At 42.2% G+C, this 144,179-nt stretch overlaps 1 pseudogene across 1 annotated transcript; it reads left to right on the top strand.

Annotated features, from left to right (window-relative positions):
- Positions 136,278 to 137,936, top strand: LOC102169134 (annotated as a pseudogene). Its single transcript, XR_310868.3, has one exon. The product of XR_310868.3 is annotated as a tubulin alpha-1A chain-like (transcript).

The raw sequence follows: 144,179 nt of genomic DNA, 5'->3' as shown, positions 1-144,179 counted from the left end.
TCCATCTGTGGCTGCAAAGAATATAATCAATCTGATTTCGGTGTTGACCATCTGGTGATGTCCATGTGTAGAGTCTTCTCTTGTGTTGTTGGAAGAGGGTGTTTGCTATGACCAGTGCATTTTCTTGGCAAAACTCTATTAGTCTTTGCCCTGCTTCATTCTGCATTCCAAGGCCAAATTTGCCTGTTACTCCAGGTGTTTTTGACTTCCTACTTTCACATTCCAGTTCCCTATAATGAAAAGGACATCTTTTTTAGGTGTTAGTTCAAAAAGGTCTTGTAGGTCTTCATAGAACCATTCAACTTCAGCTTCTTCAGCATTACTGGTTGGAGCATAGACTTGGATTACCGTGATATTGAATGGTTTGCCTTCGAGACGAACAGAGATCATTCTGTCATTTTTGAGATTGCATCCAAGTACTGCATTTCAGACTCTCTTGTTGACCATGATGGCTACTCCATTTCTTCTGAGGGATTCCTGCCCGCAGTAGTAGATATAATGGTCATCTGAGTGACATTCCAGGTTCCTATGCAATATTGCTCTTTACAGCATCGGACCTTGCTTCTATCACCAGTCACATCCACAGCTGGGTGTTGTTTTTGCTTTGGCTTCATCCCTTCATTCTTTCTAGAGTTATTTCTCCACTGATCTCCAGTAGCATATTGGGCACCTACTGACCTGGGGAGTTCCTCTTTCAGTATCCTATCATTTTGCCTTTTCATACTGTTCAAGGGGTTCTCAAGGCAAGAATACTAAAGTGGTTTGCCATTCCCTTCTCCAGTGGACCACAATTCTGTCAGACCTCTCCACCATGATCCGCCGGCCCTGTGTTGCCCTGCGGGCATGGCTTAGTTTCATTGAGTTAGACAAGGCTGTGGTCCTAGTGTGATTAGACTGGCTAGTTTTCTGTGAGTATGGTTTCAGTGTGTCTGCCTTCTGATGCCCTCTTGCAACACCTACCATCTTACTTGGGTTTCTCTTAACTTGGGCGTGGGGTATCTCTTCACGGCTGCCTCAGCAAAGTGCAGCTGCTGCTCCTTACCTGGATGAGGGGAATCTCCTCACCGCCGCCCTTCCTGACCTTCAACATGAGATGGCTCCTCTAGGCCCTCCTGCACCTGCGCAGCCACCGCTCCTTGGATGTGGGGTTGCTCCTCCTGGCCACCAGCCCCGGCCTCAGGTGTGGGGTTGCTCCTCCTGGTCGCTGCCCTGGCCTCGGGTGTGGGGTAGCTCCTCTCGTCTGCCACCCCTGACCTCGGAGGCGGGATGGCTCCTCTCGGCTGTGCTTAGTGCGCTGGGCGCAGCCGCCTGAGGTAGTTAGTGTCAAAACCAAGTTAAATTGTAGGACACCCAGCTGGTGGCACAGAATTGCTTGATGTGGGAGAAAAAAACCTCACATGTCTTGTGTCAGAAGTATTATGAGTGTGGTAGTAATGTAAAAGGGAAACACAAGGGAGAAGTAAGTTTTTCCTACACAGTGAAGGTTCTTGATTGGGGCTCTTTCTGAAAACTCTAATATAAGGACTGACCCAGCCATATACCTATGGTCCTTGGTTCTTCCTCTTCTCTTCTAATATGATAGCCAGAGTGGCAGCTGCCATCTTGAGACAAGAGGAGACCATGAGGTTGTAAAGCATCTTGTTGTTCAGCTGCTAAGTCATGTCTGACTCTTTTCTACCCCATGGACTGCAGCATGCCAGGATCCTCTGTCATCCATTTTCTCCCAGAGTTTGCTCAAATTCATATCCATTGAGTCAGTGATGCTATCTATCTCATCCTCTTGTGCCCCTTCACCTTCGGTTCTCAGTCTTTCCCAGCATCAGGATCTTTTCCAATGAGTCGGTTCTTTGCATCAGGTGGCCAAAGTATTGGAGCTTCAGCTTCAGCATCAATCCTTCCAGTGAATATTCAGGGTTGATTTCCTTTAGGGTTAACTGGTTTGATCTCTTTGCTGTGCAAAGGACTCTCAAAAGTCTTCTCCAGCACCACAACTTGAAAGCATCAATTGTAAAAGCATACCTAGGGTAATAAAGCAGATGGAAGAAACTTGGGCCCCTGATAACATAGCAGAACTTCCAAAGCACCCTCAGCTGCTCACTTCTGGACTTCAGGAGAGAATGTAAATTCCATGTGGCTCAACTTAGTGTTATCTTGTGGACCAAGACCATTGGCATCACCTGAGAACTTGCTAGAAAGGCAGGATCTCAGGCCCCTCCCTAGTCCAACTCAATTAGAACCTGCATTTAACAACAGGCTCATATGCTTTGCATGCACACTGAAGTTGGAGAAATGCCAGGCTAGATGTAGTTGGTGTACATACCTCAGTTTCCCTGGTTATGAAATATAAAAATAATGCATCCTATGTGCCAGTACTAAAACATAATTATATAATCATAGGACAGAACAACTTAAAGGGGCCTGAGTTCTTTGTATACAAAGATAGGAAGCTATTGTGTAAATTAACTTATGTTCCAGCCACTATACTTGGCACCAGAGATATAAAGATACTCTAGCTCTCAAGTTCATAATCTAACAAGGGAGATGTGGAAGCATTGTAATACGATAACTGTTTACAGGCAACAAGAGAGATGTGCCCAGGTGTTTGGGGAAAACAAATGAGGAGTCTAAGCCTTCCTTCCTGGGCTATGGAGCAGGTTAGAGAAATTACCAAAGTAATTATGAATTATCTTGCTTCTTTTCCCAGTTTCAGGGATGTAGAGGCCATCCTCTGTGTACTTAAGGCAGCCTACCAGCCTCCTTGGGCTTCCCAGCTGGCTCAGTGGTAAAGAATCTGCCTGCCAATGCAGGAGATGCAGGTTTGATCCCTGGATCAGGAAGATCCCCTGGAGAAGGAAATGGCAATCCACTCTGGTATTCTTGCCTGGAGAATCCCATGGATGGAAGAGCCTGGTGGGCTACAGTCCATGGGGTCGCAAAGGGTTGGTCACGGCCAAGCAACTAAATAACAACAACAAGCAGCCTTCCCACCTCCCTGGAGGAAGAAATAATGCTTAGAAAACACAGATTTTAACACTACTGTCTTCACATCATGCCACCTTTAGTTTCTCAGTTGGTTCTTTGTCATCCTTAGTTCCGTTTACAGTTGAGGAAAATGCAGACACTGAATGTGAATGTAATTCTAGAAACTCAGAGTAGGTGACAGATTAAGCCCTTAAGAGGGTTTAGCATTCATTGACTGCTGTTATCTTCTCAATTTTGTCAACACTGGGTTTTGAATTCAATCATTGATTAGCTATTTCTCTTCATGTGTCTTTCCTGCACAATCTGAAGTTAGAAATGCTTTAGATGTTTAGAATACATTTTTCCCCTTCTCTTTATATTTCTTCTTTATATTCTTCATTATATTATTCAAAATGAAATCACATTTTTGGATATTTGTGGTTTGGCTGGCTAGTTGGGAAACTGTTTTCTGGCATTCATTAATGCTTTTCTTTTTCTTTCCATTTAAAGAACATTTACTGGATTTGGTACTTGAAGAAAGAAAGTGCCAGATTAAGAAATAGGATGGAGAATAAATGGCCTATGCTTGCAAAAACCCAGAAAGACTTTTTTCCCTTCCAATTTTTATGGATTTGACAGTGCTGGGTAAGGGAACACTGTTTCCAACAAAATCCAAAATTTTATTTCTCTCTCCAAGAGATATGGCTTTAATTGTTTTCTTTTTTCCTGCTGCTTTTTTGAAATGCGTTTCTAGGATCTGATTTTCTTCTTCCTTAAAATAGACAAAAATAGTCTTGGTGGTAAATACCATCATGGAAGTGAAACAGACAAAGACTCAGCTTCCCTCATACTCGTGGTCTGTCCACTTCTCTAGACAGTGCCTGCGTTCACAGCTCTCTGTTTCCCATTGCCCTAGGTTAACTGCAACAAGGGGAAGACAAGGAGAACCTTGGGATATTTTTATATTCTCCTCTATCCCGAAGAATTCACAAGCCAGCAAGTATTCAACCAGTGCTGAATAGAAGGTATTGCCAAGCATAACACACTATACACACATCAACAAAGCCTCCCTCATATTGCAATCCCAGCAGAAAATGATGCAGCAAAAGCCATCTGCACTCCTTGTTTGCCTGCCACCCAAGTTCTTGTTCCAAGCTATGTATTCAGCCAGCTCGAGGACGCCGCTACCTTTTCCTATGTCCAACAGGAGGTTTACAACTTCAGTCCTCTCCACCCAGAATGTGTTATTTGGCTCTAACAAACGCAAGAGGAAGTGCCCTTCCCTGTACAGAAATCCAAACATAGAGTGAAACCACAGCTTGTTTTCAACAGACCTCCTGTTACGAGCCCTCCTGGCTGCACTGGCCTTTCTGCAAGGGAGCTGGGGACTGGTGGTTCCAAGCAGTGGCCTCTGCCTCTTCCTGAGGATGCTGCTAACTAGGGTCTTGAGATCATTAGTCATGAGCTGGATATTCACCAACATGGCTCACTGAACCAGGTCACACTTCGTCAGATGTAAAATTCTGATGTGCTATCACATTACTTGTTTGCAAACTGTGCCTTAAACAAATATGCTCATAATACATAAAACAATATAGTTCTCTGAGTTAGTTCATTATTTATAGCATCATTTTCTCAATGATTGTTTATTATGTGCCAGGCTCAGGGCTATGTGCAGCAGTTACCAGTCAAAAATGAGATGGCATTGCCCTAGGCAGGCTAAGGTAAACCTCTGTCTTACCTCTCTCCACTAAACTACAAGTTCAGTGAGTGTTGACTGGTATATAGGGAGTATTGTGGGAATGCAAAAAATGGAGTAGTTGGTTCCACTTGTGCAGGAGGGGTGCAGTTAGCACATGCAACACCTTTTTGTAAATTACAGCCTCATCCTCTGGGACCATGTCCCAGAGCATGCAGTTTGGTGAGTGGAGTGTAGGCTAGGTTTACCCTACACTCGCCTCCATGACAAGTCCTGATCAGGATAATTTTCTTTAGGGGTGTTGCTTAAACTCAGTCTTGAAAGATATGGAGGTTCTACTGAGAGGACAAGCATAAACAGAGCATGACCATGGAGCACAGGTGAAGAGATATGGTATAGTTATATCTGTGCCACAAAGAGATGTGGCACCACTTGGCACAGTCTGAGAAGTATAGGCAGTTGCACTTGGAGGGATGGGGCATAAAAGGAAGCAGAGATAGGCAGAGGCCTGGTTGTAATCCACTTTGTGTTCCAAACTAAGGGGCAAGGTCTTTATCTTGAAGGTGGTGGGGCACCACTGAGGGGGTTCCCAGAAAATGAGTGATATGGTCATGGTGCTCATCCTCATGGCAGCATCAAAATAGGTTGCAAGGATAGAAGACAGGGGTAGGAGACCATAAAATAGTTCAGGTGATCAAGACTGAGTCTGAACTTCCAACAGGCAACACAGATGTAGAGGTGAGCATAGATTTGAGGGAAGAGAAGGTGGTAGAATCTTCAGAACTTGGGAACTGGTTGGATTCTAGAAGATTAAGGAGATCCTGGTGTCAAGGATGAGTGGCTCCCAGACATCTTGTTTGAGAACCTGGATAGCTGCTAGTACTCTTCACTTAAGAGGGATGAAGGAGCAGGATATGGAGCTTAACCAGTACCCTCAAAGGAAGGATTCAGGGCACTGTCTTTCTAATGGCTACCACCTATTTATGGTACTGCTTTGGCACCAGTAGAGGTGTGGCAGGCAAAGTGCAGAGGAACTTATCAGTTCCTACTTCATGTCACAGATGACTAAGGAACTTTTACCCAGACCAGACTCAGAACTTGAGCTGCCTACTCCATCATCAATCACATGGAGAAAAATATCCTTCCAAAACTATGGCTCTGTTGGCTCTGACCAGTCTGGAGAAGGCAGTGTCTGCCATTGCTCGTAGGGGATGGTGGGATGGTGGGTCAGCCTAACATAATGCACCCCCCTGGAAGGGAAGTCTCTGAAGCACATGATTTGACACAAGTCAATACCATTGACTTGCCCTACAAAATAGGAACCCCATACTCTTTAGCACTGATAAAATATGCCACTCTTCAGCTGCAAGTTATGCATACACTCGTGGACTTAAAAAAGAGGTCAGGACTAGAGTTCATAGACTTTATGTTTCTTCTTCTAAGTCCTCAATTTAATGGAGGTGTATATTTTTGATCTTATTATTATGCACGGTTTTAAACATATATGAAAATAGAAAGGATAATATTAATATAATATACCCATCCATTTATCCATCACCCAATTCCAACAATTATTAAGTTACAGCCAGTTTTTTTTTGCCATACCATGTAGCATGTGGGATCTTAGTTCCCAGCCAGGGATCAAACCCATGCCACCTACATTGGGAGTACAGATTCTTAACCTCTGGGCCACCAAGAAAGTCCCTAGAGCCAGTCTTGTTTCCTCTATACCCCTGTCAATATCCCCCCATCCCTAGATTATAGACTATTTTGAAGCAAATCTATTACAGATATAAATATAATACATTTGTAGCATATAAAATATTACATATATTATATTTATAAAATATATTTTTACATGAGCCTTTTGTTTAAGTTTAAAATCCAAAAAATTTAATTTCTTTAATACTCAATTTCCCCTATTATTAAAAGTTTACACTAGTAAGTTATATTTGCTATAATTAACAAACCAGCATTGATACATTACTAACTATAGAGTCCATACTTTATTCAGATTTCCTCTGTTTTTCCCTAACATCCTCTTTCTGTTCCCTGAGCCTCTCAGAGGTACATTTCACTCTGCATTTGAAGATCTTTGAAGACTTAGGAATTTGACTCTCCATTTCATTGATTAGGTGTAAGTATTTCAGGTCTAAGAAGCCTGCTTCACATCAAGTGTTTATTTCACCTCTTTGTCCTTCCTCTCTCCCTCTCTCTCACACCCTAATGGGAAATGGATGTGTAACACACAGGACCATGGTGGCTTAGAAGCACTGGCCCCTTCGTTACCGTAGGAGCACTTTAGGCACACGTCACTATGGAATTAATGCTGGGACAAACCACTGAACAGAGTCTAGGACAATGGGGAAGCAGAGAATTCAGGAAAAGAAAATGTACCTTTAAAAATACATTTGTGAGTTCACCACATTAACTAAGGGTTTCCCTAGTGGCTCAGATGGAAAAGAATCTGTTTGCAATGAGGGAGACCCAGGTTTGATGCCTGGGTTAGGAAGATTCCCCTGGGCAAGGGCATGACTACCTTCTTCAGTATCCTTGCCTGGAGAAAGGACGTGACAGAGGAGCCTGGTGGGCTACATGGGGTCGCAAAGAGTCATACACGACTGAGCAACTAACACGCTCACATTGTTTCACACATTAACTACATAAAATGGAACTAAAGTCACCCAGGAGAAGACAATGGCAACCCACTCCAGTACTCTTGCCTGGAAAATCCAATGGACAGAGGAGCCTGGTAGGCTACAGTCCATGGGGTCGCACAGAGTCGGACACGACTGAAGTGACTTAGCAGCTTAGCAAAGTCACCCAGGCTGTTTGGGTCAATGCCTATGTTGGCTGTTCACAGCTGTGACTCAGAGGCCCTGTGGAAACCTGGGGAGGGGCCTCTGGCTGTTCGCCCCTCCTTGCTGCAAAGCCACCTGGGCAATGGCCATTTGTTCTCTGCTGGCATCACAGGAAGTCAGTTCTCTTTGGAGGTGTTTGGCCTGAATCAGTGGTGTGTGTGTGGTGCCACGTTTCTGATGCAATCAATGCCTGCCTCCAGCCAGCCTGTTGAACAAATCTAAGTGCTTTGGGCGGCTGGCTCAGGGCCAGAATGGCGTCACTGCCCATTAATAGAAGTTGATGGAGCTCAGAAAAGTGCTTTAGGTCTGGCAACAACCCAATTCCTCCTACTCTGTGTCTGCCTCCAGGCAAATATATAGAAAAATCAATTCAGGAAGGCTTATTTTCACCAGTTTGTGCTAATTTAAGCATTGATTTGCCTAGTTACTGTTGAATTAAAAAAAAAATGGTTTGTGACACATCTTGTTTTTACCCAATTTATATATTCTTTTATAGGCTCTGCTTCTTTCCAAAACGAGTTTTGAAAATTTGAGATGATTTATCACAAAGGACATTTATTATTAGCATATACACGTCCTCTGTGTTTCCTTGATGATGTTCTACTTATATAAATATAGTTGATGATGTAAGAGCTTCTTTATTTATCTATCAAACATAAGGAATACCATTATGGATACATTCAGAGTATATAGAGATTTACATCATATAAAAAGATAACACAAATTATAAATAGATGAAAAAGAGATAAGGAAACAGAACAGAACAGAAAGCATAGCTGGAAAGTAGAAATAAACAGAAATTGACACCATGAAATCCTCCAAATGGGTCATTTATCAGTCAACAAGCCTCAGAGAAGCCATGAATAAAGAGAAAACATGACCATTCGGTAAACCATAGTGGCACTATCTGAAAACAAACTGCTCAGCTCTTCCTGATACCCAGGTCAGAAAGAAAACACTATGTAATGAGTATCCTCAAAAATATTCTTATTAGAGACTATTGTGGGCTAAGCTGTGTGATCCTCAAATTTATATGTTGAAGTCCTAATGTCCAAGTGTCTCAAAATGTGACTGTATTTGGAGATAGGGGCTTTTAAAAAGTAACTGAAATGAGATCATTAGGGTGTGCCCTTGGGCTTCCCTGGTGGTTCATACAGTAAAGAATCCTTCTGTGATACAGGAGACCCAGGTTCTATCCCTGGGTTGGGAAGATCCCCTGGAGAAGAGAATGGCTGCCCACTCCAGTATTTTTGACTGGAAAATTCCATGAACAGAGGAGCCTGGAGGGCTATAGTCCATGGGGATGCAATGCAAAGAGTCTGACACAACTGAGTGACTAATTCACACACTAATTCATTATAACTGGTGTCATACAATGAAGAGATTAGGACATATATAGGCTCAGAGGGAAAAACATGTGAAGACAAGAAGTAGCCAAGGAGAGAGGCCTCTGAAGAAACTTGCCGGCACTTTGATGTTAGACTTCTGTCCCCCAGAACCATGAGGAAATAGATTTCTCTTGTTTAAGCTACCCAGTCCACAGCACTTTTGTTATGGCAGCCTTAGCAAAACAATACAGAGACATGGTAGTGTGTTTCCTAAGGGATGTCTCTAATAGTGTCCCTCCTTGCAGGGTGATTACATCACCCTACAGTGCAGAGACTCCTCTGTTCCTACCTCCCACTCGAATTCATGTAACTATGGTGGCAACTTTGATGTTCTTATGTGATCTTGCCAAGCTGGCCAGTCTGGCAAGGCAGACAGTCAGACAGCTAATCAGTCTGGAGGCAGGCATCTGATCTAAGACAGCGCTATCAGGGCCCTTTCCTGGAATTTTTCTACCAGGAACTGAGAGAACTTAACATTAGTCAGTCCTCTCTGATGGCAGAAGCTATAAGGTGGAAGACTTGTTAGCTGTCAGTGGCCATGTTTTCTCCCAGGTAGGAGATGCCAGGCAGAGAGAGGCTTAGCATTATTCTACTTTCTCGTTTATTTTTTCATCCAACAATTCTTTATGTCACTATGTTCTAGTGCTTGTTCCTGAAGTTCATTAGCATCTGTGCTTCCCTGGCAACTTTAGTTGTTGCTACCCTTTTATTGATTTAATCACCAGTAAAACCCCCTCCATTATGCCTAAGCCAGAGCAAGTGGATTTCAGTCACTTAAAGCCAAAGTAATGTATTGCAATTCTACACATTCTCCCTTCCCCTGAGTCAGAGTGAATTGCTGGTAGCTCCTTGAACAAGTCCTGTTGTCTCAAGATTAACAAGCATCAGGCAAGAGATAGTTGTGCTTCTCAACATAAAAAAAGGCAAATTTCAAATACTAACTACGCCAATTTCCTCGTTCAGCCTGTAAAAACCCATCTTTTTCTCCCAAATATCTGAGCTGAACTGGATATTCCTCTCCTCTTTCAGATTTGAAGGGGTGGTTTCAGAGGCTTTTACTCACAACCAGGTGACTGTGTCAAAGAGTAAGAAGTACCTAAACTCTTTTATAACCTCTCCCAAAGTAGAAAGGATTGGTAGTAACAACATTCAGGGCTTCCCAGGTGGCTCAGTGGTAAAGAACCCACTTGCCAAGTAGGAGACCTGGGTTCAATCCCTGAGTTGGGGAGATCCTCTGGAGAAAGAAATGGCAACCCACTCCAGTATTCTTGCCTGGGAAATCCCACGGACAGAGGAGCCTGGTGGGTTACAGTCCATGGGGTCATAAAAGAGTTGAACACAACTAAACAATAACGTTCAGTCATGAACTCAACATTATATGTATTAATGGATTTTTCTCCATCTAGTAAATCATTCTCTTTTCTTTAGTCTTACCATTAAACAGAAAGTGGGTGCGTTATCTTCTGTTTCATGGGGAATTTATCTTTTAGGAAAGATGCACAAATTTTTGTGTAACTCATTTATTTTCTCATTTTGTAGATTTTATGTTTTTCCCAAGACAAAGTTGAAAAATCGTTAACTCTGTGATGAGGCTTTCAGCCATAAATAGAAAATGGGTACTCAATCAAGTATTTCTTAGTTCAGCTCAGTTCAGTCGCTCAGTCGTGTCCGACTCTTTGCGACCCCATGAACCGCAGCACGCCAGGCCTCCCTATCCATCACCAACTATCGGAGTTCAGCCAAACCCATGTCCATTGAGTCAGTGATGCCATCCAACCATTTTATCCTCTGTCATCCCCTCCTCCTCCTGCCCTCAATCTTTCCCAGCATTAGGGTCTTAAGACATCTTCAAATAATTTAATAAATATTTTCTGTTCTTACATCACCAAAGCCAAAGATCTAATACTTAGAAAAGAATGCTCTTTTGTTTTCATTCAGAAAAGTCCATATTATCTCTGTTTCTGTAGTGGAAACACAAGATCTTTAGCAACCCAAGTTTGGATACCACCATTACTTGGGAGAAGGGAACACTCTGCTAGGTAAGTCATTAGACCCAGGGGCCTCAGTTTTTCTCCTCTATAGAATGAGAATTATTTATAAAATTTCTACTTTTCAGTATAATTGTGATGTCAATGATAGTAAAATTACTGTCACAAGTGTCTAGCACACTATAGGCATTCAAGAAATTGCACTGTCCGAACTTCGCTGGTGGTCGAGTGGTTAAGACTCCACACTTCCAACGCAAGGATGCAGGGCAAGGGTTTTATCCTTGTTCAAGGAACTAAGATCCCACATGCTACTGTGGGGTAGCCAAAAAAAAAAAAAGAAATTGTATTATCATCCAGTTCAGTATATAATTGCTTATCTCTGATTTTCAATTGCCTTGTACCCTTAGCCTCTATTCTTTCTTTTATTATTTTCTTTTTATCATTTGATAGATAATTTCTGGGCTTTTGGTGACATAAAACTATTACCATGGCATTTTTTGGCTTTCATAAGGAAGCTCGGAGGTAAAGAATCCACCTGCAGTGCAGGAGACACAGGAGACTCAGGTTCAACCCTAGGATCCTGAAGATCCCCTGGAGAAGGAAATGGCAACCTTCTCCAGTATTCTTGCTGGGACAGAGGAACATGGTGGCCTCCATTCCCATGGGCAGAAGAACGTGGTGGCCTGTAGTCTGCTGCTGCTACTAAGTTGCTTCAGTCGTGTCCGACTTTGTGCGGCCCCAGAGACGGCAGCACACCAGGCTCCTCCGTCCCTGGGATTCTCCAGGCAAGAACACTGGAGTGGGTTGCCATTTCCTTCTCCAATGGCCTATAGTCTAAGGAGTCACAAAGAGTTGGACACGACTGAGCACACAGCAGTGGAATAGAATGTCACCCTGCTTATTTAACTTCTATGCAGAGTACATCATGAGAAACGCTGGACTGGAAGAAACACAAGCTGGAATCAAGATTGCCGGGAGAAATAACAATAACCTCAGATATGCAGATGACACCACCCTTATGGCAGAAAGTGAAGAGGAACTAAGAAGTCTCTTGATGAAAGTGAAAGTGGAGAGTGAAAAAGTTGGCTTAAAGCTCAACATTCAGAAAACGAAGATCATGGCATCCGGTCCCATCACTTCATGGGAAATAGATAGGGAAACAGTGGAAACAGTGTCAGACTTTATTTTTGGGGGCTCCAAAATCACCGCAGATGGTGACTGCAGCCATGAAATTATAAGACGCTTACTCCTTGGAAGAAAAGTTATGACCAACCTAGACAGCATATTCAAAAGCAGAGACATTACTTTGCCAACAAAAGTCTGTCTAGTCAAGGCTATGGTTTTTCCTGTGGTCATGTATGGATGTGAGAGTTGGACTGTGAAGAAGGCTGAGTGCCAAAGAATTGATGCTTTTCATCTGTGGTGTTGGAGAAGACTCTTGAGAGTCCCTTGGACTGCAAGGAGATCCAACCAGTCCATTCTGAAGGAGGTTGGCCCTGGGATTTCTTTGGAAGGAATGATGCTAAAGCTGAAACTCCAGTACTTTGGCCACCTCATGTGAAGAGTCGACTCATTGGAAAAGACTTTGATGATGGGAGGGATTGGGGGCAGGAGGAGAAGGGGATGACAGAGGATGAGATGGCTGGATGGCATCACTGACTTGATGGATGTGAGTCTGAGTGAACTCTGGAAGTTGGTGATGGACCGGGAGGCCTGGTGTGCTGCGATTCATGGGGTCGCCAAGAGTCAGACATGACTGAGCAACGGAACTGAACAGGTGGGAAAAGGCAGAGAAGAAATACTAATTTTACATCAAATCATTCATTTATTCATGGAAAGTATTTATTCATAGCAAGTCAGCAGTATAAGTAGTTCATACCACTAGAACAGCATCAGGGTTTCAAACCAAATTATGCAAGTCAATGCCTTTCAGCTAAAGATTAGCAGGAACACATCTGCTGGTTTTCTTACTTTTTGCTGGGGAGCAGCCTGTGCACCCGTAAGAGAGGGTTAAAAAGGAGTTGCAGGATTTGGGCATATGATGGCAACCCACTCTAGTACTCTTGCCTGGAAAATCCCATGGATGGAGGAGCCTGGTGGGCTGCAGTTCATGGGGTCGCAAAGAGTCGGACACGACTGAGCGACTTCACTTTCCCTTTTCACTTTCATGCATTGGAGAAGGAAATGGCAACCCACTCCAGTGTTCTTGCCTGGAGAATCCCGGGGATGGCGGAGCCTGGTGGGCTGCCATCTATGGGGTCGCACAGAGTTGGACATGACTGAAGCGACTTAGCAGCTTAGCAGTAGGTGACATGCAGAAGGCAAAGGAAACAGGGCCTGTGTGTAGATTGGAAGTTGTCGAAAAGACGGGGAAAACTACAACTGGGAGTCTCAATAAATCCTATCTAGGAAGAGAGAAGACTAAGGTTATAAATACTAAAGAGCAGTAGTCACTCAGATAAGCAAGAATAGGGGGATATCTGATTATTTTTTGTGATTTGAACAATGTTCATATTAATCACTGTTCAGACATTACACAGAATGGTCTTTATGTGGCTCCATCACAGTCAACAGAAGGGCCTTGTCTGAAGCTGATGTTCTGAGAAGTTGTTTGCATTCAACAGTAGAATACATGGCCTATCTGCAAGTACCAGATTGCTTCCTAACAACCATGAAATGTTGCTGTATGTATCAGGCCAGCTTCCATATGTCAGGCTGCTTTTCTCATTCTTGGGTGTTAACATGCTATATAATAGAATTTAGGTGTGGATAACAGGCACTGCTCCATTTTAAGAGAATAGGATTTAGTACAGGGAATTGGGTGCTTACAAAATTGTCAGATGAACTGAAATAATGGTTCTGGGCTTAGGATCAGGAGCAATTTCAAGAATCACCCCATTGAACTGATCCTCCAGGGGAACTGCTAACCACTTAATTCCCCAGCTTCCTGGTTGTCCCTGATAGCTCAGTTGGTAAAGAATCTGCCTGTGATGCAGGGGACTCTGGTTCGATTCCTGGTTCAGGAAGATCTGCTGGAGAAGGGATAGGCTACCCACTCCAGTATTGTGGCCTGGAGAATTCCATGGACTGTATAGTCCATGGGGTCACAAAGAGTCAGACACGACAGAGCGACTTTCACTTCATTTCACTTCACTTTCGGGTTGTAGCAATTGCCACTGAAGTTGTTCGGTCTAAGAATATGTGCTCTTCAGAGATCAGGACACATTGCTGCAACTTGCAGCTTTGAAAAAAATCATCATATCTGCTAGGTAAATTCTAACTCATCTGAACCCTGCCTCTTGTCTCTAACCATGCTGGTGACCAGAGCATGGGTACTTCTGCTACCTTAACCATGGGACAACACAACGCTTCTGCAGCAACCTTTGCTGACAGAAGCAACACAGATTGCAAACCACCCATTCTCATTATCACGTCCAATTTCCAGATCTCAAGTCAGCAATCTGATTGCTTGAATCAAATCATATCCAGAACTCTAGCTGCAAGGGAATTTCGGTTAGTGTTTGGGTTTTCTAGTCTCTGCAAGAGGAAGGCATATTGGAAGGAGGTTGGAATGGAGGTTGGTTTCCAGGTCAGTTTATTCATCATAAACCCTCACAGTAAAGAGGCCTTGGATCTAACCCTAATTCAGTCACTTATTTGCTATGTGAATTTAGAAAACCATCATTGCCTTTCTGGGTCTCAGTGTTCAGGACCAAGTTAATGTGGTTGATATCCAAGTGTCTCTCTGATCTTAGAATTCTGTGACTCTATTATAAATTATTATATTTTTAAAATATTAAAATATTTTCTCAACTATATCATTTTGAAAAGCATTTTCTGTACTTTTTTACATATTTTTTTTCTCACTATTTGTAGCAAAATAAGAAGTTCACCAAGATGATTGGTGGGCCCAAATGATTTTTAGCTTCCAGTATTCTTACCTTCCCATATTGACTAGAACTGGCCCATGTAACAGGATATTGTGGAAATAGCACTGTGGGACCTAGGGTTGTCATAAAAAAAAATTGCTGCTTCTTGGATGACTTCCTTTGGGTGAAGCCAGCTATCCTGTCATGAGGACACTTAGCCAGAACTGTGAGGAGATCAGGTGATGAGGACTGAGGCCTCCTGACTATAGCCACCATTGATTTGCCAGCCATATGAGTAGCCACCTCTAGAAAGTGAATGTCCCAGCACTGGTCAAGCCTTCAGATCACTGTCACCCTGGCCAACATCTTGACAGCAGCCTCATGCAAAACTTCTGTTTTTAACTAATCGAGTTTATTTGGGGCTGTGTTGGGTCTTCGTTGCTGCCTGCAAGCCTTCTCTAGCTGTGCTGAGTGGAGACTACTCTCTAGCTGTGATGTGCAGGCTTCTCGCCGTGGTGGTTTCTCCTGTGTGGAGCATGGTCTTCACATGCCAGCTTCAGTAGTTGCGGCACATGGACTTAGCTGCCCCACAGCATGGGGAATCTTCCCAGACCGGGGATTGAACCTGAGTCCCTGCATTGGCAGGTGGATTCTTAACCATTAGACCACCAGGGAAGTCCTCATGTAAACCTTTGAGCCAGAACCATCCGTCTAAACCCCTCTCAAATGCCTAACCCACAAAAACTCTGTGAGATAATAAATATTTAATGCCATTTTAAGCCACTAAGTTCTGGAGTAAAGAGTTAAATAGCAACAGAAAACTAATATATTCCCCAATTAGTATGCAAAATAGCATAAGAATGACTGAATTTATTTCTTAATCTCCAACATCAAATTTCATTTGCTTATCCATTTTTTTAATATAAAGCTGGTAGCCTTTGAGGTTATATCTCTAGGACTTTGAAACCATTCAGTGTGTAAATCATAATTAAAACTAAATAATCTTTTTCTGAAATTTTATAAAATGCAGTAATGGGTAGACAGGAAAAGAGCTTATTGTTTATACACTAAGTAGCAAATATTTTCTCAGGCAAAATGCCAGGCACTTGAAACTTATCACAGGGTTAATACATTTTTTGAAAATAAAGCTAGTAGAACACAATAAATAGTTAAATGACTCTTTCACAGCCATCCCAATCAACTCTGCAAAATGACTTTTAATTAGTGAATGAAGTATGCTGTGTCTATCGGTTAACAAGCATTTCAGTATGATAATAAAAGATAAAAGTTGCCTGTAGCTGAATTATTTTTTGTTTCAATCTAAATGGTAAATAAATTATTTTTTTTCTATTTATGATGGCTTAAAGTTTCATTGAACAAAGAATGTTCCAACAAAACTTACTCTATAATTTTTCTCTAAGTTTATTTTAAATTAATGCTCTCTTTTCTGAATTGTGCACACATGTCTGATAAAAGCATAGTTTCTTAGAACAGTAGTCTTCCACTTACTGTTACAAATATGAGTGCATGAGTTTTGGAGACTATATTAACTAGAAGTTTGAGTAACAAGTGCCACAAACTTTGTATAAATTAGCTTGAGCAAAAAGAGGAGTTTACCAGACAGTCACGGCATTCTCCTGGAATTCAAGTCACAGCCAGGTCCCGATGGAGCTGGAGCCTAGGGCACCAACTGAGCCAGGACTGGAAAGCTGCCAGCTCTCTCAGCCTCGCCTCTGCCTTTCTGGGTGCCAGCTTTGTCTTGTGGCAGACTGGCCTTCTCTTTGTGGTGGAAAACACAGTTGTTGGCAGTTGCCAAGTTTCATATTTTTCCGCTTCAGCCACTGGAGACTTGCTCCGTGGGTTCAAATGCAAATTCGCAGTGACTTCCAGTCAGGATTGGAGTTGTACTGTTCAACATGGCAGCTCTTGCAGTAGGTGGGGAGGGAGGAAGTCTTGCCAGAACAACGGCAGGCAGGAAAGACAACGCAACACAAAATGCTCCCGTGTGTTAGATTCCTCGAGCTGCTGTAACAAAGCACCACAAGCTAGGAGGCTTAAACATCAGAAATGTATTGTCTTGTGGTTTAAAGTCTGAGTTTTTTTGCTGTTTTTATTCTTTAATTGAGTCTTGTGGAATCTCCCTGGCCAGGGATTGAACCGGAAACTGAACCCAGGCCCTGGTACTGAAAGAGCTGGATCCTAACCACTGGACTGCCAGGAATTCCCCAGAGCTGGTTTTTTTCTAATCTGTTCTGGGCCTCTCTCCAACTTCTGATAGTTTGCTGACAGTTTTTGGCATTCCTTGGCTTGTAGAAAGAAAGAAAGATAGCGCTAAGTCGTGTCCGACTCTTGGGATCCCATGAACTGTAGCCAGCCAGGCTCCTCTGTCCCTGGGATTCTCCAGGCAAGAATACTGGAGTGGGTTGCCATTTCCTTCTCCAGGGGAACTTCCCAACCCAGGAATTGAACGCAGGTCTCCTGCACTGCAGGCAGATGCTTTACCAACTGAGCTACATGGGAGGAAGCACCCTAATCTTCTCTTTATCTCCCTGTGTGTGTTTTGTATCTAGATTTCCCCTTTTAATAAGGATACCCATCATACTGGATTAGGGGCCACCCTAATAGAATGGCCTCATCTTAACCAATTTCATCTGCAATGACCCTTCTCTCAATGTCACATTCTGAGATACTGGGGGCTAGGACTTGCATATGTAAATTTGGGGGAGGAGAGACCATTATTCAACCTATAACATTCCACTTAGGGCAGCATATCATGTACACAGTATCTGAGAACAAAGAAAAGCAAGGACACGGAGAAGTAAACCTTGAATTATGAAATCCTTCAGGTTTCATCTTCCAAGAAAAAAAGTAGGTAACAAACTTGCACCCCGAGAAGGAAGTAGAGGATGTTTTTATGGTGATGAAGTAAGTTTAGACAGGGAGAAATACAGGTTAATATGAATACCTCATGCCTATAGATACTCACTGGACATATGGACCTGCACCGATGGCCCCATTTTCTTTCTCAGGTTCATCATCCCTTCAGACCTCCAGTTGCCCAGGATCAGGGATGGGAAGAGGGGTGCAGAATGGGGCATCAATGTGTCAGGTGAGTGTATGCTCCTCAGTTCTGTCTCATCACAACAAAGATTTTGAGTGACGGACATTAAAGCCCTCAGTGCATCACAGCTCTTGGGTCTTGGACAAACCATGTTATACCTCTTAGACAAATCAGTGTTACAGCTCTATTTTATTTAGAAGATAGCAGGAGAATCCATCCTTGAAACATGAGAGCATGCCAACCCAAAGACACAAAGAGAAGAGAGTGGAGGAGCGTGCCAGCACACAGGAGAGAGAGAGAGAGAGGGAGAAGGGGGGAGAGAGAGAGAGAGAGAAAGAGAGAGAGAGAGAAAGAGAGAGAGAGATAGAAAGAGAGAGAGAGAAAGGGAAAGAGTGCCAGCACGCAGGAGAGAGAGAGCACTTTGGCTCCTCCTTTTATATGTTTTCCCTCCCCCTGGGCCGGCCCTATGCAAATTGGGCCAGCCAGGAGTGCTTTGTTCTACCTGAAGTCCTCACTCTGATACTCGGACCTTCCTTTGACCTTCCTTTTTTCTATTTTCGCGGCCTTTTCCCTTCCTTGTCTTTTAGTCACTGCCATTTTGGACTCCTGTTTCCTATTCTAACTACCTAACAAGTGGAAACAAACAGTACAAAGAACCCAGTTTCTACTGTCCAGTAAACCCGACCAAGATTGGAAAGTAGGGAGAGGTGGAGAGAGGGACAAAGTCAAATGCAGCAGTCCACTTTCCCCTCCTACCTCCATGGGGTGCAGTGAGGGGTTTGCACTTTGGAGCTGAAAGAGTGTTACAGGGAAGAGCCACTTGTGACTCCATGCTGGATTTGTTTCTTTGACTTTAACCTTTGTTTTTCGTTGCTTTTGTTATAAAACCATACATAATGGCCTGCCTCAAAGAACCCAGCCCGTCTGCCTGAAGAGATTAACACATCCCCTCCCTGAAGTAGGCCATTCCAGAAGATATTTGCAAGGTAATGGTCTTTACTTCCTCAACTCCTCCCTTTCTCTGTTCTATGAAAGAACCTGGCATCCAGACCCCAACAAGAATGGCTACCCACTCCAGTATTCTTACCTGGAAAATTCCATGGACAGAGGGGACTGGTAGGCTATAGTCCATAGGATTGCAAATAGTTGGACACAACTAAGTGACTAACACTTTCTCATTTAGTACTTACTATGTGCCATATAAAGCCTGAGTGCACTAATTTGCTCAAAAAAATCAGTGGGTCTTACAAATATTATTTCCATATTACAGATAAAAAGACTAAGGCTTAATGAAGTTGAGAAACTTGAACTAAAACCTAAGTGTGGGTGAATTGTATGCTATGTGAATGATTATCTTAATAAAGCTGTTATAAAATGAAATAACATAAAACAAATCTGCTTGATAATAAAACCTACATACCATATATCATAGGCAAAATCTGGCTTAGCTGGGGCAGTTGCTAGTAGCAAGAAAAGTGGATTGCTCTCATTTACATTTTTCTTGTTTAGAAAAGTATAATATATCCCAAGACAGAGATTTATTAATTTGGTTATACAAAGTTCCAAGGCCAGGGCCTCCTGTATTCTGGGTGATGTCTTCCATGGAGGGTTACCTTGTCTCCTCAGAGCACAAAGGCCAGATCAAAGCCTGCTTTGCTAATGAGGGAAAAAGGAAAATATGCTATCTATTTAGACATTATTTATACCCAACACTGTTCAAAACCATGTTTTATGTGATTTTGATGAAATCTTAATTTAATCCCTTGGTTGGAGCCACTGGTACGTCTTTAAGGAGGAAATCATTGACTATACTAGGAGAATTCATTCTGTTTTCATACGCCACTAAAGGCAAATAATTTATCACCTTGTAAGATTTCTGAAAAAATATTCATACCGATGTTTTCTAAGTTCTTTGTCAATAAATTTACAAGCATGATGACCTCTTTGTTTCATAATTTATGGTAATGGATTCAAGTTTTTATCTCATTTTATAATATATTCTATTAGAGAAATTACTTGACCTGGGCAGTCAAAGTGGATATTTGTTGAAATGACAAATTTGAAAGCCTTGTGAGAGTTTTGTTCACAAGCCATGAGATGAATGAAGGCAATATTTCAAAGTCCTTTAATTATCTCAGATGATGTGATAAGGCAAATAATATACCAACTGCCAAAGCAAAGTCATACATTGGAATGAAGTCAGTTGCATATACAATGGATTCCTTTCTCTTGAAAACCATGGTCTAGACACATTTCAGTAACTCTCTTCTTTAGACACAAGCAATGAACCACAGAGAAACCATGAGGTCTGCGATTCTGCAGGGGGCACTTTCAAAACGCTGACTTGCTGCCATGGAAGGTCGCCCAGGGTATTGAGCAAAGTGGAAAATGTAAATTGTCCAACAATGTGTACAGTGTTGACCATTCACAAGGGGAGAAAAGATATGATATGGTACATTACAATTTAAAACAATACTATACTTCATTATAAACATAGAAAGGCAGTTCTGAGAACCCAAAGAAGCATTTAACAGTTGTTGCCTATGGAAAGAATAAATTGGGGATGACAGTGTCTTTTACATATTATGGTTGAAAAGATTTTGTGGCAAAGATATTAGGAATATTAAAATTAGCAAATAAAAGAAAAATTAGACAAAAATAGTGAGTTTCTACTTTATAAAGAACAGTAGGCTGGGAAGAGCTGCTAGGTTTGTCCCTTGGAATTGGACCTCAGTAGCCCATCAATCACTTGCTGACCCACCAGCACTTAGCTGACTGCTCTCTGTCTGAACGCCATTATGTGCTGGTTGATCCCGATTGACCCTTTGTATCATGCACTGAGCCATTACGAGATGACAGCGTACTACACCCACTCCATATCTGTCTACCTTTCTGACACAGTAACAATTTCACATTTAAAAGACTAATAGGATGATGCTGGTAGCTGCTGTTAGAATGTGTATCATAGCATTTAAGCAGATATTTAAGCTCACTAAAGCTGAAAGAAGAAATCACAGATGAAAAAGAGACTGAGTCAAAAGAAAAATCATTACAGTCTTCAGTGTTGTGATAACCAACAAACAAAAAGCAGATTTTGGAAAAGTTAAGTTTTGACCTTCTCCTGAACCTGCTATCCACTAATCTGGAATACTGAAAACATGTATTCTCGGAGACTTGTAGGATGCTTTTTGATTTATTTTATTTCACTGTTTAAATGGTATTCTTTTATTTATTTATTTATTTTATTATTTAAACAATTATTATTTTTACTATATTTTACTTTACTGTATTGATTTTGCCATACATTGACATGAATCCACCACAGGTGTACATGAGTTCCCAATCCTGAACCCCCTCCCACCTCCCACCCCATATCATCTCTCTTGCATTTTCATGTGGGAAAAGAAACATGTGTTCTAAATACTTTGAATTTTCTCATAAATACCACTTCATCCTTAATATTCCACCTCCCTCCAGCTGTAGATTTTATCTACTGGTTGAGAGACAACAAATGGTATAGTTTTAAAAATCAATGTTGATGGATTCCAACATGAAATGAAAAGATGGGTATTTCCAGTGAATGATTTCAAAGGTATTAAAAACAACACTTGATTTTATATTTTAACAAATAGAATATAAAGTTTTGAAAAATTTGGCAAAGCATAGGGTACAAAGTAGATATATCTACAAGCAAATATCTGCCAACTGTATTTCCTAGTTGGGATGGTTTGCTGTACCCTGTCTGCTTTCTCAGATGTGACAGGTCCATAGAAGCCTCCTTTCCAAACTACAGCAGAGAAAACTGGACTCTGGAGATGTGGCCTCCTTTCTGTATTTCCATCCCTTAAGAATGCTATGTTTATTCCTACTCCAGGGCCTTTGCACTTGCTCTTCCTTCTGTTTGGAGCTCTCTTTCCCAAGATTTACAGCTTGCCTTTGTTTCACCATGTAGGTCTGTGATTGGTAGAATCACATCTAGTGTGGGAATGGTACCTAGTGATGCCCACATCTTAATCCTTAGAACCTTACATGGCATAAGGGACTTGGCAGATGTGATTAAGAATCTTGAGATGAGAAGATTTTCCTGGATTATTTCAGTGGGTCCAAGGTAATCATAAGGGTCTTTATAAGTGAATGAAGGAGACAGGAGAGTAAGCATCAGAATCGGAGATTTGAAGGTGCACCTCTGCCTTCTGCTGGCTTTGAAGCTGGAGGATGAAGCCACGGTAGAAGAATGAGTACACCTTCTAAAGGCTGGGAAAGGCAAGGAACTCGAGCCTTCAGAAGGAGTGCTGCCTTGCTGACAACTTGGTTTTAGCCCAGTCACACCTGTGTTGGACCTCTGACTTCCAGAACTGTGAGGCAATAAATTTGTGTTATTGTTTTAAGTTTCTGGCAATTTGTTACAGCTGCAGTAGGAAACTAATACAAGGTCTTAACCCAGATGTCAACTCTTAGAGGGAACTTCTTCGTGCCTTAATGAAATAGTCACTCTTTACCATATTATTCTCTTTTAGCCTCTTCATAGTATACTTATAAGTACCTGAAATATTTTAGACTATAAGCACATTAAAAGCATTTTTTTTCCCTTCTGTTAGTATATGAATTCCTTAGGGACAGCACTTGCTCATCCAGCAAGTGGAATAATATCTGATGCATTATAGATGCTTATGAAAATGTGTAACGCTGCTTCCTTTACAGTCTTCCTCTCTCCTCCTTTTTTGAAAAATCACCTGTGTTGGGTTTTTGTTGCAGTGTTCAGACTTTCTGCAGTTGTGGCTCACAGGCTTAGTTGCCCTATGGCATGTGGGATCTTCGTTCCCCAAGCAGGGATCAAACCTGCGTCCCCCAGTAATGGAAGGTGGATTCTTAACCACTGGACCCACCAGGGAAGTCCCATTCCTCTTCCTCTTCTATTTTAGAATATGCCTGTGGGGAGAGAAAAAAAATTTTTTTTTTTCATTTTACATGTTTGTGCTTATTGCAAAACAAACAGTTCGGAGCCATTTCTAGACACTGGATGCTGGGTGGGAGTGAGAGTCCCCCAGATACCCTCCCCTCTCCTGCTTGTCTTTCTTCCCAAGGCTGGGAATGAGTCAGGCCAAGCAAGTTATTCCAGAATCTCATCAGATTTGCTTAAGCCAAGAGGGAGGAAATTTCAAGATTCAGATCTCTAGTAAATTTCCTGAAGGATATAACTTGGGCCTGAGCTTGATGTACTTCCAGATTTGATATTATCATTCATTTATGACTAATTGGAAGCTCTCCGTGGGCATGTACCATAGAAGAGGTTGGTGGGTGGAGTGAAAAGGCATTTGTCAAATACCTGCCCTTGGCCCACAGGATCCTGCCATTCTTGGCCACTGCGGACTTGACTCAGTTCAGTTCAGTCGCTCAGTCGTGTCTGACTCTTTGAGACCCCATGAATTGCAGCACGCCAGGCCTCCCTGTCCATCACCAACTCCCGGAGTTCACTCAGACTCATGTCCATCGAGTCCGTGATGTTTTCCAGCCATCTCATCCTCTGTTGTCCCCTTCTTCTGCCCCCAATCCCTCCCAGCATCAAAGTCTTTTCCAATGAGTCAACTCTTCACATGAGGTGGCCGAAGTATTAGAGTTTCAGCTTTAGCATCATTCCTTCCAAAGAAATCCCAGGGCTGATCTCCTTCAGAATGGACTGGCTGGATCTCCTTGCAGTCCAAGGGACTCTCAAGAGTCTTCTCCAACACTACAGTTCAAAACCATCAATTCTTTGGCACTCAGCCTTCTTCACAGTCCAACTCTCACATCCATATGACCACTGGAAAAACCATAGCCTTGACTAGACGGACCTTAGTCGGCAAAGTAATGTCTTTGCTTTTGAATATGCTATCTAGGTTGGTCATAACTTTTCTTCCAAGGAGTAAGCGTCTTTTAATTTCATGGCTGCAGTCACCATCTGCAGTGATTTTGGAGCCCCCCAAAATAAAGTCTGACACTGTTTCCACTGTTTCCCTATTTCCCATGAAGTGATGGGACCAGAAGCCATGATCTTTGTTTTCTGAATGTTGAGCTTTAAGCCAACTTTTTCACTCTCCTCTTTCACTTTCATCAAGAGGCTTTTGAAAAGCCTCTTCACTTTCTGCCATAAGGGTGGTGTCATCTACATATCTGAGGTGATTGATATTTCTCCCAGCAATCTTGATTCCAGCTTGTGTTTCTTCCAGTCCAGCGTTTCTCATGATGTACTCTGCATAGATGTTAAATAAGCAGGATGACAATATACAGCCTTGATGTACTCCTTTTCCTATTTGGAACCAGTCTGTTGTTCCATGTCCAGTTCTAACTGTTGCTTCCTGGCCTGCATGTAGGTTTCTCAAGAGGCAGGTCAGGTGGTCTGGTATTCCCATCTCTTTCAGAATTTTCCACAATTTGTTGTGATCCACACAGTCAAAGGCTTTGGCATAGTCAATGAAGCAGAAATAGATGTTTTTCTGGAACTCTCTTGCTTTGTTGATGATCCAGCGGATGTTGGCAATTTGATCTCTGGTTCCTCTGCCTTTTCTAAAACCAGCTTGAACATCAGAGAGTTCACAGTTCACATATTGCTGAAGCCTGGCCTGGAGAATTTTGAGCATTACTTTACTAGCATGTGAGATGAGTGCAATTGTTCGGTAGTTTGAGCATTCTTTGGCCTTGCCTTTCTTTGGGATTGGAATGAAAACTGACCTTTTCCAGTCCTGTGGCCACTGCTGAGTTTTCCAAATTTGTTGGCATATTGAATGCAGCACTTTCACACCATCATCTTTCAGGATTTGAAATAGCTCCACTGGAATTCCATCACCTCCACTAGCTTTGTTCGTAGTGATGCTTTCTAAAGCCCATTTGACTTCACATTCCAGGATGTGTGGCTCTAGATGAGTGATCACACCATCATGATTATCTGGGTCATGAAGACCTTTTTTGTACAGTTCTTCTGTATGTTCTTGCCATCTCTTCTTAATATCTTCTGCTTCTGCTGGGTCCTTTACCCACTTTTGTCCATATAGGTTATGTTCTTAGGCTCCCTGGAATCCTTACTGCTTCCTGAAATACTGTCTTTTCACACTCTGTGTCTTCTTCATGTTGTGTCTGAGCCTGGAAGGTCTGTCTCCTGGTTCATGTGGCAAAGTCATGGACTTCCTTCAGAGACAGATCTTCTTTTCTGCTCTCTGCCACATCTCCCCTGGGTACCCTGCATTGACTGACAGCTACACCAGACATACATAGCCACTGACATCTTGTGTAGGAACACTGTCTTGTGCACTCTGGCATCCCTAGTGCCTGGCATAGGGACTGACATGGTCATTTGATGGAGGAAGGAATCTCTGTCTTGAATTAAACTGGACCAGAGCCATTCTCATTCATCTTTCTATCTCAGAAAGTGAGTGTCCCAGTATGCATCGAATATATGTTTAATGACTAGACTTGGGCTAAATGGTATGGGTGGTAGAAACTATTACGCTTAACTTGTAAGATTTTAGTTTGGCACTTAGCTATATAAAGGGCTTCTCTGGTAGCTCAAATAGTAAAGAATCCGTCTGCATTGTGGGAAACCTGGGTCCAGTCCCTGGATGGGGAAGATCCCCTGGAGAAGGAAATGGTAACCTACTCTAGTATTCTTGCCTGGAGAATTCCATGAACAGAGGAGCCTGGCAGACTACAGTTCATGGGGTCACAAAGAGTTGAATATGACTGAGGGACTTACATAACCACTAGCTGTCTAAAACATTTCTCAGCTTTACAGCTAGCTGTGGCCAAATGACCAAGTTCTAGTTTATGAAATGTGAGCAGACATGTCATATGGAAACTTCTAGGAAGCTTCATCAAGAGAAGAACGACGTACGCCCTTTATCTCTTCCTTGGGTCCTGTCCCCATTCTCTTGTCTGGAACATGGATGCCTCTAATCATGCAGTGTCAGAATCCCAGTGCAGTATCCTGGGGCTGGTAATAGAATACTGTTAACACCCCCAACCCGGGACAAAAGAAAGGAGCGATCATTGGTATTTGAAAGAAGATGGCTGTGTAGAGAGGGACATTCCTTAGGTGCTGTACTAGGGAGATCATCAATCAGCCTATAGGAAGATAGCTAAGGGAATAAATACCTGACCTCACTTTTCTTCATCCTCAGGTCCTTGTTCCCCATAAACTGAACCAAATGAAAATTTTGAGGCAAGGGAGCCTGTTAATGTAGGGATCTCCATAGGCATAGCAAGTGGAGAAGGATGGAGAGAGGATTTGGCTGGGTAAACAGAAGATATTCAGCACACTTGGATAGATTTCTTTTCCCACTTTAAAAATAATAGAATAGGATGAATAAAATCTCTACTATTCTTTCTGGTTGTTGTATTTGGAATGGATCTTCTGCATTAATTGGTTTCACTTTTGCAGACCTTTGTGCTAAGGCTATAGAGCAACTGCAGTCAGACACTCCAGAGTACCAGATAGTATGACCAATGTTTCAACCCAAAATCATATTAGTTGGTGACTAATAACATATTGAAAAGCAGAGACATTACCTTGCCAATAAAGGTCCATCTAGTCAAGGATATGGTTTTTCCAGTGGTCATGTATGGATGTGAGAGTTGGACTGTGAAGAAGGCTGAGCACCGAAGAATTGATGCTTTTGAACTGTGGTGTTGGAGAAGACTCTTGAGAGTCCCTTGGACTGCAAGGAGATCCAACCAGTCCATTCTGAAGGAGATCAGCCCTGGGATTTCTTTGGAGGGAATGATGCTAAAGCTGAAACTCCAGTACTTTGGCCACCTTATGCGAAGAGTTGACTCATTGGAAAAGACTCTGATGCTGGGAGGGATTGGAGGCAGGAGGAGAAGGGGACGACCAAGGATGAGATGGCTGGATGGCATCACAGACTCGATGGACGTGAGTCTGAGTGAACTGCGGGAGTTAGTGATGGACAGGGAGGCCTGACGTGCTGCGACTCATGGGGTCTCAAAGAGTCGGACATGACTGAGCGACTGAACTGAACTGAATACATTAAATCGAAAAGTCCAGAAACAGGTCCTGATACATATGAACCATTCATTTTATGACAAAAGTAACACTGTAGAGCAGTGGCAAGAGAATAGTCTTTGTAATAAATCAATTGTATATCTTTATGGAAAAAATATCTTATACTCCTACACAATTCCATACTATTGATCTAAATCTAAAACAAAACAAAAAATAAAATTTCTAAGGAAAATATAGGAAAGAATCTTTATAGTATTGCTGTAGAGCAAAAGAATGGATAGAAGATTAGAACAGCACTCCCCAAATAGTCCATAAACCTAAGAGAAGAGTTCCACTTTATCAGTTATTACAAGAATGACTAACATGGCATAGTCAGGCAATGATGATTTCATAGTTGTCATTAAATAATGACAATAACAAGAGCTGGTAAGTTTGTGGAACAACTAGAACACTTATATACTGCTAGCGAGTGTGGAAATTGGTACAGTCACTTGGAAAACTCTTTCTAGTATCTACTAAAGTTGGTCATAGATAATAGCTATGACCCAGAACAACTAGGTATATCCACAAAGAAATGCATGCCTATGCTCACTTAAAAAGCAAAGACATTACTTTGATGACAAAGGTCCATCTAGTCAAAGCTATGGTTTTTCCAGTAGTCATGTATGGATATGAGAATTGGACCATAAAGAAGGCTTAGCCTTGAAGAATTGATGCTTTTGAACTGTGGTGTTGGAGAAGACTCTTGAGAGTCCCTTGAACTGCAAGGAAATCAAACCAGTCAATCCTAAAGGAAATCAACCCTGAATACTCATTGGAAGGACTGATGCTAAAGCTGAAATTCCAATACTTTGGCCACCTGATATGAAGAGCTGACTCACTAGAAAAGACTCTGATGCTGGGAAATAGTGAAGGCAGGAGAAGGGGACAACAAAGGATGAGAAGGTTGGATAGCATCACCGACTCAATGGACATGAATGAGTTAGAGCAAACTCCAGGAGATGGTGAAGGACAGGGAAGCTGGCATGCTACAGTCCATGGGGTGGCAAAGAGTCAAACATGACTGAGTGACTGAGCAACAACAATGTTCACTTAAAGACATATATATTCAAGGATATTCATAGCAGCATTCTCCTTAAGAGCCAACAATTTAAAAGCCCAAGTGGATATCAACAGTAGAATGGACACATGACTTGTGGTGAAAGTTAAATGTGTTAGTCACTCAGTTGTGTCCAACTTTTTGAGACCCTATGGACTATAGCCCACCAATGGTATATTCATATAGTGAAGTGTTAGTACAGAGCCATAAAAATGATTAATCACTACCTGCAGCACCGAGGCTGAATTTCATGAAAATTAGACAGAAAAGAATACTAAATGATTACATTTTCAGACTTTAAAAACAGGCAGAGCAGTAATCAATGGTGTCAGAAAGCAGAGTTATGTTTCCTTTTGGGGAGAATCTAGGAACTGGATAAGTAACAGAAGCTAGTAGATTTTCTTTTCTTGATCTTGGTCATGGTTCTTTCGGAGAAGGCAATGGCACCCCACTCCAGTACTCTTGCCTGGAAAATCCCAGGGACGGGGGAGCCTGGTGGGCTGCCGTCTATGGGGTCGCACAGAGTCGGACACGACAGAAGTGACTTAGCAGCAGCAGCAGCAGCAGGTCATGGTTCTACAGGTATGTTCACCTATGGAAGCTCTTTGAATTGGACACTTACTTATGTTTGTCTCTGTAAACAGAGACTTACTACACCAATAAATAAATGTTATCATTTAATACAGCTTTTTTTCTTTTTTTAAAAATAAAAGCAGGGTAGGAACCCAAACACCAGCCCTTTGCTGTTCAACACTAACATAAAGATCAGAACAACAGCATGTCTGTATTGCCATTGAGGAATGAACAGCAGTGAATGATTTCAAACAGGTTTTCTTTGAACAGGTGTTCAAAACCAGAAAGGTTTCTGAAGTCATTTCTAAAGCCAAATTTCACTGTAGTCTGGAGCCCTTGGTATCGTGTCAGGAATCATACGCAATGAGATAATTTTCTTTTGCCCACATTTCTGTCTAATAAAGAAAATAAATCTATTTGACAGAACAAAGAATTGCCTCAGATGAAAATACGTTGGAGAAAGGGCAGCATTATTCTCAACTCTATGCGCCTCAGAGAAAAACAATATGAGGTTTAAATAATGAGTTCTCTGTTCTGAGAAAGATTAACACTTTACCTACTGTTTCAGGAATTAGTCCATTTATTAAGTAAATCCCAGCTACTTCCAACAAGTCACTAAAAAAGTGACTTACTAGAAAGACACATGAGCATAAACTAATGATGAAAATAACAATGATAACAAAAACAACCAAAGTGGGAGGTGGTTTTACCATCAAGTCTCTCTACACCAAATTTACTCCAATTGTATACTACATTTCATTGTTATTGCCCTAGTGGTCAAGGTGAAAGAGAAATTTAATAAATTATTAAGCTCTTCTTTAAGAAAAAAGAAAGAAAATGAAGGAAGTATGCTAGTCCAACATGAGGAACAAACATTCCCAGCATATTAAGAGAAATTAATTAGGATTGTTTATATAACAAGGTTTTTAAACATTATAATAAAAACTGTCATGATAGGCAGTTTTATATCTATATGAAAACATTCTTAATTCTCTCTGGCAAAAGGCAGAGCCATAACATTAAATCACGATTTCTTGAAGGCACAGTATAATATATGTGCTCCTAATGATATAAGGTGGCATTGAAGTTATTCTGCAGTGTCCAAGGGGAAGTGATGAATCTGTGTAACTAGTTGCCTTGGCTATACCACTCTGGAGCAAAAGCAAAGTAAGCCAGCAAGGTTTGTCTGGCTCCTCCCTAGCCAACTCTGCAGCGTCCCCCCAGCTGTTCATGGGCATCCCTGGAGATGGCCGTGTGTGCCCTCCCATAAGGCCCTCTCAGCTACCATGGGTCTCCTGCACCCAACTTTCCTCCTCTGTGGCTCCCGGTGGTGATGTGTGTGTAGGTATGCATCTCCACTGGAGACATCAGCGGCACTGAGCTGGGATAGCCCTGCTTCAAAGCCCTTATTACTGATTACTGATCTCTCTCATATGCTTCCTGAATGTGGTGCCTCCACATTTGTCTTCCTAGGTTGGGCTGAGGTGGTCTTAGCCCCGTTCCATCCATTCTGGGCTCCAACCCATTTCCCAATCCCAATCAGAAGGCAGCGTACCTCCTTGTGCTCTCCTCTGATAAAGCTGCCACTGTGCTTCCAACATGGTCACCTTCTTACTTTTTTACTGTCTCCTCTCCTTCGGGATCTAGTCCTCCGGGGCAAGACCAGAAACATTCTGATTTGGACCAAAGTGTGGGGGTTATCGTATTTCAATCTGAATCAAGTTGTATACCAGACTTGATTTCCCTGGAAAACCCTTTCCCAGGGTGGAGGGTCGGGGAACCTCTGCCAGGAATGTCCAGGTACATGTGAATCCAGGGGAAAACTGATCTGAACTGGAGCAGAGGCTCCAGCAGTAACAGCATGTCCCTAATACCATTCCTCCCAAATGTTTATGCCTGCTGCTTAGATCTTGTGTGAAGCCAGGCTCTTCTGGAAAGTTCACATTCCTCTTCTGACCTTGCATCATCCCAGAGTAGCAGCTCTACTTAAATAACTATAGTCACAAATGCTTAATGTCTGATTCACCCTGGGCACTTTGGGACCCTATTTCTGCTTTTCACAATCACTCTGCAAGGGAAGTGCTGTTATCCAAATTTTAATAATGAAGAGATTATTGCTGACTCACATTGAAACAGGAGGGGAAGGGACAGGGCACAAACTTAAAAAGAATGACACAGCCCAAGGGCATGACATAAAATTATTAGAACCAAAAAGGACCAAAATGGTGGAAAAGTCAACTTCTGCTAGACCTTAAGCCTCAGTATATGCTCATTGTGGGCTTCCCTAGTGGCTCAGATGGTAAAGAATCTGCCTGCAATGCCAGAAACCTAGGTTCAATTTCTGGTTGGGAAGATTCCCCTGGAGGAGGGCATGGCAACCCACATCAGTATTCTTGCCTGGAGAACCCCATGGACAGAGGAGCCTGGTGGGCTACAATCCATAGGATTGCAAAGAGTCAGACCTGAATGAACGACTAAGCATAGCACATACGCTCATTGTAACACATCAGCAAGCTAAGTGACACATTCATCAGTGCCATGACAGTTCCAAGGTCAATCATTAAAGGTCAAAAAGGGGGCAGTGGCCCAATTCCTGGAAACTCCCACCCCTTCTGCAAAATAGTCGTAATAATCCTCGCACTCATTAGCCTATGAAATTACTCAGCCCATAAAAACTAAGCATGCTATATTTCAGGGCCTCCTTCTTTCTGAGATGGCCCACACTCTGCCTATGGAGTGTGTTTCTCTTTAAACAAACCCACTTCTTACCTAGTATGTTGTATCTCACTGAATTTTTCTATACTGAGACACAAAGAACCTGAGCCTCAGTAAGTCCAGACACCGAGTTAGTGATTCTAAATGAAAAGACGGTGGGTTTAAGTCCCAATCTGGATTTTGACTAGGTTCAAGTCTCAATTTGAGGTGCATGGTAATAATATGATAGCTCAATTTTTAATTTTTTGAGGAATTTCCATACTGTTTTCCACAGTGGCTACACCAAATCACATTCCCGCCAACTGTGCACAAGAGTTCCCTTTTCTCCTCATCTTGGACACTTGTTATTTGTTGTCTTTTATTAATAAACATTCTGATGGGTGTGAGGTGATATCTTGTGGTTTTGATTTGCATTTCAAATCACTGATTTGTAGATAGAACTAGACTTACCATGGTGATCATTTTCAAATGGATAGAAATACCAAATCACTATGTTGTGTTAACGAGAACTACCATAATCCTGTATATCAATTACAATTTTTTTTATTATAAAAGTTTCTTTTTTAAATATAAATTTATTTTAATTGGAGGCTAATTACTTTACAATATTATTTCGGTTTTGCCATGTATCAACATGAATCCACCACAGGTGTACACGTGTTCCCCATCCTGAACCCCCCTTCCACCTCCCTCCCTCAATTACACTTTAAGATCAACCAAGCAACCAAACAAACAAACTCAAAGAAAAAGAGATCAGATTTTTGGTTAAAGAGGTGGAGATCTGGGGAAGGAGGAATTGAATGAAGGTATTTAAAGGTACAAACTTCCAGTTATAAGATAATAAGTACTAGGGATTTAATGCACAACATGATAAAACTAAAATAATATTTCTGTTTATTATGTGAAAGTTGTTAAGAAAGTAAATCCTGAATTCTCATCATAAGAAAATTTTTTCTATTTCCTTAATTTTGTATCTGTATCGGATAATGGATGTTCACTAAACTTACTGCAGCAGTCATTTTATTATGTATATAGGTCAAATCATTATGCTGTATACCTTAAACATATACATGTTATTGATATCTCAGTAAACTAGAAGAAAAGTAAATAAGTAAAATATTGTGCACATCAAAAGAAATTAATAAAGATGAAGCAGTTAAGTAGTAAGGTTCAGTGACTTGCCCATGGCCATGGTGAGTGAGTGGTGGAGCTATAATTCAATCCCAGATTTGTGGGAAACAAGCCTAGCCTTGTCTTGATGAAAGCAGTTCAGTATCATACAGTCCTTGGAACTAGAACTTTCTTATGAACAGCTCTTTTAAGACACATTCAAATAATTTAATCTTCTTCTCTAAGAATTTAAGAGACAGATTTGCACTCCCGAACAAACAGCCTCCTGAGTCTTGGCATAAAGTCTGTTCCTGGCCTTCTTGCCTTTGCACATCAATTTCATGCCTTGATCATTTTCTAATTGAGGGCAGCTTCCATGTCTATTATGCTAAGTATATATTCTGCTGCTGCTGCTGCTAAGTCGCTTCAGTTGTGTCCGACTCTGTGCGACCCCATAGATGGCAGCCCAACAGGCTTCCCCGTCCCTGGGATTCTCCAGGCAAGGACACTGGAGTGGGTTGCCATTGCCTTCTCCAATGCATGAAAGTGAAAAGTGAAAGTGAAGTCGCTCAGTCGTGTCCGACTCTTAGCGACCCCATGCAGCTTACCAGGCTCCTCCATCCATGGGATTTTCTAGTCAAGAGTACTGGAGTGGAGTGCCATTGCCTTCTCCGAGTATACATTCTAGGATTGATCAATTCAAATTCTTTCCTTTCGCATGGGTTCACCCTTATAGAAAACCGTGGGCCTATTCAGGCTGAGAAGGACCCTTCTCCCATGTGTAATATTAGCACCCCTGCCAAAGTCCTTTCCCTGAAATCCACACTTCTTTGTATCTCTCTCTTCCCTTTTCCCACTCCCAGGTCTATTTAGGAATTTCTCACACCTGTCCCTGGGGTAGAGTATGTGACTGTCTTCAGATCATGTGACTGATTAACTCAGCTTAGGTCAGGGATGCCATTCTTGAACTAGATTGAGTCCTAGGATTCTTTATAAGAGTGTTGGAGCAAAGAGACTGTCTCTTCTTTTTTTGGCTGGATCTCAGCAAGGAAGTATGTAGCACTGGGAGTTGCTTATGGTCGGTCATCTTGTGACTGTGAGAGGACTCAGTCTTAGAATACAGCCAATAACACAGAAGATGGTAGAGAAATAGAAAAGAAACACAGTGACTGAGGGACTTCCCTGGTGGTCCAGTGGTTAAAAATCCACCTTGCGAACTGCAAGGGACCTAGGTTCGATACCTGATTGGGGAACTAAGATCCCACATGCTGCAGGGCAACTAAGCCCGCACACTGCAATTAACTGAGTCCATAGGCTCTAGAACCTGTGCTCTGCAAGGAGAACATTCTGGGTGCCACAGCTAGAGAAAACCAGTGTGCCACAGCAAATAGCCAGTGCAGTCAAAAGAAAAAGGAAAAAAAAAAAAAAGACAGAGAGAGAGAAAGGAAGAGAGTGACAGAGCTGCTGAGAAGCAGCTTGTCTGAAGCAAATCCTCCCATGGAGTTTTCAATCGTGAGCCAATAAGTTTCCTTCCTCGTTTGGGCCTGATTGAGCCAGATATTCTTTTGCTTGCAATACAAGCATCTTAAATGTACATTGTGCAACAATGAGTCAAGTTTTTCAAACGTTTCTCTCACTGCCTAGGGGGCTTCTTGATCCCTGAGAGAAAAGTGGTTGACTGAATGAGCGGGCCAAAGGAATAAGGAAAGAGAGACCACTTGTTCATGTGTGTTGAAGATATTCACCAATTCTTCAGGCTTCCCAGGTGGCTCCGTGGTAAAGAATCTGTAAAGAATCTGCCTGCTAATACAGGAGCCTCAGGAGATGCTGGTTCAATGTCTGGGTCAGGAAGATACCCTGGAGGAGGGCATGGGAACCCATTCCAGTATTCTTGACTAGAGAATCCCATGGACAGCAGAGCCTGGCCGGCTACAGTCCATGGGGTCACAAAGAATCTGACATGACTGAGTGGCTGAGCTCACACACTTAGCAACAAAGCACTTGGGAAACGGATGCCCTGGGAGCCCTCTGTAGGGGTGTTGCCAATTCACTCCAGACTCAGAGGAACTTCAACAGCCTTCTGCTCCACAAATAAAATCATGTGGATGAAAATGGTGATGGTTTAAGTAGATGCAGATTTTCTGTTCTCTACTTTGTGGCTCTAATGAACTGCTGATGCTTTTAGGTGCATTATGAGCCCCCCTAGGGATGCCTCAGGTGGTAAGGCAGAAGAAGTAAGAGACCTGGGTTCGATCCCTGGGTGGGGAAGATCCCCTGAGGATGAAATGGTAACCCAATCCAGTGTTCTTGCTTGGAGAATCCCATGGACAGAGGAGCTTGGTTGGCTACGGTCCATAAAATTGCAGAGTCAGACACGACTGAAGTGACCAAGCACACATGTACACACATATGAGCATTCCACCCCCCACACCCATCCAAGGCAGCATTTTCAGTCAAGAGTGTCAAAATGAAAAAGTGAACTTGTCACTGAAGCCCCAGGAGAAAAGTAACTTGTGCAGGGAGAGATTTCTTGCTGTTTCTCTTGGTTTTGCTTACCCGAGGTTTTGCCCCTCCCACCTTCACACCTCAAAAAACCCTCCCCCTTTACACCTCTCTTCCCCTTTCACACTCCTCTCCCCTAGCACACACAGAGGAACAGCTTTGTTGTGTGGGAAATGCTGGTCAGGAGGAAATGCCCTTTTTGGCCTTTGCTTTCACAGCATCAAAGGTCAGGAGCAGTAAGCACTGTGGAGGAAGCGTTGCATGTGTAACTGAGTTAGCAAATTGGAACTTAGGGCTTTCAGATAACAGCGAGGAGGAAATAATGGGGGGACAGAAAGTTGCTTAAGAATCAGATTCTAGGCCTGGCTCTTCCACCATTTTTGAAACACTTGGCAAGTCTTTATGCTTCTCTGGACCTTGACTGCTTCAGTAACAACACAGGGAGGTTCTGGATAATGAAATGAGGCAAAATGGCCATTGACACCTCCATATATCCCTCTGGCAAAAAGCAAAAGGACAAAAGCCATTTTTCTAGTTCCTCCAGGGTTTGTCCCACCAACCCCAGTAGCTGCCAGGGAGCTGCCTCTTGAGTCCCTTGTCCCACCCCCATAGATGTCCAATAGCCTCCCCCTCCTCACTCAGGGTCTCATTTCCAAGAGGCTCTTACCTCCTGCCATGCTGTCTCATCCAGGAACAGATAAAAGGAATCTTCATTTGGTAAGTGCCATGGTCTGACGTTTGTATTCCCCTAGAATTCATATGTTGACATCCTAACCTCCAAAGATGATGGTACTAGGAGGTAGGGGCCTTTGGGACATGCTTAGGTCCTGAGGATGGAGCTGTTATGACTGGTATTAGAACCTTTTAAAAGAGGCTCCAGAAGATGATGAGAAGATACACGAAGTCTGCGACCTAAAATTGGGTCCTCATCTGACCATCCTGGTGCTTCAATTCCATATTGCCAGTCCCAGAGCCTGTAAGAAATGCATTTCCATTGTTTATAAACTACCCAGTCAGTGGTACATTATTCTAGTCACCCAGACAGACTAAAGCAGATACCCAAATCGCAAGAATCACAACTAAATGACCATGTGAAGTGGTGTCACAAAGAATTATACGCTGGCAGAAGTGTACTATCCATCCTCCATTCTATCAACAAACATTCATTTGTTAAACAAATATTTAGGTTGAATTAATTCACTCACTCATCATGTATTACACTGCCAAGATCTTGGGGTTCAAGAGTAAATAAGGTGTGTGTGCGTGCGTGTATGTAGTCATTCAGTCATGTCCAACTCATTGCAACCCCATGAACTGCAGCCTGCCAAGTTCCTCTGTCTGTGGGGATCCTCCAGGCAAGAATACTGGAGTAGGTTGCCATTTCCTCCTCCAGGGGATCTTCTCGACCCAGGGATCAAACCCAGGTCTCCTGTGTCTTCTGCATTGCAGGTGAATTCTTTACCCATAGAACCATTGGGACAGCCCTGAATAAGGTGTGGACATTTCTTTCTTGTCATTTAGTTTAGTGGGAGATACATATTAATAGGTAGCCATAAAAAAATTATAATTAAATCAAATTTGATAGAGAAGCCATGAAGTGCTACGGCAGTGCACATGAGGGGCAACTATGTCCCTAGACTTTCCAAAGGAAATGATGTATAGTAATGAGCAACAGGAGTCAGCTGAGGAAGAAGGGTTGGGTGAGGGTCTAAAGAGAGTAATCCAGGCAGGAACGGCCTATATGAAAGCCCAAAGGTGAGAGAGGACCTGGTGGATTACAACAGCAGGTGTATGAGGATGGGGTGTGGACTGGGGGGAAGCTTGAATCCTGTGGTAGTAATAAGGCACCTCTGTAGACTCTTGAGGGCTTCCCAGGTAGCTCAGTGGTAAGGAATTTGCCTACCAATGCAGGAGCCTCAGGAGATGTGGGTTTGATCCCTGAGTCAGAGGATCCTTTGGAGGAGGAAATGGCAAGCCATTCTGGTATTCCTGCCTGGGAAATCCCATGGACAGAGGAGTCGCTGTCCATGGGGTTGTAAAGAGTTGGGTACAACTGAGCAACTGAGTACATATGCACTTAGATTCTTGAGCAAGAGAGTAGCACAAAAAAATGCTTTAGGGAAGCAATTAGTCTGTTTCCTATATTCAGCGTGCATCAGAGATGACAGAAACCAGAGGTAGGGAAAGGAACTCAGGAGTATTGGCAATAAAGAAGACAAGGACCAGAGTGCCATCCACTAAAATAGAGAACAAAGAGCTGAAAGCAAGACTGTCTCTCAGATGAGCCTATGCTGCACCAGGAGAGCTGGAAGAGAACTCTGCTAAGTAATAAATGAGTTCAGGAATTGCCATCCATTGGGTGGAATCTGCTCTACATTCACCTGGACTTATTCATCATCTGGGCTTTCAAACTATGTCCAAAGATCCTTGGCATTTCCCAGAGGTTACTTAGAGACCCCATTAAGCCTGGATGGTTCTATGTTGATCTCTTCTGGACAAATGGAGGTTTGAAAATCACCAGTATGCTTTTTCATAATGTACACATTCTGTCCAAAGCCATTGTTCTTGATATTTGTTATTCATAATTTTTGATATATGTGTGTGTCCAGACCACCATTCTCTCTTGGAAGTTTCTTAGCAATATCCTGTCCAAGCCCCTACTAATGACATGATCACTCTTTTTCTGATATTCTGTTTTCTGTTGTTCTTCCTCTCTACCTAGTTCCAGAACCAAATAAAACCCTTTCTTAGCATCCCTCCCCACTTTCACTCCCTTGAAACTATGCTCTAGTGTGGAAAAAATTTATTATTGTTATCAAAAACAATCATAACAAAGCATGAAAACTGACTGATGAAGTTTTAGTTTGGGCAAACCTTCTGAGAAACAGAAAACAAAAACAGTCTTTTTCCTTGACTAAAATGACCATTTGTCATAGGAAATAACAAATCCTGTGCTCTTTGGGAGGAAGTGGACAGAGATGAGGGAGGTTGAGGATGTTCAGGCACAGGCCTTGGTCAAAGAATTTATTCAATGAATGTCAAGTTCACAGATTCTTCCACTCATTCTACAAAGACAAACTCTGATCTCTAGGAGTATTTAATTTGCCTCCTGAGTTGTCACTTGGCAATACCAAAAAAGTCACCACACAAATGATGTCTGGTATCTATCAGCTGGCTTGATTTCCTGAGTTGAGTTCTGCAAGTGAGCGAGAATCAAAAGGCCCTTGGACTTGGAAGGGGCCTTTAAAAATGACTTGAAGTCAATTGCCCAGGAAGAGCCCTCCCAAATATGAGTATGTTTGGATGTGTCCAGCCTCTCTGTCTTTGGATAACTCTACTAGTAAGCTGTTCCTGATATTGAGCTGATATTAACCACCTCATAGTTTCTCTCTATTATGTCAAGAAATCCAGCATGGTTTGGGGATTAGGAGGAAACACAGAATTATTCTAACTCCTCTTCTTGTCGCCAATCCTTTGAATATTGGAAGACAGAGTCCAAGTTCTCTGGGTCTGCTCTTCTCCAGTTTGTTCAGTTGTTCAGTTGTGTCCAACTCTTTACAACCAGGCCTCCCTGTCCATCACCAACTCCTGCAGTTCACTCAGACTCACGTCCATCTAGTCAGTGATGCCATCCAGCCATCTCATCCTCGGTCGTCCCCTTCTGCTCCTGCCTCCAATCCCTCCCAGCATCAGAGTCTTTTCCAATGAGTCAACTCTTCACATGAGGTGGCCAAAGTATTGGAGTTTCAGCTTCAGCATCAGTCCTTCCAATGAACACCCAGGACTGATCTCCTTTAGAATGGACTGGTTGGATCTCCTTGCAGTCCAAGGGACTCTCAAGAGTCTTCTCCAACACCACAGTTCAAAAGCATCAATTCTTCGGTGCTCAGCCTTCTTCACAGTCCAACTCTCACATCCATACATGACCACAGGAAAAACCATAGCCTTGACTAGACGGACCTTAGTCAGCAAAGTAACGTCTCTGCTTTTAAATATGCTATCTAGGTTGGTCATAACTTTCCTTCCAAGGAGTAAGCGTCTTTTAATTTCATGGCTGCAGTCACCATCTGCAGTGATTTTGGAGCCCAGAAAAATAAAGTCTGACACTGTTTTCACTGTTTCCCCATCTATTTCCCATGAAGTGATGGGACCAGATGCCATGATCTTTGTTTTCTGAATGTTGAGCTTTAAGCCAACTTTCTTACTCTCCTCTTTTACTTTCATCAAGAGGCTTTTTAGTTCCTCTTCACTTTCTGCCATAAGGGTGGTGTCATCTGCATATCTGAGGTGATTGTTATTTCTCCTGGCAATCTTGATTCCAGCTTGTGTTTCTTCCAGTCCAGCATTTCTCATGATGTACTCTGCATAGAAGTTAAATGAGCAGGGTGACAATATATAGCCTTGACGTACTCCTTTTCCTATTTGGAACCAGTCTGTTGTTCCATGTCCAGTTCTAACTGTTGCTTCCTGGCCTGCATGTAGGTTTCTCAAGAGGCAGGTCAGGTGGTCTGGTATCCACATCTCTCTCAGAATTTTCCACAGTTTCTTGTGATCCACACAGTCAAAGGCTTTGGCATAGTCAATGAAGCAGAAATAGTTGTTTTTCTGGAACTCTCTTGCTTTGTTGATGATCCAGCGGATGTTGGCAATTTGATCTCTGGTTCCTCTGCCTTTTCTAAAACCAGCTTGAACATCAGGTAGTTCACGGTTCACATATTGTTGAAGCCTGGCTTGGAGAATTTTAAGCATACTTTACTAGCGTGTGAGATGAGTGCAATTGTTCAGTAGTTTGAGCATTCTTTGGCCTTGCCTTTCTTTGGGATTGGAATGAAAACTGACCTTTTCCAGTCCTGTGGCCACTGCTGAGTTTTCCAAATTTGCTGGCATATTGAGTGCAGTACTTTCACAGCATCATCTTTCAGGATTTGAAACAGCTCAATTGGAATTCCATCACCTCCACTAGCTTTGTTTGTAGTGATGCTTTCTAAGGCCCACTTGACTTCACATTCCAGGATGTCTGGCTCTAGATCAGTGATCACATCATTGTGATTATCCAGGTCATGAAGAACTTTTCCTTGGCATAAGGTTTTCAGATTCAAAATTATCTTTGACCTTCCCTCATTAAGAATCTTCACTTTCCTGCTCTTAAAAATATGCTGCCTAGAACAGAAATTCTTCTGTATTGCCCAAGCATCTGTAGCTTTATCTAAAAAGCTAACAAAAATGTTTATATAGTTATGGTAGAGAGCCAAGCCATGGTATCAATAGGGAATTTCCTTTACATTGATTCAATCTATTATTAATCAGCATCCTTTGTGTAAATCCATCCAACCTATAAATAATCCACTTAATTTCATTTTTATCTTGTGAATAATTTTCCTTCTTGAGCAAAATAATATCATGAAAATTTTCTCAAATGACTTGCTGCTGCTGCTGCTGCTGCTAAGTCACTTCAGTCGTGTCCGACTCTGTGCGACCCCGTAGATGGCAGCCCACCAGGTTCCCCTGTCCTTGGGATTCTCCAGGCAAATGACTTGGACAACTCCAAAAACAACAAGGCTGCGGTATTTTCTTTCTCTATCTATCCAGGAAACTATCACAGAAGAAAATATGTTGTTCTCTGTGAACTCCTGCCGTTTCCTAGTGATCATAGGTCTGTCATCTATGTGTTTATAACTCAGCTTAATGATGCTTGGGAACTTCCCACTGAAGAATAGAAATTTTTATTTTCTAAAAGAATCTTATGCATTAACTAAAGTAATGCTAGTAATTGAAGCAGATAAATCCCCCTCAGTGGCTTAACCTAGTAGCATATATTTCTCACGTGAAGTCCATAAGGGACATTCCTGATTAGTGAGCGACCTTATTTTCAAACAGTAATTCAGAGCTCTTGGTTCCTTTTCTCTTATAGTTCCATGATTTGCCTAATGCAAAGGATAATGCATAATTAGATAAAAAAAGATTTCGATAGAAATAATGAGAATCACAGACTGACGGGGAAGGAAAAAAAAAAAGCAAGGATGGAAAGATGTGTAGAGGATATGTCACACTCAAAGTAGGGTATACAGGGCAGGCTTCTAGACAGGAACTGTGTCTTCACTTGAGGGTTGAGGTTATGCAATGACACAAGGAGGGAGCCGAAAAAATATATATTTTGACCTCTGACCTCACTTTCTTCCCACAGGGATCCCCGTTGTCCCAGCAGAACCATTAGCCAAAGGGCAGGGGAGCTCACTGATGCTTTCCCAACAGGTTGGCCTTCGGTACACAAGATAGGAGGAGAAAGGTACAGAGGACATATGCAGAGTTAAACAGAAGACAGCAGCACAAAGTAGCACAATCCAACTTATGCTTTGCAGAGATTAATTTGGTAGTGGTGGAAACAAAGATTGGAAAGGGGAGATACTGAAAGCAAGAAGACTCTTAGGGAGGCGAGGGCCAGGACAGGGGGAGGTAGGATGAGAGGCAAGGGCTAAATACTAGAATCAGTGAATGGTTGGATATGAGAAGCAAGAAAAGAGTTGGAGGAAACTCCAAGGCCAGGGTTTTAAAAGGAAAATGGTGAGTTCACTTGGGGACACGTCGAGTATAAACTGCTGTGGGACATCCATATGGAGATGTCCTGAGTCAGCCCAGCCCCATGGGAACTGATTTTGTCATCTGGGTCTGCTGCATTCGGGAAAGCTCTCACAAATATCGAGATAGTAAGGCCTGGCCCAAAGTGAAATCATAGGTGCCTATTTAAATCATCCTTTTCTTAACAAAAAATTTCTGAGGAGCAAAAGATATTTTATATGAACTCCATGTCTTTAAGAATTATTTATTTTGTGCTATATTGAATTGGTTTCCAGAAGATGCATGCTATAGATGACTTCAAGGCAACATTTGCTACCTGAAATGTAAATGGAACCTTAAAGTGCATGTTGGAGTATCTCGCAGAAGGATGGAACTGAATCAGAGCTTGTAAAAGTTAGCTTTAGTCTCAAACACATGTTTTAAAACACAGATTGTCTCAGAATTTATTGCTTAAAAACATAAAAATCAATGTAACAGTTCACCAGGCTCAGAATCTTGCTTGTCAAATATTTGTCTAAAATAAAAATCACTTTGATATAACGGATCCAATATTCAAACTTATTCTTGACTGAGTGTTGAAAACAACTTTTAAGAAATATGAAATATAATTCTAAATTGAACCTAAGTAAACAAATCTGGAATGTAATGTTGGTGGCCTTAATCTGTGGGTAGTCCCACAATTCCATTCATTTATTTAATATTTTTACATTCCACCATCTATAATAATTATCTTTCTAAAGCAATTTGGTTGATTTTAGGTTGAACCATTTTAAATAGAATATACAACCATTTTTCTATTTTCATATTTATACATTGAAATAAAGTAATTAGTCTTATAAAAGTTGGCCTAAAGCTCAACATTCAGAAAACTAAGATCATAGCATCTGGTCCCATCAATTCATGGGAAATAGATGGGGAAACAGGAGAAATATATGGGGAAACAGTGGAAACAGTGTCAGTCTTTTTTTGGGGGGGGGCTCCAAAGTCACTGCAGATGGTGACTGCAGCCATGAAATTAAAAGATGCTTACTGCTTGGAAGGAAAGTTATGACCAACCCAGATAACATATTAAAAAGCAGAGATATTACTTTGCCAACAAAGGTCCATCTAATCAAAGCTATGGTTTTTCCAGTGGTCATGTATGGATGTGAGAGTTGGATGGTGAAGAAGGCTGAGCACCAAAGAATTGATGCTTTTGAACTGTGGTGTTGGAGAAGACTCTTGAGAGTCCCTTGGACTGCAAGGAGATCCAACCAGACCATTCTAAAGGAGATCAGTCCTGGGTGTTCATTGGAAGGACTGATGCTGAAGCTGAAACTCCAATACTTTGGCCACATCATGCGAAGAGTTGACTCATTGGAAAAGACCCTGATTTTGGGAGGGATTGGAGGCAGGAGGAGAAGGGGACGACAGCGGATGAGATGGTCGGATGGCATCACTGACTTGATGGATATGAGTTTGAGTGAACTCCAGGAGTTGGTGATGGACAGGGAGGCCTGGCGTGCCGCGATTCATAGGGTTGCAGAGAGTCAGACACGACTGAGTGACTGAACTGAACTGAACTGAAGGTAGCTGTAATACCAATTACCACAGATCTGAAAAGCACTTCAAAAATAAAATGACTTAAAATTGCAGATAAGAATCAGAATAAAGTAGGCAGCATGTGGTATTTAATCATGCATATGATATCTCACAACTCTAACTGGTGTTACGAACATTTACGCTGACATCATTTTCAGTAAGAGAGTCACATTTTAAGGATGGTTGACTTTTTAGGGTCCTCAGTAAATTGGAAGTTGTTCATTTCTTCTAAAGTTTCTTTGAAAATGAAGAAGTATGAGGTATTTGGGGGACCTCAGTTAATGCTGCCTTAATTATCAGCTATTCTTAAATAGCATAGGCTGGGCTATGCTGTAATAACAACCCTAACCACTCAATAATTTAAAGCAATGTTCATTTCTCATACAAGCATTACATTCATCACCCTTCAGCAGGGGATTCTGCTCCATATATGTACTCAGAGAGCTAGGCCAGTAGGCCCTTCACTAACTGGACGTTGCTGATAAAGATGACATTGGGAATAATCACTGGTAAACTTCTTAAAGATTTCCACTGGAAAGACATACATATCACTTCTATTTACATGTCATTGGTCAAAGCAAACCATATAGCTATGTCTAACATCAGGAGGGTAGGTAACAGTAATACTACTCATGCCCAGAGAAGGAGAATTAGAAATATTAGTGAAAAGCATCGGGGTCTACCATGTCACCCTTTGTTTGAATTTTGCTTTTAGTTTCAAAAGTGAGTTGCCACATCAAATGCAATTGGAGGGAACTGAACTTGCATGCATGTAGGGGTTCCTGGATTTCAAAGACAAAAACAGTTCCAGAATTAACATGCATTTGGTCATCTTGACGTAGATTGGCCTGTCCTGAAATCTACCTGACAAGGAAAGTTGCAGAGAGAGTAGAAGCATAACCCTTATGAGCAATGGGTTTGTGGCCATCAGATGAATCAGAGTGAGAAAACATTCCTTCTGGAGGAGTAATCTGCCTTCTAATCCCTCTTCCCCCCGAAGCTGTTCATTCTTGAACATCTCTAGCATTTTTACATCGGGAACGCCTCATATATTTGTTGCTTAGGGAACTACTTCTTGTCAAATGGTTTTAATTTTCCTTTTAATTCCTCATTTTTTGGTATGATATGTATTTAGTTGAGTATAGTTTGGGAGGACATTAATCTGAGCCATTCTAGTTTCTTATTTTTCAGTTCATTACTTTTTATTTTGGATCAACTGACATTTTCCTCCTCTGTTTTTACATTTTTTCCCCTTAAGTGGCTCACAATGTTGATTCTTAGGATTTTTGAAGAATGTAATAATTTGGCATTGATCACACTGTCCCCAGTTGGACCCAAGCACACATTGATTTCCCTATCACTCTGATTTTTTATTTAAATCTTTTCTGAATCTGGATAGGGTACAGTTGAAGGGTTTTGTTGTTGTTGTTTGCTGACTTTTATTTTTTTTTAAACAGGCCATCTCCTTTATGGAATAGCTTCTTCCAAATTTTAAACAATCAAGGAATTCCTTTAAACTGTTCTATCATCTGGAAACATCAGAGCTTGAAAGAAACTTAAGCACTTAGTTTGCTTTGAGGACAGACAGGATGAAAGCTTAGCTCGGCAAAGAGAAAAAGCTGGCCTTAGGACAGAGTTTGAGCCAAATCTCTTTCAATGGTTACATCCACCAATGGGCTATGGAATTGCCAGCTTGCTGGCTCTTAGTGATTTCTGGAGAAGAAAGAGGGAAAAGATGAAACTTATTCTCATAGAGCTCCTCCTTCCCTCTTCCTTAAGATAAATTATTTAAAAATTTATCCTTTCGTTCAGTCAGAGTGAGTATAAATAAAAGCCTACATGCTAACCACCCATAGTTTGAGATTTATAAAGCAAATTAAAGTCTCATTAAAAAAATGAATACATTGTATATTTAGAGCAGTTTTAGGTGCACAGCAAAACTGAACACAAAGTACAGAGTGCCCATGTATCCCTACCCCAACCCATGCTCAGCCTCCCCCGCTGTCTACATCCCGTACCACAGTGGTGCATTCAATCACTCCTTCACTGAAGGAATATGGTCTTCCTTTTTCATGCAGATCCAAGTTTCTGACCTGTTATCCTTTTTCTCACCTTAAAGAACTTTGTCTAACATCTTGAAGTCAACTTTACTGGCAAAACAGTCCCTCAATTTTTATTTGAGAAAGTCTTAATTTCTCCTTCACTTTTGAAGGATAATTTTGTAGGGAATAGAACTCAGTGTTGATGGTGTTTTTCTTGGAACATTTTAAATATTTCACTTCACTCTCGCACACATATGGCTTCTGATAAGTCATATATAGTTCTTAGTTTTGCTTTCCTATAGGTAAGCTGTTATATTTCTCTGGCTTCTTTCAGTAAATTTTTTCTTTGATTTTTTTGGTATTTCAGCGTGATGTGCCTGGGCATAGTTTTTTTTTTTTTATTTATTCTTTGGTATTTAGTATATTTTAGTATTTAGTATTTATCCTGAGTTGCATTTTCTGAGCCTTCTGGATCTGTGGGATGGTGCCTAACATTAATTTGGGAGTAATATCTCAGTTACTGCTTCAAATATTTCTTTTTTCCTTCCTTGTCCCTCTGGTATTTGTATTATGCATATGTTATATCTTTCAAGGTTGTTCCATGATTCCTGGAAATTCTGCTGGTTTTTTTTCTTTATTTCTTTTCTCTCTTTGCTTTTCAGAGCCCATATTCCAGAATTCTGTGTCTCAACTGCCTACTGATTTCCCTTCATCCCTGCTCCTCTAGTGCAGCACGCACACAAGGATAACTCAGCCACTGCCTGGTGAGGTGTCGGCATCCACATGTCTAGCTTTCCCTTTGGGCGCTAAACCGCCTCTCTGTTGTCTTTCCATTTGGAATGTGGCCTGGGAAGCCAGAGTTGTTCAGAAAATGGGTTCAATGTATGTGTGAATCTAGGCTCCTTTAGTCAATACTTCAGTGAGCTTAGATGGTAAAGAATTTGCAATACAGGAGACTCGGTTTGAATCCTTAGGTCAGGAAAAAGAAATGGCAACCCACTCCAGTATTCTTGTCTGGGAAATCCTATGGACTGAGGAGCTTGGTGGGCTACAGTCCATGGGGTAACAGAATCGGACACAACTGAGCAGCTAAGGCTGTCTCCTTCCAAGGAATCCAGGGCTTCATTTGGACCCATTATAGCTCCTCACACTGTCTTCCTGGCAGAGGTTCTGTAACACCACTTCCTTGAAAAGATGAAACCAGCTCAGATTCAAAGTTCTGAGTGTTTTTCGCCATGTTCCAGCTGAGTCATCCAGGTCAGCACAAGGCTATCCCAATCCAGGATGCCGAAGATGGCATTTTAAGCGCAGCTGGAGATTTCACAAATCCAGAAAATGCCAGAGAAAAGGACTAAGACAGCAGCCTAGAGTGGGTCATGCGAATAACAGCCCTTCTTGATTGTTGTTCATGCTTCCCAACCAGCCAGGGACAAACACAGGAGAAGTTCAGTGACTTTCTTAGGGTTGCTCAGCTCAAAAGAAAATGGTTGGGCTTCCTGATGCACATTTTGAAATTTATTTGTTTCTTTAATGACCTATTGACTACCTCCTGTTATTTGAACTGCTACAATTTTCCAGCATTGATCAAGTTACAATTGCATAAGAAGAACCATAAGATTATTTTTACAGTCTCAAAGTAGAAAAGAATTTCTTCAATTAGACATGAAAGAATCAACTGTAAAAGTAAATATTATTAATATTTATGGAGGGATTTTTTGATATAAATTAAAATTTTTTAATGTAGTCAAGTTTATCAAAGAGAAAACACCAGCTACTGACTGGGAGGGATTAACTGTCCCTCATAATCACCAAAGGAAATATATCCAGCACTTGAGAAGAATTCCTAGATCAATAGGAAAAAATACTCAAAATATTCAATAGAAAAATAGGCTAAGGATATAAACCAGCAGTACACATGAGAGGAACCCAAAATAAGAAATAAACATGAGCAATGCTCCATCTTACTAGAAATCAAGAAAATGCAAATTAAAACAACTGTGAGATCTTGATTCTCCACAGTATCTCCAATACTAGGGAATGTTAAATGTATCCTTTTTTTGTCAGTCTGATGAGTGTGAAATGGTAACTCTTAGGTAATGCTGGAAGGCTGTGAATTGGTACAACCAATTCAGAGAGTAATTTGATAACATAAAGATGTGTCTACCATTAGACCCATCAATTTTATTCTTTGTGTCTACTTCTCAGAGACTCTTGCATGTATACAAAGAAACACAGGTAAGAAAGTTCATTTGTGGCATATTCATCATTGTGAAAAGCTGAAAGTAACAAAGATCCATCAACAGAAGAATGGGTCAAAAAAAGAAAAAAAGAATGGGTCAGTAAATTGCGGTATATTCACACAATGGAAGATTCTATAGCAGCTGCTCCTGCTAAGTTGCTTCAGTCGTGTCTGACTCTGTGCGACCCCATAGACGGCAGCCCACCAGGCTCCCCCGTCCCTGGGATTCTCCAGGTAAGAACAGTGGAATGGGTTGCCATTTCCTTCTCCAATGCATGAAAGTGAAAAGTGAAAGTGAAGTCGCTCAGTTGTGTCCGACTCTTAGCAACCCCATGGACTGCAGCCCACCAGGCTCCTCCGTCTAATCTGAATGAAATAAAGCTACACGTATCTATAGGTGGGCTTCTCTGGTGGCTCAGCAGTAAAGAATCCATCTGCAATGCCGGAGATTCAAGAGACTCAGGTTCAATCCCTGGGTCAGGAAGATCCCCTGGAGGAGGGCATGGCAACCCCCTCCAGTATTCTTGCCTGGAGAACCCCATTCACAGAGGAGCCTGTCTTTGCAGTCCATCGGGTTGCAAAGATTTAGACAGGACTGAAGCGAGCACGCATGCACGTATCTATAGGGACAAATCTCAAAGACACTATTGAGGAAATCAAGTTTCAGATGGGTAGCATACAGTTGATATCACTTCTATAAAGGTTTTAAGCATGAAAAACCATAGTAAATATTGTTAACAGATGCATATAAAGGTGGTAAAAACATTCTTAAAAAACAAATAGAAAATTGAAGATAGGCTTCTGTGAGGAGCAAAGGAGGAAAATGGGATTGGAAGAGTTACACAGGAGGCTTCAACTATATCTGAAATGCTTTTTTTCCCCTTTATGTTTTGCTGCAATTTGTTAAATGTTTTTTTTTTTTTAAAGTTCTGAAGCAATCTGTATGGTGGATACATAGGTAAAATGCTATTCACTGTATTTCCTTATAGTTTGAAATATTTCATAATAATAAAAGAGAAAGAAATATCTCCAGTGACAATGTGTAGATTATTTTGGAGGAGTAAGTCCGGGGAGGAGGAGACCAATTAACCTGGTTGAGAAGCAGTGGCAATAAGATGAGTAATTGTTGTAAAGGGCCCAGATTATGGCAGAGGAGTGGGGATGGAGGGCAAGACACTTCAAAGGTGGAATCAACATAGCTTGGGTATTCATCAAATGTGGGAAATTAGAGAAAAGGAAGAATCAAAGATGACCTGAGAGACTCAGAACTTAAAAAGCGAGTTGGCTGATACTGTTGAGAATATAGGAGGAAGGCAAGCAGGGGTTGGCAGAGTTGGCAGGTTGGGTTTGAGGGGTCCATGGGTCATTCAGGCACAGTTGCCTGGCAGAAACGTTGGCCTAACCTCGGAAAGGCCGTCAATTAAGTTTCAGCCCCACATCTTATTTTTTCCCTGGCACTTATGTATGTACCCGTACACACGAATCAGGAGTTTCTTCAAGCTACCCCTCCTCCTTCTCTGATGGTTTCGTGGCCATATCATCTCCCTTCTCTTTGGTCATTACGCGTTTGAATCTCTGTTCCAGAGCCATATACTCTGACTGCTCTTTCTCTCTCCGTCCCTTGATTTCTTGCTGGTATCTCCTGTAGCCAAACCCACCAGAAGCCAGAGGGCAAGGGAGGTTGACTGATGCAGGCCGTAAGAATCAGCCTCCTAGGACTCAGAGCCAGAGAGAGGTGTGTGGAGAATTGATCCTTGGTCGGATGTGAGGGGATACCAATGGGGAATAGCCAGGATAGCCACGTTTGGCCCAAGATTGAGACGATAACTCAACCCCTGTCAGGAGGAGGATGCTATGACATGACCAGCTCAGCCTAGACTACGTGTCACAGGCCAGGGGAAGAGAGCTTGTTACCAGAGGTAGGAAGTTAGGAAACTTGCTAAACCTTGAAAATCTACTACAAAATCCAACTGAATAATTCGTTAAAATCATGTATGCAGATGAAGTAGGAAGGCCACAGAAGTGCTTACTTTAGAAGGGAATGTAGTGAGGAGAGGAGACAGACCAAGTCAAGGATGGACCCAGCTAAAGCACTGACATTTAGGGAAGAACTCCCAGAAGAAGAGGTATCCACAGAGCGACTGACAACAAGGAGCCAGAGTGACAAGAGGGACGTGAGAGTGTGGTGTCAGTAAAACTGAGGGAGCAGAGTTCCAAGGAGAAGACAGGAGTGTAAAACGGGAAACCAAGAACACCAGTGGACGCAGATATTGGGAAAGGGGAAGACGAGGAGGAAACACCATAGTTAGAGCTTTGGAGGTGACCAAACTCCCTGAAAGGAAAGGAAGAAGAGAGTCATAAGACAATGGTGAAATGATATCATGGATAGTCGGGAAAGAACAGAAAATGTCAACTCAGTACATGCAACCCTAAAACAGCTCTGTGGGGAATAAGATTTGGTTACATCTGATAATTACAGTTGTTTTAAAACAGAAATGAATCCTTATACTACCCTCTTCCAATTACATCTTTACGTGGATCCATTAGATTCCAGAGCCTCCCATAACTTTCTCCATTTTCAAATTATTGCCCATCAAACTGTCTTAGGGATCCCTAATGGTTCAACTGGTAAAGAATCTGCCTGTAATGTAGGAAACCAGGTTTGATCCCTGGGTCAGGAAGATCCCCTGGAGTAGGAAATGGCAACCCACTCCAATATTCTGGCCTGGAGAATTCCATGGACAGAGGAGCCTGAAGGGCTATAGTCCATGGAGTCTTGAAGAGTCAGACACGACTAAGAAACTAACACACACATAGAAACTGTCTTTCTAGGGCTAACAAGGAGGTAAGGAGAATAGCCACTCAGTGGCAGAGGGAGGCATGGAAGACAAGGGTGGTGACAGAGAACAGCTTGGGTCACACAAAGCCCAGACCTCAGATCCGGTTCTGCCATGACCGCATTGCTAATCACAGGGCCACCCGGCCATCTCCATAGGCCACCTTAAGGATTGGATTGGGTGTTCACTAACGCTTCTTTCAGCCTGGACTGTCTGTGGCTCTGACCCTGGGGGTCAGACAGGAAAGCCTCTAAGGGTTCTGTGAGAGCAGCATTGCTCAGTCAGCGAGGGTGCTCCAGGGGATAGGTCTAGCAAAGACTCCTGAAGCATCTCCTCCTCGGAGCTCACAGGAAGCTGTCTGATGGGGAGTCTATAGGAGGCGCTCTCCTCAAAACTCAGAACAGATTCTAGGGCCCTTCAGCAGCTTCTCTTTCCACAGGTCAACCTAGGGCCAAGGTGCCTGCTCTGCTGGGCAGGAAGGAACCCTTAGAAGGCAAGGAGCTGGCTCAATGCCTAGAGCATGTGCTCAGAAAATGCGCAGGGTGTGGACCTGTGCTGGGTGGAAAGTCTGAGGCTGGGTGGTTGTGCTGGGAGCCAGAGCACTTTGGGAGAAACTGCCAAAATTATTCAGACAAGCACTTGGGGGAATTTCAGTTGTCCCCAAAGTACCTTTTAATTTGAAAACAATCAAGAGGCAGGTCAGAGGGTGTTTCATCACTTGGCAGTGAGTGGTGGTGCCTGGTCTTAGAGAGCCTGTGATACGTTACAGGCTCCAATTAGGTGTGAGAAGAGGTGGCTGCTGCTGCCAGCTGGGGAGGAGCCAGGTAGCTCATCATCTCTTGTCTCATAAATACAAGGGACTCCAGCACCAAGCCCAGAAAGACCAATGACACCATCCATCATGCAAAACTTTCCAAACACTGGCGGAAGCTCACAGGTTCTGCAGCACCCAAGGGTCTGAGATGACACCACTCAGAGATTTCTGCAAATAGAGATGCCTGTGACACAGACAGTATAAGAAGACCAGCACCTTTCTGAGTTCCACCAAAAGGAGGTATGAAAAGAGAATTCTTTATCAGTGACTTTGGAGCAGAGACAGAGTCTCAGGACACAGAAAGGCAAGGAACCTCATATGAAGAGCAGCCCCCAGCACCTTTTCAATAGCCTGTGAGGCCCCACGACAGTTGGACCTGGTCCTCACCTCTCTCTAATTCACTCTGAGCACTCTCTTTCCTCCTTGCCTTGTTTTCCCATCTCTAAAGCAAAAACCAAATTTCTCTCTGTGTTCAATGAAGGCTGCTGCTGCTGCTGCTGCTGCTAAGTCGCTTCAGTTGTGTCCGACTCTGTGCAACCCCATAGACGGCAGCCCACCAGGCTCCCCCGTCCCTGGGATTTTCCAGGCAAGAACACTGGAGTGGGTTACCATTTCCTTCTCCAATCCATGAAAGTGAAAAGTGAAAAGGAAGTCACTCAGTCGTGTCCAACTCTTAGCGACCTCATGGACTGCAGCCTACCAGGCTCCTCCATCCATGGGATTTTCCAGGCAAGAGTACTGGAGTGGGTTGCCATTGCCTTCTCTGCAATGAAGGCTAGTTTTACTTTATTCTTTGAAGTGCCAAGGCCAAAACACACCCAGGCCCTCAGGGTTCCCAAAACATTTCCAAACAACAGCTATCAGGATTATAAAAATTTCTTCTATCTCTTAATATAAGGTTCTCAAGCAATTTATAAGTATTGCCCAATAGCAAGTCTTCTCAACCCTGGCTTACATCAAGAGAAAGTGAATGTTTTGATTGGAGGCAAAGTCAAAATAGAAATGCATTTTCAGCTCCTCAGCTGGGTTCTCTAACACATGGTGTGAATATTGGGGATAGCCTCTTAAGCAGATTACAAACATCCAGATCAGAATGTCCCCTCACACACATGCTTCCAGGGCAGGAGAAATTCCGCCTCACCTCCCATCGCTCTTTCTCTCACTTCCTTCCCACTCAGGAAGGGCAAATCCAACCGCAGGTGACCAAGGCCACAGAGCCAGGGAGCCCTCTCTCCAGCCCTGCGGCTCGCTCTCACCCCCAAGCCACCCTCTATCTCTTGCCCCTACTGGCAACAAAGCAGATAGCTGATGTGAGCCCAAAGGGCCGCCTCTCAGCGCTGGAGGTCTTCAGCGCAGTGAGGACAGGGCCCCTGAGAACGGGCGGCATAGGGACAGACCAGCCAAGACCCCAGGACTCACCGACCACCACCTCTTAGCCTGAATGAAGTCTGTCAAGAGAGTGCCTTAAGCACTTTGATAATTTAAAATCCTAATTGACTTTTTCCTTCACATCAATTGTGGGGAAGTGATACCCTTATCCAGGATGGGGTTACTTCTCTCCCTTTGATCAGCAGCCTGGGGCAAGTCTCTCCTTATAACTCTGGGTTTCAAGTCACCAATTTGCAGCGATCTTGCAGAATCCTGTGGAATGTTAATGTGGAATGCCTGCATTTCCCAGTTGCTTGTCTTCACCACAAGCCTTTAATTTCCTGGTTCCCCATTCTCCTTTAACCCCATCCCTCCCCAGACCAGTGCAAGCATCTGAAGGTAAATAGACCCATCGAGGGAGCTCATAACCCTAAACATCTCCATGTCATTGAAACCAGTAAAACAGGCTAGTTAAACTTTCCCAACACTCTTCCCCCAAACCAAAAAATATCCCAGCTTTGTTTGTTTTTAATGTGTCTATTTCACTTGTTAAAAATAGATGTTCCTGGATCTAAGATGTATTACAAAAATAAAATGCATTTGTAAAACCGACAAAGGACTTAATACTGAGAAACTGCATTTCCATCGGTCTGAACAGGACAAGTGCAAGCAGATTCGGTATTAAACTGGTTGCCACAGCTTGATGCTGATAACCTCAAAATGCTATGGTTGTGACAAATGGGTACAGACTTTCAGTTATAAGGTGAGTAAGGTCTGAAGATGTAATGTGTGATGTAATATGCTGACCAAACTTGACAAAACTGTATTGTATAATTGAAATTTGCTAAGACAGTAGAGTTTGAGGAAACTCCAGAAGATAGTGAAGAACAGGGAAGCCTGGTGTGCTGCAGTCCATGGGGTCACAAAGAGTCGGACACGACTTTGAGACTGAACAGCAACAGAGAATAGAACTTAAATATTTTTACCAAAAAACAAAGTTAAATGTGTGAAGTGATGAATTTGTCAATTAGCTCAAAGAGAGGGAATCCTTTCACAAAGTAAATGTGCATCAAATCATCATGTTGTTTACATAAATATCATATTTGTCAATTATAACTCAATAAAGTTGGGGGGGAAAGGTTATGAATGGGTGCTTGTTTTTACATCCAGAATAGTTTAATCAGATTTTCTTCTAAACAATTTTGGGGGTAGAATGGGTGAAGGAAGGAATGAAACTTGTTACTGACCTTGTCCACTTGGTATCCAACAAGCCCAGTGTCCTTAGAGCTAACAAAACGAGACCGGGTTTGATTCAGAAGTAAAGTTTTACTCTTTGGTCAAGGAGTGGAGAGGTGTTAGCTGATGCTCTGGAGTATAACAGTCTGCACAGGCTGCTGTTGGCAGCTGCTTTATAAGATTCTCCTCAGCAAGAAGGATGGAGGTCTGCTCCGCTGGTGTGGTGCTCACGGCACATCAGACTGAGGTGCCACAGCGTGTCTGCACACCACCTGCCAACGCCATCTTGAACTGGGGTGCCATGGGCAGCACTTCACGCAGCTGAGGAGCTGAGGTGTCGGGATGTCAGGTTCTCCGCAGGAAACTCCAATCCGATTTGTTAGGTGCAAGGCCTCTGTACAGGACCTAGGCAAGTGAAACTAGACTTAACACCAAAGAAGTGGATAGATCTTATCACCTGTGTTCCCTCTCATTTTCTCTACGGTCCCCAGTGGGCTTTGCCAGTGACACTTTGCCTCTATCAACCCCCTTCTCTTTCCTCAGATCTTCTCTACAAAGTTTATTGTCAAACATGTTGGTATTTTCAGAATGTATCATTCAAATCAGACTGATAAAAATAGAAATATGTATCTTTTATTATAAATGAGACTGTTAATTTTGAAAAGTAAAAAAAAAAGAGTCACTTAGAGATTTTAATTAAAGCAACCTGATCAGATGGGGGTTTTCTCTGGGGGTCACCAGAGCCAAACCTCTCACAAAATGACCTATAGTTGACCTCCTGTGTCCTTATTTTAGAACTATTCCTACAATTCCCACCCAGTTATAGATCCTATTGGCATTAGAGTGGCCAGCCAAAATCTAGATTCTTAAGAAAACTAAAAATGCAAATATTTTGGATCCATTGAGTGTTCAACTATGATTAGTGATGGGCACTAGTTTCTACCTGTAAGAATCATGACTTTGATGTTTCCTGAGAACTGGGGGATGAATTTGGTAGGACATGTACTAACTCTTGATGCTCCTCCCAGAGTGATTTCCAAGAAATTTCCAATTAGAACACCTCTGAAGAAGAAATGTTTGCACCCCAGTAAGGCCCAGAGGTTCAAATCAGTGAAGACTCGACTGACATAGGCTGGGTCCTTGGGTAGCAAACTCAAATGCAGAGACCAGTGGATAGGATGTTTCTGAAGGCCTGCTCTTGGGATTAACAGCTGCAGAAGAAAAGAGAAGAAATCAGGATTGGGCACCAGGAGAAGCTGAGCTTTGATGCTGGATATTTCAGTGGAAGACAGTAAACCCTGCACAGAGTTCTGAAGACGGAATCATATTCAGAGGGCCCCTCATTGGGAAGAAGAGGGAAGATACTTTATACCTCCTATTGGATGCGGTATATGTGTACTAGATTATTGGTTATGGGCTCCCCGGGAAAGAGGTAAGGGGGTGTGTATGTGTGTGTGTATGTGTGTGTGTGTGTGCATGTGTATATGTGTGTGTGTGTAGGTGTCTCTTCGGCTGAGGCCTTCCCTGTGGGGACAGATAGACAAAGGCAGTTTATCTGTGGCACTCCCTGTAGGAATAAGTCTTTCATTCCTGAGATCTAAATGGAGCATCAGAGCACATTTGATGTTGTGGAAGTGAAGGACTTCCGCATTGGATGACATAGAAGTGAAGGGCTTCAGGTGAAAGGAATGGGCTCTGAGAGCTGGTAGAACTGTTCGTTTCTTGCCTTCCAGGGAAATACAAAAGGAAGAATGCACTCATCAGGTAGTCTTTCACACTACACAAGATATTTTTTCACAAGGAACATTCTGTTGCTTATTTAGCACTGCTAGTGGAGATTCTCTGGAGAAGGTGATGGCACGCCACTCCAGTACTCTTGCCTGGAAAATCCCATGGACGGAGGAGCCTGGTAGGCTGCAGTCCATGGGGTCGCGAAGAGTCAGACACGACTGAGTGACTTCACTTTCACTTTTCACTTTCCTGCATTGGAGAAGGAAATGGCAACCCACTCCAGTGTTCTTGCCTGGAGAATCCCAGGGACGGGGGAGCCTGGTGGGCTGCCGTCTATGGGGTTGCACAGAGTCGGACACAACTGAAGCGACTTAGCAGCAGCAGCAGCAGTGGATATTCTTGGTTTACCTGAACTGTGATAAAAAAAAAAAAACTATAAATATTTTTATCCAAATCTAGATTCTTTTAAAAAGTAGGAGGCAGGGAGCAGGGAGGGTGGGTGATAATTAACCTGTTCCTAGAGGACAGCCTTAGAACCCAAAGTGAGGCCAGGAGGCATTCGTCTTTCACAGGTAGTGTCTGGTCACTTTACTTGGGCTAATTCAGGCCTGTAAGTGGCACAGTTTGGCAATTCATGCAAATTTCTCAATATGTTATGGTACAGCTCTGTTGTATGTAACCAAATATGTTTGGAGGTGTTTGAATGCATTTTATTCACTTGCTTTTACAAAAATTTGGTAGTCCTCTTGGCCTTTTTGTAGTTTTTTTTTATAGCTTGGAGATCTGTTTATTTTTTTCTAAATGTAAGAAACCATAGATATTTTATAGTGTGTATTTTCTCATTTAATTTTGAAGTCTCTGTGACCTGTTCATTTCTGCCTATTCTCACTCAAGACGTCTAGTTTATGCAACTGACCATATTTGACCATGTTCAGTGCAGTTCAGTCGCTCAGTCGTGTCCGACTCTTTGCGACCCCATGAATTGCAGCACGCCAGGCCTCCCTATCCATCACCAACTCCCGGAGTTCACTCAGACTCACGTCCATCGAGTCAGTGATGCCATCCAGCCATCTCATCCTCGGTTGTCCCCTTCTGCTCCTGCCCCCAATCCCTTCCAGCATCAAAGTCTTTTCCAATGAGTCAACTCTTCGCATGAGGTGGCCAAAGTATTGGAGTTTCAGCTTTAGCATCATTGCTTCCAAAGAAATCCCAGGGTTGATCTCCTTCAGAATGGACTGGTTGGATCTCCTTGCAGTCCAAGGGACTCTCAAGAGTCTTCTCCAGTCGTTATATTCAAAAATAACTTAGGAATGATCCTTCAAGGCTGTGGTTCCTTACACTATCCAGGTGATCGTAAACTCACACAAGGGCTGGTGTATTTCTGGCTTTTCACTTGCCTGCTGGTACAGGCCTTTGGATCCTAGTTCACTATATTTGGTGAAGAAATGAGACTCTCCAGTTTTGGTGGGATCCTGGCCTTGACTTCTTCCTTTTGTCTTTTGAGGCCACCAAAACAGCACCTCAGCTTTACATGTCTTCAGGTTTGACAATTGAAATTGGGTCAAAGTAGCTTCCAATACCCAGTTTACCTCTCTGGATTTGCCTTCTAGATTTTTGCAGATTAAGTCCTCATGCTCTTGTTAGCTTTTGAGTTTATAAGTTAAAAAAAGTTAAAAAATTAATGATACCCAGTTTTTTTTTGTTTATTTGTTTTGCTTGGCTTTTATCTTCTTCTTCTTCTTTTAGTTCTTCTTCTTGGAAGGGAAGAGACCTCTGATATATCTTTTCTGTGGCAAACCTTTTGGCATTCTTTATGAGAATTCAAAGGATATCAGAGGCATCTTATATGGCATCTCAAATTTGCAAGCATATTTTGTTGTTTGAAATTGAGTCAGAGTCAAATATTAGCATTGCATCTTCTAAGAACTTAAATAAATGTCAAAATTTTTCATTAGGCATGGACCTGATTTTCCACATAGAATGTAACCACATGAATATAAGATGTTAAATTATCATAATTTCTCTAAAACTAACAGGATGTGATACACAAACTTTAAAAAATAAACCTATAGAAATATATGCATCATCAATGACATTTTCATTTTTAAGTTATTTAGAATTTACTGGAGGTGGGATGAACTTTTGATAGGTTATTTGAGGATGAGAAAATTAAAAAGAAGAAGTCAAGTTTTGTTTTTTTTTTTCAATGCAGGAGAGGCAGTTATTTTCAGTGACAGAAAAAAATTCAGGTCTTCCTTGTAATTATTGAGCTAGCACAGAGTAATTACATGAGAAAAGCCTCTCACAGATAACAATGTAATCTAAACTGTCCAGTCTAGGGTAATTTTCCTTATGTAAAAAGTGCCAAGCACAATAAATGTTGAATAACTTTCCAAAGAAAAATAATGAACTTTCATCTCTCCCATTCAAAACGAATCTAACCTAGAGACATGAGTTTCTTATTTGAGGAAATAGTTACCCACAAATGAACCCTTGTGACGTAAATGAAACCTGAAACTCTTTAAGTGCTGGATTTATTTCCATGAGGTCAATTTAAATAAAAAAGATTCATTCTCTCAAAAGAATGATTCCGTCTCCTTTGCAATGCTGTGGTTTATAATAGAGTTATTATTAGCTTTGACCACAATTATGTCACTGTGACAACCTCCCCACCTGCCTGGACCAAGAGTGATCTCCCTGTCTCTGGAATGCTGGTTGCACTTACTCTTCATACCACTTAACTGGCACTTAGCATCGCTAAATGTTACTTAGCCCTTTATATGCATGGCTATCTTCTCAAGGAGACTGAACCCTTGAAGGACAAGAATCCTGCCACATCAGACCCTGTTATATAGCTGGTCCCTGAAGTGCCTAGTCCCAGTGCTTCTATACAATATGCTCAATACATGTTTGTTAATGATCATTATACATCATATTTGACTTGAGTGAGAAATGTATTAATATCATATTCATTATGTTCCCTCAGATCCTAGCACAATGCCTGACCCAGAATAGAAACTCAAGAAAAGTTTACTGAATGAATGAACAATTGAATGAAGGGATGAGTCATTAAGTGAAAATATGGTGCTTTATATTATGAACTAACTGAGAAGTCCAGTGTCTGTGACATTCTGTCCCCGATCTTCCACTCTACTATAGAAGAAGACTATGACCCATTCCCTGGGATTTGGAGAAAACAAGACATTGGGAAACTCTATTTGACCATAATAAGAGACAAGAGTCAAAGTGGTATAAAGAAACAGCTTTAATTATCATACTTCACATCTAAAAATTATATCAGCACTGGGTTAGCATTGAATGGCTCCTTTGCTAGAGAGAGTATTATTTTCTTAATTAGATGTATTATTCTCTAAGATTCCTTCTAGCTCAGTGTGTTTTGTAGGGAATATATTATAGATTTTGGAGTTTGATGGTTTGAGTGTGAAATTCTAGCTTCACTTTTCCCACAGTTGACTTTGAGCAAACCATGCAATCTGCTGACGCTCTGACCCTTTCCCAATTACTCCTGTGTAGACTGGGATGTATAATTCCTGCCCTGTTTCTCAAAGTATAACCTTGAAACGCATTGGGAGAATGCATATTAAACTACATTAATTATTAAACTATTCAGATATAAGACATTAATTGATAGTTAAAGAAGATAAATATCTTCCCAGGAGACTATAGGTTTCAGCAGGCTGAGCAATTCCTGAAGGGTGTTTCAGAGAACACCATTGTTTTCACAAATGGTAATAGCCATGACAGGACAAAATCATTTCAAACAAGCATGGGAAATTCTATGCTAAGCAAAAGTAAGCATATTCTTTCATTGAAGGACATATTAGAACTGGTAACATGGTCATGTGCTTTGTGATTCTCTATTTCCTAATCTTAATAGACAGGTTAGGATCCCTGAAGCACAGCTTGAGAAAGGCTGAGCTAGTTTAAAGGCCAGATCAAATCTCACAGTACTCTGTCAGTGCTGCCCCACGTACCCAAATACCAGTCGGAGAAATGCTTGTTCTTTATCTCTGGTGAGAAAAAGAGCTTATGAGAGGACATAAATCAACACATACTTCTTTCATGAGGAAAGTCTTGCTACTAGAAAAAAAAAAGTCAGTTGTCTGAGCTTTGCTGATTTATTTTGGTGCAGGCTCCTTATCAGCTTGCACAGCAGCAATGGTCCTGCCCTACTCCTTCAGTGGCATTGCGGCAATTAACTCGATGGGGATGAGACTTTAGCGAAACGGTAGGATCAAAAGAAGAAAAGCCCTTTTCATACCTTGCACTTGGTCGCAGAGGTGAAGCCTGGTAGCGGTGTAATTCATTAAGCTCCAGGCTCTCAGACTAGGGGAGTAAGAGAGCAAGTTACCCTTTGATCCTCAGGTAAATTGGCATACTGGGCAAACCTATTCCACTTTCTTATCTAAAGCTAATGTCACACTCACTGGCTCTAGCCCTTCGTGATCCCATCAGAGAAATGATGATCCCTGCTAGGATCCTTTGCAGACAGAAGCTGAGCTAACTGAGATGTTTGAAGAGCAGGTGAATTAACTTCTCAGTGACTCTATTCAAACACTGAGACAGCTTTCTCTGAACAGCTTTCCAGGGGGAGTCTCCTTGGGAAACAAGGGACACAGTCAAACGGGGAAAATAGAGGAGAACTTATTGAAGGGATGGTTTACAAAAATGTACTGGGTTAAAGGTGAGAAACAGAATATTTCCTGCTGTGTCAGTAAACAAAGGGTGTCACAGTCATCAGCAATTGCAGCCACCAAGGATGGTGAGCTGGTGAGCCCTGAAGAAACTCGGGAAGGCAAGAATACCTGCCATTTAGTAGCCATCAGAATGTATCCACTCCCTATGGTGAGCCCTGAGGAAACTCAGGATGTGAAAACACAGGCTACTGGCCCCAGGCAGGTGAGATGTACATCAAAGGAATGATTTCAGTGAGCCCAGACACTTGCATCTTCCCATACATAGAAAAGTGCTAAACTCCCTAAATTGGGATATCTGATTTTCTTTAACTTATAGTAATCTTTTGATGTTCTGACTCCCTGCTCTTTGTTGAAAAACTGTCATATAACCTAGCTTTCCTCCTCGCCTCCTTAGGGTAACTTGGGATGCTGCCCCTCTTACTCAAAGGGCTAAAAATTCTCACCAAATAAAACATAACTCTCAACTTTCAGATTGTGACTGTTTTTTAAGTTCACAAAAGAAGACAGCAAGGGTAATGTTGCTAGGAAGGAAGGCTGTCTGCCCGACAGGAGCATGGCTCAGGTGGAGGAGCCCAGTCTCTGGTATTTTAATGAAAAGGCCTCACCTGTTTGATTCCTGTCTTATTTTTAGAGATAAGGTTGATTCCATACTGTTTTCATGTACTCAGATTCCCCCATTAAACACACGTCCCTGGTAGAAACTGGACTTGCCAGCTACTAAAAGCCCTTTGCTTTTTGGGATTATCACATGATTCTGTTGAGGACACGTGGATATTAAGTGTTTCAATTAAATGTCTGTGGACTTAGGAGTGAGCCTGTGGATTAGGGCCATTTGAGCAGTGAAGCACCTGGCTGTGTGGAGAGCAAGGCTCTTTGTGTATATTATAACCCTCAGAGCATTTACTGCAGTTGGTATGATTCTTGGCTGCCATGTCTGACTAGGAGCTACTTGAAAATAGATACTCTGTATTCTCTCTCTCTGTTTTGCTTCTATTGTCTCCCATGGTCACTGTATGAACATATGCTGACTTCCTGACAAACTGGCCAAGAATTCTGTATCTCAATGAATTTTTTCTTTTAAACAGAATTACCTTTGGAGGCAATGTAATGGTTCCTACAGTGTTGTCATTGCTAAAAGATCTTTGTCTGTTTCAACCTTTATGGGGCAGTCTTGGCAATGGTAAGAAATATTTCTCTTTTGAGGACAGACTTTGAGGTTTATTATTTTCCCTGATGGCTACCAAGTCTTGGAAGACGTCATGCAGCTGAGACAAGTTTGAGTTAAAAAACAGCTGCATTTATAACATAATTTTATTGGTTTTGCTATATGGCTGAGATATCATTTCTGGCTCAGCTGTCAAGGACAGGGTCCACTCTAGTTGATTCAAGCAAGAAATAATTCAGTACAAGGTGTAAAATGGAAGCTGGAGATTAAATTCAAATAACCCTACTCTGACAGCTAACCCCTTCCCCACACAAATACAAATACATGAACACAAATTCAAACTATACTTATATATTAAAATATATGTATATATGGTATACCAGTTTTGCTCCGTTTACCTGTACCACTAAATACTAAAAACATAATTTAGACAAACTCATAGAATTTTTTTAACTTAAAATAATGTTATTTAGGTGAGGTTGTACTTTAAAACATTTAGGATAACTTGAATTTTCAACTATTAAATAGTGCTAGGGTTAAAATCCTTAATTATGAATTTTGGTGTGAACTTTGATCTATTTTATAATAAACTGCTAGATGTAGAATCATTGGTCCCGAGTTAAGAAACTTTTTAAGACCACAGACTGCCAAAAGTCCCTCAGAAAATGTATGTCTATTCATGTCATCAGCAGGTATAAGCTGCCTCTTTGTCAATAGCCGGGTCATTGGAATCCTGCAGTTATGACAGTTTACAACAGGCTCTGGGAGTCATTTCATTATCTTCATAATCATGTGACCTTTGCATTCTATACAATTCGTTTTGGGGGTGGCACACTTACGGCACTACAATGGGGTTTTACTTTTACTATGGGCCAATCTGATAGGGGGGAAATGGGTAGTTTGTTTCATTCTGCATATCTTGAATACTAATGAGGCTGAGTTTTTTTCAGATATTTTGACAGATATTTTTGCCATTGTCTATTCTTCTTTCCTAAATTGCTTACACTATCCTTTACTCATTTCTTCTATTAGAGTACTCATATTTTTCCTGTGATTTTAAGTAATTCTTTTAATAAAAAGGTTAATGCTACGCACTAGTCGTAGCAAACACCCTCTTCCAACAACACAAGAGAAGACTCTACACATGGACATCACCAGATGATCAACACCGAAATCAGATTGATTATATTCTTTGCAGCCAAAGATGGAGACGCTCTATACAGTCAGCAAAACAAGACTGGGAAGTGAATGTGGCTCAGGTCATGAACTTCTTATTGCCAAATTCAGACTTAAATTGAAGAAAGTGGGGAAAACCACTAGATCATTCAGGTATGACCTAAATCAAATCCCTTACGATTACACAGTAGAGGTGAGAAATAGATTTAAGGGACTAGATCTGATAGATAGAGTGCCTGATGAACTATGGACGGAGGTTCGTGACATTGTACAGGAGACAGGAATCAAGATCATCCCCATGGAAAAGAAATGCAAAAAAGCAAAATGTCTGTCTGAGGCGGCCTTACAAATAGCTGAGAAAAGAAGAGAAGCAAAAAGTAAAGGAGAAAAGGAAAGATATACCCATTTGAATGCAGAATTCCAAAGGATAGCAAGGAGACATAAGAAAGCCTTCCTCAGTGATCAATGCAAAGAAATAGAGGGAAAGAACAGAATGGGAAAGACTAGAGATCTCTTCAAGAAAATTAGAGATACCAAGGGAACATTGCATGCAAGATGGGCTAAAGGACAGAAATGGTATGGACCTAACAGAAGCAGAAGATATTAAGAAGAGGTGGCAAGAATACACAGAAGAACTGTACAAAAAATTTTTCACAACCCAGATAATCACAATGGTGTGATCACTCACCTAAAGACAGATATCCTGGAATGCAGAGTCAAGTGCGCCTTAGAAAGCATCACTACGAACAAAGCTAGTGGAGGTGATAGAATTCCAATTGAGCTATTTCAAATCCTAAAAGATGATGCTGTGCAAGTGCTGCATTCAATATGCCAGCAAATTTGGAAAACCCAGCAGTGGCCACAGGACTGGGAAAGGTCAGTTTTCATTTCAATCCCAAAGAAAGGCAATGCCAAAGAATGTTCAAACTACCACGGAATTATACTCATCTCACATGCTAGTAAAGTAATGCTCAAAATTCTCCAAGCCAGGCTTCAGCAGTATGTGAACCATGAACTTCCAGATGTCCAAGGTGGTTTTAGAAAAGGCAGAGGAACCATAGACCAAATTGTCAATGTCTGTTGGATCATCGAAAAAGCAAAAGAGTTCCAGAAAAACATCTACTTCTGCTTTATTAACTATGTCAAAACCTTTGACTGTGTGGGTCACAATAAACTGTGGAAAATTCTGAGAGAGATGGGAATACCAGACCACCTGACCTGCCTCTTGAGAAATCTGTATGCAGGTCAGCAGGCAACCGTTAGAACTGGACATGGAACAATAGACTGGTTCCAAATAGGAAAAGGAGTATGTCAAGGCTGTATATTGTCACCCTGCTTATTTAATTTATATGCAGAGTACATTTGAGAAATGCTGGTCTGGATGAAGCACAAGCTGGAATCAAAACTGCCTCAGATATGCAGATGACACCCCTCTTATGGCAGAAAGTGAAGAAGAACTAAAGAGCCTCTTGATGAAAGTGAAAGAGGAGAGTGAAAAAGTTGGCTTAAAGCTCAACATTCAGAAAACGAAGATCATGGCATCCGGTCCCATCACTTCATGGCAAATAGATGGGAAAACAGTGGCAGATTTTATTTTGGGGGGTTCCAAAATCACTGCAGATGGTGACTGCAGCCATAAAATTAAAAGATGCTTGTTCCTTGGAAGAAAAGCTATGACCAACCTAGACAGCATATTCAAAAGCAGAGACATTACTTTGCCAACAAATGTCCGTTTAGTCAGGGTTATTGTTTTTCCAGTGGTCATGTATGGATATGAGACTTGGACTGTGAAGAAAGCTGAGCACCAAAGAACTGATGTTTTTGAATTGTGGTGTGGAGAAGATTCTTGAGAGTCCCTTGGACAGTAAGGAGATCCAACCAGTCCATTCTAAAGGAAATCAGTCCTGAATATTCACTGGAAATACTGATGCTGAAGCTGAAACTCCAATACTGTGGCCACCTGATGCAAAGAACTGACTCATTTGAAAAGATCCCAATGCTGGGAAAGATTTAGGGCGGGAGAAGTGGACGACAGATGATGAGATGGCTGGATGGCATCACTGACTCGATGGACATGAGTTTGGATAAACTCCAGGAGTTGGTGATGGACAGTGAGGCCTGGTGTGCTACAGTCCATGAGGTTGCAAAGAGCTGGACACAACTGAGCGACTGAACTGAACTAATATTACGTAAGCATTTTGTGCTAATACACTCTTTTGGGAGCTTCACGATGTTTTTGCTTTTAATCCTCATACCAAAACTATGAGGTAAATAATATATTATGTATTTTGTGAATGCGCAAATGAAGACTTGGGGAGGTTAAGCAACTTGTCTATGATTACACAGCTGCTGCTGCTGCAGCTAAGTCGCTTCAGTTGTGTCCAACTCTGTGCAACCCCATAGACGGCAGCCCACCAGACTCCGCCGTCCCTGGGATTCTCCAGGCAAGAACACTGGAGTGGGTTGCCATTTCCTTCTGCACAGCTAGAAAGTGGCAAATCTGGAATCTGATCTCAGGTCATCCAATTCCCAAGTATCATTATTTCACCAGATGAATCATGTTGCAAACATTACCTCCTTCCCACCACCCCCAATCCAGTTTATTGCCTTTTAATTTGTTTTGGGTTGGTTTGGGATGAAAAAAAGTATTGATTAATGTAATAGAGATGTTTCTGGATACAACTTGTGCTATTCTGGGAAGGAAAGTGCACTTCTAACAATAGTGCTTTCTATTGGGAAGTCCATCAGTCTCTAATGCTTGAAAAATTAGAGTCTGCACTCAGACCAGGTGGTGAGGTTAACTTGGCTGATAGCAGCACACTCTCCCCTTTGGAGCTAACGTGAGCCACTAGAGGCATGGACATTCCCAGTCGTGGTACTCAGAAAGTGTACCCCTCCCTAGCTCCTAGAATATCCTGTGTTGGATAATCTCTGACCCCTACATGTATGTCCACAGGCAGAACAGCTTTCTTTGAGGGAGGTATGGGAGAGAGTTTAACTTAAACAAGGAGTCATTTTCTAATTGTAGGTCCACAATCCTTTATGTGATATCCTTGGAAGTCAAATGTATTTTATTCAGAGTAGCAATTTTTTTTTTCTAGAAGAAAATGAATAAATGTTTACCTAAATTAGGATTAAAAAAAAAAGATTATGAATGAACTTACAGTAAGGTCAGGTTTTAATGCAGAATGAGTTTGTCACAAATTTGTCAGAGTAAATCGGTTTTCAGAGTTTTGGGATTGCTGAATTGTAGAAAAGGGATTTGGGAACTGTTGTTTCTCAGGGGCCCTGAGTTTACCATCTGTCATTGTTGTTCAGTCTCTAAGTCGTACCCGAATCTTTGTGACCTGATGGACTGTAGCCTGCCAGGCTTCCTTGTCCTTCACTATCTCCCAGCATTTGCTCAAACTCATGTCTATTGAGTCAGTGATGCCATCCAACCATCTCATACTCTATCACCCCCTTCTCCTCCTGCCCTCAATCTTTCCCAGCACCAGGGTCTTTTCCAATGAACTGGCTCTTTGCATCAGGTGGCCAAAGCATTGGAGCTTCATCTTCAGCACCAGTCCTTCCAATGACTGTTCAGGGTTGATTTCTTTTAGGATTGACTGGTTTGATATCCTTGCAGTCCAAGGGACTCTCAACAGTCTTCTCCAGCTCTGCATTTCAAAAGCATCAATTCTTTGGTGCTCCACTTTCTTTATGGTCCAACTCTTCACATCCATACATGACTGCTGGAAAAGTCATAGCTTTGACTAGACGGACCTTCGTCAGCAAACTAATGTCTCTGCTTTTTAATACACTGTCTAGGTTTGTCATAGTTTTTCTTCCAAGGAGCAAGCATCTTTTAATTTCATGGCTGCTGCCTATGTCTGCATTGATTTTGTAGCCCATAAATAGCAAATGAAATCTGACACTGTTTCCACTTTTCCCCCATCTGTTTGCCATGAAGTGACAGGACCAGATACCATGATCCTCATTTTTTGAATGCTGAGTTTTAGGAGATACTATAATAGAGTCTGTACTCCCATATAGATTCTGTCCCCCTTGGAGTCCGTTCATTATTCTATCCCCAGTATTTATAAGAGTGTCATCTCCTGTGTTCTCTTCTTGCAGTTATGCACCTCAGGGGAAAGGTGTGATTGTGAGATGCAGCAGGGAAAACCCTTACGTGACCTGGGCCTGCTCTTTGTTGCTTCCTCCCTGGTCTTTGCAGTTATAAGAGGGTGGCTCTCACCAGAGGGCCCCAGCCAATTTTTGTTTCTTGATGAATACTCCTCTTCGCACCCTCAGACAGGAGTAAGAAATATTCCTAGGAAGCTGATGATATTCAGCAGCTGTTCTTCTTAATGAGTGATGAGATAACTTAAAAATGTTCTCCAGCAATGTAAATCTTTTACTTTTTGCTCCACGCTTACTAGAAAATGAAGCACTTCTTGACTCAGAGATTGATAAACATTTTCTTAACAGAAGAGTGCCAGATTCATCTTCATTAAAATCTGCTTCCTAAATTCTGCCATTTTCCTGCTCTAAAACTTTCAAATGCTTTCCAGTGCATACTGAATAAAGTCTTTCAAGACATTCACGCTCTTCCTTTTGGCCTCTTTGCTAGTCTCCTGGAATGTACAATGTCATAGCCAGCTTCTCTTTCTCCTCAGTCTTCCCTTTCTCCCTCTCTTCCTTCCTTCCACAGACTTTATTGAGCATCTCTTCTGTGCTAGGTAGTGGACAAACAGGGGTAAACAGAAGAGACATCATCCCTGCCTCTGTGGAGCTTTCTTGTAACTTGTGTTTCTGTAGTAGCCGCCCTTGGGCCCCTCCCCATGTTCCCTCACCCTGACCACTTTGGCACACATCTGTCCAATTTCCAGCATCTGCATTTCTTTGCCTGAGAGTTTTCTGTGGCTTCCAGAGCTTATTCTGTCATCTATATGGCAGGTTGAAAGATGTTGAGGAATTAATGCTCCCTGCTCATCCCCAGCATTCGTCAGTCAATGGATGGAAAACCTAATTACCGAGCTCCTCAGGTGCAGGTTATACACTGAATCCCAGAATTCCCTAGCAGAATCCAGTTCTACTTACCTTCATGGGAAACTTGTTTAGTAATAGACCATCTATTGGTTCCCTTCCTGCCCTGTCTTTTTTCCCCAGTTCCTTATCAAAGTTTCCTGGGATTAACTTCAAAATACCTGCATTTGAGTTTTATCTAGTCTGGCTTCAAGGTAACCCATAGTCATTTGCTGAATATCCTCACATTTTCTTACATCTGTGTAACAGGTAGCACAGAGAAAGCACAGATTTTGGCCTCATACAGACCTGGGCATGAATCTTGGCACTGCCATAGACTCACCTGTGACCTGGGTATATACATATAGAAGGGAGGAACTGGGCCATAATGAAGATGATATTGACTATGGCACATAGTTAGCACTCGAACTGAATCTTGTCTTTCCAGATTCCATTATCTTTATTCCAGCTGCTCTCTCTGTCTGGAATGTTCTCTTCCCACCACTTTTGCCTATGGAAACTTTGCAGGTGCCCCTAAGTCAGCATCAGCCATGAGATCTTCTCTGAATATGTGGGAGAGAATGAGGTCTTCTGCTCCTCAGTTCCTGGAGAGCATGCTGTTTGTTGTTTAGTTGGCAAGTCCTGCCTGACTCTTTGTGACCCCATGGACTGCAGTCTGCCAGGCTCCTCTGTCCATGGGCTTTCCCAGGCAAGAACGTTAGAATAGGTTGCCATCTCCTTCTCCAGGGGATCCTCCCAACCCAGGGATCAAACCTACATCTCCTGCATTGGTAGGCAGATTCTCTACCACTGAGCCACCTGGGAGGCCCAGTGCATGTTACTAGGACCATTTAGCTAATCTGCTTTATAGTGTTTTGTTCCCATCCCATCTGCTGTGTTCACTGCAGACTGACTGAGTCCAGGAGCCACATCTGGATTTAGGACAAGTCATTCTCTTTGCCGAGCACCTGGTAGAACTTCCCTATCTTCTGCTTGGTGGAATCCTGGTGACCAGCTCACATTCCAGGAAAGACAAGATCCCATGACACAGATTACAATATCAGAATAACTTTGTGTTCATTCCTGACTATAAACAGCCTGTGTCTTAATCCATTCAGACTGCTATAACAAAAAAAAGCATAAACTAGTTGGCTTGAAAACAAACATTTATTACTCACAATTCTGAAAGCTAAGAAATCCAAGATCAATGTGCTGGCAGATGTGGTGTCTGGTTAGAGCTGGCCTCCCTAGACAGCTTTTTATTTTTTGCTTTGTTTTTGTTTTGTTTTCTTGCTGTAACCTCACAGGGCAGAAGAGGCAATGGGGCTCTTGTAGCTTCTTTTATAAGGGTGCTAATCCCATTTATAAGCGTTCTCCCCTCAGGACCTGATCACTTCCCAATGGCTCTACCTCCTAATAGCATCTCCTTGGGGATGTGTGAATTTAGGTTTCAATATGTGAATTTAGGGGGACACAGATATTCACACTGTAGCACCCTGGCTTTTAACAGTTACGGGAAAAAAGAACAGATTGATCTTTTATTTCCCAGGATCTTGGGGTCCAGGGTAACAGGGAGTCAATCTCAAGGGCACTTACTGTGGGTGACCTGTTCCCTCTACTCGGACAAAGTCCTTCTTTGTGTTCTTCCTCTGCCTCCCTCCTCGTGGGTCCCCCCTGGAAGGTGAATGTCCTGAATGCTTTATTCATGGCCACGATGCCTCTTTGAGGAGGCTTCTAAGAAGAACAAGAATCACGGTGGGCTGCTGCTGTCCTGAGGTTGCTGGGGAAGCTTCTGTAGGACTCCCCCAGACCCCCTGTAGGTGATCACCCCTTTGATGTCACATGCTTATCAGGCATGACAGCAGAGAGGGGCCAAAGCACAGTGCAAAATCACATTGCATCTTTTTATCTTCTTTTTGTTTTTGTTGTTTAGTATTTATTTTATGAAAGTTGTACATGCATATCAGTTCAGTTCAGTCACTCAGTCGTGTCCGACTCTTTGTGACCCCATGAATCACAGCACGTCAGGCCTCCCTGTCCATCACCATCTCCCTCAGTTCACTCAGACTCAAGTCCATTGAGTCGGTGATGCCATCCAGCCATCTCATCCTTGGTCGTCCCCTTCTGCTCCTGCCCCCAATCCCTCCCAGCATCAAAGTCTTTTCCAATGAGTCAGCTCTTCGCATGAGGTGGCCAAAGTACTGGAGTTTCAGCTTTAGCATCATTCCTTCCAAAGAAATCCCAGGGCTGATCTCCTTCAGAATGGACTGGTTGGATCTCCTTGCAGTCCAAGGGACTCCCAAGAGTCTTCTCCAACACCACAGTTCAAAAGCATCAATTCTTCCGCGCTCAGCCTTCTTCACAGTCCAACTCTCACATCCATATATGCATATAATACTAGTTAAATAGTCCACAACACCAATTAGCATACCAAGAGTCATTCTTCATGCCCAGCCCATCCTAACTCCCCTGTAGCAACCACATTCAACAATTTTAATGCTTTCTTTTGATATTTGCCTTCACATCTCTGAACATGCTTATATTGTTACTTCTCCATTCTCCATAATGAATTAAAAAAATAAAAAAATAAATCAAGATTTAACTTTTTTTCACAGCATCACCACACCACCCCTTTCACAGGTCCACTTCCTATCTCCTTTTTCTCTTAAAATAGTTATGTCTAATGTTGAATATATCAATAGTCAGTGTTTATACAATTACAGCTATGTAAACACTTGTTATGCAGATGACATCACCCTTATTGCAGAAAGTGAAGAGGAACTAAAAAGCCTCTTGATGAAAGTGAAAGAGAAGAGTAAAAAAGTTGGCTTAAAGCTCAACATTCAGAAAACGAAGATCATGGCATCCTGTCCCATCACTTCATGGGAAATAGACGGGGAAACAGTGGAAACAGTGTCAGACTTTTTTTGGGGGGGGCTCCAAAATCACTGCAGATGGTGACTGCAGCCATGAAATTAAATGATGCTTACTCCTTGGAAGAAAAGTTATGACCAACCTAGATAGCATATTCAAAAGCAGAGACATTACTTTGCCAACAAAGGTCCGTCTAGTCAAGGCTATGGTTTTTCCAGTGGTCATGTATGGATGTGAGAGTTGGACTGTGAAGAAAGCTGAGCACCGAAGAATTGATGCTTTTGAACTGTGGTGTTGGAGAAGACTCTTGAGAGTCCCTTGGACTGCAAGGAGATCCAACCAGTCCATTCTGAAGGAGATCAGCCCTGGGATTTCTTTGGAAGGAATGATGCTAAAGCTGAAACTCCAGTACTTTGGCCACCTCATGCGAAGAGTTGACTCATTGGAAAAGACTCTGATGCTGGGAGAGATTGGGGGCAGGAGGAGAAGGGGACGACAGAGGATGAGATGGGTGGATGGCATCAGACTCGATGGACGTGAGTCTGAGTGAACTCCGGGAGTTGGTGATGGACAGGGAGGCCTGGCGTGCTGCGATCCATGGGGTCGCAAAGAGTCGGACACGACTGAGTGACTGAACTGAACTGAACTGAAGCACTTGTTCATCACTGAGCCAGGTTGCAGACTCTTAGAGCTTTGCCTGTCTTGCACGTTTATTTTTTGTTTTCCTAGAAGTTAGTGATTGTCTTTGTTTTGTCATTTGCTTGCTTTTCTATGTAGTTGTCATTAATTCAGCTCCAAATATTCTGTAGTTTAAAAGTTTAAAAGTCGTTTAAAAGTTCTCAATATTTTCAAATAGGTCAGATTTCAGTTTCAACTTCTTGAAGATGTATTTCCCAGATAGAACATTCTAACATGCTCTGTGTTGACCTGGTTGCTAACTCTAGTACAGAATTGTCAGCTTGAGAATGTCTCATCACAATAATCCTACAAATTTCTTTTGCTTCTCTCTTTTGAGGCTTTACATGTTTGAAGATATTTTTATTCTACCCTCACACTAAATTGATAGTTTAGCTGAGTAAGAGATCTCACAATTTTAAAGGGAATTCCCTACTGTGTTTTAACTTCTAATAAGAATCTTTAGCAAGTGAAAGCAATGATAATAGTTGATGCCTTACATGAGAATTATTTTGTTCCTCTGGAAACTGGTGAGCTTTTCCCCCCAGTGTTCTGAAATTTAATGATGTGCCCTGGTATGTGGATCTACTTTTATCCACTGAACTTTGTATTCAAGGAGCCTTTCCATTTATAAACCCATGTCCAGATTTACTTATTTTCTTTATTTCTTTCCCTCAGTCTTTTTCCATTCTCTTTCATAACTCTTATTGAGATGTTAGAGCTCCTGGGTGAATTCTCTAATTTTCATATCTTTCTTTCCTATTTTTCTTGACTTGATTTTCAAGTCTTCTAATGAATCTTGCATTTCTACTAACACAGTTTTAACTTCTAAAAGCTCTGTCTTCTTCTATAATTATCACATTTTTATGGCATCTTATTCTTATTTTATGAAGTTATAACTTTTTAAATCTCAGAGAATATTAATTTCTTAAAAAAAGTCTTCATATCTTTTCATGGTTTCTGTTTTCTCCAAGTTGCTTTTGTCTTTTCCTATTTTTTTTTTTTTTTTATCAAGAACTGTAAAGAGTCTAAGATTTTACCCCACTTGTAGGCTAACAGGTCAGCCTAGCACAGTTGCAGGGATGCTGGCAGAATTTGTGAGACTTCTGGGTCAGAGACAAGGGACTTTGTTACCCCTAGAAATGCTGCAGCCAGAGTTTCAGCATTTACATCAGTTTCTCAAGGATAATTTCCCACAGGGCAGTGCTAAGAAGCCTGGGTGATGCCTGAACACAGTAAGATGTGTTTTAGGGGAGGAATCTCAAGCTTTGGGAACCCTACTCTTTTATAATGTTCAGTATGTCTTTCTGACTTTTGCCCCAGCAAAAGATAATATACTGGGCAGCAAACAAATCTGCCCTTTGCCTCATGCGGAGATACCATCGTTATCTTTCAAGGCTGTTTGCTATATAAGCGTTTCTAAGATAACCTACAGCAAAAACACAGTGCCTCTGCCTGAAAGATGCAAAAAGGTGAGAGACTCACTAGAGAATTATCTCTCAACATTGTTTGTTCTCTACCTTTCATAGTAAACATTTGCCTCAAATATCTGACGACCCTTGGATTATATTTAAGAAATTCCTTAATGATATAAGCTTAGCTGCCTGAGTTTTGAAAGCTTCTTTCCACTATGGAAAGAAGTGGAAAGAAGGCTGTGGGGGATAGTGCAATTGGAAAGAAAGTTTCAACATTTAGAATTTAAGCTTCTATGTAACCCCCTTTTTTTGGAGTAGTTTCTTTGCTTTCAACTGTGCTTAGTGTCCCTCAGCCCAGAGGCCCTTTCTTTTATGCTCTGGAAGCTGCAATTGAGCCTATGAAATGTGTGTTGCTCAAACTGAGGTGACTTGTAAGTGTAAAATACTCTTCAATTTCAAAGACTTAGTACAAAAAAAAAAATCTCATTAACAATTTTTAACCTGATCATGTGCTAAAATAATATTTTTAAGGTATTGTATTAAATAGAATATATTATTAAAATTATGTTTATATATATTTTTTACTTTAAAAGAAAATGGCTACTAGAAAATTCTTAGAATCATGACTTTTTCTTCAGTACTTTTTGGTGATATATCACACTTTTGGTGACATGTAACTCAGCTAATCAGGGGAAGCCAATTTTCAGGGATATTTAGGTCCTGCATTCACAATTACCCAGCAAGTCCTTCTTCTGTAGTAGCATCTTTCTCTTGACCCCTCCTAGGAAATCGTGCTTGATTTTAGGGACTCAGGTATTTTGGTAGGCCCTGCACAGGATAATCTAGGATAATTGTTCACCAACAGGTCTATAACCTTAGCCACACAAAGTCCATTTTCTAGGTAAGGTAGCATATTCACAGGTTCTAGGAATTAAGGTGTGGATGACTTTGGATGCCATTATTTTCTCTGCCACATTATCATCGTGTCCATTTTACCAACGATGAAAACTGAGGCACAGAGCTGTTAAACTCCCTGTTAAGTTGGCACAACTAATATGTCTTAGAGCTAGTTTTCAACCCAGGCTGTTTAGAACCAGTGCCTATTCTACATCAAGACTTGGATGACCAGCTTATCGTTGTTGTTTAGTAGCTAAGTTGTGTCTGACTCTTTTGCGACCTCATGGACTGTAGCCCACCAGGCTCCTCCATCCATGAAGTTTCCCAGGCAACAATGCTGGACCAGATTGCCATTTCCTTCTCTGTGGGATCTTTCCAACTCAGGGATCAAACCATCGTTCCCTGCACTGGTAGGCGGATTCTTTACCACTGAGCAACCAGGGAAGCCTGGATGACTAGGAGTTAAAAACAAATCAGGGAGACGGGGGTGGGAGTGTGGGGGTGTGTGAAGAGTTGAACCAGGTCAAAAAGCAGCAGAGGGAAAAGTCACCTTTTGGCAGAGGACTTAAGTATATAACTGTATTCCTGTTGAAAGCTTATCTCTAATATTTTTAAACACCTAGATAATGAGAACAGAAGAAACATCCTTTTGTTGCTATTAAGTTGCTTAAATCACATAGAGCCTTTTCATGATGACAAGCATATGGGCACCAGGAAAAATGATCAACTGTGGGTCCGTTTGAAATTGATAATAATTCCTGACTCCATTGAATTGGGGACAGAGGGATATGTCCCTTGTGGCTTTCCTAACTCATCAGTTTGATGAAGCCTTTGTTTCAGAGCTGGGAAAAAACTAAGGAGGGATATTCTGAATGTGATTGGTAGAAAACTGGATTGGGAGTCCAGTCTTCTAGGTTTTCAATCTGCCACTGACTAGCTGGACTAGGAGCAAGCAGCTCCCTTTCATCTCTCTGAAGCCCAGTTTTCTATTTGAAATGAATATATGTTTAGATATTTTTAAAAAGTTTTTATTATGAACATTTTTAAAGATTGAACAATAGAAAGGACAATATTTAATAATAGTTGTTAACATTTTTTCTGTATTTAACTATATATATGTATATATGTGTGTGTGTAGGTGTTAACATTTTTTCTGTATTTGTTTAATTATATATATGTATATTTAAGTGTTAACATTTTTTCTGTAGTTGTTTAGCTATACATATTTATATATATACACACACACACTCTCACACATGTGTGTATCTATGTACATATAGACATTTAATTTTAAAAATAGTTTTCACTGAACTACTTTAAAGTGAGTTGCAAATAGCATGATATTTCAGCATGATAGTTTAGCATTCCCCCATAAGATGGAATAACCCAACCTAACCACAGTATCATCATCATACTTGTGGAAATTGATAATTCCCTTAAAATCTTATATCCAATCCATATTCAAATTTCCCCCTTGTCCCTGAAATGTCCTTATAGCTATTTTGTTAAAGAAAAAAAACAAAACAGAATTCAAAGTTCATGTTAGTAGGTCTCCTTTAATCTATACCATGATTTATAAGTAGCATTATTTTCCTGACTTACGCATTCTCATCCCGGACAGTGCTTCACTCTAATGATTCTAAATGGGGAAGGACAGGGTCACCCATGAGACCCCTGTCTAAAGAGGTCTCTTTTTAGGAGTAGGGGAGAACTGAATCAAGGCTGCCTGGAACCCAGGCTGGGCTTGGAACAACTTGCCAGAAGCACTGTTGGCCTAGGCCAGTCCCAGGCCCCAGAAGGGGACTTAATGGATTTGAGGAGGAAGATACTCCAGGACAAGATGCCCCCTGGAGTGTGAGAGCTGGGACAGGGCCCCCTGCCTGTCCAGGTCAAGGGCAGCAGAATGGGATATGGAGAGAAACATCACTATATAGTGAAGAAGAATAAGTACTATGAGTATAGCTAACATCCCGGGGTTGCTTTCACAAGCACCAACATAACAGGCATACCCCATCCCCATGCCCCTTCATTCATTCACCAAGTATTTATTAAGCACCAAGTTTGTGCTAAGCACTGTTCTATGCACCATTCTAGCCCAAAATACCTAACCTCATAACACTCATTCTAATGAGGGACAGCAATACAGTGAACACAGTGAAGCTGCTCAGTCGTGTCCGACTCTTTGCGATCCCATGGACTGTAGCCTACCAGGCTCCTCCATCCATGGAATTTTCCAGGCAAGAGTACTGGAGTGGGTTGCCATTTCCTTCTCCAGGGGATCTTCCCAACCCAGGGATCGAACCCAGGTCTCCTGCATTGCAGGCAGACGCTTTACCATCTGAGCCACCAGGGAAGCCCTGGTGAGTAAATACACACAAACGTATAACACACATACGCACATTTTGAAAAAATACTTTTATTTATTTGGCTGTGCCAGGTCTTATTTGTGGTGTCAGGGATCTATTTTAGTTACAGTGTGTGGGATCTTTAGTTGCAGCATGTGAACTCTTAGTTGCAACATGTGGGATCTAGTTCCCTGACCAGGAACCGAACCCTGGCCTGCTGCATCAGGAATACACAGTCTTAGCCACTGGACCACCAGGGAAGTCTCACGTACACACAGTTTATAGTGAATAGTGGTAAGGAGTGAAAAATGTGTGGTAGGCATGAAATGTGGGAGTGACATGTTTCAGTTTCTGATAATGTGTTCGTTATCTGTTGCTGAATAACAAATTACTCCAAACTTTAGTGGCTTGAAACAACAAACATCTATTATCTCACAGTTACCAAGGCTCAGGAATGCAGGCACGGCTTAGCTGTGTCCTCAGGCTCAGGCTCTTAAGGCGGTCATGGGGGTGTTGCTGAGGGCTGCAGTCCTCTGGGGCTTGGGTCAGGGAGGAGCCAGTTTCAAGGTCACTCATGAGGTTTTGGGCAATGTTTTGGATTCTTGTAAGCTATTGGACTAAATGCCTTAGCCCCTTATCACCTCATGGCTAGAGATCTCCCTCAGATCCTTGCCACACCAACCTCTCCATAGGGCCGCTCACACCATGGGAGATGACTTCCAGCAGAGTGAAAACGGAGAGAACAAGAGAGGCCAAGCAAGGACCCCCAGACAGTCTGTGACCTAATCTCAGAAATGGCACTCAGTTCAGTTCAGTTCAGTTCAGTCGCTCAGTCGTGTCCGACTTTTCTGACCCCATGAATCGCAGCACACCAGGCCTCCCTGTCCATCACCAGCTCCCGGAGTTCACTCAGACTCACGTCCATCGAGTCCATGATGCCATCCAGCCATCTCATCCTCTGTCGTCCCCTTCTCCTCCTGCCCCCAAACCCTCCCAGCATCAGAGTCTTTTCCAATGAGTCAACGTTTCACATGAGGGGGTCAAAGTACTGGAGTTTCAGCTTTAGCATCATTTCTTCCAAAGAAATCCCAGGGCTGATCTCCTTCAGAATGGACTGGTTGGATCTCCTTGCAGTCCAAGGGACTCTCAAGAGTCTTTGAACTCTCAACAGTTCAAAAGCATCAATTCTTCGGCGCCCAGCCTTCTTCACAGTCCAGCTCTCACATCCATACATGACTACTGGAAAAACCATAGCCTTGACTAGACGGACCTTACTCGGCAAAGTAATGTCTCTGCTTTTGAATATGCTATCTAGGTTGGTCATAACTTTTCTTCCAAGGAGTAAGCGTCTTTTAATTTCATGGCTTACAGTCACCATCTGCAGTGATTTTGGAGCCCCCAAAAATCAAGTCTGACACTGTTTCCACTGTTTCCCCATCTATTTCCCATGAAGTGATGGGACCAGATGCCATGATCTTCGTTTTCTGAGTGTTGAGCTTTAAGGCAACTTTTCACTCTCCTCTTTCACTTTCATCAAGAGGCTTTTTAGCTCCTCTTCACTTTCTGCCATAAGGGTGGTGCCATTTGCATATCTGAGGTGATTGATATTTCTCCCGGCAATCTTGATTTCAGCCTGTGCTTCTTCCAGTCCAGCATTTCTCATGATGCACTCTGCATATGAGTTAAATAAGCAGGGTGATAATATACAGCCTTGATGTACTCCTTTTCCTATTTGGAACCAGTCTGTTGTTTCATGTCCAGTTCTAACTGTTGCTTCCTGACCTGCATACAAGTTTCTCAAGAGATCTGGTACTCCCATCTCTCTCAGAATTTTCCACAGTTTATTGTGATCCACACAGTCAAAGGCTTTGGCATAGTCAATAATGCAGAAATAGATGTTTTTCTGGAACTCTCTTGCTTTTTCTATGATCCAGCGGATGTTGGCAATTTGATCTCTGGTTCCTCTGCCTTTTTTGAAACCAGCTTGAACATCAGGAAGCTCACAGTTCACGTATTACTGAAGCCTGTCTTGGAGAATTCTGAGCATAACTTTACTAGCATGTGAGATGAGTGCAATTGTGTGGCAGTTTGAACATTCTTTAGCATTGCTTTTCTTTGGGATTGGAATGAAAACTGACCTTTTCCAGTCCTGTGGCCACTGCTGAGTTTTCCAAATTTGTTGGCATATTGAGTGCAGCACTTTCACAGCATCATCTTTCAGGATTTGAAATAGCTCCACTGGAATGCCATCACCTCCACTAGCTTTGTTCGTAGTGATGCTTTCTAAGGCCCACTTGACTTCACATTCCAGTATGTCTGGCTCTAGGTGAGTGATCACACCATCATGATTATCCAGGTCGTGAAATCAAGATTGCCGGGAGAAATATCAATAACCTCAGATATGCAGATGACACTACCCTTATGGCAGAAAGTGAAGAGGAACTAAAAAGCCTCTTGACGAAAGTGAAAGCGGAGAGTGAAAAAGTTGCCTTAAAGCTCAACATTCAGAAAACGAAGATCATGGCATCTGGTCCCATCACTTCATGGGAAATAGATGGGGAGACAGTGGAAACAGTGTCAGACTTGATTTTTTGGGGCTCCAAAATCCCTGCAGATGGTGACTGTAGCCATGAAATTAAAAGACGCTTACTCCTTGGAAGAAAAGTTATGACCAACCTAGATAGCATATTCAAAAGCAGAGACATTACTTTGCCGAGTAAGGTCTGTCTAGTCAAGGCTATGGTTTTTCCAGTGGTCATGTATGGATGTGAGAGTTGGACTGTGAAGAAGGCTGTGCACCGAAGAATTGATGCTTTTGAACTGTGGTGTTGGAGAAGACTCTTGAGAGTCCCTTGGACTGCAAGGAGATCCAGCCAGTCCATTCTGAAGGAGATCAACCCTGGGATTTCTTTGGAAGGAATGATGCTAAAGCTGAAACTCCAGTACTTTGGCCACCTCATGCGAAGAGTTGACTCATTGAAAAAGACTCTGATGCTGGGAGGGATTGGGGGCAGGAGGAGAAGGGGACGACAGAGGATGAGATGGCTGGATGGCATCATGGACTCGATGGACGTGAGTCTGAGTGAACTCTGGGAGCTGGTGATTGACAGGGAGGCCTGGTGTGCTGTGATTCATGGCGTTGCAGAGTCGGACATGACTGAGCGACAAAATGAACTGAACTGATGATCTTTTTTGTACATCTCTTCTGTGTATTCTTGCCACCTCTTCTTAATATCTCTGCTTCTGTTAGGTCCATACCATTTCTGTCCTTTATCGAGCCCATCTTTGCATGAAATGTTCCCTTGGTATCTCTAATTTTCTTGAAGAGATCTCTAGTCTTTCCCATTCTGTTCTTTTCCCCTATTTCTTTGCATTGATCGCAGAAGAAGGCTTTCTTATCTCTTCTTGCTATTCTTTGGAACTCGGCATTTAGATGCTTATATCTTTCCTTTTCTCCTTTTTTTTCCACCTCTCTTCTTTTCACAGCTATTTGTAAGGCCTCCCCAGACAGCCATTTTGCTTTTTTGCATTTCTTTTCCATGGGGATTGTTTTGATTCCTGTCTCCTGTACAATGTCACGAAGAATTCTGAATTCTGTTCCTTAAGGGTGAATCACTAGGCCAAGTCCACATTCAAAGGCAGGGGATTATAAAAAAGAATGAAGACCAGAGTGTAAGCATCACTGGGGGCCATCTGAGAAACTGCCTACCACAGATAGGGTGGCCAATGGAAGCTTCACTAAGGTGACATTTAAATAAAAGCAGGAAGTAAATGAGAGAGGAAGAGGAGGAATGGCATACCTGGAGGAAGAGCATTCCAGGCAGAGTGAATAGAACATGCAAAGTTCTCCAGGCAAGTGCAAGGCTGGTATATTTCTTTCTGTAAAAATTATCACCTGGATGGTCTCCAAGGTTCTTCCTGAGTTTAATATATTTTGATCCCAAATGCACTAATGAATAAGGTCTCTCTATCCAGTGAAAACATATCATCTCTCATTTGTTAATTTCTATGCAAGGCCAAGAGTGCCAACAATGAGTTCAACAATCACAAATCAGAGGAAAGCTTCTCAGGCTTGCACATAGACCCTAAAGCTTTGTTTTTAAGAGGGTGGTCTGCAATTTTGATGATCCCACAGCACTTTCCTTTAAACTCAGAAATTGTCTAGAAATCAAGATGCTCTCGATCTATCAGGAGTTGTTAACCTAGAGTCTTTGCATAGAGTTCAGAGTGTAGGAACTTGGATGAGAAAAATTTACATCTCTATTTATACCAAGCTTTAACTTCAGTTTACTTTGTCCTTCTGTTTTGAGCATCCGTTTGATAACCAGCCTCCCATATGGCCTCCACCTCACGAGTGTTCACACCCCTGTGCAGTCCCCTCCCACATGTATCAGGGTTGGTCTGTGTGACCCATGGGATACAGAAGTGATGGCATGCTACTTCTGAGATTAGGTTATAAAAGCAGCTTCATCTTGGACCCTTGCTTTTTCTCCATCACTCACTCTGAGGGAAGCCAGCTGCCATGATTTGAGGATAGGTGACAAGGAAAGGAGACACCCAGCCAAGAGCCACTGAGGACCTAACACCAGCCATCAGCCACATGAGTGAGCTTGGAGGTGGATCTTCCAGTCTTCAGATGACACAGCCCTAGCCAATGGCTTGACCGCAACCTTGTGGGAGACTCTGAGTAGGAGCATCCAGAATCTCCTCCCAGATTCCTGACCCTCAGAAATGGAGTGCAACATTATTTGTTATCTGCTGAGTTGTATTATGCAGCAATAGATAACCAATACAGTAGGCAGCATACAGTCATATTAGCATTACCTGGGATTTTGTCTTCAATTGAGATCACAGTTACTTTTATATCATAGGCTTCCCAGGTGGCTCAGTGGGTAAAGAACCCACCTGCCAGTGCAGGAGACATAAGTGACGAGGATTCAACCCCTGGCTTGGGAAGATCCCCTGGAGAAGGGAATGACAACCCACTCCAGTTGTTGCCTGGAGAATCCCCATGGACAGAGGAGCCTAGCAGGCTACAGTCCATGGGATCACAAAGAGTTGGACACAGCTGAAGCAACTTAGCACAAGCTTGCATAGTCATTGAAGGGAGAGTCAATATATCATCATGACTCCAAAATTATAGCAGAACATCTTGTATCTATTAATTCAGAAGCATGTATCTTACTTTATCACAACTCAATATTTTTATAATTGAATTTCAGCATGATTGGTGTCCTTTAAAATCCTATGTGTGCATTTAACTTTTTGCATTTAACAATATTCTTCTGAGAAGGGGTCAATAGGTTTCACCAGACAGCCGAAGGGCACAAAAATGTTTAAGGATTCTGGATTTGGGAGTTTGGTTTCTCCCTACTGATGTACAGGGAAACTTACTGCACTTCCTGCGAATAAGTTCTGCATGGCCAAGAAGGCAGGATCTTCCAGCTGCCCGGCCGGCTGTCTACCAGCATGGGATGTACATGGTCAGTGAAACTGATATGCAGGAGCCATAGCCAACCAAGGGAGGAGAAGATTCTGTAGCAAGCCTGGGCTCCTCCAGCACTGGGAGCTCCTCCTGCCCAGGGTTTGCATCAGACACTGCTCTATCCTTTTTATCTAGTTTCAGAACTGAGTTTTCAGTGGCTGCCAAGCCTGAAGCATGCACAACGCAGCAGAATGCCGTCACTGTGCTGACAGCCGTGTGAGAGTCAGCACAAAGCACTGTGTGCTGAGGGGCAGGAGGCCAGGCTCAGCAGAGGAGCCAGAGTGGGGAGCCGTTTGTGGAGCTGCTGTCAGACCACTTCCTCTCCCCTTGACCCTCGGGAGTCCTGTCTGGAGGAGAACCGCCCCAGGGGCAGCCTCCCAGCCCTTCCTGCAGGACTTCCATCTCCATCATGAGTCTCTTCCTGCTCTTAGAGCTCCTGGGTGACAGAGCTAGAAGACAGCTGGAGAATGGTGGCCACTCTCTGGTATCAGCCCCATTGTAGAGATGGGAACATAAGAAAAGAGAAATGTCTTTTCAGGACCATGAGGTTCATTTGCCAAGAGGCAGGTCAGAATTTTAGTGTCTTAACAGACTGTCTTGTTGACAGTTGTATTTCTAAGGCCTGGCAGGAGGCTGGACACATGAAAATGTGCTGAAGGCATGAGTGAGCACAACCCAATCTGGCTCTTCTTTCTAGCCATCAAATGTTTATACACTTTCACTCAAGAAAATGGAAAAAAAGAGTGGACCTGGGTGAACTTCTTCATTTTAATTTTTTCCTTGTGCAAATAAATGGTAAATCATTCTCCCATCTCTCTCCCTCCTTTCTTCATCCCAAAATCTAAAAAAACCCCACATTTTGGCACGCTCTTAGGTCACAAGAGTGCATTTTGTTGTACATTTGATAATCCTAGGGTCATCATTACTTCAGTTTGAAAATGAAGCTATACTCTAGGCTGATATAACACACCTGGCCTGGGATGAGTGGGAGGGAAGGGGGAGGAAGACCTACTCAATGTGTGAAAGTATTAATTTCTCAGTTGTGTCTGACTCTTTGTGACCCCATAGACTGTAGCCCACCAGGCTCCTGTGTCCATGAAATTCTCTAGGCAAGAATACTGGAGTGGGTAGCCATTCCTTTCTCCATGGCATCTTCCCAACCCAGGGATCTAACCCAAGTTGCTTGCATTTCAGGCAGATTTTTTAACTTCCTGAGCCACCAGGGAAGCTTAGCCCTGTCTGAGAAGACCTATATCTCCCCTACTGTGCCCTACACGCAGCACAAATAGTAAGTGCTCAATAGAGATCTGCTGGCTTGCAGACTGAATGACTGATGAGTGAAAGTACCTACAAGCTGAGCCCTGGTGGCCTCCACAGCCTCCTCCATCTTCTCCTTGCAGATGAGATGAACTGCCAAGAGGTAAGGGCCTAACTGATCCAAGATAGGGCTTATATCTCCAGTGTGCCTTTCTGGGCTCCAGTAATGAGGAGATAGGGATGCAGGAAGGGTTCTGGATTGCAGGTATGTATATACCCTGCCAATATGTACCTCTCTAGTCAGCTAACAGCAGCTAGTGGACTCTATCAAGGCTTGACAGCCAGACTCAAAGTTGTGACATCATGATTTCAAAACTGAGTTTATCTTTTCCATCTGGTGTTGCAGGTAGCAGGGACTAGGTCTTGGTGTTAGAGAGTCACATTGTCACTTTCAAATGCTCTTCCTGCCAAAAGTATACCTCATTAACAACAAACAAAAACTTTTAAAATAAAAATTTTAAATATACTCATTTATATACATTTTTTTAATCTAGAAATATTTCATGAAAATCAAATAAGAAAAAAATCAAACAAGAAAGGAAGTATATTCTATTTTGGCTTGTTTCCTTTTTTCCAGTCTTCTCCAAGTATTTGGATGCATGCTAAGTTGATGAGTTCATGGATTGGATACTGTGCATGCTTTGAATTTTTATAAAATCCTTAGGAAATTATACCAGATAAAATTTTTTCCTTCTTGTGATGTATTTGAGGAGAAGGAAAGACAGGAGGCACAAAGTTGAGCAGGCAGTGCCTGCGTACTCAGTCGCCAGGCTCCTCTGTCCATGAGATTTCACTGGCAAGAATACTGGAGTGGGTTGCCATTTCCTCCTCCAGGGGATCTTCCTGACCCAGGCATCGAACCCGCATCTCCTGCGTCTCCTGCACTGGAGGCAAATTCTTACTACTGAGTCACTGGGGAAGGCCAGGTAGAGAATGAGGAGAAGGTTAACATTGCCAATGACCAGTTGTTATCCAGAGACCTGAGAAAGGAAGATTGAGGATCCTATGACCTAGTTCCTTTCCACCTTAGAATTTCTCTCCTTACATTCCCTAAGTGATTTTCCATGTTCACGTTTCCTTAATGATAATGATAGATGTCAAGATGAAAGAAGGCCAGTGAGTGTATCCGAGTATTGTGCTTTTGCCTTTCAGCTAGGCACTTAAGTACATCCACAAATCAACTCTTACTCAGAAGAATGGCCCTGTAGAAGGTATTGTCATCGTCCTTAATCTCTAAGCCCCTTCTTTGAAATGACTCTCTGACCTTCTGCCGTTTGCACTTTTTCTTGGCAATTTTTCTTCAACGGTATCTTTCCTGTTTTCTCTCTAGCCATTATGTTATCTATTTTACTGATGAATACTATTTCCTCCCTATCTACCCATTAGCTTACTTCAGCTTTATTTTACTCTTTCTGACTCTTGCCTCTTTACAAACTTCCCCTTTGGCACTTTTCCAGCCATTTTCCTTAACTCCTATTTTGTTCAAAGTTCATAAAAATATATATGTAGTGAATATACAACACTTGTTCCCAAGGGCAAGCTTTACAGGAAGCATCTCACAGGCCCCATTCATCAAATTCCACACTGTAACCTGGCCTCAAATGCCTAAGTATTACCCTTTTAATAGCAGATTCTATTTAAAGCTTTTGGAGCAGCATCCTGAGAATGGAACCTAACTCCTTTCTCCCTGTCCCTCTTCCTCATCAGCTGTCATAATGTGTGTGAAAAGGCTTTGAAAACACTGAAGCATGTGCTGTGGTTGTTGTCATTGCTGATATTACAGTGTGTTTGCTTATGCCTTCACTGAACAAGAATTTATTGAACACCTACTCTATGTCAGGCATTGGAGATAAAATGTGAGCAGAAGAGAATGGTCCAGAATGCAAATGGTGAGAACAAAAAAAAAAAGAAAAAGGAAAATTACATAGTTCCTATTCTCATAGGTCTGGAGAAGGCAATGGCACCCACTCCAGTACTCTTGCCTCGAAAATCCTATGGACAGGGGAGCCTGGTAAGCTGCAGTCCAGGGGGTCGCGAAGAGTCGGACACGACTGAGCGACTTCACTTTCACTTTTCACTTTCACGCACTGGAGAAGGAAATGGCAACCTACTCCAGTGTTCTTGCCTGGAGAATCCCAGGGACGGGGGAGCCTGGTAGGCTGCCGTCTATGGGGTCGCACAGAGTTGGATACGACTGAAGGGACTTAGCAGCAGCAGCATTCTCATAGGTCTTACAGTCTAGAGAAGAATATGGGTGTCATTTGAATAGCTGTGTGACTAGGTTTATAATTACCACCAGGTTTGATGCTGTGAAGAAAAGGTTTATCATGCCATATAGTAGGGGGTGGGCAACTGATCTCACCTTGGAGGAGTTGGAGTCACCTGCTACATCTTGGGGGATAATGGGGAGTTAACTGAACCAAAGCAGGTGGTGAGCAGCACCCCAGGTACAGCGCACCTCAAAGTGGGAAGCAGCAGGGTTAGTTGCTTCAGGAACTGGAAGAAGGTCAGTGTGATTGGATGGGAGAAGGGAAGGTCAAGGAGGGATGTGGTCTGTGATGAGATTGAAGGGAAAAAATGGTTGGGCCAAGTTTTGTGAGCAACACTTAAGGGTTTAGCTCAGTTCAGAGAGTTATGGGATGAGAGTAAAGCATTTAAACAGAGAAAAAAATTCCATTCAAAATTTTTCTCTCTGCATACAGTGGAGAATGGATTGTATTGTAGGGAAGAGCAGGGAATAGTCAATTCAAGGAGCCTGGGTGGGGAGGATGATAGGTGAGAGAGATGGTGGTGATTTAAGCTTAGGTGGTGTCAGCAAAATTGGAAAGAAGTGAGGAGAGTTGAGAAAATACTTAGGATGTGAAATTATCAGAATTTGGTGAGAAAATGAATGTAGCAGCAGCAGAAGAATGTGAAATCAAGATTTGCTTTTTTAAAAAAAGATTTGCTACTAGCTTTTCCACTTGGGCAATTAGATGTTCATGGAATCATTTGCTCAGCTCTTCATCCATGGAGTAGTAAGTGAGGCCATTCTGAAAGAGCATCTCTCCCCCACACCTACACACACAGCCTAAGATTATGAGTGTGCAGTGGTCTTGCTGAGCAGCTCTGTTTCACAGTGGCTGAGAAATCCATGATGCTAACTCCAAAGACACTAAAGGACAGGAGTCTGAACTTCAGAAATGAGACAGCCTCCATTCAACTATAGATCAGCAACCTGTTAGGCAAAACCTTCTAAACCATAGTTTGGTCCAGTCACTCCACAAACACCATGTGATGCCTGCTCATTGAGCTCTTCTCAGTCCACAGGCCCCAGTCCCATTAGAGCCACTGACGGATCCCAAGTCCAGGTCTCATGGTGAACACCTGGTAAATTTTCTGTCCAGAAAATATCCTACCTCAGAGCCCACATAATAATTTCCTATCTCAGAGTCCCAATCCCTCCTCTGTTATGACCTAAACCACAAATCTCTCATCCTAAATGCTTTGTAGGACAAGAGTTCATTAGCCTCTCTGCTGGAGAAAAATACAAAAAAGCAGGTTGTTGCTGGAGGTGTGATGCCCAATCAAAACTGGACATTTCTCTTTCTGAACTCTAAAAGGTTATTCTTTCATTCTTTTTGGACAATAGAATGGGATTACCTTCAAGAGGAGTCTAGTCTGCCAACACAACAGATCTGCTCACAACTCCATCTCTGTGATTAGAGATGGAAGAAGAAAGACCTTGAGTTATTCTCCCAATGCTGCTTGAAAACCCTCTGAACCTCACTTTCTACAGTTCAAAACAAAAACTGTTTAAGTTCATCTTCAGCAAAGCATTCTGCTACGCCTGTTACATTGTCAATGATATTGTCAATGAAACTTGCACTGTGAAGAACGTATCTAGTTGTCCTTCAAAATCCAGTCTCCCCCTCTACTTAGACGGATGACCAGACTAAATTCCCAGTCACCACTGTAGTCGCGTGTGAACCTAGGTCCAAGTTCTCTCCCAAGAATGTGAGTCATAATGGTTTGCTCTACTTCTCGGTCTAGACCATTAAATCCTCCAGCCTGGACCCTGAATGATTATAGAGGATAATGGGTCTCCTGACTAAAACACACATACCATGACTATTAGATGAGAAAGAAATAAGCTTCTTTTCTTTAAGCTGCTAAACTTTTGAAATGTAACAAGTAAACAGAATATTTTTTACTCTGAGGTGACTCATTCACTAAACCATGAGCTTCTTAATGTCAAAGATTACACTATACCTGATTCTTCATTGAATCTATTGCCCCTAGCACAGTGCTTGAAAAATAAGAAGCTGTGCAATAAATGTATTTCAAATACGTTGTATTGCTTAGGAAACAGTATGCAATAGGCTTCCAAGTTTGCTTACATGGCAACTCAGTCATACAGAGAGATGTTCAGTTCAGTCGCTCAGTCGTGTCCGACTCTGCTACCCCATGAACTGCAGCACGCCAGGCCTCCTTGTCCATCACCAACTCCCAGAGGTCACTCAGACTCATGTCCATTGAGTCAGTGATGCCATCCAGCCATCTCATCCTCTGTCGTCCCCTTCTCCTCCTGCCCCCACTCCCTCCCAGCATCAGAGTCTTTTCCAATGAGTCAACTCTTCACATGAGGTGGCCAAAGTACTGGAGTTTCAGCTTTAGCATCATTCCTTCCAAAGAACACCCAGGACCAATTTCCTTTAGAATGGACTGGTTGGATCTCCTTGCAGTCCAAGGGACTCTCAGGAGTCTTCTCCAACACCACAGTTCAAAAGCATCAATTCTTTGGTGCTCAGCTTTCTTCACAGTCCAACTCTCACATCCATACATGACCACTGGAAAAACCATAATCTTGACTAGACAGACTTTTGTTGGCAAAGTAATGTCTCTGCTTTTGAATATGCTATCTGGGTTGGTCATAACTTTCCTCCCAAGGAATAAGCGTCTTTTAATTTCGTGGCTGCAATCACCATCTGCAGTGATTTTGGAGCCCCCCAAAATAAAGTCTAGGCATAACCTTTCTCAAGATGGTTCCCTTGCTTGATAGTTGGGGTTTACAGAAAAAAGAAAGCTAAATGTCCAATCCAGTGAAAGTTCCATCTATTGCCATTCTTAAGTAGCCTCATTGGGTAAAGATTAAACTTCAAAGATAATTGCTCTCATTTATTCTCACTTGAGTGCCTCCCCGGTGGCTCAGCAGTAAAGAAATCCCTGGTTCAAAAAGATCCCCTGGAGAAGGAAGTGGTGACCCACTCAGGTATTTTTGCCTGGGAAATGCTATAGACAGAGAAGCCTGGTGGGCTCTAGTCCATGGGGTCACAAAAGAATTGGAAACAACTTAGAGACTAGTCAACAAATTCTCACTGGACTTTCTTCCAGATGGCATCTGTTGTGTAAGAGGAAACACATTTGAGTAAAAGGGTCTCAGACCTACCTGATGCCCTCCCAATCCCGGATGGCCTCAGCTGTGGAAGATCTGATTGTGGTGTGCCATTGCCGAATGTTTTCTCAGGTTAGTCAGAGTCCTGTGTCCACTTCTTGTTGATTCGACTCCCTTGCTTTTTGCAGGCGAGACTCAAACTCTCTGAGTCTCTGCTGTGTCCTAGAACCCTGACCCAGACTTTCCTGCTCCATCCTGTCCCATGAGATCTCCACCTCCCTGGCCTTCTCTTTGGTGTTCACGCCATGCAGAAATCAGGGGAGACCCAGGAGTGCAATCTAGATTCTCCATCCAAATACTGACCATTTTACACAGCTGCTTGTCTCCTGTTTCATGGGGTCCATTGCACAGAAGCCTCTTGCAGGTTCAAAACAGAAAATGATACAAAAGAAATGCAGGACCAGTATGTCTGACAGTTTTCCTCTCCTACCTTTTCTTCCCTCCTTTTTCCTATGATCACTTGGGGCCGAAAAAGGCTAGAATTTTTCTCCTCCTGCACAGCAAACCCTCCTACCCAGTGAACATCATATACCCAATGAACACATCATAGCGGAAAATGTGTTTGGCCCCAGAACATATTTATTTCTTAGTGTAGAGACACGTGCTCCAGGTGTGATTCTAGCTATATGAAACTAGAAATAAAGGATTTGAGAAATCTTTTCTCTGACATAAATCTGATCTTCAAATATTTTTAGAAAATTCTGTATTGTTACCCTACTTATTTAACTTATATTCAGAATTGGTCAAGTGAAATACCAGGCTGGATGAAGCACAAGCTGGAATCAAAATTGTCGGGAGAAGTATCAATAATCTCAGATATGTAGATGACACTACTCTTATGGCAGAAAGCAAAGAGGAATTAAAGAGCCTCTTGATGAAAGTGAAAGAGGAGAGTGAAAAGCCTGGCTTAAATCTCAACATTTAAAAAACTAAGATCATGGCATTCAATCCCAACACTTCATGGCAAATAGATGGGGAAATAATGGAAATAGTGAGAGACTTTATTTTCTTGAGCTCCAAAATGCCTGCAGATGGTGACTGCAGCCATGAAATTAAGAGACACTTACTCCTTGGAAGAAAAGCTATGACTAACCTAGACAGCATATTAAAAAATAGAGACATTACTTTGCCAACAAAGATGCATCTAGTCAAAGCTATGGTTTTTCCAGTAGTCATGTCTGGATGTGAGAGTTGGACCATAAAGAAGGCTGAGTGCTGAAGAATTGATGCTTTTGAATTGTGGGGTTGAAGAAGACACTTGAGAGTCTCTTAGACTGCAAGGAGATCAAACCAGTCAATCCTAAAGGAAATCAGTCCTGAGTATTCACTGGAAGGACAGATGCTGAAGCTGAAGCTTTAATACTTTGGCCACCCGATGTGAAGAACTGACTCCTCAGAAAAGATCCTGATGCTGGAAAAGATTGAAGGCAGGAGGCGAAGGGGACGACAGAGGATGAGATGGTTAGATGGCATCACCGACTTGATGAACAAGTTTGAGCAAGCTCTGGGAGTTGATGATGGACAGGGAAAGCCTGGCATGCTGCAGTCCATGGGGTCGCAGAGTTGGACACCACTGAGAGACAACTGAACTGAATTTTCAAAGTCAGTTGCTAACAAGTTTGCAAGTTTGGTGAAACTCAAGTAAGTAAGTCTCTTAAAAGATAAAATCCAAGTCATGTTCATGCTTCCCACATTAATTTTACACTAAGTTCCCCTCAAAATAATTAAATCATCCTCTAGGAAACAGATAACTTGGTCTGACTAAAGAATCACACACTGGAAATACAAAAAGGAAACTTCTGTTAAAATTATATCTGACTCCAACTCCATTTGGGGCTTGGAACAACATGAAATGTTACCTTGTAAAAATCAAATCTGTAGAAGGTGAGAGAAACATGATTTCATCCACCACCAATGTCTTTATCAGCTGTGATGTTGACATAGGCGTCTTGCTTAATAACCAGCTGTCTCTCTTAAACTATAGGGAATGCAATTATCTTTTCAAATTGGCTCTGACTTCTTCCCGAGTTTGGACAGTGGATGCCCTGAAAATAATGAATGCAGAGCACAGACAAGAAACAGCTATTTAGTTCATTAACAATAACTTGAATAATCACACGACTTGTTTGCCTTTCTCTTTTCCAAAAGGAGTTTACGTTAAATACAATTATTCATGTCAGACAATCTAAAGCAGACATCTTAAAGAAGGGAGATTAAAGTCTAATAAAGATACTGGTGTGTTATTCATCCTGACATCATAACAACAAAAGAACTTTTTTTTTTTAATGAAGTATGTAATGTGAAATCTTCACAATAACCCAATGAGGTAGTCACACTTGTTATTTAACTTCTGCAGGTGAAGAAACTGAGGCTTGGAGAAGTTAAATGTCTTAGTCAAGGCCCACAGGGAGAAAGCAAGTAGTAAATGGAGCCAGGACTTGAACCGAAGTCCTTTGCCTCTTGGATCTGTTTTCATTTCACTCACTATACACACCATCAGTCTTCATGTCTGAACGTTATTCCCGCTATGATTATTACTGGTTGCTGGGTCTTTGTTTCAGTGCACAGATTTCTCTAGTTGCAGCACGCAGGTTTAGTTGCCCTGAATCACGCAGGGTCTTAGTTTCCCGATCAGGCGTCAAACTCGAGTTCCCTGCATTGCAAGGCAGGATTCTTTACCACTGGGCCAGCAGAGAAGTCCTTGAACATTACTCCTTCTGATTTCCAACATCTTGAGCCTTTTTTTTCTCTCAAGACATCATGACATTTAATTGGCCAAAGCCCTCAAAAATGGATTGTGGTGCTATGGAGACTTCCTTGATACAGGAATTAGCTTGTTAGTAAATTAAATCAGCCTGTAAAAGAATCTTACTCTTACTCTATTACTTTAAGCCATCTGCTTTGTCATGATCTGAGTTTTAGCTTAATGAAAGAAAAAGTTGAATTAAAGTTCTTTTTGTTTTGTTTTTTTTTTATCATAACACCAGAGGCATAGGTGGGAGACGTTTGCCATGAGCTTCGGTTGGCTCATCTGCCTCATTTGTGTGCAGAGCACACAACTCTAGTCTTTCCAACATTTTTGCAAGACAACAATGGAATGGAAATGTGAAGAGATCTCTTCCCTCTGAGCTTCACAGCTCTGTCAAGCCAGGAGCAATACGGGAGCAACAAAATATAGCAGAAAACTCGTTTTTATATTAACCCATCTGTCTGGGTTCTGTTTCTTTTTCTACATAATAGTTTGTAACAGTGTTTACAATATAAACTGTCCAAGACCACAGACCAACATTTAAAAAAGAAGAGAAAGAGGAAGGAAGAGAAAGAGATGTATTTCTGTCTTTAAATACTTTGAAAACCTTTGTAGAGGGAAAGAATCTTCAAACTTTGAGCCTGGCCTTTCCTGCTCTTTATTTTTATTTTTATTTTTGCTGAGCCAGGGCAGCTGTGCCTTACTCACACCCTTTCATTTTCCTCTTGTGTTTTCTCCAGACAAAGCATCCATTAGCCTCTCTGGTGTGTATAATCTAAGAAATAATTCTTTTTTTTTTTATTATTAACTTAAAACATAACCTCTAGCTCATGTCTTCATTATTTGAAACAATTTAACTCTAGAACCAATCAAATAAAGCCACCTAAATTCAACCAGTCATTTGTGAAAGTGCATTAATAAACTTGAATGTTAATTAACCAAAGCTATTTCTTCCACACTCCTGCATCAGGTCTCTCTCTCACTGAAGTGTCTTAGCACTGATCCATGGACACCTTCCAATTAGCGTGGCTTTCTAGAAGCCTTTAGCCAAAGGTTTAAACAGCTTATGTATTATTTTGCACATTAGTGGCGATTAGCTTCAGTAATCACAATTCCCATTTGCTGCGGGAGCCTGGCAATTAATTCCCAGAGCAGGCTGAGCACAGGACAATAGGTCCAAAGGTGTTTTAAAAGAAAATATAAGTAGGTTTAGTCATAATGCATTAATCAAACCAAACATGTCAGTTGGTCTCAACATCTCTCTGTCTTCACTTTTCTGATCCCCAGTTTATATGTTTACTGTGAGGACAAACAGATGATTATGAAAATAGTGATCAGTTTTACAGGAATGGGAACCAAACCTAATTGGTATTGAAAAGACAAGGTGGTCAGCACCATGGATCGTTACCTGTCAGTTACCATATAGGTCTGGGATTCTGGGGGTTGAGCAGGGGAGCTTGCTTGGGGAACAGGAAAGGGAACTATAGGGGGAAGGGGAGGTTCTAAGATTAGCCTATTTCCTGTCTCCAGTCTTTGTTCTCATTATTAGTTTTCTCTATTTAGAACCAAAAAGCAAATGTCCACAATCCCTCTACTTGACATATCTGTATGACTTATGAGAATATTACCATAATGATGAAGAAACTGTACTTTTCTTCTGAAAAGCGTTTGATAAAAAAGCCACAAGACGGGCCTCTAACTGGGTGAAGATGAAGAATCTCCTTTTCAGCAACTCACCACCTTTTTACTTAAGAAACCTCAAGGAGTTAAAATTCAGCTGAGCACAACAGATATCCCCTATTGCCATTGATGCTGTAACTGCACTTCCAGGGACACGTCTTTCATCATCATCACAGCAATTTGAGAATCTAAGTAAATCGAGGAAACAGTCATGAGTTGCAATTCAGAAATCACACTGGTATTATTCTTGCTTCCAAAGCAGATTATAGGATCAAAGATTAAGAACATGGTTTTCCTAACTTCTGACCGGAAAAGAACAACAATGATTAAGCTCCACATTAGGAATCAGGTGCAGAGAAATGGAGCTACCATCTTTTGGAATGGAATCTTTGAGAAGGCCAATCTACATGGTCATTTGGAAGGAACTGAACAGCATTTAGGCCCAAATGTGTTGTGTGCTAAGTGGCATCAGTTGTGTCTGACTCTTTGCGACCATAGCCTGCCAGGCTTCTCTGTCCATGGGATTCACCAGGCAAGAATATTGGAATGGGTTGCTGTGCCCTCCTCCAGAGAATCTTCCTGACTCAGGGATCGAACCTGCATCTCTTAACGTCTCCTGCATTGGCAGGCAGATTCTTTACCACTAGCACCACTTAGGAAGCTCTTAGGCCTAATAAGGCAGATTAAACTTTTATAAATGCTATTATAATTCTCTAATCATTACCTTTGGCCAACTGATGTGAAGAACTGACTCCTTAGAAAAGACTTCGATGCTGGGAAAGACTGAACACAGGATGAGAAGGGGACGACAGAAGCTGAGATGGTTGGATGGCATCAGTGACTCGATGGACATGAGTTTGAGTAAACTCTGGGAGTTGGTGATGGACAGGGAGGCCTGGCACGCTGCAGTCCATGGGATCACAAAGAGTCAGACATGACTGAGCAACTGAGCTGAACTGAACTGAATCATTACATTTAACAGTAGGGGACTAGAATCATCCATAGTTTAGGAATTTAAAAAATCTACTATTTAAAGGGAATTGGTCAGCTTGGGCTCTTTACAAAACAGCATAAACTGGAGCTTAGAAAAACTGAAATTTATTTTCTCACACTTAGGGGGCTGAAATTCTGAGATCAAGGTGCCAGCACGGTCAAGTGTTGGTGAGTGTTCTCTTCTTGTCTTGCAAATGGCCACTGTGTCCTCACATGGCAGACAGCAAGTTCCCCGAAGAGCACTAGTTCCACCAGACCAGAACCTCAGCCTCATGACCTCATCGAGCCTTAATTACCTCCCAAAAGTCCCATCTCCAAATACCATCCCATTGGGGATTACAGCCGCAACATGTGAATTTTAGGGGGATATAAGCATTCAGCCTATAACATAGAGCAAGATGAGATTCAAAACTTGGCCACATGGAATAGTGAGAAAAAAAAATTTAATACCTATAGCCTTTAGAACCAAGAATTTATGCTAATGTGTGCCTCCTTATTTTGTGATTCTAAAATCTACAATTCCATTACCTAGAGACATATTCATACTTCAATTACCTAAATACTGAAGAAAGGAGCTAAACACACAAGAAGCACCCTCTGCTGCATCAAATAACTTAATGTTTGGGAACTGAATCATCTCCAAATTATGATTAAAAGAGAGTGCAGAAAAAGGAATGAATGACTCAGCAGCCCAAAATTTAAAGCATATTTGGGCAATTATTTATTCTGTCTCAGCTTCGTCATCTGTAAAATGGGGAGAATAGATACCCTATCTATTTTACAATGCTTATATAAGTATTAAATGAGGTGTTATTGAAAAGTTTGCCTGAATAAGTAGATATTATTGTAGTATTAATGTTGCAAATACTTATTTAGTTCCACATATCTTGTATTCTGCTGTATTCAAGAAATGCAAAGTTAAGTTAGACAAGGGTCCCTATCAATAAGGAGATCACCATCTGGTGGCAAAGACAAATCCATAAACAATGCTAAACAACTGATTAGGGTACAATGTAATAAATGTTGTAGAAGAGCTGTGTATGAGATACTATAGAAGTATCACATGCACGCTAAGTCACTTCAGTTGTGTTAGACTGTGACCCCGTGCACTGTAGCCTGCCAGGCTTCTCTGCACATGGAATTTTCCACACAAGAATCCTGGAGTGGCTTGCCATTTCCTCCTCCAGGGGATCTTCCCAAACTAGGGATTAAACCCCTGTCTCTTAAGACTCGTTCATTGGCAGGAAGGTTCTTTACCACTAGCACCACCTAAGAAGCCAAGGAAATATCACACTGGAGGCTTAATACAGGATTCAGAAACTAGTTATTTGCCATGAACATCTGGCCAACCATTTGATCAGATCTTTCAGTTGGCTCTCAAATTTCTTGCATATGGTCTCCTTGCATGGACTAGATTGGCTGCATGGATTTTTGAAGCTCTACTATTTGAGGCAATTAATGTTTCAGTTCAGTTCAGTTCAGTTGCTCAGTCGTGTCCGACTCTTTGTGACCCCATGAATCGAGCACGCCAGGTCCATCGAGTCAGTGATGCCATCCAGCCACCTCATCCTCTGTTGTCCCCTTCTCCTGCCCCCAATCCCTCCCAGCATCAGAGTCTTTTCCAATGAGTCAACTCTTCGCATGAGGTGGCCAAAGTACTGGAGTTTCAGCTTTAGCATCATTTCTTCCAATGAACACCCAGGGCTGATCTCCTTCAGAATGGACTGGTTGGATCTCCAGGCCAAAGGACTCTCAAGAGTCTTCTCCAACACCACAGTTCAAAAGCATCAATTCTTCGGCGCTCAGCTTTCTTCACAGTCCAACTCTCACATCCATACATGACCACTGGAAAAACCATAGCCTTGACTAGATGGACATTTGTTGGCTAACTAATGTCTCTGCTTTTGAATATACTATCTAGGTTGGTTATAACTTTCCTTCCAGGGAGTAAGTGTCTTTTAATTTCATGGCTGCAGTCACCATCTGCAGTGATTTTGGAGCCCAAAAAAATAAAGTCTGACACTGTTTCCATTGTTTCCCCATCTATTTCCCATGAAGTGATGAGACCAGATGCTACGAACTTCGTTTTCTGAATGTTGAGCTTTAAGCCCACTTTTTCACTCTCCTCTTTCACTTTCATCAAGAGGCTTTTTAGCCCCTCTTCACTTTCTGCCATAAGGGTGGTGTCATCTGCATATCGGAGGTTATTGATATTTCTCCCGGCAATCTTGATTCCAGCTTGTGCTTCTTCCAGACCAGCGTTTCTCATGATGTACTCTGCATATAAGTTAAATAAGCAGGGTGACAATATACAGCCTTGACGTATTCCTTTTCCTACTTGCAACCAGTCTGTTGTTCCATGTCCAGTTCTAACTGCTGCTTCCTCACCTGCATACAGGTTTCTCAAGAGGCAGGTCAGGTGGTCTGGTATTCCCATCTCTTTCAGAATTTTCCACAGGTTATTATGATCCACACAGTCAAAGACTTTGGCGTAGTCAATTAAGCAGAAATAGATGTTTTTCTGGAACTCTCTTGCTTTGTTGATGATCCAGCGGATGTTGGCAATTTGATCTCTGGTTCCTCTGCCTTTTCTAAAACCAGCTTGAACATCTGGAAGTTCACAGTTCACGTATTGCTGGAGCCTGGCTTGGAGAATTTTGAGCATTATTACTTTAATAGCATATGAGATGAGTGCAATTGTGTGGTAGTTTGAGCATTCTTTGGCATTGCCTTTCTTTGGGATTGGAATGAAAACTGACCTTTTCCAGTCCTGTGGCCACTGCTGAGTTTTCCAAATTTGCTGGCATATTGAGTGCAGCACTTGCACAGCATCATCTTTCAGGATTTGAGGTAGCTCCACTGGAATTCCATCACCTCCACTAGCTTTGTTTGTAGTGATGCTTTCTAAGGCCCACTTGACTTCACATTCCAGGATGTCTGGCTCTAGATTAGTGATCACATCATCGTGATTATCTGGGTCGTGAAGATTTTTTTATACAGTTCTGTATATTCTTGCCACCTCTTCTTAATATTTTCTGCTTCTGTTAGGTCCATACCATTTCTGTCCTTTGTCAAGCCCATTTTGCATGAAATGTTCCCTTGGTATCTCTAATTTTCTTGAAGAGATCTCTAGTCTTTCCCATTCTGTTGTTTTCCTCTATTTCTTTGCATTGATCACTGGGGAAGGCTTTCTTATCTCTTCTTGCTATTCTTTGGAACTCTGCATTCAGATGCTTATATCTTTCTTTTCTCCTTTGCTTTTCATTTCTCTTCTTTTCACAGCTATTTGTGGTCCACTGGAGAAGGGAATGGCAAACCATTTCAGTATTCTTGCCTTGAGAACCCCATGAACAGTATGAAAAGGCAAAATGATAGGATACTGAAAGAGGAACTCCCCATGTCAGTAGGTGCCCAATATGCTACTGGAGGTCAGTGGAGAAATAACTCCAGAAAGAATGAAGGAATGGAGCCAAAGCAAAAACAATACCCAGTTGTGGATGTGACTGGTGATAGAAGCAAGGTCTGATGCTATAAAGAGCAATATTGCATAGGAACCTGGAATGTCAGGTCCATGAATGAAGGTTAATTGGAAGTGGTCAAACAGGAGATGGCAAGAGTGAACGTCGACATTCTAGGAATCAGCGAACTAAAATGGACTGGAATGGGTGAATTTAACTCAGATGACCATTATATCTACTACTGCTGGCAGGAATCCCTTAGAAGAAATGGAGTAGCCATCATGGTCAACAAGAGTCTGAAATGCAGTACTTGGATGCAGTCTCAAAAACGACAGAATGATCTCTGTTCCTTTCCAAGGCAAGCCATTCAGTATCATGGTAATCCAAGTCTATGCCCCAACCAGTAATGCTGAAGAAGCTGAAGTTGAACAGTTCTATGAAGACCTACAAGACCTTTTAGAACTAACACCCAAAAAAGATGTCCTTTTCATTATAGGGGACTAGAATGCAAAAGTACGAAGTCAAGAAACACCTAGAGTAACAGGCAAATTTGGCCTTGGAGTATGGAATGAAGCAGGGCAAAGGCTAATAGAGTTCTGCCAAGAGAATGCACTGGTCATAGCAAACACCCTCTTCCAACAACACAAGAGAAGACTCTGGACATCCCCAGATGGTCAACACCAAAATCAGATTGATTGTATTCTTTGCAGCCAAAGGTGGAGAAGCTCTATACAGTCAACAAAAACAAGACCAAGAGCTGACTGTGGCTCAGATCATGAATTTCTTATTGCCAAATTCAGACTTAAATTGAAGAAAGTAGGGAAAACCGCTAGACCATTCAGGTATGACCTAAATCAAATCCCTTATGATTATACAGTGAAAGTGAGAAATAGATTTAAGGGCCTAGATCTGTTAGATAGAGTGCCTGATGAACTATGAACAGACATTTGTGACATTGTATAGGAGACAGAGATCAAGACCATCCCCATGGAAAAGAAATTAATATTTAGGAGATTGTTATGTCCTCAGGATAAACAGATCCTTTTATCATTGGCTCTATTTAACCTTGGCAATGTTCTGTAGTACTTTGATACAGTCACTTTTTAGAACTTTCTGTGGATCTGTGTTAGCATGGTGTATCTTTTTCAATACTTTCACTTTTAACCATTTTATATCTCTATATTTAAAGTGGGATATAATGGATATTTCCTGTTAATCCAATCTTGCAATCTCTACCTTTTAAAAGACGTGTTTAGATCATTTATAATTAATGTGATTATTGACATAGTTGAGTTGAAATCTACCACCATGCTATTTGTTTTCCCTTTGTCCCATCTATTCCTTGTTCCTTTTTCCTCTTTTTATACCTTTTTTGAATTGACTATTTATAATTATTTAATTTTATCTTTTATTGGATAATTAGATGTACTCTAGGGCTTTTGTTTTACTGATTACAGTTAAAAATGGTAACTTCAAGTGATATTATACTCACTCACATTTAGTAAGAACCTAACAAAATTATACTTGTTTCTCCCCTTCTTTCCCTTGTGCTGTGATTTTTCTGCATTTGATTTCCATACATGTTATAAACCTTACAATACATTGTTATTACTTGAAGCAAAATAAATGTCTAGAATACATTATTATTTTTACTTTAAAAAGCAGGTTATCTTATAAAGAAATTTCAGTAATAAAGTGGATTTTATATTTATCCATGTAGCAATCACTTCTGGTGCTCTTCATTCCTTTATGTAGATCTAGGTTTCTACCTGGTATCATAAAGACTGTCTCAAATTTCTTGTAGTGTTGGTCTGCTGGTGATGAATTCTTTCAGCTTTTGGGTATCTGACAGGTCTTTATTTTGCCTTCAATTGCCAGGGATATATTCACTGACTAAAAAACAAAAATCACGGGTTGATAGCATTTCCCCCCAGTGCTTTAAAGATGTTGTTCCAAACAGTATGGAGGCTCATCAAAAAAAAAATAAATAAATAAAACTACTATATGACCCAGCAATTCCACCCCTGGGTATATATCCAATAAAAGTGAAAGCACTAACTCAAAAAGATAGCTGCACCACAGTGTTCACAGTAGCGTTGTTTAAAACAGCCAAGATATGGGAACAACCTAAATGTCCATCAAGAGATGAGTGGACAAAGACGACGTGGCATACCTATAGAGCATACTACTACTCAGCCATAAAAAGATGAAAGTTTTCCATTTGCTACAGTATGAATGGACTTGCAGGACATTATGCTTATTGAAGTAAGTCAGACAGAGAAAGATAAATACTGTATGTTGTTATTTACATGTGGAATCTAAAAAGTAAAACAGTACTGAATATAACAAAAAGGAAACACAATCCTAGATATTGAAAACACATTCATGGTTACCAGTGAGGAGAGGGAAAGGGGGATGAGCAAGATGGGGGTAGGAGGTTAAGAAGTACAAACTACTCTGTATAAAATAAACTACAAGGATATATGGTACAGCACAGGGAATATGGCCAATATTTTATAGAAACTATAAACGGAGTATGATCTTTAAAAATTGTGAATCATTATGTGATATGAAACATATATGACATTGCAAGTCAACTTTATCTCAATTTTAAAAAAAAAGAAAAAAAAAGGGGGATGTTTTTCCATTATCTTCTAGTTCACATTACTTCCAAGGAGAAAACTGATGTTATCCTTATTTTTGTTCCTCTGTAACTTGTCTTGTTTCTAGTTGCCTGTATGTTTTCTATCAGTGGACTTAAACAATTTGATTATGGTGTGCCCAGGTATAGATTTAAAGTGAAAGTGTTAGTCACGCAGTCATGTCCAACTCTTTGTGACTCCATGAACTGTAGCCTACCAGGTCCTCTGTCCATGGAATTCTCCAGGCAGGAATACTGGAAAGGGTAGCCATTCACTTCTCCAGGGGGGTGGTCTTCCTGACCAGGGACTGAACCTCAGTCTCCCATATTGCAGGCATTATTTTTACCATCTGAGCCACCAGATGACCCAAGGAGATCAAACCAGTCAATCCTAAAGGGAATTAGTCTTGAATGTTCTCTGGAAGGACTGATGTAGAAGCTGAAGCTCCAAAACTTTGGCCACCTGATGAGAAGAACTGAGTCATTGGAAAAGACCCTGATGCTGGGAAAGATTGAAGGCAGGAGGAGAAGGGGACGACAGACAATGAGACAGTTGGATGGAATCACCGACTCAATGGATGTGAGTTTGGGCAAACGCTGAGAGATAGTGAAGGACAGGGAAGCCTGGCATGCTACAGTCCATGGGGTCACAGTGTCAGACTCAATTTAGCAACTGAGAAACTACAACAACAACAAGGAATAGATGTGAGCTTTCCCGGGTGGCTGAGTGGTAAAGAATCTGCCTGCAATGTGGGTTCAGTCCCTGGGTCAGGAAGATCCCCTGGAGAAGGAAATGACAACTCACTCCAGCATTCTTGCCTGGGGAATCCAATGGACAGAGGAGCCTGGTGGGCTATAGTCATGGGGTCACAAAAGAGTAGGACACAACTTAGTGACTAAATAGTAACAACAAGGTATAAATTCCTTCGGGCTTCATCTGCTTGAGATTTCAAGTATATGGTTGATGGTTTTAGTCACATTTGGAAAAGGATTGACCATTATTTCTTCAGATAGTTTTTCAGTCTCACTAGCACTCAAATGGTGGAGAAGGAAATGGCAACCCACTCCAGTCTGCTTGCCTGAAGAATCCCAGGGACGGGGAGCCTGGTGGGCTGTCGTCTATGGGGTCGCACAGAGTCGGACACGACTGAAGCGACTTAGCAGCAGCAGCAGCAGCAGCAGCACTCAAATGGAGAGCTTCACAATCCATGTATGGTCATTGCTCGAATCTGTCCCACAGTTCAACAACTCTGTTCATTTTGCTTAGTCATACTTCCTGTTTCCTTGTTTGTTTCTTTCTTTAAACCTGTCTTCAAGTCTATTAATCTTCTGCAGTGTCAATTCTGCCAGTGATCCCATCTAGTATACTTTTTGTCTGAGGCATTATAATTCTCCTCTAGCTTTTCTATAATTTAGGTCTTTTCAAATTTCTTCCGTGTCTCTACTTAACATGTTTAATCTTTTTTCCAGCTTCTTGAACATATGAATCATAATCATAATTGTCTTAATGTCCTTGTTGATTGGATCTATCACCTGTGCCTTTTCTGGGTCAGTTTGATCGATTTTTCTCCTTATTATGGGTCATATTTTCCTGTTTCTTTTCATGTCTAATAATTTTTTATTAAAACCAGATATTGTGAATTTTACCACATTGACTTCTGGATATGTTTTATTCCTGTAAATGTTATTGAGCTTTGTTCTGGATGCAATTAAGTTCCTTGCAAATTATCTGACCCTTCAGGTCTTACTCTCAAGCTTCCTGGTCTCGACAAGAGTTGCCTTTAGTCTAGGATCAATTTTTCTCTGCTACTGGGGTGAAAGTCTTCTAATTCTCTAAATTCTATCTTAACTTTGAGGCTTTCTGCTAGGGCTGTTGGCAAAAGGTACTCTTCTCAGGCCTATGTGAAGTCTGAAGACTATTTCCTCTAATCCTTTCAGGTAGTTCTTCTCCTGATCTTGGGTAGTTTTCTCACATACACACATTGATTAATACTCAGTTGAATACTCAAAGAAGGTCCTCTTCAGAACCCTGGAGTTCTCTGTGCAGCTCTCTTTTCCCGTAGTTTCTGTGGATCCTGAGCTCTGTGTCCTCTATTCAGAAAAACATCTGGGCTCTGCCTAGGGTTTCTCTTCCTGTGCTGTGGCCATGTAGTGGAAAAAACTGTGAACAATCTTTGAGTTCATCTTGGTTTTTTCCCATCTCTCAGTGATCATTGTCCTTCGCAGCCTGATGTCCAATATTTTGAGCACTGCTGTTTTACATATTTTGTTCAGATTTTTTCTACCATCTCAGTAGGAGGGTAAGTCTAGTTGCTGTTACCCTGTATCGATCAGAAATGTAAGCCCTTGTAGAATAGATTATAATCCCTTTGATACAAATAGTCATGGTGCCAAACCTTGCTGTGGAATTAGAAGACAGAAAACTTGATTTTATTTTACTACCGAAGAACAGAGGAAAGGAAATTAATCCTCCTTCTCATCCTCTAAGCTTGTCCTAATGAGCCGCTGAGCCATCAACAAGTTTGAATGAACAGCTGGTACTATAGTTTCGATGTGAGAGTTGGACTGTGAAGAAAGCTGAGCACCAAAGTACTGATGCTTTTAAACTGTGGTATTGGAGAAGACTCTTGAGAGTCCCTTGGACTGCAAGGAGATCCAACCAGTCCATTCTGAAGGAGATCAGCCCTGGGTTTTCTTTGGAAGGAATGATGCTAAAGCTATGAGAAGAGTTGACTCTTTGGAAAAGACTCTGATGCTGGGAGGGATTGGGGGCAGGAGGAGAAGGGGACGACAGAGGATGAGATGGCTGGATGGCATCACCGACTCGATGGATGTGAGTCTGAGTGAACTCTGGGAGTTGGTGATGGACAGGGAGGCCTGGCGTGCTGTGATTCATGGGGTCGCAAAGAGTCGGACACGACTAAGCAACTGAACTGAACTGAAGAGCTCTGAATTAGTGTTGGGTAGTATTGTTAAGGATTATCATTCTAGGGAGGATATCCAGGAACAACTGGTGTCCCTTTGTGCCCCAAGTAGTACATACAGGAAAAGCGTTCGAGGGGAATATGTTCCAGAGACGCTGTCTCCAGCACTTCATGGACAGGGAGGAAGCCCCATTGGCCAGCTGAATCAGACCAAGTAGCTTCTAAAACTCTATCCTATTTTAATTTTCCTATCTTAAATGCAGAGACAATGTCTACCCACTTTCCTAACCACAAATGTTTTTCATTTTCTAGTTCTTGTTTAATAAACACTTAGCAAATTAGACCTTCAGTATAAAAAGTATTTTGAGCAAATTAAGTGGAACAAAGTATAGTTTTGGAATGTTATTAATCATACAGGAGGCGACTGGGTAGAATATTACGAAATCTACAATGTGCTTTGATGAATATTCCTCAATAAAATCACAGTCCTTGTTCAAGACACCTGATATCTTCCTTCTTTGTGTAGATTGATTCTTGAAATAATCTCTAAAAGCCTCTTAAACTCTAACATTCTATTTTTCTCAGATATTTGTTAGTCTAATCAACTTATGAGGAACTGAAATATAAAGAAGCAAAGCTTAAGAGAATCTAGTAGTAGAAAGAACATTAGATTTAAGAACCAGAAAATCTTTTTGAGTCAAGAATCTATATATCTAACTGTGTAAACTCAAGGCGGGGGGTGGGGGGGGGCAGGGGCAGAAATCACTTAACCTCTCTAAGTTTCATTACTACCTCTATTTTTTGGTGAATAGATCTCAGTCCAGACTCATCTATGATGTGAAAATAAATTAAATAAACATGAAAGCACTTTTGAAACACAAAGTACAATTGCCCAAGGCCACAAAAGAAATTACTAAAAGAACACAAAAGAAATATATATCAAGGATTCTAAACACCAAAACATCTAAACAACATTAACATTGTAACTCAGTTGTTTTTATGACTGCAAAAAAAGCATACAAGGGTAATACATTGAGGGATGATATCCTACATTGTGTGGCCTGTGGAATGATGTTCAGTGATATCTCAATGGCCAAATACTTACCAAATGACAGACAACCAGTGACAGCATGGCAGTGACATCATGATGTGATACTGTTCATGACATAATAATCTTTCATCATTTGTATGTTGGGCTGACTATGTAATACTGAGTTGCTACTGTCTAACTCTAGAGTCAGATATAGCTTAGCAACTGAACAACAACTCTACACCATGTGATAAAATCTTTTTTGTGTGATCATTATTTGTTTTCTGAACATTCTGAACATGCTAGGATCTCTAGGAAATCCGATCTTCTGACTAATATTTTTTTTTCCTTAGTCGTGCCACCCTCTGCTCTCACTTTCTGTATGACTAAAGAGTTCAAAGCAGAAACATCTTAATATTCAACTACAAATGGATCATGACACACATTTTGCCCACACCTTTTTCTGCTCTCATCCTCCTGACCAGAGTAAATTGGTTGGAAATAAAAGACATGCAAGTAAAGCTAACGTTTGGTCTAAAGAGGGAAAAAGTGAAAGCGATCAGTGTTTCCATTGCTCCTTCTTCACCAGCTGGTGAGGGAGGGATTCTACCCTAGAGTCATGAGGATGTGAAACACGTGACACCCAAGATCAGTAGCTCAATGGCATTTCACTGTCCAGGGAAGAAGGCACTGCGCCACCAGAGTGGACAGGAGTTGTGCTTGAGAACACAGTGAACCAGCAGGGGCTGGGTAGAGGTGGGTAACGAGAGGGTGAAGTGACTTCTGGTTTTTATAAGCATATGCGATTGGCCTATTTGAGTAATTCCACAGGCTGCCAGGGAACTGAAGCCTGCTACTCAGGGTAAGCAGGCACTGTGCCTCATCCCTGGGATAAGGAGGCTTGTTTGGCTAGGAGAGCCTATCAGAGGGAGCAAAGTGGTTAGGGGGATACAGTGAGGCCACTGGAGGCCCTCCCATCTTAGAGGGCTGCACATAGCATTAATTTTAGGCCTACACCACAATAGAGACTGTATAAACACACTCACCACCGTAGATAATGAGGCTCATCTCCTGTAACTTGCAGGCTTCCCATAATCCATCACCTCTTACCCCTGCTCTTAATTCAAACAATAAGTCCTTTCAAAACTGGAGATAAAATTAGGAATGCTGGAAACATTGTTGGGGCCGTTCCCAGCCCTGCTCCCTTGTTTAGAAAACTGGAGAAAGACTGGGGGCCTCTTTGATGGCCTGCAGCCTGTGGTTGCACTGTCTCCAGAAAGGTTCCTTGTGACTATTCAGACATGTGACTGTGATTCCTCGCAAGCATAACAGGGGCTGGCCCAGCTCCATTTACTGAAACAAGGAAATAGAGTCAATTGTGCTTGTCAGTTGCTGTAGCTGTAACTTAGGAAACTAGAAGCCCAGTGATCACATTTAAGGAAACTGCAAAGTCTACAGTTAAATAAGGCATTTGCAGCTATTTATGGAAAAGAAAAAAATTTTAGCAAAATGCAGTTGAGATTAGTTATAATTAGAGATGCACATAAAAAGAGATATCAGTTCAGTTCAGTTCAGTTCAGTCGCTCAGTCGTGTCCGACTCTGCGACCCCATGAATCGCAGCACGCCAGGCCTCCCTGTCCATCACCAACTCCTAGAGTTTAGTCACACTCACGTCCATCAAGTCAGTGATGCCATCCAGCCATCTCATCCTCTGTCGTCCCCTTCTCCTCCTGCCCCCAATCCCTCCCAGCATCAGGGTCTTTTCAAATGAGTCAACTCTTCGCATGAGGTGGCCAAAGTATTGGAGTTTCAGCTTCAGCATTAATCCTTCCAATGAATACCCAGGCCTGATCTCCTTTAGGATGGACTGGTTGGATCTCCTTGCAGTCCAAGGGACTCTCAAGAGTCTTCTCCAACACCACAGTTCAAAACATCAATTCTTCGGTGCTCAGCTTTCTTCACAGTCCAACTCTCATATCCATACATGACCACAGGTAAAACCATAGCCTTGACTAGATGGACCTTTGTTGGCAAAGTAATGTCTCTGCTTTTGAATATACTATCTAGGTTGGTCATAAATTTCCTTCCAAGCATAAGCATCTTTTAATTTCATGGCTGCAGTCACCATCTGCAGTGATTTTGGAGCCCCCAAAAATAAAGTCTGACACTGTTTCCACTGTTTCCCTGTCTATTTCCCATGAAGTGATGGGACCAGATGTCATGATCTTCGTTTTCTGAATGTTGAGCTTTAAGCCAACTCTTTCACTCTCCTCTTTCACTTTCATCAAGAGGCCTTTTAGTTCTTCTTCACTTTCTGCCATAAGGGTGGTGTCATCTGCATATCTGAGGTTATTGATATTTCTCCTGGCAATCTTGATTCCAGCTTGTGCCTCTTCAAGTCCAGCGTTTCTCATGATGTACTCTGCATAGAAGTTAAATAAGCAGGGTGACAATATATAGCCTTGACGTACTCCTTTTCCTATTTGGAACCAGTCTGTTGTTCCATGTCCAGTTCTAACTGTTGCTTCCTGGCCTGCATGTAGGTTTCTCAAGAGGCAGGTCAGGTGGTCTGGTATTCCCATCTCTTTCAGAATTTTCCACAGTTTATTGTGATCCACACAGTCAAAGGCTTTGGCATAGTCAATAAAGCAGAAATAGATGTTTTTCTGAAACTCCTTTGCTTTTTCGATGATCCAGTGGATGTTGGGAATTTGATCTTTGGTTCCTCTGCCTTTTCTAAAACCAGCTTGAACACCTGGAAGTTCACGGTTCACGTATTGCTGAAGCCTGGCTTGGAGAATTTTGAGCATTATTTTACTAGCCTGTGAGATGAGTATATTATCAACTAAATGATAACATGATTATCTAAATGATAATAGGCTATGATAAGCTAAAGTGAAAGTAAAGTCACTCAGTCGTGTCCGACTCTTTGCAACCCCATGGACTGTGGCCTTCCAGGTTCCACCATCCATGGGATTTTCCAGGCAAGAATACTGGAGTGGGTTGCCATTTCCTTCTCCAGGAGATCTTCCTGACCCAGGGATTGAACCTGGGTCTCCCACATGGTAGGCATTGTAGGCAGACACTTTACCCACCAGGGAACAATCTATGATAAGCTAAAAGACAATGAAATTAGCATCATAATATCTGTGATATTTACACACTGAATTTAAAATACCATAATTAATTGAAATTTTTTTCTGTGTACAAAAGCAATCATATTGTCTCATTTTTTTTTAAGTTTTAAGTGTTAACTGATGACATTTCAAATATACTGCCAAGTATAGAAAATATTAACAGATACTTATGTACCGACCTCCCATATTAACAGATGTTAACATTTCACTTTATTTGAAATGTTTTTCAATTTTCTCTCTTTTTAAAAAAGAAAATATTAAGTGTAAATCTTCCACCTCTCTCCCTAGAGATAACTGCTACCCCAAAGATAGTATGTTCCTTTTCACATATATATATTTATACTTATATTAATATACCCCTTAAATGATGTATATACCATTCTTTTGTATACTTTAAATATTTATATAAATATTAGAAAACATATAGTTTTTTACATTGCCTCTTGTAACTTTCTTTCCTTAGCAACATGTTTTGAGATGAATTCATGTTGATATTTGTAGATCTACTTTGTTCATTTTAGCTTTCTACAGGATTTCATTATATGAGTAAATCAGTTCATATGCTCACTGGCCTTCTGTGATATTGTGATTTATAGTAAGAAGTACATATTTGGTCTTTGTATTGTTTCTGGAGCAGAGCTCCTAAATCATTTGGAATTTCTTAAACATTGAGAAGATAAATGTGTCTTGTTACATCAGTGAGGTGACTTAGAAAGCATCTCGGGCTGGATGCAGGCAACCAGGAGACTGGAGGGTTGGAACTTTCAGCCCCACCCTCTGACCTCTGGGGAGGGGAGAGGGCCTGGAGGTTGAATCAATCCCCCAGTGGTTCAATCAACCATGCCTAGGTAATGAAGCCTTCATTAAAACCCAAGAGGAAAGGGTTTGAGAGCTTCTGGGCTGGTGAACGCATGTAGGTGGGGAAGAGCAGGGTGTCCGAAGAGCATGAAACTCCAAGCCCTCTCCCCACACTTGTCTCATGCATCTCTTCCATGCAGGTGTTCCTGAGTTACACCCTGTAGTAACAAACCAGCGATCTAATGAATAAAATTTTTCTTTGTGTTCTGTGGGCCACTCTAGCAAATTAGTCAAAGCTCAGGAGGGGGTTATGGGAACCTCCAGTTGAAAATAGCTGCTCGGTCATGAGTACAGGTGACAACCTAGACTCGTGACTAGTGTGCGTGCTTGTGTGTGTGTGTGTGTGTAAGGGGAGAGTTCCTCACTCCCTTGCTGAGTCTCGTACGGTTACTTCCACCAGGAGTTTCTGGGGTGTCTCCTGTCCTGCTCCTCATTTCTGCTCCCCTCAAAGCACAGGAGCTCATCCTTGAATCAGGGGCCCCTGACCCCCATGGAAGTCATGTTACCCTGTCTAGAGCCTTGTTTCTTAGATCTACTGCTTTCTAAACTTTGACACTGGAGAGGGAACAATCCTTCAGTCCTTGCTAAGACCAAGCTGTGTGGTGTTCCACGAGGAAGTGGAAAAACGCTCCCCCTTTTCAACACTGTCCCACCTGGGCTTGGGTGTTACACTAGTCATGCCTGAACCTCGCAAGGATGACAAAGCCTCCTAAAACTGACCTGTTTGGTTTACCTTTCTAGCACCTCTCTCCTTGAGGCCTGGCTAGGGAGCAGTCAGCAGTTTTCACACTGTCCCCTTCACTGTCCCCTGTCCTTTCTGCCGCTCCCAGGCTGCTCCCAGCATCTGCGCCCTGACTTCCTCCTGGCAGCCCCATTCTCCACGCAAAGAAACATATGCAAACACACTTCAGGGGCAGCCAGCCCCACACAACCTGATAGATCTAGATTTCTCTTTGGGTTCAGGCAAGATCCCTGCTCTCTGTACAAAACAGACACACACACACACACACACACACACACACACACACACACACACCCCATACCATACCACACCACACTATATCTCCAGTCTTCAGCTTCTTCCTTTCTGCTGGCTCTTTCCCTTTATATTCCCACATGCTTAAAGCTCTTCCTTCCTGAACTAAAGCAAGACCTTCATAGACCCATCTTCTCTATAGCTGCTACTGTCTTTCTCATCCTTCACAGTCCACTTCTTCCTTTTAACTTAGTATTAAAATCTTATGATTGTTACTCCTGCTGTATTAGTATGACGTTAAGTTTTACAGTGAATGTATATTATATGTTAACTAAAAATTATCATCTCTGTTATGGGTTGAATTGTGTTCACCACCCAGCCCCTCAAAAAGATACATTTGAATCCTAACCTCTAGTACCCCAGAATATGATCTTATTTGGAGATAAGGTCTTTGCAGAGGTAATCAATTGAAAATGGAGTCGTTTAGGGCAGTCCCTAATGCAGTATGACTGTTACTGTTATAGAAAGAGGAACTTTAGCACAGGCATGGCCGAGCTTGGGGTGACAGCACAGAAGTCAAGGAATACTGAAGATTTCTGGCGAACCACTAGAAGTTAGGGGAAGCATAGTACAAATTTCTGCTTTAGCTCTCAGAAGGGACTAGTCCTGCTGACACTTTGGTTTCAGACTTACAGCCTCCAGAAGCAATAGGTTTCTGCTGTTTAAGCCAGGCAGTTTAGGGTTCTTTGTTAAAGCAGCCCTACCTTGGATGGAGTCCCTCACCCATCTCTCTCCACTGCCTCACCTGCCTCGCACTCCTCAGCTCACTGGGGATTTAACTGATGTCTCTGCCCTCTATTTTGCTGTAGCTTTCTCATCAAAACCACCAACCAACCACCTTCGTGTTGCTGGTTCCAACTGGACATTCTTCAGCTCTTTCCCAGTCTCTCTGCAGCCTTTTACATGTTTATCTCTTTATTTCATCCTTCTTCCTAAAACACTATCTTCTGGTTTTCATGTCACTGCACTCCTGAGTTTTTCTCCTCCTTCTCTTTTTTATTATTTCCCTTCTTTTACCCATTCTTTTGATGGAAAATTTCCTCAGGGATTTATCTAAAGTCCTCTTATTTTGGCATGTCATTGCCTCTCTCTGAGGCTGGTGGCTAAGTCCAGGTCTTAATCAGGTTTAGGTTCAAAAGTGGCAAGTTTCTACCAGGAGGCACATAATGCCCAGTTCCTTTTCTCTTTATAGTGCTTGCTGCTATTGAGGAACACAAACAGATTTATTATTTGATTAGAAGTTTGCAAGATGATATCCTTCAGTTCAGTTCAGTTGCTCAGTCGTGTCTGACTCTTTGCGACCCCATGGACTGCAGCATGCCAGACTTCTCTGTCCATCACCAACTCCCAGAGTTTATCCAAACTCGGTGATGCCATGCAACCATCTCATCCTCTGTTGTCCCCTACTCCTCCTGCCCCCAATCTTTCCCAGCATCAGGATCTTTTCAAATGAGTCAGCTCTTTGCAGCAGGTGGCCAAAGTATTAGAGCTTCAGCTTCAACATCAGTCCTTCCAAGAATACCCAGGTCTGATTTCCTTTAGGATGGACTGGTTGGATCTCCTTTCAGTCCAAGGGACTCTCAAGAGTTTTCTCCAACACCACAGTTCAAAAGCATAAGTTCTTCTGCACTCAGCTTTATTTATAGTCCAACTCGTACATCTATACATGACTACTGGAAAAACCATAGCCTTTTCAATATGCTGTCTAGGTTGGTCATAACTTTCCTTCCAAGGAGTAAGCATCTTTTAATTTCATGGCTGCAATCACCATCTGCAGTGATTTTGAGCCCCAAAAAATCAAGTCTGACACTGTTTCCACTGTTTCCCCATCTATTTGCCATGAAGTGATGGGACTAGATGCCATGATCTTCGTTTTCTGAATGTTGAGCTTTAAGCCAACTTTTACACTCTCCTCCTTCACTTTCATCAAGAGGCTCTTTAGTTCTTCTTCACTTTCTGCCATAAGGGTGGTGTCATCTGCATACCTGAGGTGACTGATAATTCTCCCGGCAATCTTGATTACAGCTTGTGTTTCTTCCAGCCCAGCGTTTCTCACAATGTACTCTGCATAGAAGTCAAATAAGCAGGGCGACAATATACAGCCTTGATGCACTCCTTTTCCTATTTGGAACCAGTCCGTTGTTCCATGTCCAGTTCTAACGGTTGCTTCCTGATCTGCATATAGGTTTTTCAAGAGGCAGGTCAGGTGGTCTGGTATTCCCAGCTCTTGAAGAATTTTCCACAATTTGTTGTGATCCACACAGTCAAAGGCTTTGGCATAGTCAATAAAGCAGAAATAGATGTTTTCTGGAACTCTCTTGCTTTTCTGATGATCCATCGGATGTTGGCAATTTGATCTCTGGCTCCTCTGCCTTTTCTAAAACCAGCTTGAACATCTGGAAGTTCATGGTTCACATATTGCTGAAGCCTGGCTTGGAGAATTTTGAGCATTACTTTACTAGCATGTGAGATGAGTGCAATTGTGCGGTAGTTTGAGCATTCTTTGGCATTGCCTTTCTTTGGGATTGGGATGAAAACTGACCTTTTCCAGCCCTGTGGCTACTGCTGAGTTTTCCAAATTTGCTGGCATATTGAGTGCAGCATTTTCACACCATCATCTTTCAGGATTTGAAATAGCTCAACTGGAATTCCATCACCTCCACTAGTTTTGTTCATAGTGATATTTCCTATCATTCTTGTTTTATTAGCTGAAATAATTTGATACAGAGAAACTTTCATTTATAAATTATTTGGTTACTTGAGGAATAATTAATATAGGAAAGGGAAAGTAAATGCCTGATTTCTTTACTGTAAAGTTTTCAAAATAATGAGTTGCTTCCCTTTTTATTATTAGAACCTACAAAGGTGACAAATGTGTGTTTTTCATTGTGAACTCATAGATTTAGACTTATTTGATGTATTTTAATCTGCTTCAGATGTTCTTTTTTTTTAATTTTTTAGATGAAAGATAATTGTTTTACAGAATTTTTCTTCCAGATCTTCTTATTGATGCTGAAAGTATTCCTCTCTTGTCAGTGGGAACCTATCAAGGTGCCTCCTGGATTCCTTTCTTGTTGCCCCAGAGGTCTTTGCTTACTTTCTGTTTTGAAGAGATGCTGTAGACACCTCTTGTAGGTTTTCTGCCCTAGACTTGGTTTCAGTCATTTCCCCAAAGAGCCCTCACATTTTCTTTTCTGGGGACATATGAATTTCACAATGAATAAAAGAAAGTTTCTGAGAAGAATACATTCTTTCACGAATAAGAGCTGGCTAGAAGAAAGGAAAATAGAGTACTTATCTAATTTGCTAATCTTGTTAAGGCCTGAGAGAAATGAATATTGACAATAGAGAAGAAATATTATTTAAGTGTAAAAAAGGGCAATTTGGTGTTTTTTTGTGCTTTATATAATTACATACTACTCTTAAATTATCTTGTTTCAAAACTGCCTTAACTACATTAGGCAAAATTGCCAATCATGCCTGACACAAAGTTTCCTCAAAATGGAATACTACCTTTTTTGCTGGTCTCATAGCATATCGGAGTAATGTTTTATAGCTAAGTGAGGTGAGGAGAATAACTTCTGGCTAGACAAAGCAGAAATGAAGAGTGCAATTCTCAGAAGTTTTCTTACAGGGAAAAAATGAACTCTCCTCTGTATGTTCTTTTTTGTACTGCCTGGAAAGCAGAAACAGTGGCTGGAACTTTAGCAGCCATCTCAAGCCATGAGATACTAATGCATGTTGAGGATGGCAAAGCAACAAAATAGAAGAATCCTGATTCCTTGATACTATAGAAATTTTCTTCTGTACAGGGCCAGATGGTAAATATTTTCAGCTTTGCAGACCTAAGATCTTTGTCACAAGTAATCAACAATGCCATGTTAGAGTGAAAATGACCACAGATAATATATAGTGAGTGAATTCCAGTATGTTTCAATATAAATTTCAGTACCACTTTACTTATGGACACTGACATTGAATCATACAATTTTCATGTCACAAAATTGTACACTTTTTTTGGAAAATGGTTTTGTCAACTATTTAAAAATATAAAATAAATTCTTGAGAGTAGGCAGTGGGCCCGCATTGATGGGGATGGGGTTTGTCAACTGCTATAGCCCACCACGGTCCCATTAGGCTTTGTTTATAGGAGAGAGACTTTTGTACTGTTTCTGGGAGATGGAGTTTGCTGTGACTCAGCAGCACTAGACTGATAATAAGTAGTTGGCACAGCCCCCAGGGAGCTCCATCTGCACACATCCCATAGCATCCTGCTCCAGTTCCAAAGAGGCTCCCCTCTTCAGGACTAATATCACCTGAGAGCGCACCTTTGCTAGGCTTGCTCTTCCTTTCTCTCCTGCTTCCTCTACTTTTTACTGGACTTGCTATAGGTTCAGTTCAGTTCAGTTACTCAGTCATGTCCAACTCTTTGAAACCCCATGGACTGCAGCACATCAGGCTTCCCTGTCCATCACCAACTCCTGGAGCTTGCGCAAACTCATGTCCATTGAGTTGGTGATACCATCCAACCATCTCATCCTCTGTTGTCCCCTTCTCCTCCTGCCTTCTATCTTTTCCAGCATCAGGGTCTTTTCCAATGAGTCAGTTCTTCACATCAGGTGGCCAAAGTATTGGAGTTTCAGCTTCAGTATCAGTCTTTCCAATGAATAATCAAGGTTGATTTCCTTTAGGATTAACTGGTTGGATCTCCTTGCAGTCCAAGGAACTCTCAAGAGTTTTCTCCAACACCACAGTTTAAAAGCATCAATTCTTCAGTGCTCAGCTTTCTTTATGGTCCAACTCTCACATCCATACATGGAAAAACCATAGCTTTGACTAGACAGAACTTTGTTGGCAAAGTAATGTCTCTGCTTTTTAATATGTTATCTAGATTGGTCATAACTTTCCTTCCAAGGAGCAAGTGTCTTTTAATTTCATGCCTTCACTCACCATCTGCAGGTATTTTGGAGCCCAAGAAAATAAAGTCTTTCACTGTTTCCATTATTTCCCCATCTATTTGCCATGAAGTGATGGGACTGGATGCCATGATCTTCGTTTTTAGAATGTTGAGTTTAAAGCCAGCTTTTTCACTCTTCCTTTCTCTGCTATTTCCTCTACTTTTTACTGGACTCATTATGGGAGCACTTCCTTATGGTCACTTGTAGAAGGACTTGGTTCAGTATCTGCTTCTGGAAACCCCAGTCTAAGTCTGTAGTCATTGTCATTGCTCAAGGAACCCTTTCTTCAGGTTTTAATGAAATGAGGAAGTAGTAGCTTGCTCCTTATATAAATATAACCCCAGGTCCAGACATAGTTCTTTCCCAGTATAGCAAATGACTGAGAGCAGGGGCTCTGGAGTCAGCATGCTTGCATTAAAATCCTGCCTAGCCTTTCTAAGCCTCAAGACTCCTCATCTTTAAAATGGAGCTAACAAAAAAGTGTACTATTCAGCACAGAATAAAATACTTCATAATAACCACCAGGACATGGAAGCAACCTAGATGTCTATTGGCAGACGAATGGATAAGAAAGCTGTGGTACATATACATAATGGAATATTACTCAGCCATTAAAAAGAATACATTTGAATCAGTTCTAATGAGGTGGATGAAACTGGAGCCTATTATACAGAGTGAAGTAATCAGAAAGAAAAACACCAATATGGTATACTAACACATATATATGGAATTTAGAAAGATGGTAATGATGACCCTATATGTAAGATAACAAAAGAGACACAGATGTATAGAACAGTCTTTTAGACTCTGTGGAAGAAGGCAAGGGTGGGATGATTTAAGAGAATAGCATTGAAACATGTATATTATCATATGTGAAACAGATCACCAGTCCAGGTTTGATGCATGAGACAGGGTGCTCAGGGCTGGTGCACTGGGATGACCCTGAGGGATGGGATAGGGAGGGAGGTGGGAGGAGGGTTCAGGATGGGGAACACATGTACACCCATGGCTGATTCATGTCAATGTATCGCAAAAACCACTACAATATTGTAAAGTAATTAGCCTCCAATTAAAATTAAAATAAAATAAAAATAATTAAATTAAACCTGGGAAAAAAATTGTAAAAGATTTGGAAAAAAATTGGAAGACTCCAGAAAAAATCTGTACTCAGATTATTCCACAAGTGTCTTTTAAGTTCTTGTTCCAATTTCATGAAATAAAAATGGAAATTAATGCTGTAAAAAAATACTCCATAAATGCTCAGTTCAGTTCAGTTGCTCAGTCGTGTCTGACTCTTTGTGACCCCATGAATCGCAGCACGCCAGGCCTCCCTGTCCATAAACGTTGGTTATTATAAATATCAATATTTACAGGTTGTCCAAGGTACTTGGATGAGCTTGTCTTTTCTTTTCTTTTCTTTTTTGCATGCTCAGTCGCTAAGTCATGTCTAACTCTTTGTGACTCCAGGGACTGTCGCCTTCCGGGCCCCTCTGTCCATGGGAATTCTCAGCAAGAATACTGGAGTGGGTGCCATTTCCTTCTGCAGGGGATTTCCTGACCCAGGAATCGAACCCGCATCTCCCTTAGGCGAATTCTTTACCACAAAGTCACCAGGACACATCACTGCTACTTGCAAATTCTAAGAGCATTTTCTTTGTAAATAATAAAGAAGCAGTGCTTTCTGCTCTGTGGGAAGCTGAAAACCAAACAAATGTTTTCTTTGTAGGTAATACTTGAAGATCAGTACTTCTAATTATAGTATAAAGTAAGGGATACATCCTGCTCTAAAACTTTAGCATTAAGTTAGACAAATGGCTATGGTCTGAAACCAGGCACACCAGAGCCAGAATCCCAACTCCTGGCCATTCACTGGTTCCCCAGAGCTGTTATTACTGATTCACCCAACCAGGCTGTCAATACTTCTCTCCTAAGGCTATTGTGCAGATTAAACCACACTGTGCACATAAAGCCTTTAGCTACTCCCTATAACTTCACATGTAGCGGGTACTGGTCTATTATTACACAGAGCATGATATTCCAGACAGGAAGTGCAGAGATTCCAAATATCACTCAGGTACCTTTGCCCTGAGGACAAACATGGCAATGGTGCCCATTCCTGGAAAACTTTGTGGGATCATCATCTAGCTCTTTCCTTGGCCACTGAATTCAGCCTTCTTGGGTCAGTTTGCTCGAAACCAGTCCCACCGTGAATGAGAGGGAAAATGAGCAGCTCCTCTGCTGCTGAAATAAAGAACTAGTCCTCTGACATACTCTGCTCTGGTGGCTCCCAGCACGTCTGCACTTCAGCACCAGCCACTCAATGCTTTGTGGGTGTCACTGCACAGCAGGGTTTAAGTGCCAGTATTTGTGCATCCTTTCTGGGCACCCCCTGATGGAGACAGTGCTCAGAGCCTGCAGTGCAGGCTTCAGAGTCAAAGGGAAAACAAATCCCTTCTGTATGGACCACGAGAACTTCATCAAGGAGCCTTTTTGCTCTGCTTGGGAAGGGAGGAGAATGAAAAATGGGAAAACCACATGCTCCAAGGGATTCAATCAATATTTGCAGGCTGCCTGACTCAGCAGCTCGGGCTGACCAAATAAGAACTTGCCATATTTAAGTCTTGAATAAATGATCAATAGTATGATTGTATTTCCATGAACCAGAGAATTCTAATTTAGTGGCACAGATTTTTTTTAATTGATTTTTTTTTTTTTTTTTGCCACATCCAGCAATTGCTATCAGATGCTGAATGTCTGTGGTCACACACTCAGCTTCCTGTTTATAAATGTGCTCTGTTTTCTGTGAGTCAGCGGTTTCTTGTTCTACATGGAGGTATAACTGACCATGTCAGGCCCAGAAGGCGAGCTTTGTGAATGGCCCAGTGTGCACGAGCCTCTGTGCATCAGGCCTTGGGGATTGTGCAAACAGATACTTACACTGTATGTGGCCGGACACAAGCTGAAATAATTCTGCCCAGTGAGTTTGTTGGTTTTGCGTATGGTTTGGAGCTGAACTATCGTTAAAGCTAACCAAAGCCGGATTCTAGTTAAAGTGGAAAGGGCAGATTTTAATGAGTAATACACTATCATAATAGGGAGAAGAATCCAGAGTTAACTGAACTTAACTTCAGTTTGTACAGAGGTGACTGGATGTTTTAACGGCAGAATGACTGGGTGGGGAGGAGGGGTGGTGTTCAGTAGAATCAGGGAAGTGAAAGATCACAGATGCGTGGTTGCTGTAGATGCCATTAGACCAGCAGCATCTGTTAGCTGACAGTTATATCAGAGTTAGAATTCTGTCCTCCCACAAAGACTGGGGGACAGAGGCCCTGTTCTTCCTGATGATCACATTGTGAGGAATGGCTTCCAGGTCCTTGAGAAAGACGCTCGTGTGAATCTCAAAGGGGCAGAGGAAAGGCTCACAATGGCAATCCCTTTCCAGTAAATGCTCTAAGAAAGGGTGGTCAGGGGACAGTCTCAGGTGCTCATTGCTGGAACAGACAGTAAATTCCTGAGTTTCCTCAGGCAAGCACTTTAAGGGCAGTGAGAGTCACCCTGGGAGCGTGGCCTTGAGCTGTTAGAAATTTTTTTTCAAACTGTTCATTTTAGATTGAAGTTTAGCTGATTAACAATGCTGTGATAGTTTCAAGGACTCAGCCATATATACACATGTATCCATTCTCCCCCATACTGCCCTCCCATCCAGGCAGCCGCAAAACATCGGGCAGAGCTCGCTGTGCTCTACAGTGGGTCTGCATGTAGATGTGCACCATTTTAAATATAGCCGAGTATGCATGTCAATCCCCAACTTCCTAACTATCCCTTCCCCCGGCATGTTCGTGCCTGTTCAGGTGTTTTAGGCCAAGGTTGAGGCCCAGCTGAGAAGAGGGATCAGAGGGATCCGCCTCGAGTCAGTCAAGGAGAGAATCTTTGTCTCTGTGAAGCCCACCAAGGTCTGTGGTTGGTGCAACACCATTTCCCTACCTAAAGCCAGGCCTCCTGTCCCCCTCAGTGGCCTTCCAGTGGGGTTAGAACGTCACGTGTCTAATCGCCTTAAAGAGCATCTGGGTTCTGGGCTTTCCTCACCTCGCTTCCCTCTCCAGCCATGGCTTGCTGCTCTTTCAGTCTGTGGATGTGGCTTTTCTTCTCCTCCCTTTACCCCACCTGGTAAGCCAGCTGCATGCCTCCTTCAGAGTTCCATTTATTCCTCCCGTCTTCCCTGGAAAAGCCTTGCCTGGTCTCCAAGAGCTGGGTTTGGAACCCCCACAACTTATCACACTCTATTTTAGTGCCTGTTTCAGTATCAGTTTCCCCCACCATTGTGTAAGTCTCAGGAAGGCAGGGACTGGCTTCAGTTCATCCTTATCCCCCCAGAACTTAGCAGCAGCAGGTGCTTCATAAATGCTTGCTGAGCAAGTGAGTGGGTACTCTTGTCCTTTGATGCCTCCTGCCAGGACTCTGTTCTTAGCGGGGTTTGAATCCCAGCTTCATCACTTACTCGGTGTGGGACTTTGCTAAATCACTCTGTACCTAAGTCTTCGTCAGTAAGATGGGTTCATGACAACATCCACTTCACAGGATTGTTGTGAAGATTTAATGTTGTATGTGTACAGTGTTCAGAACAGAGCCTAGCACATGGTAGTGAAAGACTGTTGTTACTATTGTTCCAAGGATGCAATCTGATACTCTCTGCCAGTGGTTTGTTGAATGAATGACTGAATGAATTGATAAATATCCAGCATGTCATGTCCTTGCTTCCTCTCCCCTCTGGACAACATTTCCACTTTTGTCTTTACTGCTTCTGTTTTCTAACTCAGAGGAGTAAGCTAGAGGGATCTGGAGCCTTCTCTCACCTGAATATGGGAGACAAGTTTGTGAAGCAAAAGTATTGTTGTGCCCATTGTGGAAAATACAGTCCGTCACTACCCAGAACCTGAAGAAGAGGGTATAAAGCATTAGACAATGGATTGGAAGAGGCCAGATGAAAAGCTAGATTTCTGCCTTTCTGAGGCAGAAGCTTCCCAGTGAGGGAAGAAGATGTAGAGTGAGCTATGTGTGGCTCCATGAGAAAGGTGGTGAGAACCCTAGCTTCTCCTGAGTAAAAACCCTGCAGTGAAGGTGGGGGAAAGAAACCCAGGACAGGAGGGCACCAGGGCAGAGGGGAGCTGGGTCTTTCTGCCCAGATGTAGTTCAGGAGATGCTGGTCCACAGAGAAGATGATGCTCCATAAAGAAGCTCCTGACCACCATGGTGACTGAGTGGTAGAATAGGAAAGACTGAGTGTAGTGTCTGGGGCATGGGCAATGGGCAGCTGTAGGAACTCCCACCCTACCCCATCCTGACCATGGAGAGCACTGCGAGCTCTCTCAGGAAGTATCTTGTGGGGTCAAGGTGTGTGGCCTTATACCCAACTGAACTAAGGACCTTAGCAATGAAGGCTAGCTCATTGATAGCTGTTTCTCATGCCCATAGGAGAAGGAAATGGCACCCCACTCCAGTACTCTTGCCTGGAGAATCCCATGGACGGAGGAGCCTGGTAGGCTACAGTCCATGGGGTCACGAAGAGTCGAGCACGACTAAGCGACTTCACTTTCACGTTTCACTTTCATGCATTGGAGGAGGAAATGGCAACCCACTCCAGTGTTCTTGCCTGGAGAATCCCAGGGACAGAGGAGCCTGGTGGGCTGCTGTCTATGGGGTTGCACAGGGTTGGACATGACTGAAGCGACTTAGCTGCAGCAGCAGCATGCCCAAAACTGTGGTTTTGCAGAGGTAACTGTTCTGAGGTTTGCTTTGTTGTTTTTAAATTAGCAACTGATTTATTAAGGTTTCACATTTAAAAACCTGGTCCTACCTTTAGCTTTTAAGTGCAGTTTGTGAATAAAGTTTGCTGGTCTTGCAGATATTATTCCGGTCATTATTTTGGGGGAGAAATTTGCTTAATGTTTGGTTCCCTTTATGAAGCTAAACACATTAAAATATTTCAAATGACGTTATATTTTAATATGTTTATTTCCACTTAACAAACTTTCCACTTTATTTCCACTTCAATTTTCTAACTTCCCAAGAGAAAACAGAACTGTAAGATTTTCACTTAAAAATAATCTGTTATCACTTCTTAGACTTTTGGCTAAGATCAAGTATAGAAGTAATACACTAACACTGTCAGTCAACTATACTTCAATAAAATATATATATTAAGAAAAATAATACATTAAAATCAATTACTCAGTTATACATTTCAAATTGGAGTTATAAGGCTGATCTTTTATTCTAATAAGCCCAGCTCCTAAACATTATAAGCATTTGTATGCATTAATATAAAACATCAATATTATTGCTTGGTATCCTTACACATTTTTATATGCAATTCCAAACCTCCCTGTTTCCACTAAGGAGACTACTGTACCCCACACTATATTTAGGGATAACCTTCTCAGTTTGCTTGTCTCTTAAATTAGACCAAACTCAGATGACCTGGCCAGGGGCATGAGACCCTGGTGGGATGTATCTAATCCTACTCGTAGTTGCTATCTAATAGACATCACAACTGTAAGAGAATGACCTCTACCCTCTAAGGGCAAGTTGTAAATTTCCTAATTCTGCGATCTGCTCAAAAAGATTGAGATTCACACTTGGGATTATCGGTTGATTAAAGTCCCTTGAAAAAGACATATGTATCTTAAGAAGCAAAGAAATGCAGAAACCAAGAGAGGAACTTGCATTCTTTCATATCTATAACTTCTCCAGACCCTAAGATCATAAAAATGCTCTCTGGGTGAATTTTGCACAGCTATCTCAGCTTCTCTGAATTGTCAGTCAGTCCCTGCAGGACCATTCAGCTGACACGGGGAGATGAGGTTTCTCTCTGTACATGCTGTTCTCTACTGGGGATCACCATGGAGCCCTGACCCAGGGCCTCTGCTAAGCTGTCCTGTCCAGGAAATTTTGTGTGAATTAGTAAAAGGCACCTCTTCTTCCATACAGAACTGCCCCCACCAAGGGCTCTAACCTGGAGAGTGAGCACAAGGAAGGTATTTCAGCCTCATTTGCCTCTGGTTCCAGGTACCTTGTGATGAGCAAACAATCCAGTTGTCCCTGTCAGCCTTACACTGCTTCTCTAATTCCAGAGCTGAAGATCACTCTTGCACAGGAGATTAGGAGAAAAGAGTAGCTCTTCTGTCCATGGGGATTCTTAATGCCTTCCTCCAGGGATCTTCCCAACCCACAAGACTGAAACCAACCACAACTGCCAAGTTATCCTGACTAGCAAGCATAATATTTCTTCTACAGGACAGAAACTTGGGCTCAAAATCCAGGTTCAGTGGCAGGGAAATAAAGTCATCTTTGCAGACTTATAACAAAGGAAGACTTCTAGGATACATTCCTTGCCATTTCTGGACCCCAGTTTCCACACCTGTGAAGTGGGATAATCTCTATATTAGTACTTCTCAAGTGTTGTTCTGCATTAGGCCACCTGGGAATCCTGTTGAAATGTAGATCCTTTTTAGTGGGGAAGACTCAGAGCCTGGGCTTCTGCATTTCTAGTTCAGTTCAGTTGCTCAGTCTTTGTGACTCCATGGACTGCAGCACACCAGGCTTCCCTGTCCATCACCAACTCCCAGAGCTTGTTCAAACTCATGTCCATTGAGTCCGTGATGCCATCCAACTACTTCATCCTTTGTGTCCCCTTCTGCCTTCAATCTTTCCCAGCATCAGGGTCTTTTCTAAGGTGTCAGTTCTTTGCATCAGGTGGCCCAAAGTATTGGAGATTCAGCTTCAGCATCAGTCTTCTGATGAATATTCAGGACTGATTTCCTTTAGGATTGATTGATTTGATCTTGCAGTCTAAGGGACTCTCAAGAGTGTCCTCCAACACCACAGTTCAAAAGCATCAATTCTCTGGCACTCAGCCTTCTTTAAGGTCCAACTCTCACATTCATACATGGCTACTGGCAAAACCATAGCTTTGGCTAGACGGACCTTTTTCAGCAAAGTAATGTCAGTTCAGTTCAATTCAGTTCAGTTCAGTAGATAGTCATGTCTGACTCTTTGCAACGCCATAGACTGCACCACACCAGGTTTCTCAGTCCATCACCAACTCTGGGAGCTTGTGCAAACTCATGTCCATTGAGTCAGTGATGCCATCCAACCATCTCATCCTCTGTCATCCCCTTCTCTTCCTGCCTTCAATTTTTTCCAGCATCATGGTCTTTTCAAATGAGTCAGTTCTTCACATCAGGTGGCAAAAGTATTGGAGTTTCAGCTTCAACATCAGTCCTTTCAATGAATATTCAGGACTGATTTCCTTTAGGATTGACTGGTTGTATCTCCTTGCAGTGCAAGGGACTCTCAAGAGTCTTCTCCAACACCACAGTTCAAAAGCATCAATTCTTCAGTGCTCAGCTTTCTTTACAGTCTGACTCTTACACCCATACATGACTACTGGAAAAACCATAGTCTTGACTAGATGGACCTTTGTTGACAAAGTAATGTCTCTGCTTTTTAACATGCTGTCTAGGTTAGTCATAGCTTTTCTTCCAAAGAGCAAGCATCTTTTAATTTCATGGCTGCAGTCACCATCTGCAGTGATTTTGGAGCCCCCAAAAATAAAGTCTGGCACTGTTTCCACTATTTCCCCATCTATTTGCCATGAAATGATGGGACCAGATGCCATGATCTTAGTTTTCTGAATGTTGAGTTTTAAGCCAACTTTTTCACTCTCCTCTTTCACTTTCATCAAGAGGCTCTTTAGTTCTCCTTCACTTTCTGCCATAAGGGTGGTGTCATCTGCATACCTGAGGTTATTGATATTTCTCCCGGCAATCTTGATTCCAGCTTGTGCTTCGTCCAGCCCAGCATTTCTCATGATATACTGTGCATATAAGTTAATTATATGCATTGCTAAGTGTTGCTTGTTGACCTGCATACAGATTTTTCAGAAGGCAGGTCAGGTGGTCTGGTATTCCCATCTCTTTCAGAATTTTCCACAGTTTGTTGTGATCCACACAGTCAAAGGCTTTGACGTAGTCAATAAAGCAGAAATGGATGTTTTTCTGGAACTCTTTTGCTTTTTCAAGGATCCAGCGGATATTGACAATTTGATCTCTGATTCCTCTGCCTTTTCTAAATCCAGCTTGAACATCTGAAAGTTCACGGTTCACGTATTGTTGAAGCCTCGCTTGGAGAATTTTGAGCATTACTTTGCTAGTGTGTGAGATGAGTGCAATTGTGCAGTAGTTTGAGCTTTCTTTGGCATTGCTTTTTGGGATTGGAATGAAAACTGACCTTTTCCAGTCCTGTGGCCACTGCTGGGGTTTTCCAAATTGTCTGGCATATTGAGTGCAGCACTTTCACAGCATCATTTTTCAGGATTTAAAATAGCTCCACTGGAATTCGATCACCTCCACTAGCTTTGTTCATAGTTATGCTTCTTAAGTCCGTCTTGACTGCATATTCCAGGATGTCTGTCTCTAGGTGAGTGATCACACCATCATGGTTTATTAAGATCTTTTTTGTATAGTTCTCCTGTGTATTCTTGCCACCTCTTCTTAATATCTTCTGCTTCTGTTAGGTCCATACCATTTCCATCCTTTATTGTGCCCATCTTTGTATGAAATGTTCCCTTGGTATCACTAATTTTCTTGAAATGATCTTTCCCAGTCTATTGTTTTCCTCTATTTCTTTGCATTGATCACTAAGGAAGGCTTTCTTATCTCTCCTTGCTATTTCTTGGAACTCTGCATTCAAATGGATATATCTTTTCTTTTCTCCTTTGCCTTTCACTTTTCTTCTTTTCTCAACTATTTGCAAGGCCTCCTCAGACATCCCTTTCACCTCTTTGCATTTCTTTTCTTGGGGATGATCTTGATCACTGCCTCCTGTACAATCAGTAACCTCTGTCCATATTTCTTCAGGTACTCTGTCGATCAGATCTAGTCCCTTGAAGCTATTGTCATGTTCACCGTATAATCACAAGGGATTTGATTTAGGTCATACCTGAATGGTTTAGTGGTTTTTCCTACTTTCTTATATTTAAATCTGGATTTTGCAATAAGGGATTCATTATCTGAGCTACAGTCAACTCCCAGTTTTGTTTTTGCTGACTGTATAGAGCTTTTCCATTTTTTACTGCAAGGATATAATCAATCTGATTTTGGTGTTGACTATCTGGTGATGTCCATGTGTAGAGTCTTCTCTTGTGTTGTTGGAAGAGGGTGTTTGCTATGACCAGTGCATTATGTTTGCAAAACTCTGTTAGCCTTTGCCCTGCTTCATTTTGTATTCTAAGGCCAAATTTGCCTGTTACTCCAGGTATCTCTTGACTTCCTACTTTTGTATTCCAGTCCCCTATAATGAAAAGGACATCTTTTTTGGGTGTTAGTTCTAGAAGGTCTTGTGGGTCCTCATAGAACTGTTCAACTTCAGCCTCTTCAGCATTACTGGTTGGGACACAGACTTGGATTACTGTGATATTGAATGGTTTGCCTTGGAAATGAACAGAGATCATTCTGTCATTTCTGAGATTGCATCCAAGTACTTCATTTCAGACTCTTTTGTTGATTATAATTGCTACTCCATTTCTTCCCAGGGATTTTTGCCCACAGTAGTAGATATAATGGCCATCTGAGTTAAATTCACCCACTCCAGTCCATTTTAGTTCACTGATTCCTAAAATATCGATGTTCACTCTTGCCATCTTCTGTTTGACCACTTGCCATCTCCTGTTTGACCACTTCCAATTTACCTTGATTCATGGACCTAACATTCCAAGTTCCTATGCAATATTGTTCTTTATAGCATCAAACTTTACTTCCATCACAGTCACAGCCACAACTGGGTGTTGTTTTCACTTTGGCTCCATCTCTTTGTTCTTTCTGGTGTTATTTCTCGACTTTTCCCCAGTAGCATATTGGGCACCTACCGACCTGGGGAGTTCCTCTTTCAGTGTCGTGTCTTTTTTGCCTTTTCATACTGTTCATGGGGTTCTCAAGGCAAGAATACTGAAGTGATTTGCCATTCCCTTCTCCAGTGGAGCATGTTTTGGCAGAACTCTCCACCATGACCCATCTGTCTTGGGTGGCCCTACATGGCATGACTCATAGTTTCATGAGTATTGTAAAGTAATGACTCTGCTCTTTAATATGCTTTCTAGGTTTGTCATAGCTTTTCTTCCAAGGAGCAAGCATCTTTTAATTTCATGGCTGCAGTCACCATCTGCAGTGACTTTGGAGCCCCCCAAAATAAAGCTTCTCACTGTTTCCATCATTTCTCCATCTCTTTGCCATGAAGCAATGGGACCAGATGCCATGACCTTAGTTTTTTGAATGTTAAGTTTTAAGGCAGCTTTTTCACTCTCTTCTTTCACTTTCATCATGAGGCTCCTTAGTTCGTCTTCACTTTCTGCCATAGGGTGGTGTCATCTACATATATGAGGTTATTGATATTTCTCCCAGCAATCTTGATTCTAGCTGCATTTCTAAGAAGGCCCCAATTGTTGCCAGGGCTTCCAGCCCTTGAACTTCACTTTGAGTAGCAAATGAATGTGGACAATTCTAAGGCTATTATTTTATGGTTACAAAGTATCTGGAGGGAGCCACCTAATTGCCTTATGCTGAGGATCAGCCCTACAAAGTTAGAGGTAGCTTTTTAGTTGTACTCCATATCTAACAGCTGCAAAGCAGAAATGTATATATATATATACATGTTTTTTCTTTTTTAAGAAATTTATTTTTAATTGAAGGATAATTTACAATCTTGTGTTGGTTTCCACCATACATCAACATGTATTAGCTATAGGTATATATGTCCCATCCATCCCCATCCCACCCCTCTAGGCTGTCACAGAGCCCAATTTGAGTTCCCTGAGTGACACAGCAAGTTCCCACCGACTCCCTATATTACATAGGGTAGTGTACATGCTTATATATTTTTGAAGTCTAGCCCTCCTCTCCATTCTTTCTTGGTGTTCCAACCTCCCCAACCCTAATCCCACTTTTTAAAAAACATATCATTTCACAACATCTGTGGCAAACAGAGAAAAAGACGGTGTTTCCAGAATCAAAGTTGAATGCATGAGAAAACTTCAATAAAAACGTTTTGAGGAGGGTAAAAGTATGTTTCCTGATAAACTTTAAATGATGCTTTTGGAGACTAGGGGTGGGGCACTGATCAGTATTTTAGAGAAAGCTGGGTAGTTGATGAAACATCTTAATAACATATGACATTAAACACTGAGAACGCATGTCCTGTTATCCAATTCAGAAAGTATGTTCTGACCCAAATATTTGAAATAGTGGTTGTCTCAGAAAACCCATGGCAAAAGGTCCCTGCAAAGATAGTTTTATAGACGCTGTCACTCCATTTCCCCAGTGGTAGGGGGTGGAAATGCACTGTTCTGTATACAGGCTCACAGACACATACAGTCACACACATGCACACATACACACTCTACACTACACACACATACAGCACACTTACACAAGACACCATATAGTCGCACATTTTAAAACTGGCAGAAAACTAAAATACTGATCAAGGAATGTCTTCTAATAGAAGCTTCATTTTCTTCCTCACAAAATTGTTAAATCTCTCTTTAGCCCTTTCTCCTGACACCCCAAGTGACCCTGTGTGCCGCCAAGCACCCCAGGCTTCCTTCTGAAAACATAGCCTTGGCTGATGACCCCTGGCAGACTGAGCGGCCAGGGCTAGTTCGCATGCCCGCCGTCCCACTGGCAGCCCTCCGCAGCAGCACTGCAGGAAAAGGCCAGCGGTACAGCTGCACCTCTCCCCCTGCTTTGGGTTTTCTGGGTCACTGGGCCAGGATTTGGTATTCAAGCAAGTAGGCCCAGGGCATCTTGTGGGGACAAAACCATCCCTAAGATCTGAGCTGCCCCCAGTCACCACCACAAGCCAGATCAGAATGTAAGTCACCTGCTCTTTGGCAGTTTTTGTTTAAGTTGCTAAGTCACATCCAACTCTTTGCAACCACTTGGACTGTAGCTCACCAGGCTCCTCTGTCCATGGGGATTCTCCAGGCAAGAATACAAGAGTGGGTTGTCATTTCCTTCTCCAGGGGACCTTCCCCATCCAGGGGTTGAACTTTCATCTCCTGCACTGGCAGGCGAATTCGTTACCCCTCAGCCACTCGGAAAGCCATTATGTAATGATTACTGAACCATCCCCCTGGTTTTATCAGCTTCTCAATAATAATGTCCGGTCTGACCCAAAGGGTGAAATGACCTGGGCCCACATTGCTGAGGGTAGCGGCTCTTAGTGTTTTGATGTGATTCTTGACTGTCTTTCTTTGATTCCAGCCTGCATGTTGTGGGGAAAAAAATCTCCTGGGTTCAGAGACCCTCTTGTCCCCAAAAGGTGACAACTGTACCACAGTAACATGTCAAGAGATATTAGTATCCCAACCCTGCATTTTGAAGAATGATGTGCACAGTGTTTGCTGCAGGGGTGGGGTGGGGAGAGGGTGAATAGGTCTCCACTGGAGACTGTTCACCCTGGGATTCAGACATGCCTAGACATATCCAGGGAACTTAAACAAAATTGCAAGGAATATCTGGCACATTTTCTTCCCTCCTTCCTTTGCATGAAAGATGAGAACAATTTGGGGTGACTCATGTTATTTGGCTTAACTACAATATATCAAGGTCAAGGGTAGGAAAGGAACTATTTTGAACACAGAAGTGTTGTTTTCACTCAGATTGTCCCATGAGACTAAAGTTCCTGTGAATTCTAACCCGTGTGCTGCAGGGAAGAGCCCTGGGGCTGAGATGCATGTAGACTTGTCTGGGAGTCTAGGGCAGCACAGTGTTCACAGTGTGGGTAGGAGGCTGGGAGCCTTGCGCTGGCATTTATTACATGTGTGATATGGAATATATGTACCTAGATCCTGACACATGGGAAGCACCCAGTTAAATACTGTTTTTTAGTATTTCCCCCCCTATCTTCACAATCACCCCATGAGGTGGATATATTATTCCCATTTTACAGATGGTAGCAAAGTTAGGATTTCCCTGGTGGCTCAGCAGTAAAGAATCTACCTGCAATGCAGGAGATGTGGGTTTGATTCCCCAGGTGGGGAAGATCCCCTGAAGATGGAAATGGCAATCTACTCCAGAATTCTTGCCTGGGAAATCCCATGAACAGAGGAGCCTGGTGGCTACAGTCCATGGGGTTGCAAAAGAGTTGGACAAGACCTAGTAACTAAACAACAACAACAGCAAGAGGTTAGGCGATGCTCCCACATGACACACCTGACGTGTGCAGAAAAAGAGGCTAATTTCTGTGCTCTTATCCATCAAGGCAAATTCTGTGGAACTCGTAGCAACCTGAATAGTGAACTTTGTTCATCAACGGATTCAAATACATCAAATGGGCTGAAACTTAGGTACATGCTCAAGCCTAGTTCCAACCAAGGCTGGGAAATACTATCTTTATTCTGGGTGGTCGTAGTCCAGTGATAAATCCAGGGGAAATGGAAAAGAAGAGAAAGTGGATGATGGGGGAAATAGGCAATGTGCCATATAGCCTGAAAAAAGATCCTGCCCTCTCTAAGTGCAAAACTTAAGTAACCTTTGGCTTCTCTGTCAGAAGCAAAAGTTGAACAGCTAGAGGCCAAAAGTGACCATGAAGAATTCTGTCGGCCTCAAGAAATGTATTTGTATTGTTTACATATTCCTCTTATTGTCAGTCTTTCCTTTGCAAAAAGTTTAAAACTGATTCTAGAGATCAAACACCAAATGAAATGGCAAATTGTATTTTGCAGTAAATCAAGTGGAAACTAATCTCATATCCTAGATCTTTTGTTCTTTTTCTTCTCATTTTTCAAGCAAACTATGAGAAATGGATTGTGTAACTTTGCGGGACTTATTTATTGTTAAACCAGGAAATTCTTGCAAAACTACAGTATTTAAAGGAAGAACATATTACACAAATGCTAAAGAATGAGTATGAAAACATTTCTATTGGGAAGGTAAAATTATGGGAAAGAATTTTTGAGATTTTTAGAGATTTAGGTCAACATTTAAATAAACATGTTTGTCATGATCTCTTTCCTCTCCAAGTGGGAGTCCTTCATCTCTTACTCCAATTTCCCACTGTCCTAAAATGTTTCACCCAAAATATTAGTAAGTGTGCCATCTATTTTCTGCTATGAGTCAAGTTGCACAGGAGGTTGTTTATTCTCCCATAAGTCTTCCTTAGGGCCTAGAGGCACTGACATTCACAAATGTCACAAATGCCCTGGAGTTACTCCTTTGAGATGTTGTGCCACATAGCTGTCCCTTGTTTCACTGATATCTTCAGCGCCTAGCTCATTGTCCTTCCAGCACCAGTCTGGTGTTAGTGACTCCATCCTTGTTGATTTCAAGTGACCACATGGGCAACTCATCCTTCCTCTTGCCTTCCATTTCCTGGAACTCCTCAAATACAGTGGCTGACACATGTGTTCCACTTAGCCCACCTAATCCCACCACACACTTTGGCTCTTGTCATCTCTTATAATTGTTCTAACCCTGTTAACCTACTATCTCACCCTCAGACAGAACTTCTTATATTTTCAGCTATCCCTTCTCTTCACTCCCTGATCACCTGAACTTCAGCCTCATGCAGATCATTAGTCCCTGGAGCTCTTTAATCTTCTTCCCATCTACTAGCACCTTCCTGGCCTCATTCTTGAACTTTTTAGCCCCAATTCATCCAACACCCTTTTACCTACACTCCAGAGTCCTCAAGCTGTCCTTCCATTGCCTTGCGTAGAAAAATCTGAACAGGGTCACAATCCTCTCATGTGAGTGAGATGGGAAGGGAGTAGAAGAAGTACAGATGTGTAAAAGAAACACACCAGGGGGACCAATTTGGAAATGATTGAACTTGTTCCTCTGAAGTAAGTGTTTGCTACCTGTATTGGATGTTAGCACAGGAAAGGCGTGAATGCAAGAGACAGTACCCAGGGAGACTATATGGGCCTTGCTTGGGCAATTCAAGAAGAGCGTGATAAGGGGACTGTTTCCAAAGTGTGAGCAGGATACAGGGAAACCACGAGTGATAGTGAAGTGCTCTCAGCTAGCTACAAAGGGCACTTACCATCCATTGGCCTGAAGGGGCTAAGGGAGGAAGTCCTATGTAGAGCCCCATAGAAAAAGCTGTGTGAAGAGGGTCATAGCAAGGATTGCAGCCAGATGGCCCACAGGAACCCCACAGGAAAGAAGCAGGGAATGAATGCCTTGACCTCACTCTCCTCCCACCCTCCTCCTTCTTTGCTCAGGCTCTGCATCAGCAGAGCTAACCAGAAGTCAGAGGGTGAGGGAACCTCTTGATGTAGCCCATATATCTCAGCCTCCCTGGGAACAGAGCAAGGGGGAGAGTCTATATGGAGGGACAAAATGGAAACTTACCACAGTCATCAAAATCCTAACTGTCCACTTCTTCTCCCTCCTCCTGCAGGCAATATTCATGGGAACTCAATATTATATTGTTAATTACCACTAGGCTGTATAACATAATAGATCCGAATAGCTAACACTCTGTGAGGACTTACCATGAGTTGTACACCTGGCATAAGTATGTTCCTAGATTGACTTATTTAATCTTTGCAGCAATTCTGAGGTAAGTAAAATTAATTTCCAGAGGCTTATTCTTAACAAAGAATAAAAGCTGAGAGGATAAAGGATAATTTGCCCAAGTTGCTTCTGAGATAAGTCAGTATTAAAAAAAAATACTCAGAAAAATGCCTTAGCATATAGTAAGTGCTAGTGGACTTCTCAGATGGTTCAGTGGGTAAAGAATCCACCTGCAATGTAAGAGACACAGGAGACAGAGGTTCGATCCCTGGGCCTCTGGAGGAGGGCGTTTCAACCCACTCCAGTGTTCTTGCCTGGAGAATCCCATGGACAGAGGAGCCTGGTGGGCTACAGTCCAAGGGGTTGCAAAGAGTCACACATGATTGAGCGCACACACAGAAAAATTTTAGCTGTTATTATTAACATAAAACTATTCTCCTAATAGGGCTTCTCAGGTGGTGCCAGAGTTAAAGAACCCACCTGCCAATGCAGGAGACATAAGAGACTTGATCCCTGAGTCAGGAAGATCCCCTGGAGGAGGGCATGGCAACTCACTCGAGTATTCTGGCCTGGAGAATCCCGTGGACAGAGGAGCCTGGCAGGCTACAGTGCACAGGATAACACAGAATCAGACACGACTGAAGCAACTTAGTCCACCCAAATGCCTTCTCCTAATAACCCTCATCACAGCAGCTTTGTGAGAAGTATTGTGACGATCATTCTCATGTGAAGAAAACAAAGCTCGAGCAGGCACATCACCTGCCCCATCAAGCCTTCTGACAGCAGCCGGGCGTGTTGTGCTACATCACAGCTTTTGTTCATTGTTCACACTGCCCATCTGTGAGACAAAGATCATGGTCTCTTTTCCAGGCTAGTCTTTTCCCCAGTCAGATACTGACAGACGAGCATCCCAGTTACATGTCATTTATTCTCTCTGGAGTTATTCCCAAACTCTGAATGATGTTTTCAGAGAAAGTAAGATGAGCTTTTAGCCACAGAATGCTGTTGCTATTTCCTTAATTTTGATTCTAATAGACGCTTAAATCTGCAACACTTGGAAGATTATTGGTGGCGGGGCAGGGGGGGAAATCTTTGCTCTTTATTTTACTGGGAAAATGGTAAATATGCCCTCTTAGCTCTGATCATAGTAGAATTGAAAGAATTTCAACTATGGCCAACCATCCATAACCTAGCTTCTACTTTCTAAGGTGAAATAAGATAATACAGAATGTTCACTCAGATTTAGCCCTTCCAGCCGCAAGAAACTTTCCAGCTGTTGGGATCCAGGACCTCTTGCTTTAAAATGCATAGAATTCTTGCTTCTAGAGCCAGTTAAATCCAGCTGGGACATTTTGATTAACCCTTAGCTAGCCAGGAGAAAACCAGTGCCAAGTCTGGTTCACAACAAGAGCATGCTTCTTCTTTGTTGGTACTGACAGCAGGCCTGCTAGACTGTATGGAGATAAGTCTGATATATTTTGAACTCTGTCATTTTGGACTAGGTGCTTAACCTTTGCTGGGTCTCAATTCCATTCATTCATCCACTTGTTCAAAGAACTTCTTGACATCTAGTTAGATGATAATTATAGAAAGCCAGGTTAGAACCAAATGGAGCCTTTGAGCACAGCTATATAATTTGTACTAGACGATGACAGCGGCTATTTCCAGATCTGTTGACAAGTGGGAGAATCCATTATTGAGACATATTGGTAGGTTTCTCTGTCATACAAATTCTCCTGGATCTGTTCTTGCTCCATAGTGGCGCTTGGAGTGGTGCGGGGGCGGGGTGGGGGGGTCGCAGGTGGGCAACAACAGTGATTAGTTTGGGCAAGGTCTCATCTGCCTCCCGATTCCCATCCACCTGGTCTCTTTGTGCTTTGAAACTTAGCACCCTGAACACCCTCCTTGGAAGAAAAGCTATGACCAACCTAGACAGCATATTAAAAAGCAGAGACACTATTTTGCCAACAAGGTCTGTCTAGACAAAGCTATGCTTTTTCCACATATGGATGTGAGAGTCAAAGCTATGATTTTTTCATTAGTCATGTATGGATGTGAGAGTTGGACTATAAAGAAAGCTGAGCACCAAAGAATTGATGCTTTTGAACTGTGGTGTTGGAGGACTCTTGAGAGTCCCTTGGACTGCAAGGAGATCCAACCAGTTAATCCTAAAGGAAATCAGTCCTGAATATTCATTGGAAGGACTGATGCTGAAGCTGAAACTCCAATACTTTGGCCACCTGATGTGAAGAACTGACTCACTGGAAAAGACCCTGACGTTGGGAAAGATTGAAGGTGGGAGGAGATAGGGATGACAGAGGATGAGATGGTTGGATGGCATCACCAACTCTATGGACATAAGTTTGAGTAAGTTCTGGGACTTGCTGATGGACAGGGAAGCCTGGCATGGTGCTGTCCATGGGGCCGCAAAGAGTCAGACACAACTGAGTGACTGAACTGAACTGAACTGAACTGACCACCCTCCATCCTCTCTTCTAGTTGCTTGCTAAACATCTCCACAGCAAAATCCCCTCTTCTCAGCAAACCAAAGGTCAAATGGCAGCTGAACAAAGCAGTTTGAAGGAACAAACAAAACCCCATCTCCTTGTACTTTGAATGGTTCATCCCTCTAAACTAAGATACTTCATAACAGATGGGTTTTCATTAAAGTGTTACCATATTTCTCAAGGGATGTAGAATGTCAGTAGGACATCTGAAATGGGGTTCAGAATTAAGAGCTCTGCATGCAACTGAATCTGCTTCAAATTATGCTCTGCAAAAGACAAAAATATAGCCCTAGTGTCTAAAAATATTTCTTAGTAGTTGGCCAAAAATGCATTTATTCTTGGATTCATAAAAATGCAGGCCATGTGAAATATGTGGAGAGCACGCACTCTCAAAAAAACTGACCAAAGAAAGAGAACAAAAAGTTAAAATAAACTTTGAAATCGTTTAGTGAAGGGAAAGAGAGAAGGTGGAAATGGTAAGGCACTGGGGTATGACTGGAAAGAGGAACGGTGAAGATTTGCCCTTGGGGAAGATGACATGTCTGAGGACCCAACTCCCCCCACCCCTCAACTCTCCCCCACACAGCCCAGGAAGGTCCTGAGCAGCTGTAGGCCAGGCTCCCCACTCTCACCACTTAGGGGACACTAGAAAAGCCAGAGTGGAGGGCCCATCAGTTCAGTTCAGTTCAGTTCAGTCGCTCAGTCGTGTCCAACTCTTTGCCACCCCACGAATCGCAGCATGCCAGGCCTCCCTGTCCATCACCAACTCCCAGAGTTCACTCAGACTCACGTCCATCGAGTCCATGATGCCATCCAGCCATCTCATCCTCTGTCGTCCCCTTCTCCTCCTGCCCCCAATCCCTCCCAGCATCAGAGTCTTTTCCAATGAGTCAACTCTTCGCATGAGGTGGCCAAAGTACTGGAGCTTCAGCTTTAGCATCATCCCTTCCAAAGAAATCCCAGGGTTGATCTCCTTCAGAATGGACTGGTTGGATCTCCTTGCAGTCCAAGGGACTCTCAAGAGTCTTCTCCAACACCACATTTCAAAAGCATCAATTCTTCGGCACTCAGCCTTCTTCACAGTCCAAATCTCACATCCATACATGACCACAGGAAAAACCATAGCCTTGACTAGACGGACCTTAGTCGGCAAAGTAATGTCTCTGCTTTTGAATATGCCATCTAGGTTGGTCATAACTTTTCTTCCAAGGAGTAAGCGTCTTTTAATTTCATGGCTGCAGTCACCATCTGCAGTGATTTTGGAGCCCCAAAACATAGAGTCTGACACTTTTTCCACTGTTTCCCCATCTATTTGCCATGAAGTGATGGGACCAGATGCCATGATCTTCATTTTCTGAATGTTGAGCTTGAAGCCAACTCTTTCACTCTCCTCTTTCACTTTCAGCAAGGGGATGATTTTAGGTGCGGTCATTCACCTAAAGCCAGACATCCTGAGTGTGAAATCAAATGGGCCTTAGGAAGCATTACTACAAATAAAGCTAATAGAGGTGATGTAATTCCCGCTGAGCTATTTCAAATCCCAAAAGATGATGCTGTTAAAGTGCTGCACTCAATATACCAGCAAACTTGGAAAACTCAGCAGTGGCCACAGGAGTCAAAAAAATCAGTTTTCATTCCAATCCAATAGAAAGGCAATGCCAAAGAATGTTTAAATTACCCTACAATTGCACTCATTTCACATGCTAGCAAGATTATACTCAAAATTCTTCAAGCTAGGCTTCAGCAGAATGTGAACTGAGAAATTCCAGATGTACAAGCTGGATTTTAAAAAAGCAGAGGAACCAGAGATCAAATTGCCAACATCTGTTGGATTATAGAAAAAGCTACTGCTGCTGCTAAGTCGCTTCAGTCGTGTCTGACTCTGTGAGACCCCATAGACGGCAGCCCACCAGGCTCCGCCATCCCTGGGATTCTCCAAGCAAGAACACTGGAGTGGGTTGCCATCTCCTTCTCCACTGCGTGAATGTGAAAAGTGAAAGTGAAGTTGCTCAGTCGTGTGTGACTCTTAGCGACCCCGTGAACTGCAGCCTAACAGGCTCCTCCGTCCATGGGATTTTCCAGGCAAGAGTTCTGGAGTGGGTTGTCATTGCTTTCTCCATAGAAAAAGCAAGGGAATTAAAAAAGAGATCTACTTCTGCTTCACTGATTATGTTAAAGCCTTTGACTGTGTGGATCACAACAAACTGTAATATTCTCAAAGAGATACAAATATCAGACCACCTTACCTGGCTCCTAGAAACCTGTATGCAAAACAAGAAGCAACAGTTAAAACCGGACGTGGAATAATGGACTGGTTCCAAATTGGTAAAGGAGTACGTCAAAGCTGTATATTGTCACCCTGCTTATTTAAGTTATATGCAGAGTACATCATGTGAAATGCTGGGCTGGATGAAGCTCAAGCTGGAATAAGGATTGCTAGGAGAAATATTAACAACCTCAGATATCTAGATGATACCACATTAATGGCAGAAAGTGAAGAGGAACTAAAAAGCTTCTTGATGAAGGTGAAAGAGGAGAGTAAAAAAGCTGGCTTAAAACTCAACATTCAAAAAACTAAGATCATGGCATCCAGTTCCATCATTTCATGGCAAATAGATGGGGAAAAAGGGAAACAGTGACGGATTTCACTTTCTTGATTTCTCCAAAATCACTGTGGACTGTGACTGCAGGCATGAAATTAAAAGACACTTGCTCCTTGGAAGAAAAGCTATGACCAACTTGGACGGCATATTAAAAAGCAGAGACGTTACTTTGCCAACAAAGGTTCATATAGTCAAAGCTATGGTTTTTCCAGTAGTCGTGTACTAATGCGAGAGCTGGACTATAAGAAAGACTGAGTGCACAAGAATTGATGCTTTTGAACTGTGGTATTTGAGCAGACTATTAAGAGTCCCATGGACTGCAAGGAGATCAAACCTATCAATCCTAGAGGAAATCAACTCTGAATATTCATTGGTAGGACAGATGTTGAAGCTGAAGCTCCAATACTTTGCCAACTGATGTGAAGAACGAAGAACTGACTCATTGGAAAAGACCCTGATGCTGGGAAAGACTGAGGGAAAGAGAAGAAGGAGGCAACAGAAAGAGATGGTTGGATGGCATCACTGATTGAATGGACATGAGTTTGAGCAAGCTCATGGAGATAGTTAAGGACAGGGAACCCTGGTGTGCTGCAGTTTAAGGGGTCGCAAAGAGTCAGACATGATTTGGTGACTAAACAAAAGCAAAAGAGAAAGTCAGTTTTTTACAAAATACAATAAGAAATAAATTGCTGAAAAATGAAATTAACAGGACAATTAAAATTAGTCCCTATTTTTATTACTAGACTGAAAAACCACAAAACTACATTTCAAAATTATAAAAAGAATTTGACTGTGTAGATCACAACAAACTGTGGGAAATTCTTCAAGAGATGGGAATACCAGACTACATCCCTGCCTCCTGAGAAACCTCTATGCAGGTCAAGAAACAACAGTTAGAATCAGACATGGAACAATGGACTGGTTCAAAATTGGGAAAGGAGTGGATCAAAGCTATATATTGTCATCCTGTTTATTTAACGTATATGAAGAGTACATCATTCAAAATGTCAAGCTGGATGAACATAAGCTGGAATCAAGATTGCTGGGAGAAATATCAATAACCTCAGATATGCAGATGACACCACTCTTATGGCAGAAAGTGAAGAGGAATTAGAGAGCTTCTGAAGAAGGTTAAAGAGAAGAGTGAAAAAGCTGGGCTTAAGGTTCAACATTCAAAAAATGAAGATCATGGCATCCTGTCCCATCACTTCATGGCAAATAGATGGGGAAACAGTGGAAACAATGACAGACTTTATTTTCTTGGGCTCCAAAATTACTGTGGACCATGAATACAGCCATGAAATTAAAAGATGGTTGCTCCTTAGGAGAAAAGCAATGACAAACCTAGACAGCATATTACAAAGCAAAGACACGGCAAGTTATTTTACATCGACCGCCTAAGAGTCACGCTGTAAGAAGTAACAACCTCTTCTCTCCGCCATCTGCTCAGCAGCCGCAAAACAGCAATTATGCGTGAGTGCATCTCCATCCACGCTGGCCAGGCTGGTGTCCAGATTGGCAATGCCTGCTGGGAGCTCTACTGCCTGGAACACGGCATTCAGCCCGATGGCCAGATGCCAAGTGATAAGACTATTGGGGGAGGAGACGACTCCTTCAACACCTTCTTCAGTGAGACAGGCACTGGCAAGCATGTGCCCAGGGCAGTGTTTGTAGACCTGGAACCCACAGTCATTGATGAGGTTCGCACTGGCACCTACCGCCAGCTCTTCCACCCTGAACAGCTCATCACAGGCAAAGAAGATGCTGCCAATAACTATGCTCGAGGTCACTACACCATTGGCAAGGAGATCACTGACCTCGTCTTGGACCAGATTCGGAAACTGGCTGACCAGTGCACAGGTCTTCAGGGCTTCTTGGTTTTCCACAGCTTTGGTGTGGGAACTGGTTCTGGGTTCACCTCCCTGCTGATGGAACGCCTCTCTGTCGACATGGCAAGAAGTCCAAGCTGGAGTTCTCCATTTATCCAGCTCCCCAGGTTTCCACAGCTGTCGTTGAGCCCTACAGCTCCATCCTCACCACCTACACCACCCTGGAGCACTCTGATTGTGCCTTCACAGTAGACAATGAGGCCATCTATGACATCTGCTGTAGAAACCTCGATATTGAGCGCCTGATATATACTAACCTGAATAGGCTGATAGGTCAAATTGTGTCCTCCATCACTGCTTTCCTGAGGTTTGATGGTGCCCTGAATGTGGATCTTACAGAGTTCCAGACCAAGCTGGTGCCCTATCCCCGTATCCACTTCCCTCTGGCCACATACGCCCCTGTCATCTCTGCTGAGAAAGCCTACCATGAACAGCTTTCTTTCTGTAGCAGAGATCACCAATGCTTGCTTTGAGCCAGCCAACCAGATGGTGAAATGTGACCCTCGCCATGGTAAATACATGGCCTTCTGCCTGTTATACTGTGGTGATGTGGTTCCCAAAGATGTCAGTGCTGCCATTGCCACCATCAAGACCAAGCGCACCATCCAGTTTGTGGACTGGTGCCCCACTGGCTTCAAGGTTGGCATTAATTACCAGCCTCCCACTGTGGTACCTGGTGGAGGCCTGGCCAAAGTACAGCGAGCTGTGTGCATGCTGAGCAATACAACAGCCATCACTGAGGCCTGGGCTCGTCTGGACCACAGGTTTGACCTGATGTATGCCAAGCGTGCCTTTGTTCACTGGTACATGGGTGAGGGCATGGAGGAAGGAGAGTTTTCTGAGGCCCATGAGGACATGGCTGCCCTTGAGAAGGATTATGAGGAGGTTGGTGTGGATTCTGTGGAAGGAGAGGGAGAGGAAGAAGGAGAGGAATACTAAAGTTAAAATGTCACAAAGGTGCTGCTTTTACAGGGAAGCTTATTCTGTTTCAAACATTGAAAAGTTGTGGTCTGATCAGTTAATTTGTATGTTGCAGTGTATACGCTCATATACAATTACTGACCTATGCTTTAAAACATGATGCTTTGTTACAGACCCAAGCTGTCCATTTCTCTGATGGGTTTGAATAAAGTATTCCCTGTCTTAAATGAAAAAAATAAATAAATAAAATAAAAAGCAAAGACATTACTTTGCCAACAAAGGCCCATCTAGTCAAAGCTATGGTTTTTCCAACAGTCATGTATGGATGTGAGAGTTGGACAATAAAAAAGGCTGTGTGCTGAAGAATTGATGCTTTTGAACTGTGGGTGCTGGAGAAGACTCTTGAGAGTCTCTTGGACAGCAAGGAGATCAAACCAGTCAGTTAAAGAAAATCATTCCTGAATATTCATTGGAAGGAATGATGCTGAAGCTGAAGCTCTAATACTTTGGCCACCTTTTCTTTTCCTCTAAGAAAGAAGGGAAAGAAGCAGATAAAAAGGTAGAAGGCCTAGAAGGGTGAGGTGTAGGCCAAGTCCCACAGGGAAGCTCTGGAGACAGTGCAGGCCCCACCTCAGAGCTGTCCTGATCAGGCATGAGGGAGCTGCAGTATTTACACCCCCATAGCTCAGTCACTGACTGCAGGCCACTCTTGTTCCAATTTTCTATGTGCAGGCAAAGAAAACCCTGGCATTAACTTGAGGGCTGCCCTCAACCAATGATCCAGTTTCAGGCTGTTGGGAGTAAAAGCACCCAGAGAGCCTGGGAGGGAAAAACAGTGAAGGACTCATGAGCTGGAATATTGACAGGGTCTCTTACACTGGAGCAGTAGTTTCCAAACTTCTCTTTTACTAAAATTTTTTAGTAGAAACAAAACTCTTCTTGGAAGTTCAATAACTAATATTGATAAAGAGTTACAATGGTTGAAAAAAAGGAGAGTGGGCCCTGTCTCCTCCTTAATCCTCACTCCCTCCTTTAGGCTCCAGGCTCCACAGACTTAGAGCTGCCTAGGAGGCTGTTGGGACACTGTGATCATCTGCCTAGGGCTGCCAGAACAAAGCATCACAAAGTGGGTAGGTTAAACAATGTGCTGAAGCTGAAGCTCCGATACTTTGACCACCGGATATGAAGAGCCAACTCATTTGAAAAGACCCTGATGCTGGGAAAGATTGAAGGCAGGAGGAGAAGGGGATGACAGAGGATGAGATGGTTGAACAGCATCACCGACTCAATGGACATGAGTTTGAGCAGGCTCTGGGAGATGGTGATGGACAGGGAGGCCTGGCATGCTGCAGTCCATGGGGTTGCGAAGAGTTGGACACGACTCAGCGACTGACTGAACAACAACAAAACAATATAAATGTAATCTCTCAGTGTTCTAGATGCTAAAAGTCCAAAATCAAGGTGTCAACACGATCACTCTCTCTCTGAAGGCCCTAAAAGGAAGCACCTTCTTTGCCTCTCCCTAGCTTCTGGTGTTGCCAGCAATCCTGGGCACACCTCGACTTATAAATGGCTGTGTCTTCACTTTGTCCTCCCTGTGCACATGTGTGTGCTCAAGTTTCCTCTTCTTAGAAGGACATGCTGGGTTAGGGCCCATCTTAATGACTTCATTTGAAGCATTAGGGGTTAACACATCAACATATGAATTTAGAAAGACATAATTCTGCCCATAAGAGACTACTTCTAAAATCCTTCACATCATTAAGCTTCAGTTTCCAGTGTTTCTGTATAAAGTGGTTAAGTCTTCTTCAGTGGTATTTGCTGAAGTATTTTGAATGTTAAACTTTGGTGGCTTGAACACTGTTCCTCAGAGTTAACATCCTTAGTGAATCCCAGTAGCACCCTCAAATAGCTACCTCATTTACATCCAACCCAATAGCCAAGGAAGAAGTCTAGGAGTCAATCATGTGGACTGGGAGAAGCCAAGCATTATTCATTAACACTAGCAATATCACACAGAGAAGGCAATGGCACCCCACTCCAGCACTCTTGCCTGGAAAATCCCTTGAGCAGAGGAGCCTGGTAGGCTGCAGTCCATGGGGTCTCGAAGAGTCGGACATGACTGAGCGACTTCCCTTTCACTTTTCACTTTCATGCATTGGAGAAGGAAATGGCAACCCACTCCAGTGTTCTTGCCTGGAGAATCCCAGGGACGGGGGAGCCTGGTGGGCTGCCGTCTATGGGGTCGCACAGTCGGACACGACTGAAGTGACTTAGCAGCAGCAGCAGCAGCAATATCACAAAAGGCAAGGGGCAAGAATCTCCTTCATCTTGTATGATCTTAAATCACCCAAGTAGGTGTTCAGGTAGTTTGGAGAGGATGTTATTTCCATCTGTCAGATGAGAAAACTGAAGGTCTGAACACAGCTTCTCCAAGGCCCCATTGGAACCACCCTCCACTACTTACTAGCCAAGCCCGGCACTTTTTTTTTTTTTTAAAACAAAACCAGCTTACTTTGTCTCTTCCAGTTAATAAGAAAAGGTCTTTTAAAGAGTGAAGTCTGCAGTTAATGAAGGAAAAGTGATATAATACTTTTGACTAAATCAAACATCTCTTTGGAGGAAAAGTAGTTTATATCTTTATATTTGGTTAAAGTGTAAATTGAAATCGCATGAGCCTGAATAAGGCTTGCCGTATGCCAAGCACTATTCTAAGGAGTTTACATGTATTAATTCTTTTAATCCTCACAAGAGCCATTGGACTAGGTACCATAATTATTCACATTTTATGGATGAGGAATTAGAGATGCAGAAAGGGACTAGTTTACTAGAAAATAATTCATTCCTGCAAGTACTTCAGGGAATCTCAGCTAATAATAACATAAATAACAGTAAAGATATCTTCTATTTATTGTATGTTTTACAGACAGTTTTTATACTCTATCTTCATAGTAATACTGCAGTAAGTATTTCTATGTCCCTTTCACAGATGAATAAACAAAATCTGAGTTCAAGTAACATGGCCACGACCCCATGGCTTATAGGTGGTAGATCTCAGGCAGGTCTATCCAGTTTCTTGGTTCTTCAGACCCTCCCACACAGTTGGTCTGACAAAAGTGGCTTTATCTTATAATTTAGGCCCTCTGGGAGATGAGTGCTAGCCTCAGGCCCCAAATACCTCTGGGGCAGTAAGTAATGCATTCCTTTCACAAAATTATAAAATTCTAAGAAATGAGTACTGTAACTAGCCATTCTCATACTTTCTAAACACATGTAAGTCATCAGCAACTTTCTAGTATATTTTTTACACAATAGGCAGCAACAACCTATCAAGTTGGCATCCAAGTATGTGAAATCAGTTATGCTATAATTAATTGAATGACAAGCACAGCCCATTACCTGGTACATTTTAATATGCTTATAGTGGAAATGATAACATGGCAGTTGTCATAGTTGCAATATGTAAAATAATAAACAGAACAGTTTCTGGTATATTGTAGGCATGCAATAAATACTATTTAAATGCTTTACATGTATTTACTCATTTTATTCAAAGATTATTACAAATACTCAAACAGCTAATGTGGTTATTTTCATCTTCATTCTCTTCTCAATTCCTTTACTTGTGATGACTTTAGGGCTAGAATTTGGATATTTTCATAAAGTACTTATCTACTAGGCATCAAGAATGTTCTGAGTAACAGTACTGGAAATGAGGTGGGTGAGGACAGGAGTAGAGATAGAGAGATCTTTGTCTTACTTAATATTTTTGGATGACTTGAATAGTTATTTCTTCTATGTTTTCATATAATTAGACAGTGGGAAGGCCAAGGGGAAATGGGTCCAAGTTATTAGGAGAAACATATCCAGCTAAAATCAATGGGTCAAACTACTTTTGGTTAAAAGCAGGTGCAACAATATGGTCAAATGACAATTTTGTAGAAAATGAATATTCATGACTCCAGAAGTCTTTCCCCACTTGGAACAAATCCACCAGATAAAGAGCTGTGATATCCTTGGAAGAGAGAGGCACACCCAAGTCTCCTCAATGTGGGCACTGTCTCCTGGAATGGCCAAGGTACCAGCAGGTACCCCAGAGGACACTGTCTCCTTCCCCATCCCAGGTTGCCAGGCGGGCCACTGTGCTTCAGGGTGAGGGATGGTGTAGCAATAGGGCGAATCAGAGAACAATAAAGTTAGTGCAAGGAGAGGAAGGAAGTCCTGGACTTGACATCTGGCTCCTTGAAAGTCCCTAGGAAACAGTTCTACACTCACTCCCTAGTTTTGCAAGAAGCTAGAGGAATTGAGACTGGTATTCCAGACGTTCTCCCAGGGCCCAATGCTGGCCAGTGTATATTTGATCAAAGTCTTTGGCCTACTCAAGAGTACCTAGTAGTAGAAACCTCAGATTATCTGAAAATTTTGCTAAGGCTAAGCAATGTCCTTCACAAACAAAACAAATTCTTTGACCTTCTAATAGCAGTGGGATTACTACTTCAAAGCTCAGTCTAAATATTAGCAATTGTGACAAAAGTTATTTATGTTTCTTTGAAGATGTATTTAGAAACCTGTAAGATTTGCTTTTTTCTCTTTTTATGCTGAATGAAATGACTGAGAACATGGTAGGAATCTAACAAACATCATTCAATGATGACTTGCCTACCAAAGGGTTCTGCTTCTCCAGTGAGACTGAAGGAGGAAACAGACAGAACAGGCTCCATCTTGAAAGAAGGACTCCATCTTGGGCTGGACTGTGGACTTTGAGCTATATGCCCAGTATCTATGGAAACGACATACCAACTGGAAACCAGACCCCCCAGATGGAAGACCCCCTTGGCTTGTACCTAGACTCTCCATTGCCTAAAACAATACTCTAATTATCTGTGTAACTGAATAGAATCATAAATTCTATTGTGCTTATTGGAATATGACCACAGGCCTATTGATATTTGTCCACCGTTAACTACCTAGGCTCAAGGCATATGAATCACGGGTTAACTCTGTATCTTTCTTTTCCTTTGTTGAGACTAGTTTCAGGGGATTTGGGGAGGTGGGTTTGGAAACGTACTCTTAGGGTATAAAAGGTTTTCAAAAACTGGTCGGAGTCCTTGGCCAAGAGGAGACTCTGCTTTGGGCCTGCCAATATAATAAAATGCACTCCACTCTCTGCATTGTCCTTCTGAGTGAGTTTGTTTGCCTGAATGCTTGGCTACAAGACGAAGGTCAAGGATCTACATTTATTTCAGAAGAGGCTTCTGGGGAAGGATTTTTCCTGAAATAAGCTCTTCCTGAAGTTAGATCAAGGTGCTCTGTTTTGAAGTATTTACTTACTTGATAGACAAGAAGACTCAGATGTCTTTCTCTCATAAGACAATATGCAATTCACTTACCCCTGAATCTGCCTCTACTCCCTTCCTGACACCAAACCAATAGATAGAATTAAGTCGTAACATAATTGGGCTTTCCAGCTTTACATAGCATATCCACAAACTTCCTTCTCTGAACCTTTTACTTCCACTTCCTCTGCCTGCCACAGCAATCTCTGGCCTTTTTACTTCATTTCATTAGTTCATCTCTTTCACCATTCTTCTACTATCCCCTGGAGGAGGAAATGACAACCCATTCCAGTATTCTTGCCTAGAAAATCCCATGGAGAGAGGAACCTGTTGGGCTATAGTCCATAGGGTCGCAAAGAGGGCCAGACACGACTGAGCAAATGAGCAGGCAGGAGTCATCCTAGCAGCATCCTACAACAATTTCCAGGGCCTTCTCTAGTTTATTTTGGTGTATCCTGCAGATGGTGACTGCAGCCATGAAATTAAAAGACGCTTACTCCTTGGAAGAAAAGTTATGACCAACCTAGACAGTATATTCAAAAGCAGAGACATTACTTTGCTGACTAAGGTCCACCTAGTCAAGACTATGGTTTTTCCTGTGGTCACGTATGGATGTGAGAGTTGGACTGTGAAGAAGGCTGAGCGCCGAAGAATTGATGCTTTTGAACTGTGGTGTTGGAGAAGACTCTTGAGAGTCCCTTGGACTGCAAGGAGATCCAACCAGTCCATTCTGAAGGAGATCAACCCTGGGATTTCTTTGGAAGGAATGATGCTAAAGCTGAAGCTCCAGTACTTTGGCCACCTCATGCGAAGAGTTGACTCATTGGAAAAGACTCTGATGCTGGGAGAGACTGGGAGCAGGAGGAGAAGGGGACGACCGAGGATGAGATGGCTGGATGGCATCACGGACTCGATGGACGTGAGTCTGAGTGAACTCCGGGAGATGGTGATGGACAGGGAGGCCTGGCGTGCTGCGATTCATTGGGTTGCAAAGAGTCGGACACGACTGAGCAACTGAACTGAACTGAACTGAACTGAACTGAACTGGAAGAGTGCTCCCAAACCAATAAACTTTCTCTCATCCACCTTTGTATTCCATCCTTTGCAGAAATAATGGTCATCATATCTCCATAT

The sequence above is a fragment of the Capra hircus genome, chromosome 20 (genome assembly GCF_001704415.2).
Source record: "Capra hircus breed San Clemente chromosome 20, ASM170441v1, whole genome shotgun sequence".
Taxonomy (NCBI): Eukaryota; Metazoa; Chordata; class Mammalia; order Artiodactyla; family Bovidae; genus Capra; species Capra hircus.
The sequence above is the reverse complement of the archived record's forward strand: the minus strand, read 5'-3'. Positions and strand labels throughout refer to the sequence as shown.